General features: G+C 40.2%; 14 protein-coding genes and 2 pseudogenes across 19 annotated transcripts; 10 read left to right on the top strand and 6 right to left on the bottom strand.

Moving 5' to 3' along the window:
* The first annotated feature begins 12,859 nt into the window (after nucleotides 1-12,859).
* LOC102702424 (stem-specific protein TSJT1) lies at nucleotides 12,860-17,397 on the top strand. Its single transcript, XM_006663751.2, has 5 exons — nucleotides 12,860-13,258; nucleotides 15,161-15,401; nucleotides 15,496-15,616; nucleotides 15,717-15,832; nucleotides 17,106-17,397. Exons 1-5 carry the CDS (start codon nucleotides 13,056-13,058, stop codon nucleotides 17,139-17,141), a joined length of 717 nt encoding a protein of 238 aa, XP_006663814.1. The 5' UTR covers nucleotides 12,860-13,055; the 3' UTR covers nucleotides 17,142-17,397.
* A 19,785-nt stretch (nucleotides 17,398-37,182) lies between these two features.
* Nucleotides 37,183-40,245, bottom strand: LOC102701957 (heavy metal-associated isoprenylated plant protein 33). 2 transcript variants are annotated; one of them, XM_006663750.3, is made up of 4 exons: nucleotides 39,774-40,245; nucleotides 39,522-39,614; nucleotides 39,216-39,291; nucleotides 37,183-39,089 (listed from the first exon to the last, which is right to left on the bottom strand). In XM_006663750.3, exons 2-4 carry the CDS (start codon nucleotides 39,549-39,551, stop codon nucleotides 37,636-37,638), a joined length of 1,560 nt encoding a protein of 519 aa, XP_006663813.2. In that variant the 5' UTR covers nucleotides 39,552-39,614; nucleotides 39,774-40,245; the 3' UTR covers nucleotides 37,183-37,635. The 2 variants fall into 2 exon arrangements, with proteins under 2 accessions (XP_006663813.2, XP_006663812.2); XM_006663749.3 differs by having other exon boundaries at nucleotides 40,079-40,245.
* A 17,487-nt stretch (nucleotides 40,246-57,732) lies between these two features.
* LOC102722820 (long chain acyl-CoA synthetase 6, peroxisomal) lies at nucleotides 57,733-66,583 on the top strand. Its single transcript, XM_006664270.3, has 23 exons — nucleotides 57,733-58,018; nucleotides 58,494-58,554; nucleotides 58,624-58,701; nucleotides 59,280-59,351; nucleotides 59,443-59,524; nucleotides 59,817-59,922; nucleotides 60,000-60,076; nucleotides 60,493-60,537; nucleotides 60,622-60,708; nucleotides 61,604-61,693; nucleotides 61,792-61,871; nucleotides 61,979-62,072; nucleotides 62,735-62,823; nucleotides 62,948-63,036; nucleotides 63,178-63,307; nucleotides 63,401-63,519; nucleotides 64,266-64,389; nucleotides 64,472-64,558; nucleotides 65,268-65,371; nucleotides 65,449-65,534; nucleotides 65,810-65,896; nucleotides 65,997-66,083; nucleotides 66,157-66,583. Exons 1-23 carry the CDS (start codon nucleotides 57,874-57,876, stop codon nucleotides 66,250-66,252), a joined length of 2,115 nt encoding a protein of 704 aa, XP_006664333.1. The 5' UTR covers nucleotides 57,733-57,873; the 3' UTR covers nucleotides 66,253-66,583.
* A 5,465-nt stretch (nucleotides 66,584-72,048) lies between these two features.
* LOC102722267 (E3 ubiquitin-protein ligase SIRP1) lies at nucleotides 72,049-73,073 on the bottom strand. Its single transcript, XM_015843065.1, has one exon. The coding sequence runs from the start codon at nucleotides 72,967-72,969 to the stop codon at nucleotides 72,283-72,285; it is 687 nt and encodes a 228-aa protein (XP_015698551.1). The 5' UTR covers nucleotides 72,970-73,073; the 3' UTR covers nucleotides 72,049-72,282.
* A 290-nt stretch (nucleotides 73,074-73,363) lies between these two features.
* LOC102701676 (suppressor of mec-8 and unc-52 protein homolog 2) lies at nucleotides 73,364-79,993 on the top strand. The gene is made up of 11 exons (XM_006663748.3): nucleotides 73,364-73,940; nucleotides 75,021-75,158; nucleotides 75,258-75,307; nucleotides 75,816-75,930; nucleotides 76,557-76,605; nucleotides 76,703-76,792; nucleotides 77,789-77,857; nucleotides 77,940-78,063; nucleotides 78,473-78,825; nucleotides 79,017-79,400; nucleotides 79,555-79,993. Exons 1-11 carry the CDS (start codon nucleotides 73,894-73,896, stop codon nucleotides 79,828-79,830), a joined length of 1,695 nt encoding a protein of 564 aa, XP_006663811.1. The 5' UTR covers nucleotides 73,364-73,893; the 3' UTR covers nucleotides 79,831-79,993.
* Nucleotides 79,994-81,130: 1,137 nt separating this feature from the next.
* On the bottom strand, nucleotides 81,131-82,180 carry LOC102721977 (phospholipase A(1) DAD1, chloroplastic). The gene has a single exon (XM_015842726.2). It carries the CDS (start codon nucleotides 82,178-82,180, stop codon nucleotides 81,131-81,133), a length of 1,050 nt encoding a protein of 349 aa, XP_015698212.2.
* Nucleotides 82,181-84,483: 2,303 nt separating this feature from the next.
* LOC102701399 (structure-specific endonuclease subunit slx1-like) lies at nucleotides 84,484-86,584 on the top strand. Its single transcript, XM_006663747.2, has 3 exons — nucleotides 84,484-84,737; nucleotides 85,459-85,565; nucleotides 86,214-86,584. Exons 1-3 carry the CDS (start codon nucleotides 84,520-84,522, stop codon nucleotides 86,375-86,377), a joined length of 489 nt encoding a protein of 162 aa, XP_006663810.1. The 5' UTR covers nucleotides 84,484-84,519; the 3' UTR covers nucleotides 86,378-86,584.
* A 637-nt stretch (nucleotides 86,585-87,221) lies between these two features.
* LOC102721695 (protein TRAUCO) lies at nucleotides 87,222-90,804 on the bottom strand. Of its 3 annotated transcripts, none has more exons than XM_040529281.1 (3): nucleotides 90,515-90,804; nucleotides 88,917-90,218; nucleotides 87,222-87,637 (listed from the first exon to the last, which is right to left on the bottom strand). In XM_040529281.1, exons 2-3 carry the CDS (start codon nucleotides 89,872-89,874, stop codon nucleotides 87,363-87,365), a joined length of 1,233 nt encoding a protein of 410 aa, XP_040385215.1. In that variant the 5' UTR covers nucleotides 89,875-90,218; nucleotides 90,515-90,804; the 3' UTR covers nucleotides 87,222-87,362. The 3 variants fall into 3 exon arrangements, with proteins under 3 accessions (XP_040385215.1, XP_040385216.1, XP_006664329.2); XM_040529282.1 differs by having other exon boundaries at nucleotides 88,917-90,097; XM_006664266.2 differs by lacking the exon at nucleotides 90,515-90,804 and having other exon boundaries at nucleotides 88,917-90,411.
* A 5,947-nt stretch (nucleotides 90,805-96,751) lies between these two features.
* LOC102721412 (UDP-glycosyltransferase 75C1) lies at nucleotides 96,752-98,449 on the top strand. Its single transcript, XM_040529529.1, has one exon. It carries the CDS (start codon nucleotides 96,806-96,808, stop codon nucleotides 98,294-98,296), a length of 1,491 nt encoding a protein of 496 aa, XP_040385463.1. The 5' UTR covers nucleotides 96,752-96,805; the 3' UTR covers nucleotides 98,297-98,449.
* A 2,089-nt stretch (nucleotides 98,450-100,538) lies between these two features.
* On the top strand, nucleotides 100,539-104,213 carry LOC102721128 (annotated as a pseudogene).
* Nucleotides 104,214-105,666: 1,453 nt separating this feature from the next.
* LOC102701125 lies at nucleotides 105,667-108,462 on the top strand (annotated as a pseudogene).
* A 2,391-nt stretch (nucleotides 108,463-110,853) lies between these two features.
* LOC102720843 (phosphatidylinositol 4-phosphate 5-kinase 6-like) lies at nucleotides 110,854-115,455 on the top strand. 2 transcript variants are annotated; one of them, XM_015842983.2, is made up of 8 exons: nucleotides 110,854-112,283; nucleotides 112,646-112,813; nucleotides 112,922-113,087; nucleotides 113,172-113,288; nucleotides 113,375-113,568; nucleotides 114,090-114,181; nucleotides 114,285-114,339; nucleotides 114,762-115,455. In XM_015842983.2, the coding sequence occupies exons 1-8, from the start codon at nucleotides 110,962-110,964 to the stop codon at nucleotides 115,051-115,053; spliced, it is 2,406 nt and encodes an 801-aa protein (XP_015698469.2). In that variant the 5' UTR covers nucleotides 110,854-110,961; the 3' UTR covers nucleotides 115,054-115,455. The 2 variants fall into 2 exon arrangements, with proteins under 2 accessions (XP_015698469.2, XP_040385482.1); XM_040529548.1 differs by having other exon boundaries at nucleotides 112,922-113,288.
* A 3,692-nt stretch (nucleotides 115,456-119,147) lies between these two features.
* On the bottom strand, nucleotides 119,148-119,453 carry LOC102720568 (calmodulin-like protein 2). Its single transcript, XM_006664263.1, has one exon. It carries the CDS (start codon nucleotides 119,451-119,453, stop codon nucleotides 119,148-119,150), a length of 306 nt encoding a protein of 101 aa, XP_006664326.1.
* Nucleotides 119,454-126,098: 6,645 nt separating this feature from the next.
* Nucleotides 126,099-130,315, top strand: LOC102720290 (L-galactono-1,4-lactone dehydrogenase 2, mitochondrial). Of its 2 annotated transcripts, XM_040529485.1 has the most exons (7): nucleotides 126,099-126,759; nucleotides 127,503-127,753; nucleotides 127,868-128,050; nucleotides 128,200-128,602; nucleotides 129,276-129,416; nucleotides 129,792-129,827; nucleotides 129,915-130,315. In XM_040529485.1, the coding sequence occupies exons 1-7, from the start codon at nucleotides 126,160-126,162 to the stop codon at nucleotides 129,960-129,962; spliced, it is 1,662 nt and encodes a 553-aa protein (XP_040385419.1). In that variant the 5' UTR covers nucleotides 126,099-126,159; the 3' UTR covers nucleotides 129,963-130,315. The 2 variants fall into 2 exon arrangements, with proteins under 2 accessions (XP_040385419.1, XP_040385418.1); XM_040529484.1 differs by having other exon boundaries at nucleotides 129,792-130,315.
* A 1,243-nt stretch (nucleotides 130,316-131,558) lies between these two features.
* LOC102720008 (DNA-directed RNA polymerase V subunit 5A) lies at nucleotides 131,559-134,599 on the top strand. The gene is made up of 5 exons (XM_015842725.1): nucleotides 131,559-131,636; nucleotides 131,837-132,304; nucleotides 133,020-133,196; nucleotides 133,419-133,532; nucleotides 134,292-134,599. Exons 1-5 carry the CDS (start codon nucleotides 131,559-131,561, stop codon nucleotides 134,415-134,417), a joined length of 963 nt encoding a protein of 320 aa, XP_015698211.1. The 3' UTR covers nucleotides 134,418-134,599.
* An 85-nt stretch (nucleotides 134,600-134,684) lies between these two features.
* On the bottom strand, nucleotides 134,685-136,739 carry LOC102700849 (two-component response regulator ORR9). The gene is made up of 5 exons (XM_006663746.3): nucleotides 136,386-136,739; nucleotides 136,198-136,289; nucleotides 136,027-136,104; nucleotides 135,842-135,912; nucleotides 134,685-135,139 (listed from the first exon to the last, which is right to left on the bottom strand). The coding sequence occupies exons 1-5, from the start codon at nucleotides 136,486-136,488 to the stop codon at nucleotides 134,857-134,859; spliced, it is 627 nt and encodes a 208-aa protein (XP_006663809.1). The 5' UTR covers nucleotides 136,489-136,739; the 3' UTR covers nucleotides 134,685-134,856.
* Between the last annotated feature and the right edge of the window lie 4,628 nt (nucleotides 136,740-141,367).

The raw sequence follows: 141,367 nt of genomic DNA, 5'->3' as shown, positions 1-141,367 counted from the left end.
CACCATGGACTTGTAATCTAAATCGTGTGCTTCGTGAGGGATTAGTGCGGGTGGGGGGAAAGAATGATGCATCGAAAGATGATGAGATCGGTACGAAAGGAAGGTTGTTGGTATGTGCTCCTTGTACGCAACGCAACGCAAGCAGGTTTAAGATACTAACGAACCATCATATATGCCAAGGAAACTTCGGTCGAATATTACGGCAGGTTCAATGGTAGGCTCTATCTCAAGCCACGTCAGCAATAAAGGCCTATTTTATAATGATACGTATAAATGTAGAGTCAGGTGTTATTTCTACACTAATATAATAAAATATTTTTATTACGCTAGTTTTCTTTTTTTATACACTCTCATGCAAAAAATTTTCTTCAATAAATGTTAAGAGTTGACTTTAAGTTATTGCCATGCATGACAATAACTTTTCTCTCTCATTTACTCTCTTTCCTCCATGTCATCAAATTTATTTACGTGGTGATCGAGAAAGCCAGCTATTAAACACTTTTGTACGTGGGAGTTCCAAAACTGTCATTTTTTGGAGCAAGCCATGTCGCTACACAAGGCTAATCGGCCCCACTATGGCCCATCTCTTCTGGGCCGGACCGGAGAAAATTGCCTTTTAGGCCTATCTGAGCCCAAAGCCCAAAGTCCGTATTACTGTTATGGATTATCAACTTAAGTATAGAAATAAACTGAATGCTTTGAGAAATAAAGTTAACAAATACTCCATCCCGAAAATAAAAAACAATTAATCTATTAAGATGTTACTTGTATGATATATGATATATAAGCATGATCATAACTAAGTAATTTAAATGTGAATATAATGCATTCGATTTTGTGACTCAAATATTGTATCGTAATGGAGTAATAGTTGGTTAAAACTCTATCCTAACAAAATCAAATGCGAATTATTTGAATCGGAGGAAGTAAAGATGAAGAAAGTCATTTTTTTCAAAAAATGATATTTTTTTATACTCTATCCTAAGATAGTAAGCGGGTGAATGTTTGGTTTTCTTAAGAAAAAACCAAATGATAGATTTATAAATAAAAATAGCTTATGAATACAACTTTATATACGTTTGTTATCCGCGATATTAAAGTCAAAGTAAATATACTACAATAAGAGAACCCAAAATATACTCCAAATTGGCACGCCACACACAAGATGGGACGCTATGGGGATTGATTGTTTGTTTTTTAAGAAAAAATCTTAATGATATATTTACAAATAAAAATAATTTATAATAAAACTTTTATACAGTGTTCTTAGCGATCTAAAAGCCAAAGCTAAAAAATATAATATAATAAAAAAAACCCAAAATTTACTCTAAATTTAATGTTAAAAATTTAAATTTTGGTTTGTAGTTATAAGCCAAAGAGAAAATATGGCGGTGACAATTGTAAATCGTGCTCCTCGTCACTGGCCTGCTTGGTATAAACTGTTCAAAATTGATTAGTATTTAATTATTAATTAATTAGTTTGTCTAATTAAACCTTGCTCAATCTAGCTGGTGTCATCCATCAGTATTAGATGTATTATTCCTGATTATTTATCCATGTGATATTTGTTGAGGGAAGGTTATTGTCTTTTAATAGATAACATTGCTGTCTTTTCCGCACAAGTTTAACAAATCAAAAAATTTTGGACAAATATACAACAATGTAAATTATAATTAAAATATAGTTAGTAATAAGTCAGGAAAAAGAAATAATAATTATGTAAGTTTTTTGACAAAACGAATGGTCGAAAATGTGCCAAATAATTGAACAATATTATTTATTAAAATACATAGGAAGTATATGTTTTTATAGGGCTGAATTTTCCATTGAATTATATACGCATTACATATATACACATATATATGCCATATATTTTAATAAACTTTTACTTGATATGATTAATTTTATCCCTGTGACGAAGCACGAGCATTGTGCTAGTGTGTATGTCTATATATATGTGTGTATGTATATATATTCTAGCTAGTTTATAGCAAGGATATTAATATCTCTATCCTAAAATGTAACCAATTATATGTTTTTTAACATGATTAAGATTGAGAAATAAAGACTATAATGCCTCTTAATAAACGAGAATGGATGTGTATGGAAGGATATTTAAGTATAAGATAGGAATAATCTTGAATAACAAGTGATAGATGGAACAAATAGTACGGTAAATAGTATCAGAAATACTTATAGTCTAATGTAAAAATTTAAATCCTAAAATATTTATATTTTAGAATGGATTTAGTATTCCCGATAGAATTGTATACTACATATTGTTCTGAATAATACATGTAGTTTTGCCAAGTCTAAAAAGATAGTAATACTGTGTAGCTTGCTTTTTTTTTCATTGCTCCAATATAATACTCCCTCCATATTTTTTACATGACATCTTTGATTTTAGATCCATGTTTGATCATTCGTCTTATTAAAAAATTATATAATTATTAATTAGTTTGTTATAATATGATTTATTATTATAGGAATTTTAGGTATGTTTTATAGTTTGTATATTTGGATATAAATTTTGAATAAACCAACGGTCAAATATAGACTCAAAAGTCAATGTTATCATATAAAAAATATGGAGGGGAGGGAGTAATACATTGCTTTCTACAAAAATTCTACAAGGGAAAATTAATTACTACAATACTAAAACAGAGTTAAGACTAATTGATTACTGGACTGAAAAAAAAATGATTGTTCTAGCTAGTTAGGTAGCTGCTCGCTTAGCGTCCACGGCGCCTGCCGCCACGTCCGGCGTTCTCACGGTCACCCGCGCCGTAGTAGGCGTCCTCCTCCTCCTCCTGATATCTTGCTGCTCGTGCTCGGAACTCTTCGTCCTGCTGCTTCTGCATCGCCTTCCGCCGCGCCACCTGTTGCTGGTACGACGCCGACGGAAGGGGGAGCGCCATCACCGCGGTCTTCTTGATGTCCGTGAGCGCCGACAGGGCCTCGTCGACGAGCTTGCATGCGGCGGCCACGGCGGCGCTGGTGTCCTTGGAGTGGGCGAGCTTGGCGCAGAGCGCCCTGTGCTGCTTCCTGACGGCGTCGGTGGTGGCGGCGGCCTCGGGCTTGCCGGCGGCGTCTAGCTTGAAGCCGAGCACGGCGTAGTGGTCGGCGTTTCCGAGCTTGACCTTGGATGCTGCTGCGGCGGCGGCGGCGGCGTGGACCTTGAAGGCAGCCTGCACGCACTGGGCCTCCGGCGCGGAGGCGAAGAGGAAGACGGCCATGTCGTGCATCTTGCCGCCCTTGATATTGCCGTCGGCGAAGCATTTGTCGGCGGCGTCCAGCTGCTTCCGGAGATTGGACGGGACAGTCGACGACGACGCCATCGCTGTTTGCTCCGATCAATCCTGAATGGAATGGTGATGATGCTTTTGCCTTTTGCTTGCTTGGCTCGTTGGTTTGGTTAATTGCTCAGGCTCTCGGGGCCCTAGATTTATAGCAACGACGCGACGCGAGAGGAGACACGAGTCACAGGAAGAGTCTGACTCCGATCAGCATCGGTCTCGGATTCGACTCCGACTTCGATGAGGCGTAACGTTGGACCATTTGTTTTATTAAAAAATTATAAAAAACTTAAAAATTTAGTTATGTATAAATTATTATTTATATTTTATCATCTAGTAAAAATAAAAATATTAATTACAAAAATATTCAAATAAGATAAAGAATCAAAACATTATATAAAAACAATGATGTGATGATAGGAGACTGTTTGATGGGCCGATTTAATTATCCTCTCCTTTTTCTGGCCCGGAGTCTAGCAAAGGCCCATGTTCTGAAGTGATTAATGGTGTAATAATAGGAGACTGTCACGTCTTTTTACCTGTGTTTATATTTACTAGAAAAAATATCCGTGCATTACACCAGATCAAGTTAATTTTTATTTATATGAATTATAATAAATTTTAGAAAAAGGTTTTGAAAACAAACTGTGAGTTGAGTCGGAAATAATAATTTGGGATCAATATATAATGGTGCTCTCACTCTATTGATTGTAAAATATAATTAATATATAATTGTGCTCTTACTTTACTGATAATATATTTGTATTGGATATAAGAAGGCAAAAGGAATGATTTGAATGTAGCACATCTACGTCCGTGAGACCAATGCCTTAACCTTTGGGCTACAAAGCTTTTCTTTGTTAAGGTTGAGTATGAATCCGGTTGAAACAAAAGTTTTGGATGAACGACTACTCAAAAAGAAACATGCTCTCAGCAAGGCTAGAATTCTCAATCTTTCGCTTAAAAATTGAATTCTCTGTTATACATGCCGCAATCCGCTCATGAAATACCACTCGCACTGACGGAAGACCCGTACAATGTGCGAGACGACCCAACCGGCCCACTCGGGCGAGGCGGACGAACAACAAATGACAGAAACACTATCAATTTTCATAGTATCAATTTTCATAGTAGCAGAGATAGTAAAGGATTGGATCATAGAATATATATGAATAAATCATGTATTAAATGCACATGATTTGCACCAGATTAAGTTAGTTTTAGTTGTGCAAATTAAAATTAATTTTGATAAGTTTTGAAAATAAATTTTACATCGAGTTAGAACATACAATTAATTTGGAAAGCGTATATTACATTGGAATGATAATAACTGAGAATTGTAAATTATGCTTAATATCATAAGTAAATTAAATAAGTTCGTTGGCCTTTCGATAACGAAGGAAGAAAGAGACACTAAAACCTGCTATATCATTTTTAACCAAATTATCTGAGTCATACTCTCTTTGATTTTTTTTATTTGATGTAACTATACACATGCTCGGTGAATTTGTTTTGAACTTGAGCACAAGTCATATGACATGGTTATAAATCGATTCGTATTTACGGACGATGGAAATTTCCTTTTTTTGATAGTTAAGATAATATATAAGTAGATATAAAAACCTTAAATTTTAATTTTAAAATCTTACCACTAAACATATGAGAGGCTGCTATATGTTGGCGGCTGGAATAGAACGCCATCAAAGGTTGGATCAGGCTGCGCGGTGCGTGGCTGGCTCAGGTTCGTACGGGCCGGGCCGTGCGGTGTCACCCAACCCAGCCAAGCAAATTGGCCCAGCAGGGCACGTGCACATATGCTTCCACACGGCCCGCTGCATGGCGGCCCACTCACGCGCGCCCGAGGCCCACTCGGGCGAGGACGGACCAAATTTTTGACAGAATCATTATTTCTTTTTATAATACTCCCATCATTTCATAACGTAAACGTAAGACGTTTAATTTTTTTTACTTGCGATCATTTGTCTTATTTAAAAAATTATGAAAATATCATTTATTTTACTTGTGTCTTACTTTATTATCAAAGAACTTCAAACACGACTTATCATTTTTTATATTTATATTAAATTTTTGAATAAGATGAATGGTCAATCATTGGAACCAAAAAAATCAAACATCTTTGTAATAGTATATATATATATATATATATATATATATATATATATATATATATATATATATATATATATATATATATATAGTGATTCAAAAGTGCATATTATAATTTATAAAACATATTATGATAGAAAACTTTGTATATTTTTGCTTACGCTTATAAGTTATTGGTAAAACTGATGTGGCTGCTTTACTTTTTTTTTTTCAAGATATAGATGGACTCTCAGATCTGCTTACCTGAAGAAGTAGACAGCAGGTGGCACAAAGGAATTAGCTGAAAGATTGAACACAATTTTTTTGTTTCTTCGTCAGACTTCAGACACAGGTAAATCACTCCTAACTGCGGCCTCCTTTTCTTTACTGGAATCATCAGGGATCAGGACACTGTCATATTGTGTAAATCGATGAATCCAATTGCACTAGTCCATGTCTCTGTAACGCCCGGCCATGGCATGCCATCATCCTCGAGAATCTAGCAACTTTGCTTTGCTATCCAGGGCTACGTACGTGGAGCAGTTGCCCGGCCTTCCTATCATCTTTCATTTGCATCCATGACGATTGAGGTAGACAGCATTCGATCTGCAACTCCATTATTGTTGCTCCCTTTAGTTTCTTTCATTTTTGTTTCAAGTATCTTTCTCTGTCTCTCTTTTTCTTTTTTGACCTTTTTGCAGCCACCAGCTGAAGCTAGACTTGTTCATCCATAAGCATGTGCAGATGAAAATGCATTAAACAATAGGATTAAGTTAATGCAAAGGTATCCAATTATGAGCGGTATGCAAAATCACCTAGTTTCGCTGCAGCCACCTTGGAAGAATCGTGGACTAGGAATCTAGGATTAGAGTATTGTCTGGTTTTTGAGCCTTGGTTGGAAACTATGGGCAAATACCATTTATGTATAGTTCTTCCGAGACAAGGAATAATTAATCTTTTGTCACTGTTGTATTTGGTCCTAACAAATTTACTACTGGACCCACATGTCATAGACAGCGAGTGACAAATCTATTATCGTCCATTTTTAAAAGTGACAAAAAAAGTTAAATACCCCCGAGATGATTACATAAAATGCATCGTCCAATTAGGCATCAAGAACAAACTAAGGAATCGCATTAAGGCCGCGTTTGTTAGGGAGGGAATAAGGTAACTTATTCTGCGCGGAAAACGTAGCAATAGATTAATACATGATTAATTAATTATTAATTATTAAAAAATATGAAATAGACTAATATGCTTTTTTAAAACAACTTTGCTATAAAAAATTTTTGTAAAAAATACACTGTTTAGCAGTTCAGGAAGCATGCGCGCGGAAAACGAGATGAATAAGATACCTTATTTGGCTGCCGAACGCAGCCTAAGAGGTCTAGTGCTCTAGCTCAAAAAAAAAAAAGAGGTCTAGTGCTCTTTACAGAAGGAATCCCGTTCTTGTTGTTTAGGACATGTATATATACGTTTGATTATTGCTTTTTTTTCTTTGTATTTTCATAGAAGTTAGATAAAAAAGTAGTAAGTTTCATACTCCTTCCAATTTAACAATTCTTATTTGAACAACAACACGGTCTTTTAAATCGGTGTTTGATAATTCTTGTCATTTTGGATAACGACACGGTCTTTTAAATTTTATCGTTGACCTTGGTTTTTGTTAAAATTTATTAAAAAAAGTAAATAAATTTTAGTTTTATTAAAACAATTTTTATGGCTCACTTATACATGTTGTTCTATTGTTTTTGTACTAAAATATTCTAAAAGTTATTAATAGCCAAAGTTTTAAAAGTTTGACCACACCCTTATTTAAAACAACCAGAATTATGTTGTTGGAGGGAGTAATAAATCTATCATGTCATTTTCACTTGTTAATTGTTACCATTGTAAACATTAAGAACATAAAAGCTATACAGCAGGATAATTAATTTGATGAATAAATAACATGCTGACAGGTGCATCACACTCATTGGCTACGTTTTGAGCTGGCGATTACAGCGACAAGATTCTTTTTGTTTGCTTCTGTTTTCTTATTATTTGTGCTTCCCTTGAATCTAGCAATCACCTTCGAGGCGATAGCAACTGAAATGAATGGAGTAATAACTCTAAGGTGTTCTTCTTGCCAACTTGCATCTGATTTCAACTCAGATAAACAGATAAACTACTGCAAGATAATTACAGTGCATGTCACTCTCATGACAATGAAAGGGTGAAAACAATAGTGCAGTTTCAAATTCACAAGTTACTAGTGCTGAAATAAGATGCTTTGCTGAAAATTTCTTACAAAGAAGGATGTGATAAACCCATGGTCTGACCAAAATATCCTACTTAAACGAATATAAGTACAAACTATTGCCGACAGCATTAAAGATGCAAAGTCAAGCCACTTAATCGAATTTTAACTAAAGTTGACAAGCCCCCATGCATTTGAGCCAATTTGCAGTGTATCAATACATTTGGATCAGATAAAAAAAATCCCATTCGCCATGAATCACATGGCTAGATTCTCTCTGGCTCTCTGCAGTCCACGAGTGCTGCAAAATAAAAAATGGCAAATCTGTGGGTCTTTGCTAGTCTTATCTAACCCTGTGTGCGCCCATTGGTTTCCATTTATTTATCAATGAAAAAAATTTAGTTTGGTCAGTATTCAGTCATGTATAGAAACTTTATTAGAAACACAAAATAGATAAATTCGTAAAATAGAGAGAAGCATTGAGAAGTTGGGCATGTTTCTTGAATTGCAGTCACCTACTGCAGGTGCTGAATCCTAATCGCTTACTACTGTCCCGTCCCAAAAAATAAAGATTTCTAAGTTGACGTTTGATCATCCGTCTTATTTGAAAATTTTATTAAAAAAATAAAAAAAATTAGTCACATATGAAGTACTATTTATATTTTAATCATGTAATAATAATAAAAATATTAATCATAAAAAAAATTCAAATAAGACGAAGAATCAAAAATTTTATCAAAAACTCAAAAATTCGTTTATTTTGGGACGGAGGTCGTAGTAATTATTGTCAGTTTAGGCCCCACTTAGATGGATCTGTATCCTCTGCCTTTACGTAGTAACGGTATAAGATGAACAGTAGTATTACGATATTCGATGAATATCAGTTGTTCAGTTATAGATCTCTTGCTACGGTTACAAGCTACAGTAAAAACAGCGATTTTAATAACTACCCGAGATATACAATACAGTACACTGCTACTGTACTCTGCCATTGCTAAGCAATGTTAGAGGATGTGAAATGTTTTTTTAGATTCAATTTCTTAACTTTCTTTTTCCCTAGGGAAAGAATAGAAATCATAGGATATATCTATGAGAAAATCTAAAAAATACCACTGACAAACATCTAAGTCTAAGAAATACCATTAACGAATGCGAGTTCTAAGAAATGTTATCACACAGACGAATTTGTCTGAGAAATGTCATTGCCGTTATATTTCCGTCCATTTTTTACCGTTAAATACATTGTTCATACTATAGCACTTAACTAAAAAAGTTGACGGAAACCTATCGGCGATAATATTTCTTAGATAAATTCGTTTGTATGACAGTATTTTATAGAATTCACACTCGTCGATGGCATTTCTTAAAATTAAGTGTTTGCTAATGGTATTTGTTAGATTACTATAGTCCAGTTCCGTTGGGAGAGATAAGCAAGATATTTCTTGTGTTTTCTTTTGGTGGTGCAATCAGATGGATGGCTTCCCTTCTCCTTTCATATGTTTTCGTCCTATAGGATCGGATGGAGAAGTAGGGCACTGTAATCCCTATTTCTATTCCTGCATTTCGAAGGGGATCTAAGAAAAATTCTGAGAATATTTTTAATTTTTTAGCATTATTTTAGGCCAAATTGTTTGTAATGGAAAGTTGTCACTGAGAAATGCTTGGCCGTTTATCTGCCTGCCATGTCACCTTGTCAAATTCTTGCCAGTTGTCAATGATTCTGTACTCCTTGGTGACCTAAGAATATTCTTCATAATTTTCTTTTTGTTTTGAGCAATGAACATGGCATCTGATGTAGGATGCCACTCGATCGATCTAGCAAACTGTGTTTGTTTGTTGCTCCTTTTTAAAACATAAATGGGACTATCAGCATATCTCATGGCATACGTAACCTTGCTCTTACCTAGTACTCCTACCAATTAAACTACTTCTCCCCGATTTTAAAATATAATTATATGTTTATCTTGTAAAACCATTGATGATACTATTTATTTCATCAATTTTTTATTCAAAATTATCCTCATATACATCACACATCCATTCATTCATTATTTATTAAAAGCATCGCAGACTTTTTATATCTTAATCCTGCTGAACATTCTAGAAATGTTTATATTTTAAAGTGGATGTCGTACTGAGATCAAAATAATAGAGTGTTAAATTATCTTGTGCTTACGATGTACATACACTGACTGGCAGTGATGGATAAACTGAATAGACCAAACAAAAGTAACAGAACACAGTAAATTCATCTGACTTTCAGTGAGTATTTCAGTGTGCAGGTAAACTTTAGTGGAGAATTGCAATATCTCAAATGAAAATGCAGCTTGCTCCTCTAAATCACAACAAAGTGGTAGCTTTATAAAAATTTCTACTAACACCTTCTTGACGTTTATAAGTTTTCAATTGCGGTGCCACATGAGACCTTGATGTTGATTCTTTGCAAGGAAAAATGTTTATATATACCATTGTTAAAATACACGTCTAGCAAATAATGGTATATCTATGCTTTATTTAGCAAAGTACGAATTAGTCAGTTTGACTAGTGCCGTTAATTTTCAGGGTATTGTACAATTATTACAAAACAGTGGTGATGACATAAATATATGATGCAGATCCCAACGATCTTAAATTAACTAATCCAGCTGATTTCTCTTTGTTTTTAAAAAAAGAGAGCGTGAGCTCTGGTAGTCAACAAAAGTCGAAAATAGAGTAAGGCTCTGTTTTCAATGGATGGTTGGACAGGATAATTTATTATTTATAGGAATTATTTAAATATTATAAAAAATAGTTTAGAACAAGTTATCTAAGATGTATTGATGTACTCCTTTCATTTTATATTATAAGTTGTCTAGATTCATATCAGTGGTAATATATCTAGACATATATATAAAACATATACATGATACATAGATGAATTTAGATAAATCTAAAAGTCTTATAATATGAAACGAAGGAAGTAGAAAATTTTCTATAGAAATCGTAGTTTGAGAATTATGGTACGCACTTTATAAGTCTATAAGTTGAAAAGGATGATCTAAAGTTTACAAAACTTGGCCTTATCTCCAGGGAAATGTTGTACTTCCTCCATTCTCAATTAAATGATGTCATTTAAAAGAAAATAGAGGTAGTATCTGTTAATTTGTTTGCTAACAGAAAAAAACTCTTTGTAGAGATATTTATATGCCTATTTGTTTTACAAATTTATCATGTATCCATTTCTTTCTCTAAAGTTCGAAACCCTTGACAAGTTGACACTAATGATGGTGGATTCGTGAATCTTTATTGCCTGCCGTTATTAACAAATTTTCTTTCTCAATTTTCTTGGTGCGTGCACCCCCAATCACACATAATTAATTAGTGGCACCTAATCAAGGGAACTGCAAGTCTTGAGATATTAGATGATTAATTGCAAGTCATTGTTATGACAAAGCATTACATGGCAAAGCGGCGTCTTATTAATGGACGGGATGAGCTTGGGGTGCCATGTCAGTCGTTTTCTGAAGAACAGTGTGGCCTATGGTGTCCACTAATTGGCGTGTGGATCTGAATTGTCATGGTTCCATTTACAATTGATCAACCAGTACAAGATGAAATGAGCAGAGGCTACTTTTGATCAAGCAAGCAAGTGATTAGTCATTGTCACCTTTTCTCTGTATAATCACATAAGCATCTGATATATCTTCTTTGCTGCTCCTTCTTGATCAAACAGGCAGAGCTCCTGCCATTAATATTTTCAGAACAAAAGAGAGTCATTATCACTCAGATATAAAAAGAGTGAGACAGGGAGGAAAATCTTCCTGGTGAGAGACTCATAGGTCACACAACTAAATTCCCCCCAAAAAAGGTGATTTTTCTTCTCAATATATTGCAAGGTTTCTGAAAGGAATGGCAAAAGGGTTAACATCTAGAGAGAACCTAATCTAGAGCATTAGTGTTGTCTACTCCGCAAAATCTGGTGAGTCACAAGTTTTTGCCTGTGCTAACAAAGACCGGGCAAATACTGAATTTTCTTCGCACCCAAGTGCATGCTCCCAACATTTTAGAATTGATATCTACTCAAACAGTCATAAAAAAGTTTTTTTTTAACTTGCAATGATAGATGATACACGGTCATATATAGGTTCATATTATGTGTACAGTGATGGTTTAGTATGTCGATTATAAAAAGGAGAAAATGAACGTACAGAAGTAACAGAATGAGTTATATACTAGTGAGGAAGGTGATGGATGCATCTTGCGCAATTTTATTGTGATATGTGAGCACCGCGTTAAAAAAACGAACGGACATGTGGTACACCGATCTTTACTTGTTCAACATCTTTCGCAGATGGAGTAGATTGTTTTCATTTTGCTGTTCTTTCTCCATCTCATTTTATATTGTTTTGTAGGTACCAATTATGAAATGTTGAGCTGGGGTGTCATCTAGCATTTTTCTTCGGGTTCAGATTCTCTATATTACAGCAGAGAAATGTTTTTTCCTATCCCACTTATATGAAATGTTTTTATAATGAGTTTTTTTAACATTTTTAAAAGATATCTCGATATATCAGAATTTTACACTATGACTTTTAGTATATCAGAGTACTTATCTACGAAAAAAAGTCCCTTGTAATAATATATCGTATATCAGAGTACTTATCTACGAAAAAAAGTCCCTTGTAATAATATCACGATATGTTGGTTCATCCTCCTGTAACCTCACACATCAGTACCTGAAGGTTTATTATGCACTGGTGATAACGTAAACCTGTGCTGCACACAATATATTTTTCTAGAAATTTCTAGGTTCCGTTGTTTGTAATCTCAAGTCCATTAATTCCATGCTACCCAATTGTCCATACTTGCAACAAAAAGTTCAGACTTTGTTTCAGAAAAGGCCATAAAGTAGTTCATTTCCATTTCTGCAGAGAAAGAAAAGCAGTGAAGCTCTAACTTCCCGTGTACAATACTTGCACTAATACCCACAGGTTATACTATACAATCCACACGATTAATTAGCAGCCGGTAAAAGTGGTCATTGACACGTCCATGAGCACGAGATGTTTGTGTTTTTCTGTGTGGTCAAGCAAAACCAAAAATGAAAAGCAAAAAATGGTTAACTGAAATGATACTAAACCACAAGTAAAGAAAACATTCGTGTGGTCCCCACGTAATTAGCAAAAAAAAGAAGAGAAAAAAAAAAGCAGAGGTCTTTTGGCTATTTAAGCAGTCTCTTCTCCTCCATTTCTCCATCCATCCATCCATCTCGTGTTAGCTTCGTTTTTCTTCTTCCTCCACCCAAAGTATCCAAGGAGTGTGGAAGGCCACACGCCTAGATTAGCATCTATGCTAATCTGATTAGCAAGAGGAGAGCTTGATTAGCAATAGGAGAGCTTGATTAGTTGAGTAGTGTGTAGTGATCAGAGGAGAAGATGTTGGCTGTGTTCAGCGGCGACGTGGTGGAGGTGCCGGCGGAGCTGGTGGCCGCCGGGAGCCGGACGCCGTCGCCGAAGACGCGGGCGTCGGAGCTGGTCAGCCGCTTCCTGGGCGGCGCCGAGCCGGCCGTGTCCGTGGCGCTGGGCGACCTCGGCCACCTCGCCTACTCCCATGCCAACCAGTCCCTCCTCCGCCCAAGGTACCGTTTTTTACTCTGCATACAGCTTCGATTTCCATTGCGGAAATTGCTCGAGCTTGTGCTGCGCTTCGCCCTGGATTTCGCAAGATCTATCAAGAATTCATTTGCCGTGTTCTTCCTGAGATACAGCTATTTACTGTGCTTTTACTCTTTAGTTAGTTAGTGATCAACTACTGATCATTTCACGACTTTCAAGATTGGTTTTTTAGGGGGGTGTTGCGAGGAAACGCTTAAGATCTGAAAGTACAACTAAATCGCAGAAAAAGTTGCTTATGATATTATCAGAGACTACTTGTTTAGTTGTTTCCCTCAAAAGAGAAACAGGGTTGGTAAAACATATGCTTACATGAACTGGTGCTTGGTATGTGTTAGTGTTACTGATCTGAAAAAAGGATAAGTTTCAATTCACAGTAGTTCAGTAACTTAAACTGTTTTTTCTTCGAAAGAGATAATAGTGGGATAGTTTTATTTTTCTCCTCATATAAAGATAGGTTGCTTTCCTAAAACAAAGTGAACTATAAATACAACTCAATAATCCATTCCTGTAGGTGAGGGGCCAAGCTACCAAACCTCATCCTCCGTTCATAGGTTCTCGTCTAAATTCTGGGTCACAGGCTGGTATCAACGGAATTTTAGAAAAAAAAAAAAGAAAGATTAACTATGGTATATGTTTAATTTTTTGATAAATTATTTCGGAAGGTATAAAGGGGTGATTGTTTGGGCATATTTCCAAACGAAAAGTAATTTATGAGTAAACTTTTATATACGTATTCTTAGGGATATAAAAGCTAAGTTTGGAAAATAAACTTTAGTAAAAAAAATTCAAAATTATCTCTAAATTAGGTTGAAAATTCAAAATAAACTTTAGTAAAAAACTTTATAAACGAAAAGATGTAAAGGTAAATTAACTAGAAAATGGACAAAAAGAACCATCAAAATGTCAGTCTTACCTTGGTGCTAGGATATCTGAATCTTTCTTGCCATGGCACTACGGTAACTAGGCCTCTCTTGCCCCAGGTGTGATAGTATCCTGGCATCAAATGGTTGGTGCTTTGGTAGAAAAACAAGAGCAGAACTAGACAAGAAAGAAAATTTAAACAAATGTCTATGTCGATATGGACGTTATCACATATGAATGGAAGATGTCCACATCACGCCACCTTCCAGAACCAAGGTGTCAATTGACCTGGCAACAAACAGGGCTCAATATTCTTCACTAGGAATCTAAATATATTTCAATGGACTAATTATAGTTTAAGAAAAGGGACAGGCCAGGATGATCTATTGCCAAGTCTTTTAAAAGAAAAGGTCCACATGACAGTGTTGGACAACTTACTAGGTTGATTAAGAAAATCTCTTGATTTAAGCATTTACCAGTTATTGTACTGTTCACATGGCCCATGTTCATAGTAGAGGACACTGATATTGCAGCCAGCCAGCGGCTAATATCAGAAGTCTATCCGGTTTTGATACCCACAGATCTCAAAGGAAAAGGTTGGACTTGGTGACCATATGATCAATCCACCGCTATGATTTGTGGGCCTGGTTACTCTTTGTTCATATCTTATCTAGTACTATACAGATTCAGTGAAGAAGTAGCATCCAAGGAATTACACTCCAATGCTCCATTTTTCCCAGTACAATCATATTTGTCCTTTTATAACTGGTAGTACAATCATCAGTGTAGTACAATTCTCAATGTTAGGTACATCTTAGTCAGATCAAGTCATTGATGTTGCACCTAATTTTTCACTCTTCAGTCACTCAAAAGACTTGAAATGCTGAGCATTAGTGCTGTTCCTGCATGCCAATTTCAGTTTTTTTCTATGCTACTATTAGGATGCATTCATCATACAACAGTATCTGGTTGAGTAACATATGAAACTGTCTTAATTCGTGCAGGTCCTTTGCAGCAAAAGATGACATCTTCTGCTTGTTTGAGGGAGTCTTGGACAATCTTGGCAGCCTGAGCCAGCAGTATGGCCTGTCCAAGGGTGCCAATGAGGTGCTCCTTGTGATCGAGGCATACAAGACCCTGAGAGACAGAGCACCCTACCCTGCTAGCTTCATGCTCTCGCAGTTCACTGGGAGCTATGCATTTGTGCTGTTCGACAAATCGGCCTCCACCGTCCTTGTGGCCTCTGTAAGTTGCTCATCTCTAAGCACAGAGTCTCTGAATGTTGTTGATGCATCACTTGACGTGTTCTTGTGCTGGTTTTGTTATTTTGCTTTGTCAGGATCCGGAGGGCAAGGTGTCTCTGTTCTGGGGGATAACTGCTGATGGATCTGTTGCCTTCTCTGACGATATTGACCTACTTAAAGGATCGTGTGGCAAGTCACTTGCACCTTTCCCACAAGGTAATGTTTAACAGTAATGTGGTAACGGAATCAAGTGAAAAATCTTGTTGAATATTCACTCCAAATTGGCTCTATTTCACTAATTTCATTCTGGCTGCAGGTTGCTTCTATTCCAATGCTCTTGGAGTTGGAGGCTTGAAGTGCTATGAGAACCCAAAGCACAAGGTGACCGCTGTTCCTGCAAATGAAGAAGAAATTTGTGGTGCAACCTTCAAGGTAAGAAAAAAAAATGATTTCTTGCTAAGAAATAAACCGCTTGTTTTCAACTTGGGGCTGACTCTAGTGTATTTTACTGGTAGTAAAACCAGTAGAATTTAATCCATACCATTGATATATTTTTATCAGACAACTGTGATTAAATTATACTACCAATAATATTAGGTGTAGGTGAAATTTGAAGGAGATAATATCATCCTTTTTATTGTGATCTTTATTGAAAAATAAATAAAATTACAACGTACTGCTAACTAAGTAATTAACAAAGTACAAAAGTACTCTTTTTCTACTAGTATAATACTACCGGTAAAATGCACCGGAAAAATGCACCGGAGAGTTGCCCTTTCAACTTATATGTTTGCTACATCTACAAGAATATTGCAAGGTACTCGCAGCGCGTCAACGTATATTATAGCGTGATTAAAAATGTAAAACTTCAAAACAAAACACTGCCCACGATGAGTAGGGAAACATATTGATGTGTCATCTAGGTACTTGACTAAGGCCATGTTCGGCCACCAAATAAGATATCTAACTCCTCTCCTTTTTCACGCGCACGCTTCCCGAACTGCTAAACGGTGTATTTTTTTTACAAAAATTTTCTATAGAAAAGTTATTTTAAAAAATCATATTAATCTATTTTATATTTTTTAATAATTAATTAATCATGTACTAATATATTACTATATTTTCTGCGCCGGATAACTGACCCCTTCCCACTCCAAACGAACAGGGCCTAAGTACATTGAACTAGCTTACTACTTTCTCCTTTCTCATTTTGTCTGAACTCAATAAGGCATCCTTTGGATTGTAGTAATTTTAGAGGAAAATTGAAGGATTCAATTCCTATAGGATTTTATTACTATTCACTCATTTGGATCGGAGGAAAAGGGTATAGGAAAATTGGAGCAAATTTTCCATTGCCCATGATTTCATAGGAATTTGAACATTCATTAGAAGCTCCTTTTATTTTCCTTTGACAAGTCCAAGGCAAATCAATGCATGCGACTTCAAATAATCGTAATTTAAAATTTTATTAAAGCAGCAAAACCTATATTTTATACTCAATTACCAAAAATCATGTGTTCTTATCTATTCCTCTGTTCCGAAAACCATGTTTGATGTTTTCCTTATGTTTTTCAATCATATGTTTTCCATATACAACCTTATTCCTATGTTTTACTATTTTTATGTTTTCTCCGTTCCTGCGTTCCAAAGGAGTTCTAAATATTTCTGTGGTGCACTGTTAACCCCTTGAGGTTTATGTATGCAGGTGGAAGGATCTACAATCCTCACAGCTCTGCATTAGGAGATTTTGGTCTCCAGCCGTTGTTGGGAATGAAAACCTCTCTAGTCTGTACATGGTGGTGTAACATAGCCGCAAGGAATGCATCTGATCTGTATCATCATCTTCCATAAAAAAGAAGAGCTGCCAGCATGCATGGGTAGCACTTCAGTGTTTGGGTGTGTGTATGATCTGTATGTATCCCTGCTGTTCAAGCGGAAATGAACTTCAGACCGGCCCTTTGCAAATAAGCTCTCCTTGTTTGACTGTTTTGTCATCAGTGTGATTTGTTTCTAATGCATGTGGCCGGATATTATTCATATGACAACCTTAATCAATCCTATTTTAGCAACAAGTTTATGAATGTTTAAAAAACTCACTACATTATTCAAGTAGTAGGGTACATGCTAAATACGATCATGTAACTTTCGTTAGAACTTGGTAATTTAAAAGCTACACCCTCCATTCAAAAGTGGCAGTTTTGACATTGAGGCGGTAAACTCCCAACAATATTTCTAATATAATTAAATCATGTAGCAACAAAGTTGTATCATTGGAAATGTAGTTGAACGTATTTGACTTTTGGGTCTATTTTAACTATTTATCTTATTTAAAAAACTTATATAGTTATTAACTATTTTGTTATGATTTGATTATTACTGGAGAAAATTTAAGTATGACAATTTTGCATGTTTGTATAGAAATTTTAAATAACACGAATGATCAAATATAAATATAAAAGTCAATTTCGTCAAATAAAAAAATCCAGGAGTGTCAAACACTTGAACCACATAATTTTTTCGATGTTGCCTTAAAAATATTCCATTCATCTCAAAGTTTAATCTTTTGTATCTGTAGTGGAAACATTACCGGTCCAATAGTGTTTGGTTCTTCTAGGAAAAAAAAAAGGAATGGGGTAGATAAATGGAAACGAAATAATATTGCTATGACGCGCACACGCTCTCATTGCCCGACTTGTCTGAATTCTAATAGCAACTCTAACAGTTTGGGATCCCTACTCCCTATCCTTGACTTTTTGGCAATTTTAAAAAAAAAACACTCTCCCATGATTTGTCATCCCTCCTCACATCTTTGCCATGTTCGCATAATCCCCTCCTCAGCACCGATATATGGGCGCTCATGACTTGCACGCATGTAGTTATGAGACGCGCGACGCCGCGTTCTTCCCGCGCACGAGGATCTTCTTCTTCCCACGCGTGCTACGTTGTAGGCCCAACTTTTGATTTTGCCAAGTAAATTATGACAAACTATTGGAGATTAACCTTTATTTTTTCCTTCACCATAATATTTGGGGAGTTGTCAGACTCCAAGATTTAGGAAACAAAATATCCCAAATTGTTGAAGGTTCTCTAATAGGCCTCCCCAAACCGTCTAGAATTTTATCCAGACTATACTCCCTCCGTTTTTTTTGACGTCGTTGACTTTTTATTTACGTTTGACCCTTCGTCTTATTCAAAATTTTTATCCAAATATACAAAAATATAAATCATACTTAAAGTTACTTTAGTAATAAACCAAATCATAATAAAATAGTCAATAATTATATAATTTTTTTAATAAGACAAAAGGTCAAACGTAGATAAAAAGTCAACGAAATCAAACAAAAAATCGGAGAGTAAAATTTTACAGTTACAGAATTCACGAAATGAAATAGAAATTATAAGGTAGTTGCGAAGTCAAAGTCTCCAAAAATGACCGAGGGTCAAGGGAAGCAAGAAACACACTTGAATTAAGCTTGGCACAAGAAATGGGCCAGATCTACTGGGCATGTAGCCACTCTGATTAAGACAAAAGTAGTTAGGAATAAGTTCACTAGAGATCGCTCAACTTAACGTCGAGTCTATTTGATATCACTTGACCTCAAATCAAAACCAGAAATATATATCTCTAAATTCTCATAAACCGTTCAGTACAGGACCCATAGCAGTATCAGCTCTATTTTAGCCTTGTTTCACTGATGTGACGTATAGTGGGCCCACAAGTCAGTGGCTAAGTTTTTTCATCTTTTTTTTTTCTTAATCTCTCTCCCTTCCCTCTGCTACTCTCTTCTTCATGCCTTCTCTGCGGGTGCCGGCCGCGAAAGCCTCGTCGTCCGTGCCACTGTCGCTGCCGCCCCCACAGCCGTTGGATAAGGCCCCGGAAGAGAACCGCTTCATCCGGCGACCGCGTCGCGAGGAGAAGAAGGTCGCGTCGCATTCGGCTCGCTGCGCACGGCCAAAGTTGTCGCCCGCCGACGTCGTGAAGCACGCTTTGGAGCTCCTAGGCGGCGGGGATGATGGCCGACGTGGTTGAAGCCACCGGTGCCGCCTCTACTCTCCCTTGTTGCGCCGCTCTCGCCCTGCCGCCACCCCTCGAGGGCACAGCCGCACTGGTGGCGACGAACTGCTTCGTGTGCGAGGTCTGCAACAAGGGGTTCCAGCGCGAGCAGAACCTGCAGCGCCACCGCCGTGGCCACAACCTGTCGTGGAAGCTCTGGCAACGCAAGAGCAGTGTCCGGTGACTCCGGTCACAGCAGCAGGAGCTCGTCGGCAAGGGAGCAGACTCCGGCGTCATCATCGCAGCTGTAGGCATAGCTGCTTCAGGAGGGGCGCCGCTGAGGAAGCGGGTGTACGTGTGCACCACAACCCGGCCAGGGCGCTCGCTGACCTGACCGTGACCAAGAAGCACTTCTCCCTCTGGAAGCAAAGCAAGAAGCGGTGGCGGTGCGGGTATGCCGTGCACTCGCCGTTAAACTACCTTATAATAATTAAGTCCTGATTACTCTTTCTCCATGCTAATATATACCCTTTTGATTGATCAAAGCACCATGCTCAGATTATCTATAAAAAGTATTTAGACTGAAATATCAACGGTCAAAACCGGTTACGTACCTACGTCAGTTCAGCGATCGAAACCAGTCAGTCCATACTGCTATAGAACCTCGTTCGAACGGTATACACGAATTTAGGGTTATATATTTCTGATTTTGAGGTTTAGAGACGTTAGATAGACTCGACGTTAAGTTAAGAGACTTTTAGTGGACTTATTCCCAAAAGTTACCGTGGCCATGATATGTTCGCGGATCAAAAACCCGTGACCAGAATTTCAATGGGCCGAGAAGGTCGCTACCAATGGTGGCAATCAGAGTGTAGGCCCACGGCTTCTCGTGGCTCTTCGTGTGAGAACTGAGAAGTAGGCTCAGCCGGCCCAAAATGTTGGGCCAAAGGGAGAATATTGCCGCCGGGATGCCGCTTTCCCCAGAGAGTTTTTTAAGGTACCTCAAATGGTTGTGATTTCGATCCAATGGATCAAAATTTGTTATCCTACATTTTATAAAATTTATAGAAAAAAGATTGGTACTAAAAAAATATATATCCTCATAGTAAATTCATATTTCATACACTTAGTTAATTAGATGAATCGGTAAATTTATGTTACCAAAGTTTTGGATAAAATACCTTACATAATTATAAAATTCTATAGTTAGATTTAAATTCTACTATACTAACCCTGCTAGTAGTGCTGTTGGGAAGGATCTCTCTCCCTCTCGTAATTGAAGTATATAAAAGTTTTACTTTTAAATCGCTAAAAACATGTATATAAAAATTTATCCATAATTTTTTATTATTAATGAGCGGTTTCGTTTATACTTCTAATAAGCAGTTAAAAGATGGGCAGTAATTCACTCGTGGATCAAAAAAGAAAAAGGAGAAAACGAACGTGCGAATGGATTGCTTGAAACACTAGCAAAAGCTGCAACGAAACTTTGGGCGAATGAAAGAACGGCTGCTCTTGATCTCGATCGACCTGGGCTGAATGCTCGGTTAGGCCTCGCCGAAGATAGTCTGCGAAATGGGTCGCATCCATTGTATGTGTGTGCGGCTGTGCGCTTGCCGCCGGGATGTCCTGACCAAGAGAAGGAAGAACCTGCAAGGCTCCAAAATATCTGCACCCTGCGCATGTGCCTTTTGATATTCTTATCCCTACGTAAATATATCACTCTCGTCTTTTCGCTTATTTTTATACTTATAAGTTAAAATTTAAATTTTAACTTTAAATTTAGGATTAATTTTAAGGGTTTTTTATCGTAGTTTATTTTTAGCCTTACCTTATAGATAAAAACAAGTATATAAAATTTTGTTTATAAATTATTTTTCATTTATAGATATATCATTTCATTTATTTCTCGAGAAGGAAAAAGCTGCAGGCTTCAAGATATCTGCACGCTGCACTTGTGCCTTTTGATATTCGGATCTCTACATAGATATCGTATTTTTGCTTATATTTAAGCTTATGTGCTAAATTTGAAATTTTAATCTTAAATTTGAAATTAACTTTAAAGTGTTTCATCGTTGTTTATTTTTAGCCTTAGCTTTTGGATACATGAACATGTATATAAAAAATTTTATAAATTATTTTATTTATAAATATATCGTTTCTCTTATTTCTCGATCTTTCATGCTTTCTTACGTCTGTTCTAAACCACTTTCAAAAAGTTTCTTTCTGAAATATCTGGATTAGAAATTCTCTGCTGGAATATCGTAAACTTCGCTTTTCAGCTCGTAAATTCAATAATAGCCGAATCACAAATAATATGTCTCAGGTCTCGGACGCACTAAATAATATTTCTTTAAAACCTTAATATCTACTTAAATATGCTATAAATATTTATATTGTGAATAGAATGACACTCCATCTTTTTGTTTTTCTTATGTTTATAAGCAAATTTTGAATTTTACATCTTAAATTGGGAGTTGATTTTGCGGTTTTTTCACTGAAGTTTATTTTTCAGCATTAGCTTTTAAATCGCTAATAATATATAGGACAACTCTCCGGTGCATTTTATACTACCAGTAGAAAAGGAGTATTTTTGTACTTTGTTAATTACTTGATTAGCAATATTTTATAATTTTATATTTTTTGCAATAAAGATCATAATAAAAAGACGATATTACCCCTTTAAATTTCTACTACACCTAATAATATTATTGGTAGTATAATTTAACGGGACCGTCCGATAAAAATAGATCAACGGTGTGGATTAAATTATACTACCAGTAAAATGCCCCAAAGTCCACCCTTAATATATATAAGTTTTATTTATAAAGTATTTTTTATTTGTAAATATGTTATTTAGTTTTTTATAAGTATAGGTTGTACTGATTTACCGTGGATTAGAGCACCGTAAAACTTAGGTGGTGTTTAGTTTGTAAAAAATTTTTTACAAAAACATCATATCACCTAAAACTTAGGTGGAAACTAAGGTGGTGTTTAGATTAAAAAATTTTTGGGAGAAGTGTCACGTTAAATGTTTGACCGGATGTTGGAAGTGTTTTTTGAACACGAATGAAAAAACAAATTTCACGGCTAGGCTAGTGAGACGAATGTTTTGAGTCTAATTAATCCGTCATTAGCACATGTTGGTTACTGTAGCACTTATGGCTAATCATGGGCTAATTAGGCTCAAAAGATTTGTCTCAAAATTTCTTACATAACTGTGCAATTAGTTTTTTAAGTTCATCTATGTTTAATGTTTTATTTAGGTGTCCAAAAATTTAATATAATATTTTTAAAAAAAATTTGGGAACTGAGCCAAAAAGATTAGAGGCGGTTGGACGTACGGGCGGCATGGGGCAGCAGCAAAATGGCATGTGAGGGGGCCACCCGAGGCAGATGCCATGTGACCCCTGTCCCCTCCCCTCAAACTCCTACCACTCCAGTAGCCAAAAATTTCATGCTTTCCCACGAGCTCATCACAGCTCTTCCTCGACTCACGGTAAACGCGTTTCTACCCAACCCGTAATCTTTTTGGCCGTCAAAAACCCTTCCTTTTTCTTCGCTCATCACTGGTAAAAATGTTCATGTTCTAGGGTAGTGTTGTTGTACAGCTAATGGATTGTGCACGGAAGAGGAAAGTTCTGTCAAAAATATATGGAAGGAAACTAGGAAAAGCCAGTGAATAATTAAACGAGCTGAAGACAAAACAAAAGGGAAAAAAAAAAGATCATTTGCACGCAGGAAGGTTCGGAGATCATTTCTACCAGATCACTCTTTTACTCCAAAGCAGCAGTAGTAGTTAATGGCAGCTTTAATTTGCTTTTTCTCCTTCTAGATAGTGAGATATTTACATCACCCTTCCAAAGTGCACTAGCTTAAAGCATGCCAAACAGCAAGTATATGTATACATATATACTTTAGTTTGCTCGAATCAGTGATCGATGGCACGTGATCGATGCCTGATTTGTGGTAAGCTGATTACTAGCTCCACTAATACTGGTGCTCAACAGTAGTTTGGTCAGAATGCTTGTACCAGCCACTGCTCAATAGTGGTTTCTTGATGCTGCTATAGTACTACTGGTACACTGTAGACTGTAGTGAGTACTCTCTTTGGTGAACTGCTGCTACAGACGGACATGGTAAAGTTGAGAATCCGATCAAGTTTCGATGAACCAGGGGAAGACAGCGTATCTTTCCGTTTCTGCTTATATTTATAAATTAAAATTAAAATTTTAAATTTAAAGTTGATTTTAGGGTTTTACACCAAAATTTATTTTCCAGCTTTAAGAATACTTATATAAAAATTTTATTTATAAATTATTTTTTATTTATAAATATGCGAAGAAAAAAGAACGAACCCGGAGCAAATAATACTCCTCCACTGCCCGAGTTGCATGGTGTCCATTCCATTGATCACTTTCCCTCCGTGCCATTGCGTAACAGTCACTTTCTTCCACTGTGGCACTGTGCAAAGATAGGTGCAAGTGTCCTCCCGTTTCAGATAACCATAGCATCGGTCTAATCAAATTTGGGAAGTTTGTTTGTACCTGCTTAGTGCTTAGTATAATTTTCGCCCATGGGAACCTCTGCATGTGCTCAAGAATGTCAGTGCCAACATGGGATGGGATCATCAGGCTAGCTGCTACACTACACAACACCATGCTCAGTGCACACTGACACTGTATAACCATACATACATATATACATAAATATAGTCCTTCCATCCAAGGAAAATGCTTCTTAGTTTGAATATAGTGTATGTCCAGATTTAATTTAGAAGTTTGTTTTCTCCGGAAGTGAGAGAATATAGGTTAGAACCTATCTAGACGGATAAGATGTTTATATCAACGTACGCACAGAGGTTGATTGTTTGGCTTCTAAACAATATATCGGTAAACAAAGATTAATCTGGAATAAAAATTTTATATATATTTCTTAGTGTTTTAAAAGTCAAGAAAAAAGTAAACTTTGATCAAAAAAGACTTAAAATTAACTTTAAATTTAGGTCTGAAATTTCAAATTTTGGGGTTGTTTAGTTCCCAAAATTTTTTTCCAAAAACATCATATCGAATCTTTGGACATCTAAATGAAACATTAAATATATATAAACACTAAAACTAATTACGCAGTTATGGAGGAAATAGTGAGACGAATCTTTTGAGTCTAATTAGGACGTGATTAGCCATAAGTGTTACAGTAACCAACATGTGCTAATGACGGATTAATTAGATTCAAAAGATTCGTCTCGCGGTTTTCGGGCGGAATCTAAAATTTGTTTTGTAGTTAGACTAAGTTTAATACTTTAAATACATATTTAAAGTTTTAATGTGATATTTTTGAAAAAAAAATTCAAACTAAACAACCGCTTTAGCTTACAAGTATAAACGAGAATGAAAAAGATCGGTGACATAGCAGTAGTTTTGTTGCAAAAAAACCCACCGCAAGGATGACCCAGCACCTTGAATGTTGACCATGCATGTTACTTGGAGTACAGGTTGTTCAGGGAGATTCCTGTGGTCTGTGGAGCATGCAGCTTTGCATGGATGTGACGTGTCCGGTCACAACGCTATCGATCTTTATCGCTACGGTTTCCCTTTGGATCCATCAGGATGCATTTGGTGTCAGGAATGTATATTGCTCTGGATATCCACAGGTATTTAAAAATCAAGTGTACACCTCTCTGAGTGATGGGGCACTCTAACGTCGCACGAATTGAAAATATGAACTCATTCGGGCAGCTCTTGCTCCTTGAGGTGAGGCAGCAGGAATCACTAGCTTATAAATATGCTTTCCTTGTTTCAGCTCTCGGCAAGTCTGCAACCACCAACCGAGTTGTTGGGTTTGTTCGGGGACTTCTTCCCGCTGCAGCTTTTTAGAAAAAAGCTGTTTTTATCAGAAGCGGTGTTCAGACGGTATACAGCTTCTGAGAATCTGTAGTTATAGATTCTAGAAAATGAACAAAGAATCCAGAAGTTGGAGAAGTTGGGTTTAGTAGCTTTTCTAGATTCTCAGAAGCTGGCTAACAAGCAGCTGTTTCTCAGAATCTAAAGCTCCCCAAACAGGCCCGTTATCTCTCTAGCCGAGAGCTTCAGGACATGGGCAACCATCTTGTTGACAGGGGAAGATGCATAGTTGAGCAAAATACGTGCTCCAGTGCTTAATTGCATATACAGACGAGCTGAACTAATACTTACTTCCCATTGCTACAGAAACCTTGGTGGTGCCGGCTGCAAAATTCCCTTTGGTGCTCGATATAGAGCTGATAATAAATTAACAGCACCTATGACTCTATGAGTCCTCGTTCGTATGGTGCTGGTCAAAAACCCGACACCAATAAGGAGGCATGATTTCTTTTTATTAAAAAAGAGTTGGTTGGGCTCAAATTGAGCCGAACCAACACACAAATTAATCCATAGATCTGACAATAAAAAAATAATAAATGAAAAAAACATCACTAAATTGAATCTAGTGAGCAGGAGGCGGTCAACTCGGTGACCACCACAGTCTATGCCATGAAAAAGATTCATCAAACTGTTTACCGAGCCAATACCGTCACCTAGTGGTAGCGTGATTATCGTACGATAACCTTAGTTACCATAAAAACCATGATGAATTCCCGGGGCAATCCTACGTACACTCTTCCGGGGTCCTCGGACCCCGGATAAATTATCCAATTCTTAATACATTATATCATATTAATTAGTATATAAATATGAAAATAGATAATTAGCATGTATTGGATCTCCGGTAATTTTTATTTTGGGTTCGTCACTGGTGAATTCGACTTCCAAAAGGCTAAAATCCACTATAGGTATGGTTTTGTCACGTAACTGCGTGGTTTATCGCTCATATTGTTTGAAAGTGAAAACTGTGGCTTATTGAACTGAGAGAATGTTGGAAATATATAGGGGTAATTTTATCGTGATTTCACTAAGACAGCCACATGATTTAAAGTGAAAATCGTCGCTGGTTGAACAAAGAAAAAAATTGAATTTGAACAAATTTCATCCACATGAAACCGTCGGTTATCGCTACCACACCCAGTGGTAAGCTTGGTTACCATGACGGTAACCAATTGATTTGTAAACCCCGCCGCCAATTCCATCGACGGGTGACCAAGGAGATGGGGAGGAAGAGGGGATGCCACCGTAGTGGAGTGGAGGAGCTAGACCGACACATACATCAATCTGGAGGAGTAACCTGTACCTTAGGCTTCCACATGGAGTGCAGAGGAGAACGTACCTAAGTATGTGTCCATTTTAAATGAACCAACAACCATGCGACATCCTTTGTTAAGTATTTTATAATAGTGTCACTTGACAGGAACCGACCAAGTCACCAAGGGAACCTTTAAAACACAAGAATTTTTTTCAAAAAAAAGCATGAATAGAAAAAATTAATGTAGGATATTCCTGGGAATGCAAGTGTGAAAATGAGGATTGAAAAACACGGGAAAACTACATGAATCATTGTTTGAATGAACCGAAGAAAAACCACTGGAATTAGAGGAGCGAAATAAACTCATAGGAAAAAATCATCATGATAACATTCCTCCGAATCTCTGTGTTTAGAATTTCATAGGATTTTCATATGATTATTCAAGTCTCCATCATTTGTTATGATTAAATAGATAATCTTTCTATAAAATTTAGATCCTACGAAGCCCTAAGCAGTGAGGAAAGGGAAGCAGGAGGAGATGTTTAACCTCATCATTTGGCTTGTTATAAGTGAAATGACTCATTAACAATTAAAAAGAATTAAATGAAACTTTTATATACATGTTTTAACAATTTAAAAGCTAACCTGATATATTAAACTACAATAATAAAATCCCCAAATCAGCTTCAAAAATCAAGTTTTGGTTTGAGCTTACAAGCTACTGCTAACACGTATCAACCGATGAGAGGGTGATTGTTTTCTTCGTATAAACTGATCGTGGACTGAATGAACAAATAAATAAATAACCAGCAAACTGCACAAACAGAAGGCTATGTGATTATCAGTTTACAGCTAGCGGGCACAGTGAGCTAGTTGGAACAGTACGTGAGGAAAGTGGCGCATGTGGAGCAGACGACATTGGGAGAATTTTGCACTAAGAGAGCAGGCCCTCATGTTTGTTTTTCCCTGTTTTCTTTATTTTTCCTTTGGTAGGGACAGAACTCCTAAATCTAACTCAAATATTGGATTCTGAAGTGAATCTGTGAAGCTGCTTAGGACCTTTTTCTACATCTCTAGTTCATTTTTACATATTACTTTAATATATTCCGTTCTTATTTTACGTCTCTGGTAAAGATGAAATTAGAACTTAAGGCATGCCAACCAGGCTCTAACCCTACTCCTCGATATAAAATGCAGCTGAAGCTGGCTTCTGTTTTTTTTTTAAGAAAAAGGAATTGGCATGGTTGATGACGGCGTCGGCATGCCAAATGCCCAGCTTTAGAGCAAGTATAATAGCAGGCTATAAGCTGACTATATACTTATGTGGAGAAGAGAGGGGATAAGAGAGTGTAAGCAGACTGTTAGCTTGTAGCCAGCTTGGGCACAAGAACTAAGAAACTCTGTGAGAGTGACATGTGGGTCCTGCATTAATGATGAAGAGTTAACTAGTATATGGGTGGGCTAAGAGAAGACTATAAGAGCATTCTTAACTCAATGACTAGGATGGTGTCCATAATATTAAATAAGTTGTCATCTAGAATAAAAGATGATGTGGCAAGTGAATAAATGAGGAAAGAGAATGAAACCATGTCTTACATTAGACATGGTTTTTACACAACATTCAAGATATCATGTGAGATAAGTAGCATTAAATTGAAGTATGAAATAGTAGTGTTTGCATTAGAAAAGTAGTGTCTAGTACTAGTTTCTTGATGATGTGGAGTTTATGAAAACTACGTCTACTGTTATGAGTTGGGAATGCCCTAAGAAGTCTTGTAGCCAGCTTGTTGGCTATATTATTAGCCTTGCTCTTAGGGCATTCCCAACCCATAACACTAGATATAGTTTTTATAAACTTCCCATCATCAAGAAACTAGTACTAGACACTACTCTTTTAATGCAAACACCACTATTCCATACTTAAATTTAATGCTACTTATTTAACATGATATCTTGGATGTTGTGTAGAAAACATGTCTCATGTAAGATGTGGTTTTATTCTATTTCCTCATTTATTCACTTGCCACGTCATTTTTTATTTTATATGATAACTTATTTAATATTATAGAGATCATTCTAGTTATTGGGTTGAGGTTAGCTCTTAGGAAGTGAGGAAGAAGACTGCTCGATGGAAACAGCAGTGATGGCAAGCACGCACTTTTGTAGGCCTGGATGATGGTATGCAGGAGGAGAGGCCAACCAACTGCACGGAAATCGAGGAGGGTAGCATCCCCAAAGGTCACAAGAGGGTCAAAGAGAGAGAATATCGCAATCCAACGAACAAAAGCCACCAAAACCATATTCTTCGGCCTCTGCCCCTATTTTTGTCTGCCCCCTCACCTTTCCTCCGCATCTTTTTAGTCTAAACTGTTGCAACAACAAACATGTCATACAAGTGTCGTAGCATACTAGTCCTGGATACTCCTACTTTGTTCTTGCAATGTGGCAGTGCAACCCGTACTGTAGGGCTTTGAACTCCTACTACCGTGTGAGCCAGCTCCTGTGCTGGGAGTACGTTGACAATGATATCTGTATGATTTAAGGTGTAGATTGACGATAGTTTAACATAATTATGTTAATAAATTAGAGAGTAGTGAGTATTTTAAAGTGAAGTGGAGCTGTGAAGCAGTAAAAACCTAGCTCCATTGTACACTTTATTTTTTAAAGCGAGTCAGTTAACTTCACTAAGAAATATCATTTGACAGAGCTCCAGATAAATTACAGTTGGAAGCTAAGTTTACGCCAAATCAGTCCTAAGTAGTAGCAGATGAGATGCGAAATCGTGAGATGAATTTTTTTTTACAGAGCTCCTGCTTATCAACGTCCAAGTAGGGAGGACGACGAGATACATACGTGGCGGTCCGGTAGTACACGGGCATGCATGCATGGATGGATGCCTTCACGTGATGGGTCAAACCCGTAGAGAATCTTGAACAGTGTTACTGTAGTTTTCGTCAAACTTCGACCTTGTTGTCAGGCTAACAAAAGATATACTAGTATAATGCTCCTCGCCAGTGTTTTATACTAGTGTATGGAATAAAACTGCGTGCATGTATACACTGCCCTGGTGGGGCATCTGGGATCGCGCGGCTACAAGCGAACCGAGAAAAAAAAACTGGACGCTGGAACGAATTCATCGCCATATCATATGCAGGTGTTGCTCTGAGAAAGTTGACTACGGCGAGTACTTTTTTGGAGGGGTGGCTGTTCCGCTTGTGACTTTTGTGTACCAACGACACATTAAAAATTGACCTTACACCATAGCACTCCGACGTAGTAGTACGTTGGTGTAGTTGTCGCCACGTTTTGCAACAACTTGAGGACCATACGTGCAAGTATATACTCTCGTTAGTATATGGAAGTGAGTAGTAGGAGTAGTAGTAACACGCAACACATGCGATTGAGAATGTTTTGCACATTCTGGTGCTGGATGGCCGCATCTGCGTGCCTGCGCTGCGCGCATGTGTCGCGTCAAATAACCGCGAGAAAAGCAGGCAGATCGCCAGTGGGACGCGTAGAATGTGGCGTCACAGATGCGGCGGGAACAGCCACCCGGCCACACCGACCCTCGCCCGTACGTCCATCCCGGCGGCATGCATCCGTCAATCACACGGACGAGACGAACCCGGCGGCGTCGTCGCGGCGTTGGCGATGCACGGCGGGGCATGGGTACGCTACGCGTGGGCGGGGTGGGGGAGAGGGTGGAGGGGAGGGGAGGGGAGGGGAGTCACATGGCCCGGCCGGCTGCGGCTGCTGGTGGGGTGGGGTGGAGAGTTGAATGGGATGGGATTCCTTGTCCTGGGTGAGGCGAGACTGGGCAGCATTCCGATGCGCCTCGACCAAAACTGACCGCCTCCTGTATGGCTCTTGTGCGCAACGCCAAGCATTTCGTACCAACCTACTAGTACCCACCCTATACCCATAGGAGCATTTTTCAAATCAACAGTGGTCGCTCTTGTAAATTTACTCCGGAAAAGCTGAAAGAAAAAATGGTAACAAATATGCCTTAACATAATCTCCATGTATTTTGCTTGGAAAAAATAAGGTCTCGTCACATGTGCATAGTTTTTTCTTTAAAAAGAAAGTCGTGGAAGATTATTCTTCCGGGGCGCCCAGTCGTCCTCATGCATAAGATATGACTAAATACCCAGGTAGTTTGACAGAAATTATCCATCTTCAGGTTAAAAGTCATCCGTGACAGTGGGTCATAACCCGTGATACACATTTCAGATCATTCGATGGCGTGCATTTTCAGCTTTTGTCTGTGCCTTTGCGCAGGCCATAGGCCCTTGTTATTAGCGGCCTTTGCTAGTTGCATCCTAGTACTATCAGCACTTGGTCTGATTTTTCGGTTGACCCCATTAACTTTTAAATCCACGTTTGATTATTTTTTAAAATTTTTTTTGTAAATATATGTGATTAAATTTACTTTAGTAGTAAATCAAATCATAACAAAATAATTATTTTTTAAAAATAAGATAACTGATCAAGCGTAGATGCAAAAGTCAACGATATCAATTAAAAAAACATATGGATTATAATGTAAACTTCACTGATGTATTCTTTGTTCCAGTTTATTCTTAGTTTTTATATCCACATGTTTTTCAAGTTGTTAAACAATGCATTTTTTCTTTTATGTATATATAATAGTATATCTTCCTTTTTTTCTAAAGAATATTTTAAGTTTACGGTAGTTAATTTTATTATTTATACCCTTAAACAATTGTCACAGCTCTTAAAGCAGGTATAATAGCAGGCTATAAATCAGCTATAAGTATACTTTAAGAAGATAAGAGAGGAGAGAGAAGAGAGGCGTGCTACTCATTTCTAGCCCGCTGTAGCAGGGACTCTAAGATATCTAAGATACAAGATACAGTGTGTGTGACAGGTAAGACATGGTAGTATATGTTTTATAGGTAACTATTGTATAAATTGACTATTAGATTGGCTATAGATAAATTGGAACTGGTAATTGACTATATCTAGGAGTTGGCTATACTATTTACTATTGAACTCGCTCTTATAGAGAAATCAAGTTGATACGGTCACACGGACAGTGGGCAGTGTCGGTGCGGCTTCTCGTGCGCGTCCCGGTGATCCCCTCCGTCGTCGTCGCTCGACCGGGCCGCGGCATGCGAAGATTCCGCGATTCGCACGACCAGACTGCAAGGAGAATGTGATGGCCTCCCCCTCCCGTGCTGGGGCGGACTCGACGGTGGCACATGGACGCACGCGACCGGCTGAGTAGTTATTGCGCCACGATGCAGCCAACGGCTTGCGATGAATGCGAGAAGGTGAGCCCGGCCGGAAGCAGAGCAGGGGTACGTGGGTCGCCGTCGCCGATGCCGATTGGCCGTCGCTGTCGACGGTGAGGTCCAAATCACGTCGTTATCCACCGTGCATGCAGTGAGCGCAAACAGGGAATGGCTCGATCGACCAAAACACAGGTTTGCTGGGGCTCCCCTGATGCCTGCCAGTAATCCGGATTTCTGCTCGGAGTTGGATATTCTGCACACAAACGAGGGTTAATTTCGACGTGGGATCCTTAACTACTCTGTCTTTAACTGTTTTCTGAAAGGTGCCTGTCTTAACTGTTACTCTTACTTCAAAACAATTTCAGCCTGTCCAACTCACCATCTGGGTGCGCAGTGATCTATGTCACTCGGACGAGCTTAATTTCCTTGTCGTGTTATAAATTTCCTATTGAATCCAATGTCCAGTACGAATTACACCGCGAAAACATAGTTTACCCCCTAAGCTGTAATGAAGGATACTGTTCATCCTTGAACTTCTTACACTACACAAGTCATGATTTTTTTTATTTTTTTCGAACTTTTATATTTTAATTCTGAAATAAAACTCTTCCAAAAACTAGGTGTCGATGCTGGTGCAACTAGGTGATGAAGAAGGATATTGTAAGGGACAACAACAAGCATGTTGGTTGCATCTTTCCTTCGGCTACTACCTCTGCCAACCTCTTCTTCACTATTGAACCATCGATGAGATGATTAGATGAATTGTGAAAGGATGAACCAACTGTAATATAGCATAAGGTGGTAGCAACTGCTAGGTAGATGACGAGTTGATAGTGAGACAGGGGATGACCGCGGCGATGCCAACCAAAATCTAGCTACTATGAGGTTGTCGCCAATCCTTGGAGGCCATCATCATTGCATCCATGACAGCGAACTTCAAGCAATCGAGATCCATTCAAGCGTTATTTCCTCCTTTGAGCTCCATATTCACCGCCACCACCAGCTTCTTTAAGCTCTCTTTGAGTCGTTGCCTAATGTGACTTCCATATCTAAGTCTTATCTAAGATTGCAGATAGGTAGCACTAACATATTTGTAACAATATCTAAGACTAATGCCCATAGGTCAACTTTGACGGTTCATAGCGTACCTCTATGACCTATCAAAAGTGAATAAGTTATCACTGATGGGTATAAGCTAAGGCCCATTGGAGATAACACAGCTATCACAGGTTGAAATAATATAGAGCACATTGGTATAGAGTAATTGCGATGGCTCTTAGCTAACCTCGTTAAAGGTGACTTAGTTACCTCAGATGGGTATATACTAAGGTTCATTAAAGGTAACACACCTATGATGGTGGTAATAATACATAACATGTTGGTAAGTGACTATTTGTGATGGTCGTTTGCTACAGCCCATTACAGATATGTCTATCTCTGACGGAACATTACTTGTTAATGACTACTTATGTGTGACGAGAGTGAAACCCGTCAGCGGTGAAGCCTTTAGGAGCATGTCCTGGCGTAGTGGTTGTTGTGCATCCAATCTTCATAAGGGACGGTGGATATCGGGGGTTCTCTATTCACCCATCAAACAAAAGACAATGTATAGAGAGACCAACCAGATGACTATAAACAAGAGAAGGACAATTGGGATAGACAGTGGAGGGTTGACATAATACCGTTTAGAACAAGAAAGAGAATAATTAACTTTTTGTCACTCTTATATTTGGTCATAATAAATATGCCACTGGGCCCATATGTCATAGACACATGAGTCCCACATATCATAGACAGCGAGTAACAAATCTGTTAACAACCAATTTTAAGAGTAGCAAAAAAGTAAATGACCTGGCGAGAAGATAGATAAGAATCTATACTCCTATAAAAAGGAGTAGTGGTTGTAGTTTTACAATTTAGTACTTAAATTTCTTGATATAAAAAACCAATTAAATATAAATTGATATCTACATATAAGTTTAAATTAAGATGACTATTTCATCTAAGAAAATTTGATAACACATCATAAAATCCATAGCAAAACATGGGTATTTAACTAGTAGTAATAGATCTTAACATGTTGTGTTGGTCCGATTTTAAAATTTAATTTGGTAAAATTGCCAAATTAACTGTCATGTCATTAAGTTAACGCCATGTGTGCACACCACATTAAGAGTAGGGTGTTTAAGTCTATAATAAGAGTTCAAGGTATCAAATATCAAAGTATTACCCAAGTAGTATCAATAGATCAATCTTTTTTTTAATTCCATTCCTTTGATTTGATCGACAATTCTTTTTTTTGGTAATTAAAGGATGTATTAAACTAAAAGCAGGTAACAGAGTTTAACTTACAACAAGATGAACTGAAAAGATTTTGGAGGCAATTAGCAAAGCAATTGCTATCTGAGGCAGAAAGATGAGAAATGTTTCTACATATGAATTGAGCGTTTGCATTGGATGCTAGTCTGCCTAATCTTGCCAAGTCATCTGCCATTTTATGTATTTCTCGCGGGATCCATCTAACATTGATGTCATTGACGAGGAATCGATTCCGTATCTGGTTCAGCATCGGTCTTAAACTCCAATGGCCGGGTTTTTGATGAAAGTTTCTTCTATGCTTCGTACACTTGTTAAAGGCACTAACTTACATACCTTCAGTCCCACAGAATAATCACAACTCCAAGTTCTGGCACGGTGGCACCAGTGCAACCAGGCAATCTAGAAAAGATTAAAGCAAACGACTCTGAATATATTATCCAACAGCACAAACAAACCTCCTTTTTCTTGACACCACAGACAAATCATCTTCTTGCCTGCCTCCTGCAATGCACGGACCCCCAACCAAGCTATAGCCTCACATAACATTGACCCGATATTGCATCCGTTTCTACCACTGTTCACAAGTCTGTTTCAAAAAGGAGGAAGAAGAAGAAAAAGAGAGAAGCTAGCGTCCGTAAGACTATTTTGCTACTCCCATGTCCTTCTCTGTCGAGAAAACCGGCAACACGTTGTTCAGGTTAAGGCACGGCAGGATTATTACTCTACCGTGCACGAGAGAGAGAGAGAGGAGCAAAGCACAGCACTGGGGCAGGGCCTACGGCTTAAAGCCGCCATTATTGCGGCACCCCTCCCCTGCTACAATAAAGCTACCACTTCAAACCAGCTATGTGGACAGCTATCCTAACTCTACCATCACTTTGAAGCAAACAACGACACCCTCTGCAATGATTCAGTGCAGTTGCATTTGCATTTGCAACCCCCCAAAACATGGCCCGGAAGGAACTCGCAGCTTTTCTTCTTTTTTTTTTTTTGACCTACGCTAGTACTACTACACATCAGCCTTTTTCTAATAAGGCCATATTTGTTCTCGCGAACTTTTCCTAAAAATTTCACATCGAATATTTAAAATATCTAAATAAAGTATTAAATATATGTGAATACTAAAACTAGTTATAGGGAAATTGTGAGACGAATCTTTTAAGCCTAATTAGTATATGATTAGTTATAAGTGCTACAATAAACAATATGTGTTAATGATGGATTAATTAGACTCAACAGATTCGTCTCGTGGTTTCCAGATGGAATCTGATATTTGTTTTATAATTAGACTATGTTTAACACTTTAAATATGTGAACATACATGTCAATGTGATCTTTCTTCCAATAATTTTTGGTAACTGAACACAGCCTAACCTGTGTGTGATTGTGTGTGACATACCCCTGCCTTCCCTGGTTGGATGCATAGAGGGAGTAGCATAATTGTTTGTAGCATTCCATTCCATTCCATTCGGCTCCATCACTTGCCCCACTTGTGATCCTTCCTCCTACGCTCCATGGATCGCTTTGGAGAAAGCGTTCGTTGTTATTTATTCCCTATGTTACAAAAATAAGATCGTCTTTGTCCCTTTTGTTTATCTAAAATAAATTTATCTACAAACAATTATTGTTATATGAGTACGTAAAAGTAGTAAACAAAAACATTAGAACTAGGTAAAGTATTCGTATGCGTAAGATTAATGAAATACGGAGGCTATTTTACAACAATGGAGTAAGGTTATGTTCTTCTCTCCAGAGCTTTTTTTTTCTCAAGTTTTACCCTTATATTTCCTAAACTACTAAATAATGATGTCTTTTCTCAAAAAGTTTCTTTATTGAAGTTGATCGTCTCATATTTCTAAAGTAGAATATCAATCTTATAGCAGTTAGTCTATTATTTATATTATTAAAGAGCTATCAAAAAATAAGATAAATATTTCCTCTTCCATCAAATACAATTAACAAAACAACACACCTGCACAAGTTTACAAATAGAAAAGACTGCCCGTTCATCCCAAGCCTGATAATCATCATGGCGAGGGGCCTACTAGCTGAATGTGGCGCGTGATTAATGATGGTAATCTACGGCACGGCATGTTTATTATGGTTCCAATTGGGAGCAGTGGATTAATCTAATCCGGGGCAGGGATGATTGCTGCTGGACGATGGTCCCTGATACGGAGCAGAGCATGAGTTTTCCTGAGCGAAATCCAGTGGGGATGGATCCACCATTCGCGACAACCAACACCGAATCTCAAGCACCCGGGTGTGCAAATACCATGCCAATTAAACAAAGCATCTGTACTACTCTAAAATAATGACAGTACTAAGATCCGTTTAGGTGAAGAAAAATGTGGTCAGGGTGAGTCCCACTAGTTGTAGTTATGATACTCCTGTATTCCAAGGCTTAATTAGCAGCAGTACTCCAGTACACGAGCTGCATAGAAAAGTTCAGACAATTGTTGCTCTGACGAGTCCTGAATGCTGCATGAGATTTTAGTTTTTTTTTTCTCCTCTCTTTTTACCTCGGTAGTTGGGGGTGGAATCAAATCATCAAACGTTGTGAGAGGGACCAAGGCAGTGGCAGAGAGGCAGTGGTGCTTACTGTGGTCATAGGATTGAAATGTGCAATTCTGGTGTAAGCCAACCTGAATGCAGCTGCTGCAAGGAGACAGCGCTATCTTACCCCCATCAATAATGCAAGTGCAGGGTGCAGGAAAAAGGTTGCAACCATGGCCAAAAAACTGCAGCAGCTCCCCTTCTCACACATGGACCACCACCACTACCACAACCATCATCATGATCATCCTACTCTCCTCCATTGCATTTCTCCCCCCTCCCACACAGTGATCATTATCACCTTCCTCATCTTGGGATGGAGTATTATATCTTTCTTCTCTCACACCAAGGAAGAGAGAAAAGCTTGCAATTGAGTTGACAACATTCCACTACTAGTGGCATGTAAAAAGAGGCTCACCTATTCCTACTAGCTTAGGTATCCACACCACTGTCACGGTCATGCAACACACAAAGGGCACAAACAAGATTTTGGCAACACATTTGTTTTGCACATTGTTCATCTACCATGCATCACCACCCTTATGGAGCAAGAAGGAAGCCACCACCTTCCTTCTTGGCTTATAAAAAGCACCATCATCATCATCATCATCTCTTATGAAAAACTATAGATAATTACTATACCTACCTTCGCCTTCAAGGAAGTTGAGTTCTCCTTTAAAAGAAAGGTGAAAACGAGCTAAGTAAGAAAAAGAAAAAGAAAGTGAAAAAAAAAAAGAGGAGCGATCTAGATGGGACTCATTTCCCATGGTGTATACTGGTTGGGTTGACTGATCCAGAGCATCAGCCATGGTGACAATCACCTGTGAGACTGTGACCTGATGATGCTAGCTTCTTCCTTCCTTCTGGTTGGTTCACTTTGTTGAACAGAGTGAGCAGCAGCAGCAGGAGGAGGAGGAAGAAAGCAGCAGCTATGGCCACTGTGCAGGCTCGGCTCACATCACCGAGCAACTGTTTGGGTTCTCGTCACTGAAGTAGTTGTAGGGATCGGCATGCGGGTGGGGCTGCATTGGGTACGACATCGGGTACGGCATCGGCGGCCGGCCGTACCCGTATCCCATCGCCGGGTACCCCGCCGGAGCACCGCCACCGTGGGCGTGATGGTGGCCGTGAACGTGACCGTGGTGGCCGTTCATCATCATCTGCTGCTGCTGCTGGTGCTGCATCATGGCCATGTACTGCTGCTGGGCCATGGGGTTGCCGGCCGCGGCGGCGGCCTGCAGCATCTCGGGGCCGGACGGCATGCCGCTGCCGCCGCCGCCGCCCTGGTAGAACGCCGCCGGCGGCATGCCCTGCACGGCACCGGCACCGGCACCGCCCTGCACGCCACCCATGTGGGGGTGGTGGCCCATCGGCATAGTCATGGGCCCGGCGCCCATCTGGCCCATTCCGGGGAAACCGGCACCGCCCCCCATCATGCCAGGCCTCATCATGGCCTGCTGCTGCGCCGGCATGCCGCCCATCGGGCCACCCACACCGACGGCGGGGCCGCCGCCGCCGCCACCTTTCTTCCCCTGAGCAGGGTGGTTGCCGCCGTTCGGGGCGCCTCCACCCCCCTTGGCGTTGTTCGGCTGTCCGCCGCCGCCGTTCTTGCCGCCGCCTTGGCCGTTGCCGCCTCCGCCACCTTGGTTCTGCTTGCCACCGGCATCCTTCTTGCCGCCGCCGCCGCCGCCGTTGTTGGCGTTCCCCTTGATCTGCACGGGGATCTCGTTGCCGCCACCGCCCTTCTTGCCGCCTCCGTTGTTGCCACCCTTCTTGTCGCCCCCACCGGCGTTCGGTGGCGGCATGGCCATCTGCTTCATCAACTTGGGATCGTCGTAGTAGTCGTCGTCGAGGCCGTCATCGTCGAAATCTTCGTCATCATCGAAGTCGTCGAACTCGTCATCGAACTCGCTGCCGTCGTCGCCGAAGTCATCCTCGGGAGGAAGGCTGAACTTGACGGACTTGGGGTCCTTGATCGGCGCGGCCGCCGCGAACGGCATCTTGCCGTCCATGAACTGCGGCAGCTTCAGCCCCTTCATCTGCAGCTGCTGCTGGAGCTGCTGAAGCTGCTGCGGCGTCGGCTGCGGCATCTGCGGCGGCAGCATCATCTTCACGTCCTTGCTGCCACCTCCACCGTTGCCACCACCTCCGCCCTTCTGGCCCTTGCCGCCGGCGTCCTTGGGCTGCCCGCCCTTGCCACCTCCATCCTTGGGCTGCCCGCCCTTGCCACCGCCGTCAAGATGGAGCTTTTGAAACTGGCTGTTCACCGCTGCCACCCCGACCTTGGAACCCCACAGCTCGGCCGGCTTGCCGGCCTTGTTCAGCTTCTTGATAATGGTGACCGGATCCACCAGGCCGGACACCGTCACCTTGCCCTGCTCAGCATCTATGCTGCTCTGGTACACACCTGCAGAGATGAGATCAATCCAACGCGTTTCACTCAGAAACAGGAGCAAAAATCACCCCCAAAAAAAATCGAACCACCATATAACCGAAGCAAATTGCTCTAAAAAAATTCGTTCTTTTCCGTTACCTTCAATCTTGTGGAGGATCTTCTTGACCTTCTTCTGGCACCCATCACAGTGGATGTTCACTTTCAGCACACAAGTCTGGGAATTTGGGAGGAACAGAGAACACAGGTTTACCAAAATGGCAAAAACAAAGATGTTTTCGAAAGCAGGAGACATGGAAGGAAACACAGGCGAAAAACAAAAGCCATAGCTGCCCTTTGCCTGCCCTCTGATGAAAATGGCAGCAAAAACAAGGAGAAAGACAGAATGTCTGCACCACCACCACTGCTGTGCTGTTTTTGAGTTGAGAAGAAGCAAGAAGAACTGACCTGAATCTTGAGGACTTCCTCCTTACTCATCCCTGACCGCCCTCAAGTCCCGCTCCCCCCACGAACAGAAGCACAAGAGGCCTCCTCACAGATCTGGCACCATAGAGGCCTCAAATCAGGGGAAGAGTAACAGCAACACGAAGGCAGTAGCAACCATCAAACATTGCCCTCTCATTCTCCCTCTCAAGAAGAAAAAAACTAAAGCTCAGGAGAGGGAGAAGGTATGATGAACAAAAGAGAGAAGAAAAATGCCTTCTTGTTGAAGATAAGTTAATGGCCTCCTGCAATATAATATCTGCCTCTCCACACACTCACACACAAAGAGTGGAGTAAGTGCAATGGGGAGAGAGAAACATAGGAGGCTTATTTAGAGTTTGCGTGTTTGCAGAAAACCAAGGGGAGGGGAATGGGGCTACTGTTAAGCCTGTGGTCCAGAGGAAGAAGAAGGAAGAGAGTGAGGAGGAAGAAGAAGAAGAAGAGAGCCTCTTCTCTCTGCTCTACTACACTAGTTCTTGCAAAGCTTAATATAAACACAGGCACCACCACCGTCTCCTTACCCTTTTAATTTTCCTTTCGCCTTTGGCAAACTGCAGTGCAGTGCAGCCTCTCTGCCTGGAAGAAGGCCTTTCTCTTTGCACCCTCCTCCACAGATTGTGAAGGAAGAAGCCTGGGGCTCTCGCGAAAGACTTTGCGAGAGAGGCGAGAGAATTAAATACCACTTTGTCAAGTGTCAGTAAGTACAGGGAGATGTTCACCATGTGAGGTAACGCCGAGCTAGCAATGTCGGTTTTTTCCTTTCTTTTCTTTTCGTTTTTTTGCTTTTTCGCAAAAAGTCTCCAGGAAATCTTGTTTTCCTGCAAATTTCATATTTAGCCCCTCTGGTCTATAGGTGACTTGCAGTTAGAGAGCATTTCAGTCCTAGGGTCGTGCATCCGCGTATTCACCTGTTGATCAAGTGAATATCTTGGTAAGTGCATCAAAAACGAGTATCTACGAAATTCTTAAGAAAGCATAGAAATTTTGCAAATAGCACGTAAAAGGGCAACATTGTGTAAAAACATGTTTCATGCACGTATTAAGATTTTACGTAGAAAAGCCATGCAAGCATTCATACTATTGATGTATGGGCGCTTGTCTTATCTAGTCATAACACATTCCACGTATTATGTTTCAATCTATATGACGAGAGTGTTAGAACATCCGTACAACTGCCAGATAAGGAATAAATGCGTAGCCGTTATGATTCTACGACGTCATCGTAACACCCACAAAGGATACATGTGTTTTTAAGTTTTTGCACGTCACATTATTTGTCATCACGGGTGTTACCTGGTGATGTTATGAGCGATACTTTAGATTATATATGACAACAACATTAGTAGTATAAAATTTAAATAAATTGCATGTATCAAAAAATAGACGACATAGGTATGGAACGAGTACTCTTTATCATCTTACTATTTTAACTCCAACTCTGATGAGAGGGCCAGTAATATGAAAATACACTAAAAATTACGCGGTTCATGACATTTTACACGGAGGCAAAGCCTCAGCCAGAATTATCATACTATATTGGGACTAATATGCAAAAGAATGATGAACCAGAATTGATTACCCTCATATAAAGGGGCTAATGTGCAAAACAAAACGATGGTAAGGGGGGTTCAAATCATGGTAACGCAGCTTCGCCGTCGTCACGAGTCGCAACGCGCCGTGGCCAACGCCATCTCGTCGTCCATCTATCCCACGCACCCTGGCTGCGCCGCGCCGTGGGCTGCGTGCGCGCACCGCGCAGTCCTTGACTCCGAGCCGCGAGACGACGCAACGCAACGCGAGCGGCCGCGGTCACACCATCCGCGCACCCCTTCTTCTTCGCTTGTGTGTGTCAGAGGAGAGTGGTGAGCACAATAACTGAAGGCTTATTGATGGCCCGCCCTTCCTTCACTCACTGGGCCTGCACTCTGCACTGCACTGCACTGCACTGCATGCGTTTCCACCCTGATTTTTTGGTCCACTCTTCCGTTACACTCTTTTTATTTTTTTATTTTTGTCCTTTTTGTTTCTACGCTCCAAAGGGGGGAGACGAGAAAAAAAAAACGGACGTGTGGTGTGATGGATGGACGGACGGTTCAGGGCTCACGAAGGATTTGCAGTTGTTGCTGTGGTGGCCGATCGATTCGACGGGTTGGGTTGGGTTGGGTTTGGTGGTGTTTAGATTGAGAAAATTTTAGAAGAATTGTCACGTCAAATGTTTGATTGGATGTTGAAATGGGTTTTTAGACACGAATGAAAAAACGAATTTCACGGCTAGACTAGAAACCGCGAGACGAATTATTTGAGCCTAATTAATCCATCATTAGTACATGTTGGTTACTGTAGCACTTATGACTAATTATGGGCTAATTAGGCTCAAAAGATTTGTCTCAAGATTTCTTTGATAATTGTGTAATTAATCCATCATTAGTTCATCTATGTTTAATAATTTATTTAGGCGTCTAAAAATTCCTCGTTGAAAAATTTTGAGAACTAAACAAGCCTTTGACGCGGCTGACGGGTGCGAATGGCAGGACGCAGCCAGCAGATGCAGAGGCGACAGTTTGCGCGTCGCTGTCGCCGCTCCTGCTCCGGCATGTCGTGCACTACTGCACTGTGCGTGTGCACTTCACTGTTCGCTCACACGGCATCATCACCGTAAAAAAAAAAACGATCGAGCATTCCACTCGAGCTACTCATCTACTATGGTGTACAACTACAAGGGATACGTGCATGATCGATCAAGCAGGAAACGTAGAGTTCGGTTCAGGTTCAGAGAGAATTGGCCGCACAGATCTGTGTGCTTCATTCGTGAATTCGTCAAATCTTTGGAGATGTTAAAATCAAGCGAAACAAACAACAATCTGTCATAAACCAAGAGATATGATTGCATCGTCATCACGAGCAAATCGAGGTTATGGATTTGTTCGTATACTCTCTCATCTTTGACGAAGAGGGCGCCGCACCAGTCATGCATGCGTGCTGCTGGAGCTAGACTGATGTCAGGTAGTTTGTACCGCCATGCAGGAGCTAGTAGCCAATTTCCAACTTCAGTGGTGTTTAGATTGAGAAAATTTTTAGAAGAAGTGTCACGTCAAATGTTTGATCGGATGTTGGAAGGTGTTTTTGGACCCGAATGAAAAAACGAATTTTACGGCTAGCCTAGAAACCGCGAGACGAATCTTTTAAGCCTAATTAATCCGTCATTAGCACATGTTGGTTACTGTAGCACTTAGGGCTAATCATGAACTAATTAGGCTCAAAAGATTCGTCTCAAGATTTCTTTCGTAACTATGCAATTAGTTTTTTGGTTCATCTATGTTTAATGTTTTATTTAAGTGTTCAAAGATTCGATGTGATGTTTTTGAAAAAAAATTTGAGAACTAAACAAGGCCTCAGTTTCTTTCGAGAATTTGCTGTCGTCCATCCATCCATGGATGCAGTGACCTGTATACATCTAACAGATAGACACAACAGTACATGTATAGATGTACATACATGCATGAAACTGATCGGTTTAATCTTCTTTGTATCTATCCTTGCAGTCAGTGGTTAGAGTCGCAGAGATGCATGCATGCATGGTGAGGCTAAACATGTCTTAGTGTCTACTACCACTTGATTGTTACTGCAAGAGGACAAAGGCAGTAGTCGACATACATACACGTACTTGAATTTGTACACACTGTAGTAATTGCTACCTCTCTCACGCATTCGGGAGGACACTGTGCCACAGCCTGCAGTAGTACTGCATCCGTGTGACTCCCCACTACTAGTATGTTTTGTTCTCGATCTCCCACATGAAAACAAGAGGGCTTTATGATCATCTAGTCACATTGACACTCGCAATAAATTGGCTCGACGTATTTCGCAGCTGTGCTTCCGTTGAACTTATCTCCATGCAAATCCAAGAGCTAGCCAATGCAAACAGAAAGAAATTAAAAAGATAGATACATACAGAGAGAGATGATTAGCTGCCCACAAGGCACCAGCATCCTTGTGAGTGAAGATGCATGATTGGGGAAGATGTGGACGATGCAAGTTCGAAGTAGTTGTGGTGAGAGAGATGGCTGATGGGCTGGCCGGCGCCAACTCGTGGGCCACCTTGCAAGCCATAGCCATAGCTCACCTTGAAGGCTTGTTGTTGTAGAGATGTATTACTCGTGACCTTTGCTGGAGAAGTTTCATAGAGATGCATGCATGGGCGTGGCCCGGATGGATTATAGTTGGTGTAGGAAAAGGAGTACAGAAGAGGCCAGAGAATGTGACCGATTTTTTTTTGTTAAGATCTCTTCCTAGGGGTGATTGTAATTCGCTTTTCTTAACAATATGACCTGGGATTTCTTGGTTCATCATGTTACATTCTTCATGCCGAATAAGTTAACTTACACTCATCCCCGAACGTGGCCTAAATAGAAGATTTAGGAATTTTAAGAGTACCATAAATTTAAAATTAAAGTTTTAAAATTTGACGCGTAAACATAAGCGGGAGCCTGGAGACCAAAATGAAGGGCCATCTTCTTTCAGCGATCAGTCAATGATATGCATGATTTTGATGGATCATGTTTGTCAGAATGACGGGCATATCATACGTTCTCAACTCTGTGATTGAGGCCCCGTTTAGCTCCTAAAATTTTTTTCTAAAAATATTATATCAAATTTTTAAACATCTAAATGAAGCATTAAATATATATAAACATTAAAACTAATTACACATTTATCGAGAAAATAGTGAGATGAATCTTTTGAGTCTAATTAGGATGTGATTAGCCATAGGTGTTACAGTAACCAATATATGCTAATGACGGATTAATTAGACTCAAAAGATTCGTCTCGCGATTTTCTGGCGGAACCTGAAATTTATTTTATAATTAGACTAAATTTAATACTTCAAATGTATGTTTAAAGTATTGATGTGATGTTTTTGCAAAAAAAAATTTGCAAACTAAAACTTCGAAAATTTTGCAAACAACCCCTGAAACTAGCCGGACTTTGAATATAGTCAGTCGTACGTACGTACGTCCATCGAATGCTGTGGTGGAGGCCGGCCTTGCACTTGTAGAATCCTAGTGACAGCAACTCAACTCACAAGACAATAGTCCACACATCCAAACCAAAACTTGGCCTTTTTTTTAAGTTCCCAAATTTTTTTCAAAAACATCACATTAAATTTTTGGACACCTAAATAAAGCATTAAATATAGTTAAACCAAAAACTAATTGCACAGTTACGGAAAAAATCTTGAGACGAATCTTTTAAGCCTAATTAGAAAGTGATTACCCATAAGTGCTACAGTAACCAATATGTGCTAATGACAGATTAATTAGGCTCAAAAAAATTCGTCAAGCGGTTTCCAACCGAAATATAAAATTTGTTTTATAATTAGACTCTGTTTAATACTTTAAATATGTATCCGAAAACTTGATGCGATGTTTTTAAAAAATAAACACCACCTTCATAGACAGGAGCTACGTACGTACGTTGGACACTGACGTACGCCACTGAATATGGTATCCTCGAAGCAAAGTGGTCAGTTGAACCTATATACGTTTGGAATGGAAAATGGTTATGTACTTTCTTCGGTATACTTTTCTTCGTTTTATATAAATATAAAACGTTTTAAAGTCGAATATAAAAATAGAAAAAAATAGAAATTGTATATGGACGGAGGCGGATCTGCCACCCAGCCGGTGAGCTAGAGCCCCCTACTCTATCCTCGTTCATTGAAGTCATCTCAGCCTACACAATAAAATTGTTATCATTACTGAAAGGAAATGATCATAAGCATTGGGAAATAGTCCGAACGAAGGTTAAAAAAACACTCTTTCTTTATATTTTTTCTGGATTTATTGTATATGGATTCATCGTATATGAATTCATCGACTAAGGCCTTGTTTAGTTTGTAAAAAAATTTTATAAAAACATCACATCAAAACTTTAAACACACATTTGAAGTATTAAACGCAGTCTAATTACAAAACAAATTTTAGATTCTGCCTGCAAACCACGAGACGAATCTTTTGAGTCTAATTAATATATCATTAGCTCATATTGGTTATTATAATACTTATGGTTAATCACGTCCTAATTAAGCTCAAAAGATTTATCTCACTATTTCCTACATGATTGTATAATTAGTTCTAATGTTTATATATATTTAATGCTTCATTTAAATGTCTAAAAATTCAATATGATGTTTTGGAACTAAACGGGCTAAGACTAAAAGTCTTGCATTCTAAATCAAAGGTAGCACATATACGTACGCTACTGCATTGGATACCGACGTGTTCATGGAAGACGCGACATACGTGCATGTCGGCACGTCAGGTTCGTGTGAGCCCATCTCGATTATGAAACGTTGGAAAGCTCTGATAGCTGGTTCATCGTTTTGTAGCGATCGATGGCGTTTGAGATCATCAATTCTTGCAAGCCATCGGTGGTTTGGCTACTTTTGTGTGTCTGAATGCCCATCTGATGTAAAACTGCGATGTAAGCTACTAATCGTCTAGATTCAGCATGGGAAGCAGACTTGACACCCGAGGGCATCGATCAATCCATCGATCGGCATCAAAAGTACTGATGCATGGTTACCTACGTACTGCTCAATGTGATTAATTAATCATATTACCCCAGCCCCTTTTGTAAATTTCTCAGCCCCTTCTGTAGAAGATGGTGGTAAATTTTTCCAACAGTAATCTTTGCAACGTAATCCCTGCTTCCTAGTACTTTCCGTATTACAGCCAGCCACTTCCACCCCTTCTTAGAGAAATCCACTTCCACACATTTTTAGTGATATTAAGGAATGAGATAAAATTTAAAAAGCGATATTCTTTCTCGCCTTGTCTAGATTTATTTGTATGGTAATGAATCTAGACACATATACAAAATATATACATAAATATATGGGTGGATTTAGACAAACTCATAAAATCTTATAATCTGAAATAGAGTGAAGAGTGAGTACTTGTAATTGGTTGAGTTGGGGAGATATTAATTGTGTATGAGGAGGAATTACATGAGAGATAATAATAATAATAATAATAATAATAATAATAATAATAATAATAATAATAATAATAATAATAATAAGTTGAGATGAGAAAGTAGATATTTACAGGACAAAATTTGAATGATATAGGAAGTATAGGATTATTAGCCAAGTAGAGAGGCATTAATTAATGGATTTATTAATGAATGACTTTCATCAATCAGGATTAAGGAGGACCGGTGGTGGTAGTACTACCTTGCAAGCATTGCTGAAACAAAATCAAATTAGGACGATGACGTTTATCCATAAAACTAAAAAAAATGATATGGTTAAGTTTGATTCGAGTCATCTTCCACCTGCTTATGTACTGGTCTTGTCGCTCTTCTTTATCATAGGTGGTGTTTGGAAAATACTAAACTTTTTTTAAGTCCCTATCAAATCGGATGTTTAGACGTTAATTTGGAGTATTAAATGTAAACTATTAATAAAACTCATCCATAATCTTAGACTAATTCGCAAGGCGAATCTATTGAGCCTAATTAATCCATGATTAGCCCATATGATGCTACAGTAAACATTTGCTAATTATAGATTAATTGGGATTAAAAAATTTGTCTCGCGGATTAGCTCTCGTTTATGAAATTAGATTTTTTATTAATCTATATTTAATACTTTAAATTAGTATCTAAATCTCTGATATAACATGGACTAAAAAGTTTTAGCCCATCTAAAATACCCCCATAGTCACCCAAGGAGCTTGCGAATGGTCTGATTTGATGTGGAATAATAACGGAAGAAAGATGATGGGCGGCATCTATGTAGCGGTGGCTGGACCAGCTCGAGGGAGGCTCCAGCTGCAAGCTAGCCGGCCAGGCGGAGGACGGTTTGGACGCGCGTTGCTGTTGATCTGGATCGAGGAGTCGCCTCCAGGCCCCCTCGTTTGGGCCACACGGTACAACAGCTCCCAACTGATCTGCGTCTAGTCTTGTCGTCCTCATGGGCCTCCGGGACCACGCCTATGTACCGTACCTGTACAAAATACGTACTGCATGGAACAGCATACTATCATGGTTCGTGATTTCGAGGGCATGTATACGTGTGTGGTGGTCTCATATGTTACAGACTTAGGGGCTGTTTGGTTTACTACCGGATATTGCAGCACTTCTTTAAGCTATGTTTTAGTTTATTAGCATATTCCTCATACGTTACAATGATATTTTATAAAAAAATATTATTAGCATGTTGTTAATATTATTTTTTGTATGTATTATTTCTTTGTTACTGCATATATTTGTTACTGACACGTGGGACTATTCATTTTATTTTTTTTCTTTCCCACAATAAATAGAGTTGGTGAAGGTGGTTAGGGTTAGCAACAGGGCATGTCGGGGCTAGGGCCGGGTTGGACGAGAACGTCCTGGACCTGGCCTTGAAATTGAAAACGGGGTAAAACCCTCCCCCGGCCCTGATCCCGACCCTGACAGTGCCCTCGAGGAATAGTGCACTGAGAGAAATGGAGGCACTCACCGCAACTCGTCGGAGAGGGCGTGGAGATGTCGACCGCCATGCCTCTACTTCACCCCACCGCGCTACGGCGCCGCCGCCGCCGCTCAGGAGTCAAGGTAAGAGTGAGAGAATGAGAGGGCATGCACTAGGGTTTATATTGGGCTTTTAGCTAATGGGTCTTCCATTTATTATATTTTAAAGTTTAATAAATGTTCCTAGGTTCTTGTGGGTGAAAACCCTCTCCCGTCCCGACGAGGCCCCGAATCACCGTGGAGCTGAAACATCCCCCTAAGGGGAATTTGCCAACCCTAGAGGTGGTTGATATGCCATTTTTTAATAAAAATAGGGGCATTTTTTAATATATTGTTTCCTAATTGATGCATATATTTGTTACTGGCACGTGGGTTCATTGGTCTAATAGTACTTTGTTTTTTCTATCCAAAGTTAAATAAAAGCGGTTTGATATATGAGTCTGATAGTTATTTTTACTCTTAAAAAATATGAGAGATTTGTTAGTGGGGTAGGTGACAGATTCACCACCACTATTACTCTTTTTATAGGAGTATACGTATAAATTATCCCAGTCTGACGTGTCACAGTTTCCTAGCTTGGAATGCCACGTCTCATTGTCATGGACTCATACAGGATGATTGTTTGGCTACATATTTATAGGTAAAAAATTATTTGTGAATAATTTTTAACGTACGTATTTTTAGTGATCTAAAAGTCAAGACTGAAAATAAACTGAGGTAAAAAAAATCTAAAATGGACTCTTAAATTTAAGATAAAATTTAAATTTTAGCTTATAACCATAAATATAAGCAAAAAGATGGGTGTGATATTTTTACAACTCTTGCCTAGGTGATTTGTTGGCCATAAGAAATGTGGCAAGCCACACTTTAGCATACGTAGGTGTGGCAATATGCGGTAATCAACCAAACATCCCTTTATGGCATAAGTACGGTATTATCGACTAGTATCTTCCTTCCAAAAATATATAAAAAACTAAAAAAGCTGACTATAAAAATATATACATAAAATTCTTTGTATTTTAGAAAGAAGATGGTAGGGTACAAACCAGCCAAATAATTACTACATCCGTCCCATAATAACTTTATTTTTTGTTTTTCTATGTCAAAGTTTGATCATTCGTCTTATTGAAAAATTTGTATAAAAACTTAAAAAAAATTAGTCGCGCATAAAATATTGTTCATGTTTTATCATCTAATAAAAATAAAATATTAATCACAAAAAATTTCAAATAAGACGAAGAGTTAAAACATCATATCAAATAACTGAAAAATGATCTGAAATATTTGAGGACGGGTGAGTATATCACTGTAGGGGAGAGCACCCGACCAAGTGATCAGTGTCATGCTCGCTGCACACGCGTGCGAATGCGATCGGTCAGCATTCTTTGGATGGCTTCCAAACTAAAATCATACTTGCTTTTTTTTTCTTATTATTATGTTTATAAGTTAAATTTTAAATTTCTAACTTTAAATTTAAAATTGATTTTAAGGTTTTTTATCGTACTTTATTTTTCAGACTTTATTTTTAAACCACTGAGAAAAAAATATAAAAGTCTAATTTTCAAATTATTTTTTGTTTGATAATAATATGTTTCGTTTCTTTTCTTAAAAAAAAGTAAAACGATGACAACATGCACAAGGACCATTTCTCTGGGTCCTCCTGATCGCAAACACCATGCACGGCCACCGCGGGATAGATGCTGCCGGCGGCAAATGCTGCTGGATCGGGGTTCGTTCCAACGCGCGCTCTGTGCACTAGAACGAACGGGACCGGTGTCCCGAGCTCTGAGTTTCTGACCTGTCCGTGCTAGCTAGCCGGCCTGTACGCTAGGAACAGTAGTACGTGGCCTTTGTTCCTAGTATCAGTCAATGGGTGCAGCCGTACACCGTACTACTCTGTCAAAAACCAGATTCCTGAGTTTTGTCTATAAAGCGTTTGACCATCCGTTTTAAAAAAATTTATTAAAAAATTGAAAAAAAATTAGTCACATGCAAAGTACTATTCATGTTTTATCATATAATAATAATAAAAATATTAATCATAAAAAATTTTCAAATAAGACAAAGAGTCAAAAAATCAATCTAAAAACTCAGGAATTCGTTTATTTTGGGACGGAAGTTGTACGCACTTAGGAGTACTGCTAGACGTCGTGCAAACCGCAGCAAGAGAGCTTAGATCCCCCAGAGCATGCAATTAGTTTTTTTAAGGTGGACGTACACGAACATACTACCACACGCTTAGGATTTTTGGGTGCGCACGGGTGTAAGGGAAAAAAATCCCCGGATTAACCACCCGAGGTTCTCGAGCATGCAATTAGTTAACAATCGATCCATATCTGCAGCCTGGTGGAGCGAAGGAGGTCGAGGATGCGGCGGAGACGGTGAAGAGGTTATACTGAAGTTGACCCCGAACTCGCATACATCTTGCTAAAGCTACGGTGGCAACCCTCAGGTAAGGAGGCAAGCAAATATGTTTTTGTTAACATGGATGATTTCGAATGTTGGACACATATATATACTCTTTGGATGTTTTAATAAGTATTTTGAACATGGTATTTGTTTTAAGTAAATGGAGTAGCGTGTTGACTGCATGCATAACAAATACTACCTCTGTCCCAATAAGATTTTGACTATTTACTTGTAATTTTTGATCATTCGTCTTATTTAAAAATTTAGTGCAAATATAATTTTTTAAGTAACACTTAAACTATTTTTAATAAAAAATAAAATAATAAATAAATTAAACAATACTTTCAGACTTTTTTGAATAAGACGAGTAGTCAAAACATTGCAAAAAGAAAGTCAAAATCCCTTATAATTTGGGACGGGGGAGTATTTCTTAAAAATTTTTCTGCTAAGGCCAAAGCTGACTCTTTGAATTGATTCATAAAATAATTAATACTGTAAATAGTATAATATTTTTATATTTGATATAAAATTTAGTGAATTTTAGAAAAAACTTATATTTTCTTTATATTTTGAGATATAGGGAGCAGCTAGCTAGGAGGATATAGCACAGTGTGCAGTATACGTGAAACCCCCCGTCAGGCCATCATCCTCCTGCAGCCGTGGGAGTGGGGAATAGTAGCAGCTACGGCATGCCGCTGGATCAACACGACGGTGTCCGCGACTCCGCTCGGATGCAACGCGGTCGTCCGTGACGTGCGTTGGTGCGCATCACTAGTGGAGTAGTAGTAGGCTGGCCGGCTAGATGCACGGTCGCCTAGATCCGGACGTGGTGCAGCAGCTGGGTGGGTGCACGCCCGCCCCGGTGCCTCCACAGGAAAGCACCGAAACCAAAGCCCGCTGACGATGTCATCCTGCCATGATCATCCTCTGCGGCTCTGCTATCTCTCCGTCCGGCAACCATGGCGTAACAAGCATCTCCAACCGCTTACCAATTGCCTCTTTAAAGCCCTGTTTAGATACTTCAAAATAGCAAAATTTTACCATTTTAAAACACTTTTTGTAAAATAAAACTAAACACTAGGGTAATAAAATGACAACTTTGTATTTGGCATTTGGCAGTCTAGAGTAGCAAATTTCACCAAAAAGTGCATAGGGACGCGGACCACCTCTCACTTTTGCCAAAAAATAGCAACTTTTACATGCCTCTAAACATCAACTTGCAAAAATGCAATACCAAAATTTTTGCCACCAAAACTTTTGTCATTTTCCATTTACCATTTCAAATGCCTCTAAATAAGGCTTGAACCAAATTTTGGCCATTTGGCCTAAAAAAATACACTTCAACAAAATGGCCAAGGCTAGCCAAATCAGCCCTCCCACTTGTCAAATTTGGGCACCCAAATTGACTTGCCATATATGGGCTCCACACATGGGGCCCACCCTCCACCTCTCCAACCAGTGTCCCTCCCAGCCGTTCCTCTCCAAACACCGTTCCCTCCTAGCTGCCGCTATCATGTGAGGCCCCCACCCTGCCGCCAGACCCCCCCCCCCCGCTTTGCCACCGCTAGCATCTTCTTTTATTTCTCGGCCTCCATATCCAGCCACATCATCGTCGCTCCCCTCTCCAGTTTGAGATTTTGTCGCCGCCACCTCGTCGGAGCAAGGCAGTTGCCGTTGTCGTCCAAAGCCCGCCTCAGCAATCGTAGGGCATCGCCACTGCCCTCGGAAGGCCGTCGCCACCACCCTCGGACGGCCATCGCTGCCGCCCCGGCCTCTTCCGCATGACGTCGCCGTCGGCCCCGCCTCATTTGCCCGTCGATGCCACCGTCCAGGCCTCCTCCGCGTGATGCCGCCGTCGGCCAGGCCTCCTCCGCACGACGCCGCCACCACCCCATTCTCCTCTGCCACCGTCGGGCCTCCCCGCGCTGCGCCGAGCCGCCGGCTCCATCACGGGGCTGTCGCTTGCCTCTGCCGCGTGAGGAAGAAAAGTGAGAGAGAAAGAAAGAGAGAGAGAAAGAGATTGAGGGAGAGGGAGAAAGAGGACATGTGGGACTCAGTTGTCATAACTTAGAATAGAGAGGGTGGATGAATAAACTGTTGGAGTAAAAAACGAATTTGAGTGGCTAAATAGGTATTTGGAGAGCCCAATTTGGACCGTTTGTTGGAGATGCCCTAAGAGCAAGTTCAATAGTATAGCCAATTAGTAGCTCCAATTCATCTATAGTTAATCTAATAGGCAATTCATACAATAGTTACATATAAAGTATTAATAATTGGTCCCACATATCATACACACACTGCGTCTTGGAACCCGAGCTGCAGCTGGCTATAAATTAGTAGCTCACTACTCTCCTATCTTCTCTCTTTAAAATACGTTTATAACTGACTTATAGTCTGCTATTATACCTGCTCTTATGGCTAGTACTCCCTCCGTTTCACAACATAAGATTTTCTAGCCTTGACTAGATTCATATAGATGCTAATTGTCGACGATTTGGATGTCGTCAATATATATGGGGTGGCTAGTGAGGCGTAAAGATCGATGGTTAGGATGAAGACACAGGGTTACCTAGGTTCAGGTTGTAGACTAGCGAGATAATACCCAACTTCTGCTTGGCGATTGTATTAGATTGTGGACAGATCAACTAGAAGATAGCCGATCTGAATATGCCATCTGTCTACTCCCTCCCATGAGGGATGTCCCTGTCCCCCTTATATAGGATAGGGCTTATACATATAATTCTAATCTGATGAGACTAAGATCTATTCTAATTCGGTTACAACTCGGATCCGGTACATACGACATGTAATCCTACAGTTACTAAACTCCGGTTGATACCATACAGATATAATATCCTTTCTATTCGGTACCCTTATGACTGTATGTATACCTATAGTATACGGATACCCCTAGTATAAGTATTCTACACTAATGAATCTAAACATATATATAAATTATATACATTAATCAATTAATTAATTTTGGCAAGAAAGTCCTATTATATGAAACAGATGTAGTAATATGAACCTTGACAATAAGATAATAATTATAAAAATTGCTTTAAGCTTACAACATGATCTTAAGAAATAGAATAACAGAGTAAAAATGTGCACATGACATTCATTTTGTTTGCTAGAGGAAAAAAAGTATTTCATACCTAGATGTGAGACTCATCTTAACATCTCTTTCTTACTTTAACCGTTGCGCAATGACCATAGGATTTGTGTAACCCAATTTTCGTCAATATCATAAGCATTGCTGATGCCCTAAGATAAACTAATTTCTAAAGTTTAAATTTTAACTTGAATAAATTAATGGTTACACTTTTACTATTCTCGATCTACAAATTGAGAGACTTTCATCCTATCTTTTTGTTTTTCTTACGTTTATATGCCGAATTTAAATTTTTAATCTTAAATTTAGAGTTGATTTTGGGGTTTTTATCGAAGTTTTATTTTCCAATATTGGCTTTTAGATCTATAGGAATACATATATAAAATATTAATTCAGAAATTATTTATATAAAATATTAATTCAGAAATTATTTTTTATTTATAAATACGCTTGACAATCATCCTCTTTATTCTCATGCTACATATTACTCCGCTCACTAGCCGTCGTAAACTTATCCTAACCAAGTTCGACAATAAGTGATAACAGGATACGAATGTCAGCCTAGTGGTTGTATATCTTGTGAACATATAGAGGTTAGGTCTTATCCTATTAAAAATAAAAAAACTCCCAACCAACAATAATTGTACATTAATTAAGGATATTTTAATTAGTTTATGGTTGTAATAATGGGATTCGTAGGGATCCTTTTTATTGGGTATGTGGGAGTAGGGGTATCATGCATAATACTCCTATGAACCCGTGCTTTAATAATTTTTTTCCTCCTTCCGATTCAGCCAAGCGACCACGTTTTCGGGTGTTTTTTTTTATCAGAGGATGTGTGGTTCAGCGCTGAAATGGGAAGAAATACACGCATGAAAGAGAAATATGCACCTCAGGTCGGATCTAGACCAAAGTGAAGCCAAGTGAACCATCCACTAGTGAGCGAGGTCTGCGCGGCGCGGCACGGCACGACGATGACAGGGGGATATTTAATCACTCTTAAACAGATTTACCACACTAACTGTGTATGACATATGAACCCTCATGAATCTATGATATGTAGGTCCAGTAATAAATCTGTTATGAACATCTGTAAGAGTGACAAAAAATTAAATATCCCACGATATGGACAACGTCGGTTGGCACGCAGCTCATCTGCCGAAGCAGTCATGCCTAGAGCTAGTGATAGGAAAAACAACATGGCGGTTTGTTGAGTAAAACCGTAGATTTTGTTGTTTATCGTCCCGTTCGCTTGCTATTTATTCCGTTCTAAATTAAGATTATATTTTCTTTGTTACCTCTTATTTATTCAATAATAATTTACTTTTGATCAATTATTACATTAAGTTCGTAAAAGTAGAAAATAAGTCTATGTTTGAGCAATTATTGTACTAATAATTCCATCCGTTTCTTATCTGACACAACTGAATTTTTAATTTACGTGTGACTATTCGCGTTATTCAAAGACAGTGATTGTTTGGTTTATTGGGAAAAAAATGAACTGCATATTTGCAAACAAAAAATATTTGTAAACAAAATTTTCATATATGTGTTTTTAGCGATCTAAAAGCAAAGACTAAAAAATAAACTACGATAAAAAACATCAAAACGAACTCCAAATTTAAGGTTAAGAATTCAAGTTTTTGGCTTATAAGCACAAGTGCAAGTGAATAGATGAGATTGGAATTTTTTGTGTTAGTATGCAAAGTTATGAGTCATGTTTAAAGTTTGTTTATTAATAAATCAAATCATAACGATAGAATTAATAATTATATAATTCTTTAATAATAAGAATGGTTAAATATGGATGCAAAAGTCAATGATGTAAAATAATTGAAAAGGATGGAAGGAGTAGTAACCAAAAATAACTAACACCCCTATTTTTTCGCTCATATTTATAAGTATAAATTTAAATTTTCAACCATCAATTTGAAATTGATTTTGAGCCTTTTTTCAATCGTGGTTTAATTTTCAGCCTTGGTTTTTAAATTGTTAAGAACATGTATATAAAAATTTTATTTACAATTCTTTTTATTTATAAATATGTTATTTAGTTTTTACTTCGGTAAGCCAAAAATGACCCCCTAAATTCTTCTAATTCCACACCACCCACGCGGCGTGACGTGGTGTGTGTACTTCTTTTTTTTGAAAGCTGGTGTGTGTACTTCTGACTACACAGTACAACATACACACTGTTCCATCACATCCTTTTTTGGGTGTACGATTACCATTTACAGACTCGAACTTATGAAGATTTTGTTTGACATACTCAAAAAAATGATCATAAATTATTACGCACAAGGAAACACATGTCTCAATCAACACGAGAACAGCATCCTGAAGTGATCAGCCATCACTGTTACGTGTCGTCGCCATTCGAACCGTATCCTACCACGTAGTATTACGTAGGAACGTTAATTTGGCGAATCAAAATATCCTGAATCCGTTCACGCCTTGGATCCTTGCCTCTTCGAGAGTTCGTTCGACGCAAGAGAAGACGATGACGTTGCCATTCCCACTACGCTATAGTACCAGTACACTACCACCTCCGCATCACACTTGTTGTTTAGTTGTCAAAACTTTTTAGCCAAAAAGTTCGAACGTTTGATTAGATGTTGGAAGAGATTTTCGGATATGAATAAAAAACGAATTCCACAGCTCGCCTAAAAACCGCGAGGCGCGAGATAAAATTTTTTAAGCCTAATTAATCCATCATTAACACATATGAGTTAATATAGTACTTATGGCTAATCATGGACTAATTGAACTTAAAAAATCATCTCACGATTTTTCTCATGACTGTACAATTAATTTTTATTTTTATCTATGTTTCATGCTATATTTTAAATATTCAAAGATTTAATATGATGTTTTTGAAATTTTTTTAAAACTACAGCCACAGCCGCCACACTGACGCCATACGGCACGACGCAACCAAACCAACAGATACTACTATGATAGATAAATAGAATAATAGGGGAAAAATCAAATCATAATCCAGTTGCGAAAAGGGCGTCGACAAATGAATGCGGTACTACTGCCGTAAACGATGGTAAATGCATACTCCCTCCGTCTCGTAACTTAAATTTTTAACTATTTGTCTTACTTAAAAATTATAGAAATATTATTTATTTTACTTGTGATTTATTTTATTGTCAAAACAAATTTAAGCACGACTTATCATTTTTTATATCTGTACTAAATTTTTAAATAAGACGAATGATCAAATGTTACAATCAGAAAAATCAAACATCTTATTTCATGAAACGGAGCCGGACCGGATCTTCTCTGCTCTGTCAGTTGATTCATCGTCGTTAGTGTTTATTTAATAATATAATACTTAATTTATATTAATTTTATATACAATTATCATATATTAGTAAAATATGTATAAATAACAATTATATTTATTATTATATGACTATAACATTATTCCTATGTCCCGCAAAAAATCGAATTTGGAGTCCATGGCTTTTCCAAAAAAAAAAAAGAGATCTGCACATGATCAGAGCTGTTAAAGAGCAAGAGCAGCAGGTTAGTAAACAATAGCAGTATAGCAGGAGTCTCGTCCATGCTTCAACGAAGACTGAGCCCATAAAAAAATGAACATGCCTCTTCGTAATGTCTATGATAAATTAAAAAACCAGTTTAATTCTAAAAACCGGTTGTTCGTCGATTTTTTATTGGTTCGATCGCAAAAGCGGTCTTTGAACATCACCAAGCCGTTGTGCTTGCCAGTTTTAGTTTTTTTTCACTGATCTGGTTTGGTTTTTTCTATGCTTTCTACGTTCTTACTAAACAACCTGACTTTTTAAAACTATATAAAAATTAATATTTTTATTTTATATTAGTTAATACAATTGTTTATACGATTGAACAGCTGCCTAAAATCAAAATATGTTTTATGTTTCATCTGTCGTAAGAGCCCTGAGCTCGCTAAACCGCTCAATAAGGACCGGAGATATCCATGCGACTCGTATAGTAGAAATCAAGGAAAGTACAGTTCGCAGCTTGCTTTAATTCTGACAAATTATCTGCAAAAAACTCAAATTTTTCTGAACGCCACCACTAGTGACAAACTGACGACGACGACGACGACGAGTCCCCTACGCCTCCTCCTCATCGCCCTCGACTCTTTCGTTTGCTTTGCTCTCTTCCCAACAAATTTCTTCGCCTTTCGGCTTCCGACGGTTCGTCACTTCGTCGTCTCCACCCACCTCGCCGCCGTCTCACGCAACGCTAACGCCGGAGACCAGTGCGAGCCAAGGTCCCATGGGGCGGGAGGAGGAGGAGTCCCCAATGGGCTCGGCCCAGCGCCGGCTGCGCGCCGTCTCCGCCCACCTCCCGCCGCCGGAGCCCGCCTCCGCCGCCGGCGTTGACCTCGCCGCCAACCCCACCGCCGGCGAGTACGCGAACGGTACGATCGTCTGCCTTTGACTGCTTGCTGATGTATGCGTTTGTTATCCATCCATCCATCCCTCGCGTGCGTGATGCTGCGGGTCTGGATCTTGGGTTGTATTACATGGGGGCCTACTGGGGCACCGGTCGAGCATACGGTGGAGAGCAAGTGCGACCGCTCCCGAATTCCCAATTCTTAAACTGTAGAGAGAGAGAGAGAGGTTTCTGTTTCTGATGAATTCGTGCCGAGGCCGCGCATCTATTCCATGATTCCATTGCCTAGCTCGGTAATTATCTAAATAAATTGCTTAGCTAGGTAGCTTTTCCACTCTTTGTGAATGTGGATGCCGCTTTTCTTCACATTTTTTTAAGTAGACACATGCCAGTTGTGGTTTCTCAACTGCGCTCTGCATGTTTGAGCTGTGTTTCTTGACAAAGGAATGTTTTGCTTTTTAGTAGTAGTTTACAACTCATGATGTGCATAGCTTCTCCAGTGCAGGGCTACAGTGCTGTACTCCCCGAGAAGTTACAAACTGGAAAGTGGAATGTATACCGGTAGGTTATTTATGTGTTAACCTGCATTTGCTTATGTTGTGGCTCAAAATTGGTGTTTTCATCTTGCAGGTCTGCGAAGGCACCTCTAAGGTTAATAGATAGATTCCCTGATAACCCAGACATTGCAACGCTTCATGATAATTTCGTGTAAGATTCCTCACAATCTCACTTAAGTATTGAACTTTTAGTTCTTAATATTAATCTCAACTTGGCCAAATCTCAGATATTTACCAACGCTATGCTATAATTGATTGAATTCTTGATTTTGAATGGTCAGCAAACTTATTTTTTTAGATAATGGATCAGAAAACCTATCAGTCAAGCAAATGAATGGTAGTTCTGTTTTCCTTAGGAAGCTCCCATGTTTTTGCTTCCGGAATTTTACCAGGAAGATTTGTACAAAAAATCAAATTAGAAAAAAGAATAAGGGAGCCTGTTTTATCTGCTCCTTGAATCAGAAAACTGTTTGTACCTACGTCAGAGAGAGGGGGGGGGGGGGGGGGGGAGGGAGTCTGACAATGTGAATTGACATTTTTATCTATTTGTCTGACAATGTGAATTGACATTTTTATCTATTTGGATGCAACAACTTTAATGCATATGTTTTCATGTGATGTTTTTATGAAATCTGTTAAACCGAAATGTCTGGCTTTACAAGAAAATTATTAGTGGTCAAATTTAAATGCTGTGATAATTTCTCAGGTAATATACCCCAAATTACGCAGGTATGCAGTTGAGACCTTTAGGGACTGTAGATACCTGGGCACAAGAGTCTGCGCTGATGGAACAGTTGGGGAGTAAGGATTAGTTCCTGGTTATATGCATTATTATGACTTATTGTAGCTTTGATTAAATCTTGTAAACGATAAAATGTATACAACGTTGCAGCTACAAATGGATGACATATGGAGAAGCTAGTACAAACAGGACTGCAATAGGTTCTGGTCTTATTTATCATGGAATACCTCAAGTGAGTCATTATGATCTCAACAAGCACCATGCTTCTGTTTTTAACTAGTACTTCCTCTGTCCCAAAATTGTAAGAATGGGATTTGACTTATCTTAGGACTATGAATCTGGACATACTCCTTGTCCAGATTCGTAGTCATATGATGTGCCAAATCCCGTTCTAGATAGCTACATTTTGGGACGGAGTAGCAGGTAGATCTTGTCACACATTGCCATAATGATATAGCATTTGTAGTTACACTTAACAATTTCCTTTTTGAACTCACATTACATATTTTTACAATCTGAACCAGGGTGCATGCATTGGTTTGTATTTTATAAACAGACCTGAGTGGACCATAGTTGATCATGCCTGTGCGGCATATTCATATGTATCCGTGCCACTTTATGATACTCTAGGTATTTGCTCATCACAGAAGGATCATCTATCTCCTTTTCATTCATCTAGCAACAATTTTTATGTATTGTTTCTACAGGTCCAGACGCAGTCCAGTTCATTGTTAACCATGCTACAGTAGAGGCTATTTTCTGTGTGCCTCAAACACTAAGCACTGTGAGCTATAACCCCTTATCTCAACCTTGTATGATTACCTGTTTATACAATCATTAAAAATTGCAGTTTTCATGCCACTGGTTATACTGATCCTTAACCTAGTGAAGCTGGACGTAGCTAGTTATGCTATGAACACACAAGGTCAAAAGACCACACACTGAAAAAAAAAATCATGCACACCAAACGCTGTTTGTTCTGGACCATATCTACATATAGACACAGCACACGATCAATGGGCTGAGTGATGGGGCCTGATCATGAAATATGTTTTACGTGGATTCTGATCCTAATTTTTTTCTTGTTTCAAACATTATCAACTTATACAGGCTGCGTACCAGTTAACCTTGAATTCATCGTGGTATATTCTTTGGAACGAAGTGTACTTATGTCGTTGTATATATATCTATTTATTGCAGCTGTTAAGCTTCATAACTCAAATGCCATGTGTTCGTGTTATAGTGGTAAGTTTGAACTATTTATAGTTAGTATATTCAATAGAACAGTGATTATTGTTTAAGAATTTATCTTCTATTTCTTTTATGTAGGTAATTGATGGAGACAATGCAAATATGGCATCTTCCTCAACAACTACTGGAGTGAAAATTATAACTTACTCCAGACTACTAAGCCAGGTGAATTTGCTACGTGGTCCTTCAGTCTTTTATAAATATCTTGTATTGCCATACTGTTCTTAACACTACATATAGTTTAGAGATTACTTGGAGAGTTTAGTAGCATTATATCTTGTTTATAGTATTTGTTCTCTTCTCATAACAAATGTATCTGTTGCGTGCTGTCTAATTTCAGTTAACCGACTCGCATTTAAACTAGGTATAAAGCAATTACGTGAAGTCCTTAATGACTACATACCTAGTTCTATAGTTGTATGGGCATATGGTTCAATATTTATATAAAATTTCTTGGGATACGGACTACTTGGCTGCAGCCTGTCATGCCTGTTGCAGTCATTAATTTTAGATTGTTTCTGATTATCCATCACTATTCACAAACAAAGGTTGTGTGACATCTTGTTTCCACTTGCAATGGAATAAACATTGATCTTGTTTCTACTTGCAATAGAATAAACATTGTTATGCAATTATATTGATGTATATATAGATGTATTGATTATTTGCGGTGAAAATTGAGAATGTGAACTCACTGTAATGCCATTAGCTCTCTAATTCCACTTCATATTTTTGATGTGTAATACACATGAGAGCTAATGGACAATCTTACATAATAACAAGCGGTCGGGCTACCACATGGATTAAACATCGTTCCTTTTTTTCAAATCATTATCATTGTTTTGTTTGTATGCTTATAGCATCGTGCATACTAGCTCATTTTTTTTCTTATATGGACAGACATAGTATATGCATGGTGGACATATATATTGCCTTTATTTTAGTTTTGTGCTAACTGCCTGCATATATATATCCAGCCATACACATTATCTTTGGTTTTAGTCTAAAGGGTAAGCACATTTTGCTCACTATTCTTCTGATTCTTCATTCTTCAATTCAGGGAAAGATGAGTTCTCAATCTTTTCGCCCTCCAAAACCTGAAGATGTTGCCACTATTTGTTACACTAGTGGTACAACTGGCACACCGAAGGTAAATAATCCATCTTTCCGATTATTTTTAGTTCCATTCAAAGATCTCTTCTAATTCAACCTTCCAATCTGTGACAAGTGATGTCATATATTTTTCAGGGAGTTGTTCTTTCTCATGGGAATTTAATTGCAAATGTAGCAGGATCAAGCCTAGTCATTAAGTTTTACCCATCTGATGTGTGAGGAATTTACATTAAACCTAGATTTGTCTCTTTTTGTCGATATCTTAATAAAATTGTTCCATCTGTTAATGTTTTGGATAAGTCATGTTGATATGTTTCTGCAGGTATATCTCATATCTACCTTTAGCTCACATCTATGAGAGAGTTAACCAGATTGCAGTGCTTCACTATGGTGTTGCCATTGGATTCTACCAAGGGGTATGCAGATCCAAGACCATTGAGGATGTTAATTGGTAGTTTTTTGCATTTATTGTTTGTGTAAATAATAAAACCAGTAGAACAATGGGGTTTCTGACTTAGCAAAAGTAGATAGCAATAACCAGGCGGCAGGGACAAATGAATTAATGCACTTGGATAAAAATAGTTCCTAATGTTAGTTCTTCCATAATTTACCCCTAGACATGGGATCAGAATTGGATAACCTAGTGTATTATGCTGCAACTTCCACCTGTGAGATAGTATTCTGATAACCCCATTGTGGGGCTGGGGCCTCTTCGGTCCACAGAATTTTCAAACCCCAGGAATAGGAAAAACATAAGAATGCACATGTGAAACAAAGGAGGGAAACACAGTGCATTTTGGAGGATTAGTACAGGATTCCTATGGAATTTTTTCCTTTTAATCCTGTGAAACAAATGCATGAACAGTGGTTATTCCAAAGGAATAGATATTTCCTATGGTTTTCTTACAAACCTATGCTGGATTTCCATGTGTGCAGCAATCAGCGAGGTCCATGTATGGTTATACTACTTTATTTTAGATCAAATATTTATCTTACTCGCTACATACATAATAATATTTTACCTTCAATTTTGAATTATTTGCTATACATCTGATGAGTATATTGTTGCTGTTTCCAGGATAATTTGAAGCTGATGGATGATCTGGCTGTATTGAGACCAACAGTATTTCCTAGTGTGCCCCGGCTATATAACAGAATTTATGCTGCGTAATACAACTACACCTGTCACTTAGATACTTTCTTGTTGGGCAAGATTATTTCTAGTAATGTCTTTCACAAGGTTATCATATTTTTTCCTTTTCAATACTTCTAAGTGGCTATTACTCTGTAGAATTACAAATGCTGTCAAGGAGTCAGGTGGGCTGAAAGAAAAATTGTTTCATGCTGCATACAATGCTAAGAAGCAAGCAATTATTAACGGTAAGAACAGCTCATTGATATTATATGTCTTAGTTCTGCAATGGCTTTGCTTTTAAAAGCTGTTCCTACATGCTTTCTGTCTTATCCCATTTTTTATCCACTATGTGTTTGAAAGGTTAATTCTACATTTTGGATTATCAGGGAAAAATCCATCCCCAATGTGGGACAAGTTGGTATTTAACAAAATAAAAGCTAGGCTTGGTGGACGTGTGAGACTTATGACTTCAGGCGCTTCTCCATTGTCAGCAGATGTTATGGAATTCCTAAGAATGTAAGCTGGTTTCACATATGCTCCCTTGGGGTAGCATGGTTATTGTATAGTACTTGGACTAACTAATATATACTGTTCTAATATTATTAACAGATGCTTCAGCGGTGATGTTCTCGAAGGATATGGAATGACAGAGACATCCTGTATCATCACTGCAATGAATTCTGGTGATAGGTTAATTGGTCATGTTGGATCCCCAAATCCATCCTGTGGTAAGATCTTTTTTTGGGTTTTCAAGGACTTTAACTTAGATTTGTTTGGGTGTTCACAGTAACCCCTCACTGTTATGGTATGGTGCTTTGGCACTAAACTTATAGTATTTCCCAAAACAATTAATTAGATTAACAGGACAGAGATCAATTGTTTAATATCCTATATGTTAATATTAGTTAGGAAGGCTATAGGTTTAACTAGGAGTTTAGAGGTATAAGCCTTGGTGTGATGGTAGCGCATGGTACTATAGCAAACAGAGTCCATCCCTGTCTAAGTGACCCTCGCACCCCTATTATGAACAAACAAAAAACAAAACACAAAGTCAGGTTTAACCTGATTGTAGTCTCTTGCGCTGTTGGCGATCAGGATAACCCCAGTGAACAAGAGTGATCTTGTCTTTTTTCATTTGTTCTTGTCATGCCCATGAATCAATGTTTATAGCACTCATCAAGTATATAAATATGCTTCATAGAGCATATTAATCCATCCCTAAATAAAACATGCTTCGGAATGATTTACCATGTGACATCTCATATTGCTTTTTTAACCTCATTGTTTCTTTGAAAAAACTTATTTGAGGTTGTCCATTTAGCAAGGTTCATTAGGAAAGATCTCAATATTCCTTCGGTTTTGCCAAATCGTCACAAATTAGATTAGGTTTCATCTTAAAATATAATGTTTTTTTCTTTTTGTGTTATCACCTATTACACTCTTTCACAATGCAAATTTTGTTTCTATTTTACAGAGATTAAACTAGTGGATGTCCCAGAAATGAATTACACCTCTGAGGATCAACCATATCCTCGTGGAGAAATTTGTGTTAGGGGACCTACAATATTCTGTGGTTACTATAAAGACGAAATCCAAACGTAATTTCCTATATATTTCTTTTTCCTATATAAATTCATGTATATTTGGTTGATTTCAGCAATTACATTTGAAAACCTGCAGTAGAGAGGCCATTGACGAGGATGGTTGGTTGCACACTGGAGACATAGGTTTGTGGCTGCCTGGGGGGCGTCTAAAAATTATAGATAGGTAAAACTGAAATCTACTGTTTCATGTTTCAGAAATCTCCTTTAGAATTCAGATGGCCTTGTGCCTTCGTCCTATCATATCTATTTTGTTCCTTTGTAGTACATTATATTGAGAGAAAACTGTATCTGATCAATCTGCAACTTTAGCTTCACTACCATTTCTTAATGACACCTAAATTATGCAGTTGCTAAATTAAGTTGTTAAATGTTAATGCATACTTGAAATTTTAAGTTAGCTTCTACTATTTTCTGCTAGTTTGTACCTGAGATTTGCATGGTTGGCCATAAACTCTAAATGTGAAAGCTCAATGCAATTTTGTCTTTTTAACCTGTAGAATTTGCCATCTTTTGTAATTCTGCGAATACATACCATATTCTAAGATGGTAGGGATATCTAATAATAACTTGGTAAGTTCAAAACTAGTGTGCTAAAAGACTAAAGTGAAAGCAAGATGTTAACCTTCTTAGCTACTGATCGATGAGTAAACCAAAACTATCTTAACCACTGTTATTGTAGCAGACAGCATAATGCAGTAGCCTTCAGGTACGAATGCTGTAATGCATGGATGTTTGTGAGAAATGACGACAGCTCTATTGTGAAATCCTGCTGTCTTACTTATCCTCTTTGCACACATTCTTTGGTAGTTTATTCCCTTGTGTTTGATCTTATTTGTTTTCTTATTAAATTATTACATTTTTCTGGTCTCAAGGAAAAAGAACATTTTCAAGTTAGCTCAAGGAGAATACATAGCTCCTGAGAAGATTGAGAATGTCTATGCTAAGTGCAAGTTTATTGCACAGTGCTTTATATATGGTAATATTCATGTTCTTATATTGGTTATAACTACCATAATTTGACATTTATGTTCTAAGCTGTTGATTTGGATGCAGGTGATAGTTTAAATTCATGTTTGGTTGCCATAGTAGCAGTTGAACCAGAGGTGTTGACAGCTTGGGCTGCATCAGAAGGAATCCAGGTACATATGCTGAGTTGTTGACCTTAAAAGTAGGTATTCTACTGCCTTACAGCCTGGTTTCTCCAAACCAGCAGGACATTACCTTCTTCCTTATTGCATCTCTTTGCCAGTTCACTATGCAAACAACGCCTTTATTTATAAATAGGTTCCTTAATAGAAGTGGGGGAAGCTTGCCTCTCCTTCTAAAAAAAAAGATTATATAAAAATAGAACCCACAAAGAACTTACATCTGCATTGGCTACTTATGTTATGATAATGTTATTTCTAACCTGTAGTACGAGGATTTAAGACAGCTTTGTGCTGATCCGAGAGCAAGAGCTGCTGTCCTGGCTGACATGGACTCTATTGGAAAGGAGGCACAGGTTTACTTCTCACTTCTTACCTTACATGCACTCTTAATAAATAAAAGTTCTGTAATCATTTGTATGATTCCTTATCAATCTTCTTTGATTGCTCTACCAGCTAAGAGGTTTTGAATTTGCCAAAGCTGTTACCCTTGTTGCTGAACCTTTCACGTTAGAAAATGGTCTCCTCACCCCTACATTCAAGGTAGGCCCGTTAATTCTGTGGGAGAAGATCTCTACACCTAAGGTGCTAATTTTGTGTCCCAATGATTTTACAGGTCAAAAGACCACAAGCTAAGGCATACTTTGTAAAAGAAATAGCAGATATGTATTCTCAACTGCGTGAAGCAGAATCAATAAAGCCCAAGCTGTAACTGCCTGAGTAACGATCAGAATAAAAATTTGTAGCAACAAGCTACAAATCACTGGCTTGGTATAGGGCAGGCAATTCTGAACAAACTCTGGTGTATATGTTCCATGAATTGCTTGATGATAATCATCTAATAGGATGGTCTTCAGGTAAATAGAAAGGGAAAAAAAGATGTAGACATGTCATATGAATATATTGAATTTGACCTTACTGTCATAGAAATAGAAACTATGGAATTCCATCCCTCTTGTGTGCCAGAATCCTGCTGTGAGGCATGCTGTCAACCACTTGCCAAGCAATATACTTGCATAGCTGTTATATATGCGTTTATTTCACTGGATGAATGCACATTTCGCATGAAAGCAAAAAAGGGACAGCTACTTATTAGTTAGCGTGGAGCTAACCATCACGCATCCTCCTGCAGATATGATGTTTCATCAACTGGTAAACTTTAAACTGATCGGATGTCACTGACTCAGCTGTATTGATCTTTTTTAGTCATTCACTTTTCAATTTGGAATAAGTCTACATAACCCCTAACCTATTGACAAGTGATTACTTAAACCCCTCACCTAATAAATCGGGTATTTAACCCCCTAACCTTAATAATACTATCTAATTAACCCCCCTACGGTGGTTTTGCTTCTTGGTTTTGCCATGTTGGCATGCCACGCTGGATATGCTATCATGCTGATCAGCCGGTGGTAGGGACTTTTATCATTTGTCTCTCCATTGGCATTAAGCATATGATTTTTATCATTCTTGAGATCGCCATTGAAGCTAGAGCTGCAAGAAAGCAGCCCTAGGTGCAAGATTGGCGCTGCAAAGTATGAGGCAAAGAGAATTTTTGGGGTAAAATATTTATATATGATACGTATAGGATGCTCCACAATCATTAATGAAACTAGTAGCAAAAAATAACTAAGTAGCATTCACTTCTCACAAAATAGAGTAGCAGACGTCTCTCATAAAGCATACAGCAACATGCATTTGACTATATGAAAATAAAACATCTCTCGTCTCCCCCAAAATACATGTATTTTCATTAAGTTTCAGCTTTATTTGTTGGAGTTAAATAATAGGTATAGTCCTCTTCCCACGCTTTTGTTGTACAGGTGGAGTCAAGCTTGGACCTACAACACATGGTGGCACAGAGCTAGTACTCTGTTAGGTGCCCACGTCACCCTATAAGAGGAAAAATGAGTGCATAACTTTTAATTACCACTAGCTGTAAATGCAAATGAAGTGGCAGCAACAGAGGTTACTACCTCACTCTGCTTCCTTTTTTTTTTGCTGCATCCCTTCTTATGTAACCATTCCTCTTGCTTCCAGCCTCCTTATTCTGAGCACATGTTCTGATGTTATGAGTAGTTTGGTGGCACAATTTACATCTTATCTTGATACCAACCTTGCTTAACTTAGGTCCCTTAGGTTTCTCAGTTGACTCTCTTGTTCTCTGAGTTTTGGCCCTCCCAGGCATCTTAACATAAGCAGGTGGATGTGGCTTTGGCATGTCAGATTCTTGCCATTTCTCTTGCCCTTCAACAGGCTGCAAACAATACTGGTATGTCTTCCTGTACTCCAAGATAAAGAAGTTTGGTGCTATGTAGTCATTCAATTGTTTTGATGCCTTGTATATTGCATTGTTTTGATGCCTTGTATATTGCACTAATAGCATGACAACATGGTAAGCCTGATAGTTGCCAATACCTACAGCTGCATGTTTTCTGTTCTAAATTGACTGTGTACTTCCTCTTCTCCTTCTCTTGGACCTCAAATCCATCTTGTCCATTCCACAACACATAACACTGGCCAGATCTCTCAATGTTCAGCTTCAACTTCTTGAATATGTTTGGGCATATTATACCTTGCCACTTATCTGACTTGGTCCTATTCTCAGCAATTCTAACCATCACTTTGCATCTTATGGCTTCATTCATAGAGATGACCGGAAAGAACCTTTGAATCCATGATAGAGTTGTTGAAAGACTCGCACATATTGTTATCAACAGAGTCACAATTTGACCCTTGCTTGAAAAATGCCCTGCTCCAATGCTCAGGTGCAGTGGTCATCATGTCCTTGGCTCCTTGAGGGGTGTCTTGCGCTAGCTTTGCTCTGTTATAGTTGAAAAGCTCCCTGCATGGTGACTTTGCACAATTCCAAAACTTTTTCTGAAGCTTCTGATCAGTGTGCTTTTTCCTCCAGTTTGCATATATATGCCTTGCGCACATCCTATGTTCTACTCTAGGGATGAGCTCAGCCACTGCCTTCAGGAACCCCTACAAAACAAACAATTCAAAGTATTTATACAACTTTTGACCCATGCGGAGTCGACTAAAAGATAAATGGTTAAAAGCATACCTTTTGTTGGTCAGAGATTATGACCCATCCTTCACCTCCATCATTGATATTGAGGTCTTTTTTAAGCAACCCAAGAAACCAATACCAGGAATCATATCTTTCCTTCTCCACTGACGCCCATGCAATGGGATACATCTGATTATTAGCATCTCTTCCAATGGCACATATTAACTCACCATTACAAGCACCCTTGAAGAAGCAACCATCTAGCCCAATTACTCTCCTACAACCAGCAAGAAACCCTTTTCTGCAAGCATCGAAACATACATAAAATCTCTCAAATACTTTCATGTCAAGTATATCCGGATTAAGGGTCACAACCACAGTACTCCCGGGGTTGCTCCTTAACAACTCTAGTTGGTAATCATACACTCTCGAGTACTCTCCCATAGTTTTATCTAGTGCTTCCTATAACACTAAAGCTTTGGCCCTCTTGCACTTCGAAATTGACACATCAGCAAGCATGTCCTTTAGAACTAACTTCTTAATATGTTCAACTTTCCATGTTGGATTGTCCTTGATAACATCAAAGTTCTTATTTGCTATGATCCTAGATGTGACTAGCTTATTGTCTCTCCGGGGTGGACAAGAATGCTCATTGACAAAAGTGACCACTTGGAACCATTCAGACCTACTTGTCTTTGACCCATATATTAGCCATTTACATCCTGGCCAAGAACATGTTGCCCTAACCTTGTCCCGTTCATCCTTGGGGAATAGAATATGTTTATGTGTTGTTAGCCCATACTTCACCAATGCTTTCTTGAACTGCCTACTTGATCTAAAAGCCATGCCAATTGAAAACACAGGAATTGATGCTTTATTGTCAAACCTATTGTGGGTGCTCTTCCACCTAACCATTTCTCCTTTACTGTTCTCCTCATAGGAGTAGTCATCACTTGAATTGTAATATGGGCTGCCATCATCTTGTAAGTTAACATTTTCAGGCACCAGTGCATCATCAAGAATCTCTATAGCCTGGCTACTACGCACGCCTAGCTTCTTTGCCCTGATGTTCCTCTTGATTTCCTTTGCAAATTTCTTCAGCTGTTCAGCTTCCTCATCATCTCCAGAGCTATCTTGCTCTATAGGTTGTTTATAATCAGAGTCTGAACTATCAGATACTTGGTCTTCTGGGTTGCTCTCATTTTCAGAACCAACTACATCTTCATAGTTCATTGGCTGTGAATCTCTTTGCTTTTTCAGAATCTGAGTTGCTGCTCTTCTCAGCTGCAATTTGCCCTTTTGCTTATCTCCAAATGGAACAACACTAGGAACTAGCTCTGTCGTTGGATCTGATTTGCCTTCATCCTCAACTTCTACAATGTCATAGTCCTGATCAACAATTTGATTATTCACTTGCTCCTCACCAATTGCTACGTGCTCAACATAAATGTCTACAACCTGACCATTAGACATGTGATCTGCCATTTCTTTGCAAGCATAGTCATCAAGCAAAAACCTTAGCCCATTTGACAACTGCTTTCCAGGGTATAGCCAATGCAAATGCAATAAACCACTAACTGTCGTGTGATCAGCAAGGAAACCTTTGATCTCAGGTAAAGATATCTTGTCTATCTCTATGTATGACATTGCAGTATGTTCTCTCAAATAATGCAATTTACCCCCAGAAAGCATGAATTCCCCACCATAGTGAAACATGATTGGAAGAACATCCGATGGATCCATTCCTATAAAATAAGAGAAAAAATTAATCCTAACTTTCTATGGGATTAAATGAAACAACTAGCAAGATGATACAGCTCTCAGTGCTAATTTTATATGTTCTTTAGTACCAAAAAAGGAGGTTCATAAAGGCCTAAGCACTAAAATATCAAACATCTAATCTACAGCAAGAAATTTACCAAAATTTGATCATCCTTACCATCTACAACACTATCTAGATTTCATGGAGATAATCCATAACTCACCACTATAAACCCTTGTATTAGCCCTAATCCTTTGTGAGTCAATCAGGTTGAGAAACCACATCAACAAGTTATGGAGACTCACCTTTACCTTGTGCTGCAAACAGATCAAGTTGATCTACTTCCTGTCAAACGCATGGTGTTTTCCTCGCCGGAGTGGCCAGAGAGAGATACAGGAGGAGATGCTGAGTGAAATGAGAAGAAGTCGAGGAGGCACGACTACTTTGTTGGTGGTTTTGAGTCTTTTATGCATGCCCTCCTCACGCAACAAATTGAATTAGATCAATCTGGAAAGACTCTCCAGCGTGGCCTGCCAACAGAGCAAAACCAGGGTGCAAAACCATTATTAGGGGTTAATTAGATGGTATTATTAAGGTTAGGGTGTTAAATACCCGGTTTGTTAGGTGAGGGGTTTAAGTAATCACTTGTCAATAGGTTAGGGGGTTATGTAGACTTATTCCTTTCAATTTTACTGTTATTGTTAGTTGTGTTTAGCATCCTCATCTTTCTACTTTACTCTAAGCCAAAATTTAAATTTTTAACTTTAAATTTATAGTTGATTTTGGGGTTTTATCATAGTTTATTTTTTAGTCTTTAAATAGTTAAAAACACCTATATAAATTTTTATTAATAAATTATTTTTTGTTTGTAAATACGTTGTTAACGATGAGTGCAAAAACGCAATACCTTACAGTGCCTCTCATTGACTAAACATGTCTGTGATGATAAATTAACTCGTCACTAGATTTTGTAGGTCACTTAATTTCAAATTATGGTTAGTTTAAAATGCAATACATTTATACATCGATGGTGAAGGTGCCGGAAGTGGGTGTCAATACCGATTATTTTTATGCTACTAGTTTTTTAAAGTAGAGATTAGATGAGAAATAAATAACACGGTTGACTTTTTGTCACCCATTTAACCACGCGTCTTATTCAAAAATTGTGTAAATTTATAAAATTATACTTTCTCCATATTTTAATAGATAATATAGTTGACTTTTTTAACATTTGACCATTCGTCTTATTAAAAAGTTGTTAAAAAGTTGTGTAATTATCATTTATTTTGTTTTAATTATATGTGCTATTAAATATACTTTAATTATAGCTTATATTTTCACATATTTGTATAAATTTTTTAAATAGTCAAATGCGTAATAAAAAAGTCGAGGATATCATCTATTAAAATACAAAAAGGTAAGCTATACAAAGTAACCTTAACAAAAAAAAATCAAGTCACAACAAAATAAATGATGGAACTTTACATAAGTTTTCTAAATAAAATGAATAGTCGATCTAGTATCTCAAAGTTGACGACAAGATCTATTACAAAACAGGAGTATTGTCACTTTAGTAATAAGACAATTGGGGATTTTTAAATGGACTTCATAAAAATTTTGTGTTCGCGCGTGCCAACACTCGTTTTGCCGTGTGTTTTGGATTATCCATTGTTCCCCCCTTCGACTTTTGATTTTTGATGTTGATTTGTGGTCAAAATATGCGCGTAAAATTTGAGAAATAATCTAGTACAGAACAAAGCAGCCATAGAACATCTTACTATTATTTGGCTTTGCGAACCAAACATTGACTCTTGACATACTTTGATTTAATTCTCACTATTTCTTCGATACATTTAACCGGACTCTGCATTTAGTATAGACTATGAATAGCATGCGACTAGTGCTACTCTTTTAATAGAAACTAGCCTTACATTGATGGTAAGAAACCACCACTCTGTTTATTGCTAAGGATTTTCACGCATGTCATCCTCGTGCTGTGTGGGCAGCTTGTGGCGGCAAAGCGGGCAAATGCAGTTGAGCCGGATCCAGTCGAAGATGCAACGCTGGTGGAAGGTGTGGGAGCAGGGCATCATCCTGAGCTCGTCGTCCGCCAAGAAATCCTGCAGGCATGTGGCACACTCGTCCTTCTTTGCATCGGCCGCCGACACCTCGCGCAGGCCCTGGATGGCCTTGCTCGACGTCGGGAATAGTCCGGCCTGCCTGTAGGAGGCAGCCGCCTCACTGGAGATCTGCGGCGCCGGCGCGAGGACGTCGATCTCCTCGTCCTCGTCCTCGTACTCGGAGAAGTCCATCTCCTCCTCGTCCTCAGATGATTCGCCCAAGGACGCGTCCTCCTCAGATGATACAACTATGGACTCCGTCATGTCCATGGACGAGAACATGCCATCGTCTGTTGACGGCGGCGCATGTTGATTTTGTGTTATGTCATCTTCTCTCGCCAGCGGCGGCGCCTGCTGATTTGGTCTTACGTCACCGTCTCTCGGTGGCGGCGCCACCGGCTGATTGGATCTCAGCATGATTATGTTGTAGACATCACCATTGATCGCTAATTGGTCATGGATAAGGTTTCTCTGCTCATCGAATAGGGGAGAGGAATAATAATATATCCCCGGAAAATAATATATGGGCATCACAATCTCTATAAGCAAAACGTGGAACGGCCGGTGGCGAGATTGGCAGGGAGCCGACACCAACGAAGATGAGGCAAACCCTAAACCACGACGAATCGCCAGTAGCAGCCTGGCAAAATAGTATTCCTACGTAGGAAGCAGAAGCACCGCGAGAAGACGGATTGTCCCGCTCCTATCAGGCAGCTTATATGGAGGGAAAAACGTCCTTCTCCGATTAGGACTGCGCGAGAACACGGGTCGGCTTCTTTGGAGCATCATGAGCCGTGCGCGTGGCAAATAAACTAGACGGCCCAAGCCCAACGGCCCAAGCCCAACGGCCCATGTAATATCGACTCCACCACCCAGCGCAAAATCGGACGGACTCCCCCAGCCTTCTCCGACCGCCGGCTTCCATCACGCCGTCATCGCCGACGCCGAGCCTTCCCGTCGATTCCGGCTGCTCCCTTTTTGCTACTCCGCCGCCGGCGTTGCCCTCCTCCACGAACTCGTCTTACCTGCCGCCGCGGCGCTCTGTGTTAGCGCTACTTGTCTCTCTTATCTCTCTCTCCCTCTGTCCCACCGCTTTCCCTTCGTCGTCTTCTCGTCTCCCTCAGCGCCGGCGAGAGGCACCCCGTTCCACCGGGCTTGCCCCGTATCCGGCAGCTAGCGCCGCTGCCCCCTAACCAGTAGCCGCGCATACTTTCGCCCGCTCCCACAGAGCTAGGGTTTCTCCACGTTCATCACCCAGCGCCGCCAGATCCAGCGTTGTCTTCCTCTTGCCGCACGCGGCGGCGGCTCATTCGTCGTCGAACACGCCGGGGCGCCTGCTCCTCTTCCGTCCTCCGCTCGCACCAGCCGCCTCCTCATCCTCCTGCATCTGCCGGTGCCGCCTCCGACTCCTCCCGCATCTGCCGGCATCGTCTCCTCACTATTATTTTGGATAAGATGTCGTCCAAGAAGAACTATTACAAGGAGAAGGTGATGCGGCGGAAGTAAGTATCATTTCACTTGAAAGATTTCTATGTATTTTTGTTGGATTCTTTGTACTGATTTGAGGGAGGAACAAAAAGCAGCCATGGGAAAATATAATACTCCAATTTGCAACCTTTGATGGTATAGTTACTGTTTGCTTGTAAAGTAGTTTCTGAGATCCAGACTAAGTGGTAATATGATTTCATGAATTTTTGGAATTAAAGAAAACGACTGGACAGTTAATCCTATATCCACCCTCTTAATCTGTGATTAGGGTCTAAGGTTTCATGCAAATGGCCTGACTCACTGAACCATCCCACTTAACTTGATCTCTGCTTCACTTTCAAGACACTACCTTGCATTACTACTGAAAAAGGGAATTAGGTTCAGTGCTGATTCCTTTACCCATCTGAAAAAAAAAAACCCACATGACTGCCCTTATGTAATGTATGTATTATACTAGTCTTCTATATCATATTCTGTTTTATATACATATCACAACCTGTTGGTCCAGCATAATTGCAAAGTGCTAAACTATGTGAGTTTTGGAAATCTAAGATTCTTGCTCTCCCTAAACTTAGGAGAATGTGGCTATTGGATAATTCATTTTAGTCACTAGGAGGATAATTCATGCCCTTTTGCAGCATTTCAAGTCAGGTTTGCAGAATCTGCAATCAGGTCAAGATGTGATAAATTGATAATGATTAATAAGAGTCCTCTTCTTCAACCTAGAATGATTTTTTCACACCTCTTGCCCTGGCTAAACCAAATACCAAACCTGGCCACCAAAATACCAGCTTTTCTGCACTTGATAAATATCCCCATTTTCTTACTTGTGAGATCATGTCATCTCTCGCACTGCCCCACAAGGATGGGAACCCATCAGCTGTCACCGATAAATCCAGTTTTTATCTAAAAAAATGGCTGCATACAACAAACGGGTGCCCCAACCTACAAGGTGGGCTAACCGCATGAAAACACTTACCGCTTTTTAAAATATTGGATAAATCAGCTACAACTACAACTACTTTGAATATTCCTCTGTTGTTAGGGATTAAGTCAATTGGGCTAACCTGATTATCCCTTGTTTTCCCATGCAGAGAGGAGAAAAAAGAAGAACCAGAGACACCGAGGTATCGAGATCGTGCTAAGGAACGTCGTGAAGATCAAAACCCTGATTATGAACCTACAGAGCTTGGTTCATTTCATGCTGTGGCACCTCCTGGAACAGATTTAAGGTAAAAGACCGCAGGTTTCATCTGTTGACTCTGAGTGTTTTTCCTTGGTTTATCATATGCCCTTCTGGAACTCAATATATGAAACTGTTTGTGTTACAGGCTAGCAGATGCACACAAGATATCTATTGAGAAAAGCAAATATCTTGGAGGTTGGTCGTGTAGTAGTGTTACACCATTTTCTTTTAAGAAATGCTTTTCATCCTTACGGGACTAATGTATGTTTTTTACTCTTCATATGTATATAGACAATCACGAATGCTCATACATGTAGATGAGCAGCGGTTGAAATTATGATTGACATCTATGGAAATGAGAAATTGAATCTTTCTTTGCAACTGTTTTATGTCCACAAAATTGCAGCAGTTTTAGATCTTTTATTTGGAATACTCTTACCTGCTTGAATTTAGCTTCTTTTCCATTTGAAACATCAAGAGCTATCATGCACTTGGTTATTTTGACCTAGTCAGTCAGTTATATGCAGTCAAAGAATTTGATTTTATAGCTCAAAAGTAAAGGTGGATACTATAGCTGGACATATTTTCTATGAATATGATATGTTGTGGTGGGAATGTAGACTCAGATGGCTGTCAATTATCTTTTTTGTCTTCCACTAGGCTGCCACGTTGATTGATATTTAATTTTCACTTTGTTTTAAAGGTGATTTGGAACATACACATTTGGTCAAAGGCTTGGACTATGCTCTACTTCACAAAGTACGAAGTGAAATAGATAAGAAGCCTGATGCAGAGGATGGGAAGGATACACAGTCAAGGTACTTCCCACCATATTGCAATTTTAGTTTCATACTGTTTGATCCTGCTTTTTCTTGGTAGTTTTGTAAGAACGAGTAGCATTGTAGACAAGCTGTTAGATGGATGTTTCATGTCAAATTCTGTAATATGTTGATAACGGTGATTATCACTTGCATATTTTTTAAGCAAGTGCAGAGTTGATTCCTTTATTTATTTTATGACGCGACAAGCTGTGAAGCTCTTTCTGGGGCTAATCCTCTTTCTTGTATTTAGCAGTGAAGATAAAGGGAATCCATTTCTCTTGTTGGAATTTTAGTAGGTGTTTATGGTGGAAAATTTCCTGTTTTTGTTAAAGATGAATACTGTCAAGTAGAATTATTCTGCACTACAATTATTCCTAATTTTACCGTGCTTTACAGTGGCTGTTGGATCATTCTCGGTGAGACTTGATTTCCTGTATAGTATTGTTAGGATTGTAATTGGAATAATACAATAATTGCTTATAAGCATTTCTTGGTTTGGAATGTAGCATTATGAAGTATGGTCTCGTGTCCTTCATCCTCGTCTAGTTGCACTTAGTAAGTTCCCCTTTATGAAGTATTTAAGTAGGATACATATATTTAGCCTGTGAACTTGTGTTATACAGGTCAACAAAAGAAGATCAGGCAGTCTCGTTTCGCACTGCAACTGCAAAGGTAGATTTTCTTTTAGCTTATGAGCCAAAATATGTTTGTTCCTTATATAATGGACCATGTATCATGGAAACTAAAAGCAATTCTTGGTTGTTTGCAGTCTGTCTATCAATGGATCATAAAGCCACAAAGCATCGTAAAGTCAAATGAAATGTTTCTTCCTGGTCGGATGGCATTTATTTACAACATGGTACCTCCTTCAAAGCTCCCCCTTTTTAGTGCTTTCTGTATGTTACATTTATTTTCTGGTGGCAGTGGTGGTCACTTTACCTCATACAACATATGTATAATATTTTTTTTTCATCACTCGTTAGCATTCATCTGTCTAAGCTCTAAACATGATGCTGCTATGTTGTAAGAAAATGCTATTGCTGTTTCGATTTCTAATTTATATTTTATATACCAGCTTGTAAATGATAACATGCTTCTGTTTTGTCGGCTGTTGTAGTATACGTGATGCATGACTATGTTTCATGATGCATTGTCGTTTGTTTGTCTGCTCATCAGCCGGGGTGCAGTACAATCAGCATGCTTAAGCTCTCACTTTACAAAATAATTTGCAAATAAGAGAAGAAAGAGAGGGAGGACAAAGGAAATCTTCCAGTTGCAATATTTTATTTATATACTATTACATAGTATTGCTATTACACGTGTCTAGTCTCTGGTGAAATGATTTTTATGTCATGCAAATTTAAATTGTGATTATGAAGCATCATGGCTCCAATGATTGTTATATGCAGTACCTTCACTATGACCACAATCAAACTTACAAGACTAATCACCACTACTCCCTCCAACTCAAATTAGGGATTAAAGTTGAGATGAGAAATGACTCTGATTGGTTGAGATTATAAAATAGGTGAAAAAAATTAAATGAAGGATGGTTGTGATTGGTTGAGATGAGGAGGTAGGTAGGAAGTAGTTGTATTTTCATAGAAATTTGAATCTTAGAAATAGCTATAGACGGAGGGTGTAGATCATATTTTTGATGTATAATATTTTCATTTGCTGGATTTAATCCAAATGGTTTTCTGAGAGTAGGAGTAAAGGTGTTTGCATTGCCTATTCTTGTGGCATGTCTAGTACTACTGATTTATGTTATTTGGAAATAATTTTTCACCATTCCCTGTTTTGGTTTAAATTGTGGGTTATAGGGGCAGAATAATTAATTTCATTAATGAACCAGGAGGATGGACTTAACAATGATATTCCGACAACTCTTCACAGGAGCAAAGCTGATTGCCCTGTTCCCGAGGTATTATGGCAAATAAAACATATACCACATTGAAATTTCCTGAAACTTATCATTTTCCTCGGTATTCTTCTTGCTTCTGCAGGAGATGGTTACTGTCAGTGTGGATGGTTCTGTACTTGACAGGATTGCTAAAATCATGTCATACCTTCGACTTGGATCATCTGGGAAAGTCTTGAAGAAAAAGAAAAAGGAGAGGGACACAAAAGGTATGTTTCTTGAATATTAAAATGGATTTTGTGCAGTGGAAGTTGATTGAACGACTGATTACTAAGTGACACTAGGAAAATATTCTTGGTTAAGATAATGTGTCAAAATATGCTGAAATGATTTGTTTTGTAGCTGAGTATTTACATTTGGAACAGTTATAATAGTATGATTTGGTACTTTTTTGCCACGATGGTTGAGTCGTGTTTCAATTGCTTTCTAGTTTTCTGTCAAGAATGAAACTTCGGGTACTAGTTATGACCATATCTTACACAGTTGCTTTAGATTCTGAACAGATTAATTAGTTGGCTTCATGTTTTTGCAATGTGCGTGCTTTCTCATCCATATCTGCACTTGCTTTGCCAAATGAAGTTAGTTAGTTATCTTGATTCTTCCTATGCTTGCTTGCAGGGAAGAACAGTTTGGCAAGTGGTGACTACGATGAGGTGGCTAGACCTGGCCAAACTAATGGTTCTGCTCTGAAACAGCAAATACAAAAGGCAATGCCACCACCGCCACCCCCTCGAAATAATAATTTCAGTGGGAACGAGAAACAGTCTGTTCCTGTTGTTAGAGCAGATGAGGATGATATTTTTGTTGGAGATGGTGTTGACTATTCTGTTCCTAACAAAGAAATGAGCCAGAGCCCTGTCTCTGAAGATATGGAGGAGTCCCCACATAACCACCAGAAGCAGTCCTATTTCACTGAACCTATCTATGGGCCCGTCGCACCATCTGACAATGCTCAAGCTTGGCCACAACCGGTAATCCAGCTATTAGTTCAGTAACTTCGGTTCCACTGTGCTACAAGTAAAATTAGAGTTTTGTATGTCGAACCTTTGAGACAATCTTTTCTTTTTGCCCGCAGTCATAGCCTTTTACGGCTATTGATTACTAGTATGTTCCATTCTTGACCTGTATGTCCTAAAAGTTCATATCTCTTCTAATGTCTCAGAATGGATATGATGCTATTCAAGCTCAAATGGTAGCTGCTGGATATCAAGGAGAGTGGTCAGGCTATCCGTACAGTGAACAACTGGCTTATCCGGAACAATACATGCAACAAAGCACTCAGGACTATGATGTGTTAGCTGATCCAAATATATCCCAGGATCCAAGGTTGATGACTCAGGCAGATAAGGATAGAGGCCTTGGTTCTGTTTTCAAACGTGACGATGAAAGGCTTAAGCAGCTGAGGGAAAAAGATGCACGGGAGAAGGATCCTAATTTTATTTCAGATAGTTACTCCGAGTGCTATCCTGGTTATCAGGAGTACAACCATGAGATTGCAGGGAGTGATGAAGAAGATGATTTGTCGAAGATGGACATGGGTGGCCGGGTAAGTTAGAGTAATGTATTCTATAACTAGCATGATTATTTTTTTTTCATGTTTCCCTTTTCTGTTGCAGACATAACTCGTGTTTATTGTACCCTACTTATCTTTGCTCCAAATTTCCATTCCTCTAATATACGACGCTATGGTTCCTGAGCAGGCTAAGGGCCGTCTTCACAGGTGGGACTTTGAGACGGAAGAGGAGTGGGCCAAATACAATGACGAGAAGGAGGCCATGCCCAAGGCCGCATTCCAGTTTGGGGTGAAGATGCAGGATGGCAGGAAGACGAGGAAGCAGAACAAGGACCAGAAGATCACGAATGACCTCCACAAAATCAACAAGATACTTGCCAGGAAGAAGGGTGAGAGAGATGGAGGGGATGATGGCGGGCATTACGATGACGATCTACCTAGTGGGAAGAAGCATCGTGCTTGATGTTATTAGTCACTCGGTTTATCCTGCGAGTGGTGTAGAATTGTATGTACAAGGAATTACAGTGCTATTAACACATGGCAGTCGCAATGTCCAGCGTTTGTTTAAGGTTGGTCGGTACAGTTTTAAGGGGGGGATTAAAGAGGATGGTCATTGCTTCGAGCTGGACAGTTAGAATATGTTGTGTTCTTTCGTCGTTGACTAAGAACGACTAAGGATGAAAGGTTAAAATTTATTTGATTTTTTATAGTTATTTAATGTTATTAATGATGGAGTTTTAAAATCTACTTTAAGAATGTGAGGTGATGATAAAAACCTTTTGAAAAAAAACACTTTCATTAGAAAGCCGAGAAGAAAAAAAAATAGAAGAGCACAACCACATGTGCCACCTTTCTATATATAACACCCGGTAATTTGCTTTGTTGCATGATGAAATAGAAAAAAAAAACATCACCGAATGCCCTTTTTTTTAATAGACAATGCATACATTCAGAAAATCATTTAGAATCTTTACAGAAGATGTCTTCTACTTATCAAATGTCATACAAACAGTTATATACTTATATGGAATAAACAATACTGCGATTCTATGAATAGTAAGATAAAAGAACAGTGTAAATTTCGTTAATTTCTATCATTACAAAAGAATCAACATTTTACAGTACAAGCCAACTGTGTGTTACGGAAACATTGTCAACGCATTACTGAAGCATTGTCAACGCATTAGGCTAACCTGTGCAAGCAGAGACGATGTTGCAATTTGCAAATGCTCTTCCTTTGGTGAATGCCAACTAACTTTAACTATACCCTCTCTATGTCAGTGGAAAAGCATCGCCGTCTAATTACAGCAAAGTGAGTTGTTAAACTACTGTGTTAGAGCAATTTTATAGTAAAAAAAGTAACAAAATATCTCGAGGTCTCGCGGTACCAAATCATTTCTGATCGTTCAATCTAACAGCGTATATCTTACTCACGTAGATATAATAAGAAAATAATTTGATATCTCGAGGTACTTTTTTTGAACCGGAGCAAATCTCACTTTGTTAACATGTAGAAACTACTCCCTCCGTCTTCAAATAAACCAATTTTTCACTTTTTACATATAATTTTTGACTCTTCGTCTTATTCAAAAAATTTTTGTGATTGATATTTTTGTTTTTATTAGATGATAAATCATAAATAGCACTTTATATGTGACTAATTTTTTTCTAATTTTTTTTAAAAAATTTAAATAAAACGAATAATCAAACATTAAACACGAAAACCGAAGAATTATTTTTTTTTTTGAGACAGCATGCCCTAACTAATATGTGCAGGCTGCCACGAGCTTGAGGTACAGATCAAGGTCATGCGATGCAACCACGTTGCTCCACGTGTCCTGGCCGCAAAGGCGCAGCTCGCGGCCGACGTCGCTGTACTCCCAACCCATCTTCGACACAAGCCACCTCGGAAACCTCGGCTTCCTCTTCGCCGGCGCGTCGTCCCGAGCGCCGCCGCAATCGTCGGCGTCGGGGAACCCCGGCACCCTGGTCACGATGTCGTCCGAGTTCACGACGCGGAGCACCTTGCCGCCGCTCTCCTCCAGCCTTCGCCGGAACGCCGCGTTGCCCACGCGCGGCCCGCCGAACGACACGGCCGTCACCATCGGCGCCGCGCCGCCGTGGCCTTGCATGGCGGAAGTCGTCGTGATCTCGTAGGCGGTGAGCACCGCGAGCGCGGCGCCGAGGCTGTGTCCGGTGACCGTGATGCTCAACGGCGGCATGCCCTTACCGCCGTACTCGCTGATGATTCGCTGCACCTCGCCGCGCACCTGGTGCTGCAGGCTGCTGTGCGCTTTGCCCGGGGTGGTGAAGAGCCTCCAGAATCCACTCTCAACCATCGGCGCCGCCTCGCCGTCGGCTGATCGCGGCGAGGTGGTCAGCGGCAGGCGGGTGAGAGTGGACTTGAAGTTGTCCACCCACTCGCTGCATGTCGCCGTGCCGCGGAACGCAATGACGACGTCGCGGCGACCGAGCCGCTCGATCTCCTCCTCTTCGTCGCACACCGCGACGTAGCCAATGTAACTCGAGCGGCACGACAGCCAGCACGGCGCCGACGTCGACGCGGCATGGAGGAGCCGGGCGACCCGGTACCCGGTCTCGGGGAGACCGGAGCGGCGGAGCAGGGAGTTGCTCGGGAACCGGCAGGACCCGTACGACGGTGCGCCGCCGTCGAAGTTGAAGCTGGCGTACGCGGCGCGGACGAACTCGCCGTACCGGACGAGCTCGCCGCGGAGCGCGCCGTCGAGCGGGTTAAGCAGGCCGTCCCAGTCCCGCGCGCCCTGGAGCTCCGCCCACTGCCTACCAATCCGCATCCCCAACGGCTTGCACGTCGCCAATGAGCTCCGGACGACGGCGGCGCAGCGCCGGCCGCCACGTCGCGTAACCGCGGCGCTAGGGTAGCAAGCGCGAGCTCCAGAGATGGACGCCGCCATGTGTCACTACAGTTCTGGCCACAAGCTCGGAGACCAGAGCTTGTTATATATGCAGGGAGCATGAGAAATGGAGGGAAAACTTAGAGAGATGCTTCTTGCGATTTGAAAACGGCGGGAAATAGTACGTTGGCAGGCACCATGCCTTTCATCGCTGGGCGTTCTCTGCTCCCTCATTTCGGGTAATTAATCCACATTTTTTTCTGGTAAGAAATTCCTAATGCATCTTTGAGTTTGGCTCTGTAATGCTGTATTCGACCAAAAACTCAAAAGTTGATCGGCCAAACCTCCGAAATGATCCAATCTGCTTGGATTGATGCAGGGCTCCAACTTCTTGGGAAGCAAATGGACATGTTTATCTGAAGAAGATTGCAGCCGAATACAGGGTAGGAATGCTAATTTCGTCTTGTGCTTTGCATGGCTTGCACGTGGCAATACTGCTGATTAACTCGTTTTTTTTCTACCAAACAAAGATGCAAGAAATTTTCAAATTAAGATGAAACCATATGTGCAATTTAAATATGAGATATATAGTTCAGCTGGAGGGGTTCAGTTTGATGATTTCAGGACAGGACAACCGTTAAATGAAATTCAAAAGCACTTTTTCCAGACATACAATTTGCAGTACATCATTTTGAGTACTGGATAATCCATTATTCTAGACTGCATGTCTACCTCAAGATAATTCAAGCAAGAACCATGTGAGTGTTACATCATTGGCACCAGGTGTCTGCAGATTATGCATTTGAAACTAATTGCACCGGTTTAGATATTTTCCCATTAGAAACAAAACAGATCCAATTCCATATTAAGATGTCAGAGGATATTGACCTCAACCTGCAGTTAGCTGAACATCGTTGGTCTATGCAACAGTGAGGGTATGATCCGTACAGAAATGCAATACAAGCAGGTGGCAAATTAGCACCCAATTATCCTCGATGCAGTGAGCTTGCATTCCTCATTTGGAAAACCTCTTCCAAGGTTTCATTGCCTAACCACCCTGTAACTTGCAATCTCTGGTGCCTAATTCTTTTCTCCTTTTCGCTTTCATGACAACCCAAAGCAGCTTCAGAAAGTTGGCACAAGTGATCCCTACACGTACCAAAAATGCCATTGCCCCTAAGCTGTTCTAGTAGTAGTAGCAGGGGCTGTGGCCTGTGGGAGCTGGAGCCCTACACTATGTGAGTCCTCACTGGGTCCCTATAAAATTTTAGGAAAAATTACAATATACCATTATAATTTTATAAAATTAAAGATATTTCATTCTGGCTCACATATCATTGATTTATACGGACTTTATGGACCTGTTTGGGGAGCTTCTTTCAGCTGCAGCTTTTCACAGAAGCTGCCCCAAACGATCCACAGCTTCTCAGAATCTGTAGTTACAGATTCTGAAAACTGAACTAAGAATCCAGAATCTGGAGAAGCTGGGTTTAGGAGCTTTTCTATATTATCAGAAGTTGGTTACTAAGCAGCTGCTTCTCAGAATCTAAAGCTCTCCCAAACAGACCCTATATGTCATTGAGATACTAATGATATATCTCTAATTTTACAAAATCATAATGACACGTTTAAAAATTTCCCAAAATTTTATATCAGGGATTAATGAAAAAGGGGGCTGAAGCTCTGTATAACTTGTTCAGACCCTCTAACCTCGTTGGCTAGATTTTTTATTGAATAAATACTCTCTCCATGTGTTTTTTATATAATACCGTTGACTTTTATGTTTATATTTAATCATTTATTTTATTAAATATATATAATTATTAATTATTTTGTTATAATTTGATTTATTATTATAGGAACTTTAAGTATATTCTTTTGTAAATTTAAATAAAATTGTTGAATAAGACGAGATCAAACATAGATCTAAGAGTCAATGACGTTGTATTAAAAAAATGGAGGGAATAGCAGTATATTGCACGGTCATTTGGCACGTGTAGTCGCTGCAGTATAATCGTCCATATTCCATCACATAGATCTCTTCTTCCATCACATATTTTTTTTCACATGTGAGAAGCATGCCAGAAATTATTTTTCCTGCACGTTTTGCAGGCTTAAAATGATCCGTGTCGAATCAGGTCCACATTCCGGCACGGCCCATTTGTACATTGGGCCCATGCCCAAGACGCCCCACGGCCTAATGCTCCTCTAAATAGTCACGTGCTAAAAATAGTCCAATTCGAAATTCCCCACGGCGGCGTCGCCTCGCCTCGCCGGCGATGAAGCTCTCCGCTACCTTCCGATCCGCGAAGATCCCCCGCGCCTTTCCTCCCAAATCCGGCAAGGCCGCCGCTGCAGCCTCGGCCTCCTGCTCGTCCGGTGCTCCGTCGGAGGATGTTGCCAAGGGGAAGGCGGCCGCGAGGTGGTGCGTCTACCTCATCGCCTCCTACCGGATACCCCGCACCTACGTCGGCGTCACCACCGATTTCCCTCGACGGTGATTCCAGAATCCCCTTGTCAGTTTCTTATCTGAGTGACTGATTCAGAAGGTCGTGGACTTGTGGTGGCTAGTTCCTGCTTAGCCGAAACATTTTGAAGTTGGTCAATTAATGATCGAAATCACACGTTCCGATGAGGTTTTAGTCAATGCAGTTCCTGTCTCCGGCATATTTTGTTAGCTGATACTAGTTTGTAGAAGTATGATATACGATATTAGGACTGAAATTTGACATAGCTTTGAGAAGTGATGGTATTTGGAGTGAAATCCTATTATTTTGCATATGGTTAGTACATTGTTAGGACTTGGGAGAACAAATGAAGCTTAGATTATTGTTGAGTCCCTTTGGTGAAGATAGTAGGTCATGGATTAAATCTTAGTTTGTTCTGCTCGGCATTTTTTCCTATCAATAAGCTGTTATCTGCTCTTGTTGCTGCCTATCTTCATCATGTCCGTTACAGTCGTGTCTATTTCGTTGTGATCTACAACCAGAACTGTCCAGAACTGTGTTACTTGTGGTTTATATCAGAACTTCTCCTTTTGTCTCTGTATAAAATTGTAGTTCAACTTCTTTCTTTATATGCTCATCATTGGTTCTTGTTCAAATACATAGCTATTAACATGGTGAGAAAGTATGAAGATGAGAAAAAACATTTAAATATCTTTAGTCGTACCATGTTAAAATGGTAATTATCTGATAAAGTATTTTTATTATTTCTAGCCTGAGACAGCATAATGGTGAGTTAAAAGGTGGTGCCAAAGCTTCCTCTGCTGGAAGGCCATGGAATCTCGCATGCCTTATTGAAGGCTTTGTCAACAGAAGTGAAGGTTATGAATTGTAACCATCCTTTTCCAACAGCTTTAGACTTGGTTAAGGTGTTGCTAGAATTGCATATAACCATATAGTGCTCCAGCTTGTAAGTGCAGCTTTCCTTGCCAGTATCACGCTGTGCTTCAGACTTGATTTAGGGAGTCATTTCATTTTGAACATTTTTCCCATTCTTGTACCACCAAATTTTACATAGAAAACAGTGGTACCTTTTGGTATTTTCTCAAGAATGGTAAAATTGCTCTTTCATTTTTGCTGGAATTGTTTTGTATCATCGTGTGCTTCTCTGACATTACCCTATGAAGCAATATGTTTATTTAGCCAAAACAAAACAACGCAACAACATGACTTTCTGTGCTGAACTGCTGATGTATACCCAAGTAGGTCACTTACTTTTCTTGTTTTGCTTAGCGTAATGAACATTTCATTGAGATTTATATGTTAATTTATACTTTAACATAAACCAAATGTTTAGTTATTGTTGCCTTTTTTTCCGCACAGAGAAATGTTACATGGTCGACACATTCAAATGTTCCAGACTGTTACTCTTATCAAATAAAGAATGTCCCTTATATAGATGCCATCTCCATCCATTGCAAAATAACAATGAAAAAACTATTTAGCATTTACTGAACTATTTTTTGCAGCCTGTGAATTCGAATCAAAATGGAAGAACATATCCCGAAAAATGGCACGCAAAAGGGGTGAACCTAGCATGACCTCGTTGCTGCAGCATCGAGATATGGCATTGAGCAGAGTGAAAACCGATCTGGCTTGTAGCCATCTGAAAATCACATGGAACTCAAGTTGAAGTTATTTTTCTAATGGCGGTCTGTACATGTATTTGAAACTGCAAAATGTCACCTGTTACTTTGAAGTTTGTTAGAAAAATCACATGTTTTCCTGCTCTTCAACACTATTTTATGGCAGAATGATGAAACTGCTTGTTGTATTTGTTTATTTAAGACATGAAGACCTTGAAAATTAAGTGGCTCGGTGATTGCAAACTTTTTCTTTACTTGGAGTCTGCACTGGTGGCAAAATGTAATCATTTATGATAAATTATGATATTGCTTTCCATCTTTTTCCTTCAAAAGTTTAGACTAAATACTACCTGGCTACCCCAGGTTGAGTATCATCTGGCATAAATACCGTTATCCTTGTATGCAACAGAATATGGCAGAAAGCATGGGCAGGTAATTCAAGGCTCTGTTTAGTTTTCAAATTTTTTTTCAAAAACATCACATCGAATTCTTGGATACTTAAATAAAGCATTAAACATACATGAGCTAAAAAACTAATTACACAGTTATGGAAGAAATCTTGAGACGAATCTTTTAAGCCTAATTAGTCCATGATTAGCCATATGTGCTACAATAACCAACATGTGCTAATGACGAATTAATTAGGCTCAAAAGATTCGTCTCGCTGTTTCTAGGCTAGCTGTGAAATTCGTTTTTTTATTCGTGTCCGAAAACATCTTCCGACATCCGGTCAAACGTTCGATATGATGTTTTTACTAAAAAATTTTGACAACTAAACACCACCTCAGTGAAGGGACACTTGCATAGATTACGTTTGACTGACCCTTTGTCTTGACTGCGGTCAACCACCCTAATGCTATACGAAGGTCAAATGGCCAAACCAGAAGAATCTCAAGGGACAAATTTCCAACAACTATAACACGCATCAAACTAGATAAATTACTAAACCAGCTATAGCCATCAGCCTGTGCGCTGTTTAACCGGATTACAGGAGCAATGTTCTACACAACTAAAGCAGCATTAGCACTGCAGTTAAATGGTTTTTTCAGCAGTACCGTTTTCCGCAGGCCCCTCATTCGCCAAAGCAAACGGTCGATAAGGCACATCGCTCATTGGTTGAGGAACTGATCGACCTCCAAAATCTTCTGGAAAGAACTCAAAATTGGGACCAAAGTTGAATCTGACTTCGCAGTTTGGTTGGTCAGGCAGTGTATACATTGACGCAGCTGGATAGTACCGCCCTCCAGGAATGTCCACAAAAGCCGTGCCCTGGCATACCCCATTCTTGAAGTAGCATATCTCGCTACCTGCATTTGCAAAATAAACATGAAGTATTGAAATGGCTGAGGAAAGGCCACTGGAGAGGTTACAGAAATAAAACAATGGAAGCTAAAAGGTTGGAAGTGCCATATAAGTTACAATTGTGCAACACAACCACTCTTAGGATCCTGACTTATATATGAGAAAAGGCAAACAAGGAGCACCTTTGTTATTAAAAAAATCATGTAGGCAAGAAATAGAGATCCAATGAAAGATAAGAATGTGCACCTATTACAGGATATATTCAAGGGCTAATAAAACTTTACAGACTTCATCAATCATCATAAGGACAAAAAAGAAATAATTGCCTTATTTTTTTATCCAGGCATAGCATTTTAAATCGAATGCAAGATAAGGTGCTATGATGGTTGGTCAACTGGATTCGTAAAAACACCGCAAAATAACCTCCTTTGACCTAGTAAACCTTAGGATTAGATTGGTAGTACCCTTTGAATTGTAGATAAATCACAGAACGGAAAACTACAAGTAATTAAACTTCAGGATAACATGTTGAAGAACACATTGTCTTCTGAAATATGTGAACTTGCATATATGTGTTTTAGTTTTACTTGTATGTAATACAAAAAAGACACTATGCACTGCCAAACAGTCAAAGGTTACATTTTCAGGTCAGATGATGATAGAGACACTCTTGAACAGGTAATGAAGCAAATTTAGCTACATTTCAAAGATATTTCTTGCGTTTTATGGTGGCGCATTTTCATGTTGTGCCTCTGAAGAGAGCACCACTCAAGTAGCATATGCTGCTTCCTTTGCTTTCCTTGTTACATTTGTCTTATGAACTGTTTGCTGTATTCAGGACTGAGGTAATTACTAAAACACTCGTGAAACATTAGTAGGATGTAAAAGCCTGTTGATATGGAACTAACCATACTATTCATCCTTGTCAGGACAAGTTTACACTATCCTATTTCAACTACTGGAAGTTCAAATCTTTGTTGTATAACCATAGATGTAAAAAAAACTTCAATTGGTTGGCCTGAAACCTAAATCACATTATTTGTGCAATTTCTTTATTTATCGGTAATTTATACTAGTACAAAATTCTACATTACGCCAAGTATTGCATATAAACATACACCATACTAGTTGTGAACCAGCTAGTTCATAACTTCATACCCATTTGTCTTGTGAAAATAGCATGTGTTATTTTCAGTGCTGGCGATTTAGCACTAGTCTACTAAGAAAAAATTCTACTCAAACACATGCTATTCCACAAATAGGATAGTCGCCAGTGGTACTCACCAGGAACTGGATCCGGCGTCTTCTGCTCAGTCGCCTTGGGAGCCTCTGCACGGAAAGGCAGACCCTTGTAGTGAACCAGGAAAGGCTGCTTAGGCTCATACAGCTCTCCATCAGGCAGATGGATGTAGAATCCAAGGACATCGCCCTCGCCATAGCCTTGGTCAGCATACTTGGCCCTCCAGGCCTTGTGCACCTTGGTACCATCCAGGTCGCGGTACCCGAATCCAAACACATCGTAGCCAACGGGTGCGTGGAGGTCAGCATTGTTGGTAGCCCAGCCAAGGCGGGTGTGGCCGCTGCTGCCGAGGTGAAGGACCTTGATCTCGAAGTACCAAGTGCCGATAGCGACGCCTCTGGTGGCGCGCACCATACGGTAGCCCTTGGTGCTGCCGGCGGTGAGGCGGTCGTCGGAGACCTCGACCTTGTCGGACTTGAAGACGCGCGAGAGGAGCACGGGCAAATCGGGTGCGTCGTCGTTGCGCTCGGCCGCAAAGCGGGGCGCCGGGGTGAGGACGAGCTCCTCCTCGCCGCTGGAGGGCCTAGGGAGGCGGCCGCCGCCGGCCCCGCCGCTGCCGCCGGCGAGGGCGTTGGCCGGCTGCTTGGCCTTCTTCTTGCCCTTGCGGGAGGCCGGCCTGGTCCAGACGCTGTTGCTGTTCTTCTTCTTGGACTTCTTGCTCGGCGGCGCCGGGGGCGCGAGGGTCATGTGCTTCATGGCGCCCAACGGGTTAATCCCGTCGTCCACGGCGGCGGGGGCGTCGGGTGGCGCGGCGACGCCCGAGGCATCGGCATCGGAGGCATCGGCGAGCGCGGCGTCCGAGAAGGGGGTCTCGGGGTCGGCGGAGGCGGGGGTGTCGGGCAGATTTGGGGTTCCGGCCGCGGATGGAGTTGCGTCCGACATCGGCTGGAACGGCGGCGGGGCGGGGGAGGATGGCGCAGCCAGAGCGTCGGCGTCGGCCATCGGGATGGGAGGGAGGGGATCAGTGTTCCGGAATTCGTAGGGTTTTCTGTGCGAATCGGGGTAATTTGGGGTTTTGCTGATCTATTTCAGAAATAGAAACGGTTTTGGTTTGCGAAATCGCGAGGGAAAGGAGGAGGTGGTGCTCCCGCGGGTGGAAGGGAGCCCCCCGCGAATTTGGATTTTGGAGGAGAACGTGGCGCCATCTGCCGTTCGTTGCTGCTGCCTGCACCACTGGATCATCAGCACAAATGACAATTTCTTTTGGTGCAGATTGAACTAGAATAGATTGAACAAGAATTTGACTGCAGTTTGGTTTCTCCCAGTAAGCGTTTTTTGGGCCTTACCTATGAGAGACCAAACAAAATTTACCTCAGACAAGCAATGTAAAGCATATAAATAGTACTCTCAGCTGCACCAGTTTCTTGTAATCTTAGGTTGATTGGGAAAAAGACAAATGACATACTTGTAAAGAAAAAAATGATTTATAAATAAAATTTTTATACATGCATTCTTTCAATCTAAAAACATAGGCTAGAAACTAAAACTACGATGAAAAAACACAAAATCAACTCCAAATTTAAGTTAAAAATTCAAATTTTGGTTTATGAGCATGAGCATAAATATAATAAAAAAGATGAACCTGCTGAAGTGCAGCAAACAGTATCGCGCAATCCAAGCTGTAGTAAGCAGACTGAGCAGGAGACCGACCAAAGTTTTGTAGCGTGTTATTTATGTTATAAGTGTAGCAGCAACACAATCACACAAGATATCTGCTGGCTGGTCGTATACTCGTACGGCATTATATTCAGAGCAGCTAATAGTCATTAGTAGTTTGTTACAGCAGTTTCATATGAGCTAAGTATGCTGGATGCTGGGATAGGCATGTAATCAAACGGTTCGTCAGCTATGACTAGAAGAGTACGGATCAACCTGCATTGAAGTTGAACAGGTATTAGTGCAGATGAAATGAGTAAGTTGAAAAAAAATAAAATCATGAAGGCTTCATCTAGTACGTCTCAGAAAACCATACATGCTTAAAGTGAGAAATGATTTCATGGTACCCTATTTGCACCTTAAAGTTGATTCGGATTTTTTTTCCGCCACAAGAACATAAGCATAATAGCTAAAGGGACGAAACAAACAGACAAGTATCAGATAGGTGTGAATCTCCAATTTATTGTTCACTGGCACATTCTCAAATTTAAGTATTCACCAACTAGCCTAGCTGTATAAATTGTTCGCAGTCCACATGGACTAGGATTTTGTTGCACAAAATCAGAAACAGGTATAATTCAATTTTTCTCCAATAACCAACACATGCTACATTGCAGCCTCAGTGAAAAACCGGATTTGTCAGGTGTGATCATAAAACCATTCAGCTATATCCAGTCAATACTACCATGCTGCTCCCAAAAAGGGACAAAAAAAAAATCAGATTTCTTCCTCAGTCCATGCTCAAACATTCTAACCGATTACATGCCAAACCAGCATCACAAGAATTGGAAGTAAGGCAATAAGATCAACACAGTGCATTTAGTTACAACATCTTCCAATATTTAATAAGTAGGCAATTCATGATGCATGAACAACCGAGTATGTGATAAGATAATGCCTGAGTGACATGAAGGAACCATAAAGGGAAGCTTGCTTTCAGAGTTTTGAGCCTGCAGCTATATCTTATGTGACGCAATGAGCTTATATTAGTACAATAACTGGTAGCAGAATATGTGAAACATTTATTTCTGGTACCAGTTGCCAGGATTTCATTTTATGGACACTACAATTATCATTTATGGGACATGGTTACAAGTTCATTCACATTAGTCATAACTAGCCAACAAAACAACCCTGAAAAAGACTCAGTCAAGTCACAAGAAAAATTCTCAAATTTACACTCTAATTAGCTTCCATCCAACCACAAAACAACGTTGTGCACCAGATAATACACTGAATGATCTATTTCAAAAAAAAGAAAAACTGAATGATTGAATCAGTAAAGCTATAAGTAGAGATAGGCGCTGCACAGTTCTTGGCATATCCTCACAAATTTCTGATGCCAACAATTTAAAACCAGATCAAAATTTAGCAAATATTACAAGAAAATAAACTGAGGAACCAAAAAACAATGAATCAGATATAATTTGCCAGAGATCACTACAAACATGAAACATCACAAAAACAATCCGAATCCATCTTGTACTTAGCAGTACTGGTCAACTAATTTCAATCAAGAATCTAACAGTTCAGTGGCACAGTCATCACTCATCAAGCTCTAGCTGGTTCACCAACAGCTCACAATGTAACCAAAGAATGTGGAACTACAGAAGCCCATAATTAATCCCCCTAATTGGTCAACATGTAGAATTCACCATATACGACTACTTGGCAAATGACAGGGAGGCGAATGACTACACCAGTGTCCACCCAGACAAAAATCTCCTAAATCATTCAACCAAAGACTACAGTATATGCAAGCACAGACCAATCTAAAATAGCATAACAGAAATTGATGTCGGAGTATTAGTAGACGACTAATACCCAAACTAATCCCACAAAATTCAGCCTTCTAGTCAAAATTAAGCATCCCTAGGTCTCAATTCCAAGTCCAAATGAAGCTTCCTCATTCACAAACCAACTTAATCAACAAAGAGTCTAGCATCAAAGGAAAAGGGTACAAGAACAGAAGTAAAATACCAGCAATAGGGGGCTGTCTAGTTGTAGTAGAGCTCGAGGCCCATGCCGTCGTGGATCTCGTAGTCCTTGAGGGTGATGTGGTCCTTGTAGATGTTGTACCACTTCTGGATGCGGATCTTCTCGGGCCTCGTCCCCGTCTGCGCCGCCACTAGCTTCTTGAGGTCGCCGATGGTGTCGTCCTCGTTGCACTTCACCCGCACCTTCTTCCCCAGCCGGTCGTTCAGCACGACCTCTATCATCTTCTCCTCCTCCCCTCCTCGCAAAGGTCACACAAACCCTAGGTCTGATGCTTCTTCTTTCCAAGGAATCGCGTGGAAGAGCGAAAGAAGAGACAAAAGGTTTATGCTCGGTGATGGGCTATGGGCCTTGATGGCATGTGTAGTAGGCCTTTTTTCTCTTTTCAGTTTTCACGCACGACGTAAGCCGCATCCAGAAAAAAAAAACAACAACAAGCGCTCTTTTCCTTTCTCCTCCCAGTATCCCACGCTATTTTAATCTTTATATTTTCAATAATTCAATCGAAATTTCACCAGGATAACCAATTCGGCCGACGACGACTCAGGCGCCTCCCAAACAATGAGCCGCCACTGCCGCCGCCGACGACCTAGCAGTGCGACGCCACCGCCACCGACGACGACCCAGCAGTGCGTCGCCGCCTCCCCCTAGCCTGACGCCTCGCTGCACCTGCGCCTCCCCAGCAGTGCGCCGCCACCACCGCCGACGACGACCTAGCGGTCCGCCGCCGCCTCCCCCAAGCCCAACGACGACTTGGCCACCCCCAATCCGCCGCCGTCGCCGCCTCCCTCCGGCCCGAAGTCGCCGCCTCCTCCCCCCAGCCCGACGCCGCCTCGCCGCACCTCCTCCCCTCTGCAGTGCGCCGCCGCCTCGCCACAGCCCGACGACGACTCGACCACCCCCAGCCCGACTCCACCGCCTCCTCCTCCCCCAGCCCGACGCGCGTGGCCGTCGACACCGCCGTCTAAGCTGGCTCTCTCCCCCACCGCCACCGCAGATGCCACCTCTCCCTGACGCTGTCGCCGCTCTCCCCCAACGTCGCCGCCGACGCCATCGCTCTCCGTACCCTCCAGCGCTGGTTGCCCTCTCCCCAAACGCCCGTGAGAATAGAGAGAAATAGTGAGATAGATAGAAAAGGAGGAGCAATTTAGTCCAATCATAATTAAAATTTAACTTTTTTAATTCATTTATCCTAAACTCTAATGGCAGGGTCAGACAACATTTTCGTTTTTGAAAAAGAGGGTTAAATCTACAAAACTGATAAATGAGGGTCAGTTTCATAGTTAGCCTTCAAAATAGACTTAGATATGCAATTGTCCTAAAATACAAAAATGAGGGCATTCTTCCACAAAATCCAAAAAAAAAATTGAATTGATGAAGTGTTGTGATCCTTCACACGTGCGGGCCCGCTCTAAATCAGAAACCTACGCCACAATCATGTGTGCTGGAGGCGCACATGCCCCACTAGCCCAAACAGTGTAAAAGAGGTTTCATCCGCCTGTTTGGTTTTTCAACAGCACAAAACTAGGAAAACAAATCTGAATATGAACTGTACATAAATTGAAACTTCAAAGCAAAATGAAGAGTAAACAGAGACTACTCCATAGTGCATATACTTTAGAAAATGCTCCGGTGTGGACGTACAATTTAAGCATAAAGATAGGGTGTATGTGTCCGCATGCTTTTTGCTTGTTGATCTCGCTTAATTTGATCCGACACGTCTGGTTTATTAACATTTGAACTAGCATCCAAACAATAAAGAGACATGTGGCTCTAGCCTTATCTTCATCAATCCAATCCTCATCCACTCATTCTACCTCATCTCTTTCCACATTTCACTCACACTCTCTCCCTCCCTCCATCTGCTAAGCACCACACTGTTGTAGCATGCAATGGTGGTGTGTCCACCAGCATTTGTGAAGATGGTGTGGGGGCGATGACATGTGATGATCTCTGTATCAAGTTCGTGAACCTAGGCTAGGGGTGGATAATAAGTCGACTTGACTTGGCTCGTTAGAGCTAACGAGCTAAGAAGCCAGCTAGGCTTGAGTTAGCAAGCTGGCTCGTTAGGCTCCTAAGTTTAATGAGCCTATCGAGTAGCTTGCGAACCAACTTAGGCTTGACTCATTAAGATTGTGAGCTCGAGTCAATCCGAGCCGAGCCTAAAATGAGTCAATTTGAGCCATGAGTTTCAAGCTTTTTGTCCATCCCTAACTTAGGCGGTGGTTGCCTTCTTCTCCTTCCATGTTCAAGGAGTTTGTGCGTGGATGTTAACATCTCACTGCCAAGCACATTCAAGAAGGTTGGTATGGACGCCAACGTCTCATCACTGGGAGCATGCAGGAGAGTGTACGAGAAAAGTGAATGATGCATTCTATTTTTGTATGTTTCAACGAATGTATAAGAATGTTTCTTGTGTTGAATCGAAATGTTGTACTAGGTATTTTTGATGTGCTTTGTATTTTTTGTCCTCAATTCTTGTGAATATGTTGATATTCCGATAGTTGGAGCTCGATGCTTTACATGTGAGAGTGAAAATTTTCACTTGGTGATTCGGTATTTTTATATTCCATAACACCTTTACCCACACCAGATCATTTTCTAGATACAATGAAACAATGCCTGCTTTTTAGTGAAAATCAAACATTCGATTCGTAGTTGCATAAATTATCCAACTAGGTGAGTGATTGGGTTAGCAAGCTACTAAGCTAATCGATAATTTGACATGACTACTTTAACTATTTTAGGCTACGGACATGTGACATTCTATATTGATTGGCCTCGGTTGATAAGACTTATAAAAATAAACAAACCAACAGAAAATAATTTTAGGATGAAATTTTTATGTTTCTACTCGAGGGAGTTTAAAAACCATTTTTTAAAATAACAAATAACTTAAAAATTAAGTTTGGAATTTAAATTCTGGCTATGGCTTATAAACTATACCAAGTAACCAAAGAGCTTAACTTACACATCATGATGGATAAAAAACGATAGCAATAGCGTGTCTTTTACGCTCATCCTAGCTTAGCTCTAAGATGTAACATCAAAGAAAAGACACGAAACAAGAAACCAAAGAGCTTAACCTACACGTCGTGATGGATAAAAAAACAATAGCAATAGCATGTCTTTTACCCTCATCCTAGCTTGGCTCTAAGATGTAACATCAAAGAGAAGACACGAAACAAGAAACCAAAGAGCTTAACCTACACGTCATGATGGATAAAAAAAACAATAGTAATAGCATATCTTTACTCTCATCGTAGCTTGGCTCTTAGATGTAACATCAAAGAGAAGACACGAAAAAAAGCCCTAAAGCCATGTTCTTTTCTCTTTATTGGTTATGGATTATCGTAGACATACATTGCAAGCTCTTAAACGTGTTTTGTGCAAAAATGGTTCTACGTAAAAGTTCTTCATCAAATCTTTCTTAATCAGAATTTTAAATTTATAATAGTTAATTTAGCCGTGTATATGTCCTCCAATAACTATCATAGAACTGGGTAATCTAGAAAAATCTTAAAAACTTATGAGAAAATTACACCATCTAAATAGTTAGAATATGGAGTACGTTTATCACCTGGAGTTGCATGCGACAAGTTTTGGTAATATAGAACACATGAGTATGCGTCAGTGCTAACATCACATGTATGCCATTGGTGTCCGCAAAAGAAATCTCCAAATCTAGCTAATCAGACGCCGACAGTACTAAATTTGGACTGATCAGTGACAACAGCAGATCTGACTCGGTATATAAGTATTGAAAGATACTTGATAACATCTAGCCAGATGCACTTAAGGAAAGGCATGCACGTGCTTCCTGAAGCTTAATTAATCAATCAATTAATTACTCCCTCTGTCTTTGACACCGTTGACTTTTTTATACGTGTTTGACTATTCGTCTTATTCAAAAATTTACATAATTATTAATTATTTTTATATCATTGTATTCGTCGTTAAATATATTTTTATGCACATATATTGCTTTACATATTTGATAAAAAATTTTGAATAAGATGAATAGTCAAACGCATATAAAAAATCAACGTCGTTAAATATTTAGGGACGGAGATAGTAATATAGTACCTAAACCTCTGGTCGATCACTAGCTAGTCCATTAATATATATCAGACTCTCTTATGCATACTAGAGGAGACCCAATCAAACCAATAAATCTTATCTGAAACACGTACGTTCATCCTAAACAACTCAAGTTCCTTCCATGGCAAACGCAGCCAACCCACATCGCACCACCAATGACCTCAGGACACTACCATCCTCGCACTTCCTCGTGGTAGCCTACGGCATCCAAAGCCACATCAACCCTGCGCAAGACCTCGCCCACCGCCTCGCTCGCATCGACGACGACGGCTCGGTCACCTGCACGCTCTCGACCCATGTCTCGGCCCACCGCGGCATGTTCCCGTCGTCGCTTGCCTCCCCCGACGAGGAGACCACCGACGGCATCATCTCGTACGCCCCGTTCTCCGACGGCTTCTTCGGCGACAGATCCAAGCTGATCAGCGTGCTCTCCGACGAGGAGACGGCGCGCAGCCGCCGCGCGAGCTTCGAGAGCCTCTCGTCCGTCGTCTCCCGGCTCGCCGCGCGCGGCCGGCCCGTCACATGCGTCGTGTGCACCATGGCGATGCCCCCGGTGCTCGACGTCGCGCGGAGGCACGGGATCCCGCTGGCCGTGTTCTGGAACCAGCCGGCCACCGTGCTCGCGGCGTACTACCACTACTACCATGGCCACAGGGAGACCGTCGCTTCGCATGCCTCTGACCCGTCGCACGAGGTGGTCTTGCCCGGGATGGAGCCGCTCCACATCCATAGCTTGCCATCCTTCCTCGTCGATGCGGCACACAACAAGCTGTCTCGTTTGGTCGTCAATGGATTCCAGGAGTTGTTTGAGTTCATGGATAGAGAGAAACCAAAGGTTCTTGTGAACACACTCACTGGGTTGGAGGCTGCCACGCTCACGGCTCTGCAGCCATACTTGCAAGAAGTGTTTGCTGTTGGACACATGCCTCCTGTATCAACCAAAGCAAGAATCCACATGTTTCAGCAGGACAGCAAGAACTATATGGAGTGGCTTGACACACATGGGGAGAGATCTGTGGTCTACATTTCATTTGGGAGCGTACTTACATATAGCAAACGGCAGATAGAGGAGATATTACATGGCATGCAGGAGTGTGGGAGACCATATTTGTGGGTGGTGCGGAAGGATGGGCGTGATGAAGAGTTGAGTTATTTGGTGGATAATATTGATGACCATCGAGGGATGGTGGTTGAATGGTGCGACCAACTCGATGTATTATCCCACCCTTCCGTAGGATGTTTTGTCACGCATTGTGGGTGGAACTCGACATTGGAGTCCTTGGCGCTTGGTGTACCTATAGTTGCAACGCCAAATTGGTCAGACCAACCCACAATTGCACATTTGGTGGAGGAGAAATGGAGGACTGGCACTAGGATGTACCGCGATGATGAAGGAGTTATAGCTGGGACAGAGCTAGCAAAGGGGGTTGAATTTATCATGGGAAACAGCATGAAAGCAATCGAAATAAGAGAGACTGCAAATGCTTTCAAACACAAGATCCATGAGGAGGCAGTCAAAGGTGAAACGTCTAAGATAAATCTCCATAGCTTTGCCAAGACAATGATACATTCATGTAAGGAAATCAAAATAATGTCGTCATATGATAAATGATGTAGTGAAAAAGGAGTATTAATTAAATCAAGTTTTTGTTGTCCGAATGGAACTGTAGGAAGTTAGAACTGTTAGATCCTCGTGAGTTGTCAACATCTCTAAAAGGTCTACAATCTCTCCATTTCATATTACGAGATGTTTTGTTTTTTCTCTAAAGCCAAGTTTTTTAAGTTTAAGTTTATCGACAAATATAACAACATATATAACACCAAATTAGTTTTATTAAATGTGTAAACATATTTGATATTATATTTGTTTTATGTTAAAAACATTGCCATATTCATCTATAAACTTGGTCAAAACTTAAAACAGTTACTTTTATAAAAGTCATACAACCTCATCTTTTTATTTCTGCTATGTTTACAAACCAAATTTTGGATTTTTTTATCTTAAATATGAAGTTGATTTTAGGAATTTTTTTATTGTAGTTTATTTTTCCGCCTTTGTTTTTAGATTACTAAGAACATGTGTATAAAAGGTTTAGTCAAAAATTATTTTTCACTTGTTAATTTGTTGTTTTGCTGGTTCCCTCAATCACCCAAACGATGACCACCAAAATATGTTATATACTCTCTATGTCCCAAAATATAGCTACCTATTACCGGATTTTGTACTTTCTAGTATACCGAATCTAGATATATATATATGTGTCTAAATTCGTTGTACTAAGAATGCCAAATTCGATCCTAGTGGTAGCTAATTTCTTTCAAAAACATGAATGTAGATAAATAACTAATAATAGCTTGTCCTGTTTTTTTAATTTGTCGGGCGGTAAAATTGATATCAATTATTCTATGGTTGTCTGGGCTTATGATTGTGGTGCTGAACCACGTTTCAATTAAAAAAAAGGATCTGGCCGGTCAAAATCATCCATCCGTTGCATACCTATTGAGAATTTGAGATGATAGTAGAAAGTTAATGCAAGACAATTCACAATAGCGGGGAGTTGAAATAGAGCTTTCAAAATACGTGATGGTAGTCTTGGTGTGGTCCACATTGATGTGTAAGTGTCGTGCACTGGCCATCTTCTGATCGTTCACCCGTGTTTGATGCTCCTTCTTCTACAAGTCATGCTTGGATTTAGCATGATATACATGTATAGAAATGTTAGCTTGTGAGTTTGCATGAGTATATGTATGTAATACAAGCCATTGGTTTGGATAAGTACCGAAGTAGTGCTATCAAGTATCAACCATAGAAAAAGGCTTGAGCATGACATTATGGATTACGCTAAAAATTAAGCTCCAACATATTTAGAATCAGGCGTTGGACTAACATACTATGGATTATCTTGCTGCGTGGTAACAAGGGGCATAGGGTGGGCAACAGGATGGGTTCGGGCTAGGTTGGATAGAACGGCCCTGCCCCTGACCCCCAGTGTTGCTCCCTGGCCCTGGCCCTGGCCTAGATTGGGGAAGGGTGATTATCCCTTGTCCCCGCTACGTCCCTGACTATGGACTGAAGTCCTGATCTTGCATGTAGTGGGAGGCCGAGCTGTCGCTTGCTTTTGCCTGCTGTCACTAAAAAGGAGGAGGCCGAGCCACTCGGCCTTGGCCGCCCACCGCCATCCCCCACTGGCTAGCCTCAACACTGTCACCACGATGAAAGAGGACTAGAGGAGGAGATGTAGGTGTGGGTAGTGGTGAAAACAGTGCGCGTATTTCCAACATGTCTGCCTGACCCAAGGCTCATGGAAAGAATATGGAAAATAAAAATGGATATCTGAATAATCCGAGTTTGAACCTGAATCAGTTAGAAAATATGGGCTAGGGTATGGAAAGAGCTATATCCGCCCACATGCACCGTATTATCAAATATGTAATAAAATATATTATGGACCCATATATAAACATGAAAATATATTATGAGTCCAAATATAAACATGATAAAAATAGTGATTATGATCTCACAAGTAGTATTGTATATTTTTCCCTTAAAGTATCATTTTTAAACTCTAATTAACTTCATAGATTATATATGTGTGTGGATTAGACATATAAATAAATATCCGTTTCAGAATCCGATTCTAAGAAAATATATGGATTAGAATACAAGACAAGTGATATATTATCTGAAGCTACCTATACCCTGTTCTGAATTCAAAATAACATATGGGTTAAGACAGGAATGTTATGATCCGATCATACCCAACCCAAGTTCACCCTAGGTGTGGGGGAGAGTGGTGCCAATGTCTCGAAGGCATGGGGGTAGATGGCAGTAGCGACTGGGAAGTGTGGGGGAGATGGCGGGGGTGGCTGGGAGGTGTGGGGGAGAGGTTGGCAGCAATGGGCAAGGACTAGTGAAGAATGGTAGGATGGGGAATGAGATCAGAGTTTAAGCTTAACTATTGATTGAGCCTATTTTTAGATATTTGGGCTATTTATTGAGTCTTGGTGTATTTTGAAGCCTTACGAGATCCCCCACGGGTGAGTTACCCTCCCTATTCTGTTCTCGGATGTGCCCAGGGCCTCGACCCTAGCTCCATTGGTGCAGGTCTCCACTATGTCCGCCCTATGGGGAAAATTGTCAATCCTAAATGAGCAATCCTAACCAAAAATAGCTTGCTCTATAGTCGCTACAGAGCACGTTGGGATTTTCTCGGTCAGTGGTCCAGTCGAGCCCTAAGCAATAGTCATGCTCAAGTGTTGAAGAATATATCGATATTGTGTCTTTTTCGCTCTAATGATAGCCTAAACTATACGCCATGACACCAGAGAACAAGGAACACATATATGATCGGTTTTGTTTAATTTACCGCTACTCATGATGTGCAACCTGTTCTCCACTAGATAGGTTGCAATCTTTTGTCACAGTAGATGAAAGATTAACGATTATATGATTTTTATGATCACTATTTGTTAGTATAATGATGGAATTAACCAGTCAAAAATCTACTCTCGAAATATAAAAGGATGAACTTATATATAGAAACGTTTTGAAAAAACAGTTCGAGAAGCGTGTAGGCAAAAAGTTAAGAAAAGTCTAGTAAAAGAATAGAACCTTTGGTTGGATAAGACATATTTTTGCACTATAAATCTAGACAAAAAGTTTATCCAGATTCATAGTATTATATAGGGTGTTTAGTTCATTGATTCACTTTGCCACACCACACTTTAGCCATACCATAGTTTTTTAGGTGTATGTTTGTTTTGATGTCATAGCTTTGTCACGCCACGCTTTCCTATCATTAGGTCACACATATCATACTCATAGAACTAGAGTTAACATTGCCATACTTATGACAAACTATTTCTTAGCCATACTTTTGCCACGTGTCACAACATACATAAACTTAGTTATGCCAAGTTTAGGCATCAACCAAACAACCACATTTCACGTCCAGTATTAGTTTTGTTTATTTTGAAATAGAGGGAGCATAATACGTCAGTGCTAACATCACATGCATTCCATCGCTTTCACCTCTGATCCGCAAGAAACGGAAGTAACTCACACTCCGGAGTAAACACTGATCACGCAATGTGTCAATGACGACAACAGCATGTCAACCTCTCTCAAGTCCAGCTCAATACAATCAATTTGCCAGTAGCTGAAAAATGTGGAAAGATACTTGACAAATCATCTACCTAGATACTAAAAATTATATATATGCATCGATGCTTCCTGAAAATACATAGGAAATTGCAAACGTACGTCCTACCTTCAGGTGGATATAGCTCCATCACTATTTGTGACCAGTAGCTAGTTTCCCTGTGTGTGTTTGTGCGCGTGTGTATATATATATATATGGACGGCCTCCGTTGTATTTTACTATATTAAAATTTATCTATTTTTATCGGACGGCTGTGATTAAATTATACTACCAACAATATACCAATAATATTATGTGTAGAAGAAATTTAAAGGGGTAATATCGTTCTTTTTGATGTGATCTTTATTGCAAAAGAAACAAAAGTACAAAATACTGCTAATCAAGTAATTAACAAAGTAAAAAATACTATTTTTCTACTGATAGTATAATACTACCACCAGAAAGTTGCCCCATATATATATATATATATATATATATATATATATATATATATATAGACACACACACACTCAGACCAATTAACACTAGAGGATCCCAGTTTTGTACACAGTCTTACCATCTCTGATCTTCTTCTGCAGAGATCTTGAATTCCAAAGAATGACACAGTAAACCTGCAGCATAGCAGCAACGTCCATGATCACCACCCGCATTTCCTTGTGGTGGCTTACGGCATCCAGAGCCATGTCAATCCTGCACAAGACCTCGCCCACCGCCTCGCCAGCATCGACGCTTCAGTCGTGTGCACCCTCTCCGTCCATGTTGCCGCCCACCGCCGCATGTTCCCGTCGCTCGCCTCCCCCGACGAGGAGACTACCGACGGTGTCATCTCCTACGTACCGTTCTCCGATGGCTACGACGGCAGAACGAAGCCGATCCCCACCGAGGATGAGAGCGCAGGCAGCCGCGGCGCAAGCTTCCGTAGCCTCTCGTCGGTGATCTCCCGGCTCGCGGCCCGTGGCCGGCCGGTCACATGCATCGTGTGCACCATGGCGCTGCCTGCCGTGCTCGACGTTGCTCGGAAGCACGGCGTCCCACTCGCCGTGTTTTGGAACCAGCCAGCCACCGTGCTTGCTGCCTACTACCACTACTACCATGGCTACAAAGATCTCATCGCGTCGAATGCCTTCGACCCGGCATATGAAGTGGCCTTGCCTGGGCTGCAACCCCTCCGCATGCAGTGCTTGCCATCCTTTTTGGTTGATAAAACAAGCACTGACCTGTCCAAGTTCGTCATCCATGGCCTTCAAGAGCTTTTTGAATTCATGTACAGGGAGAAGCCAAAGGTTCTGGTGAACACATTCAACGAGTTGGAGGCTACCACACTCGCAGCCATGCAACCATACTTGAAGGAGGTGTTTCTCACCGGCCACTTTGCTAGAGAAAGAATCCATATACTACCTCCGTTCCACGTCGTTGACTTTTTTAATATACGTTTGACCATTCGTTTTATTAAAAAAATTACATAATTACTAATTATTTTTATATCATTTCATTCATTGTTAAGTATACTTTTATGCATATATATAGCTTTTCATATTTTTCAAAAAAATTGAATAAGACGAATGGTCAAACGTGTATAAAAAGTCAATGGCATCAAACATTTAGGAACGGAGAGGGTATTTTAGAAGGACAAAAAGAGCTACATGGAGTGGCTTGATGTCCAGCAGGAAAGGTCAGTAATGGTCAGTAATTTACATATCATTTAAAAGCGTACTGACGTATAGTAAACAATAACTGCAAGAGATTGTACATGGATTGAAAGAGAGTGGCAGGCCATATTTGTGGGTGGTCCGGAAAGATGGGCGCGACGAAGAGGTGGAAAGCTATTTGGTGGATAACACTGACCATAGGAATGGGATGGTGATCGAATGGTGTGACCAACTCGATGTACTATCACACTCGTCCGTTGGGTGTTTCGTTACGCACTGTGGGTGGAACTCGACATTGGAATCATTGACGCTTGGTGTGCCTATGGTCGCAGTCCCAAATTGGTCAGACCAACCCACAATTGCATACTTGCTGGAGGAGAAATGGAGGGTTGGCACCAGGGTGTACCGTGATGACAAAGGGATTATAGCTGGGACTCAACTGGCAAAGGGAATTGATTTTGTCATGGGAGACAACGAGGTAGCATCAAAGATAAGAGAAAGAGCAAATGATTTGAAACAAAAAATACGTGAGGAGACAACAAGAGGTGAAAAGTCTGAGATGAGTCTACAAATCTTTGCTAAGTCAACGATAGAGTTAGGTAAAGAAAGTCAAAGTAATCTCAGAACCTACAAGAATTGATGTAGTGGAATTACCAATTCAATTATTTCAGATAACAAAATTCAAATCAAGGTGTCTTTTGTTCTTAGTTGGATTGTACCAGGACTATGTAATATATGTCTTTCCTTACATCGGACTGAATAAAGACTATTGGATACCCGGATATGTGGTGTCCTTAACCTGTACGTATTTGTGTAGGGAATGGGGTACTGGACAAGGAAGGAAAGTGTAATCTTTTATTGGGTCAGTTAGGAGTTCGGCAATATTCGAATTGTCGGATTCTATTGTATTAGGTTGGATAGGCCTTAATCTTATCAGATTAAGTTTTTATATATAACCTTGTTCCTCAGTATAGAAGGGGGGCAGAGGGGGTCCCCATAGGGCACGTTGTATTAGATTGACGAGTACATTGTTAATCTATTCTTCACCGAAATACAAACACCTAAGCAGTAGTATGGTATTATCTCGTATATCGAAAGCATGAACCTTGGTAACCCCTTGTATACTGCTTACCATTAATTTTTGTGCATCGCTAGTCACCCCGTAGTATTACTGCTGATACATATCGTCGACACGGACATATAATTTTCCTCCTTTTTCTTTTTTGCCAAGAAGGTGGGGACTAAAATTAATATGAATAATAGTTTCTTGGGTAGTTGGTATGTATAAATGATTAGTGTGCTAAATTGGTCAAATGACCATACTGCAGTTCATTTTTTGTGAATCCTGACAAAAACAACAATTTAGTGTTTTCTGCAACGTAAAAACATGTGAACTAGCTCAAAATACCTCGCTCCATAGTCTCACCACTCGACGAGGCATATACTCCCCTCTTTTGTTTCAAACAAGTTGGACATTTCTCGGTTTGGTATACCGTCAAAAAAAAAAGGTGGGTTCAATTTGAAAGGATTTTTTTTTTTTGGGGGGGGGGGGGGGATAGCAGAGTTATACTGTTCGTGTAGCTACTCCTAGAGCCCTAGTTGCCAGCATTGGTTGGTGTTTGATCGGAAGGATATGTATTTTTCGTAATAGATATGCATGTTTAAGTTCACCAATCGGAAAAAGTTCACCAGAGATTTTGAACTAGAAGGTGACTTTATTTTTCGTCCCTTAATCGTAATAACAGAAATGTGTATTTCTAAACTCACAGAATCCGTTCAAAATAGATCTCTCGGTAGTGTTGACCTATTTTTTTTTTTGACCGATTTTACTGCTAAGGCGTCCGGTGGGTCCTGCGTGTTAGATTTTTTTTATTTTTTCTCTCTCCTCCTCTCTTTGTTGTAAGATTTTTTGTCAGTGCACTAAAATGTCGTATATTTCTGGATGTTTAACATATTAACCCTCTATTATTCATGTCTGCCATGTGCTATAGTTTATTCAAATATTAATGTGAAAAATGCATAAACTTGTGTGCTAAAAAAGAACAAATCCTTCTTTTGATTAATTGCAGCAAGTATAACATCGGCCCAGGCTAGGATAACTGGGCCAGGCTGTCTTGAGACCAAATGGGCCAGGATTATACAATGGAGCCCGCCCAGCTTTACTAGCCGAGATGGACTCTGACACACTCCCCTCGGCCGCCGCCGCCCCCGGCGACGCCACCGCGACCAGACTCCTCCCCGTCGCGCCGTCTGCCACTCCGGCTGCGGCCGCCTGTCCAGCGTCTGCCTCTGCCCGTACCTGCCCCCGTCCCTGCTCCCCACCTCCGCCGCCGTCGTCATCCTCCACCACCCGCACGCTGTCCGCCGCAACCCCCTCTCCACCCTCCCCTTGCTCGCACGCTCCCTCTCCAACCTCCGCCTCATCCCCGGCTGCCGTCTCCTCCCTTCCTCCGCCCCCCTCATCGCTCGCTCCCCTCCGAGCCCCGTCCTCCTGCTCTTCCCTTCGCCGGACGCCGCCGACCTCGCTTCCTGGTGCCGGTCCACGCCTCCCGCCGCGCGCGCCAACCCGACGCTGCTGCTCCTCGACGGGACATGGAAGCAGGCCAAGGAGATGCACGCCGCCAGCCTCCCGTTCCTGTCCTCCTTCGTCGTCCCCGTGTCGCTGCCCGTGGACTGCGGCGTGGACGGTGACAGCATGTTTGAGTCGGAGCTCGTGGTGAGGAAGGGGCCGCACAAGGGGTGCATGAGCACAATGGAGGCCGTTGTGAGGGCCCTGCGTCTGCTGGAGCCGGAGGGGAGCGGCGCAGAGATCTAGCAAACAATGGTGGAAGTGCTCCGGGCGATGGTGGCCTTTCAGGCCGAGCATGTGCAGCACCGACCGATGAAACCGAGAGTGAAGATGAGGAAGAAGAAGGATATCAAGAAGGAGGAGGGGATGAATGGGATGCCGGATTGGTGTGCCTGAAGTAGGGGTGTAAGTGGGCTGGCCCGCGAACCCGTATATAAGTCAATTAAGTGGGTAACCCGGTGGGCAACCCGCTTAATTGGCCTATAAACGGGTTGGTGGATCAGTCCGAGGACATAGGGAGCTCAGTATGAACTGCTTCTGTGGAATTTGCTCCTTTCTGAGGATAATGACCGTCACCAATGACCAAGGTTTGATCTCTTTTGGAAGCATAGTCTAGAGCTGCTAGTTCTACGGTACATGCCTTGTTGTTTTTATAAAGGATGCAAGGAATAATCTTTAACAAAACTAAAGTGCCTCAATATCTAGCATAATTGACTACTATATTCTGTAGGTATTATCTCAAAATTTTGTATCCGACATTGCAAGAAAGAGCAGAAAATTGCAGTAACCATTTATGTCTGAGGCATTTCAGGACATGCCGAATTATCTACATAGACTGCGCTGCTGGATGATCATATCTAACTCTGTGCTGAAAATACTTTTGCTGAATCTTCATCCTTGGAAGGTACATGGAAACTATTTGTTTGCAGACTTTGCATTTGTCCAGAAGGAACAACAATTGTTTGTGCTGCTAGATAGTTGGGCCTGTGGGCTTACACTTTACACTGAACCATTCATGATAATTAAAGAAGTGTTAGTTATTAAATTGGCCAAGCTAAACTCGATTACATTGCAAAGGGGAGCTTTCCTGTATCATGATTCATGAATGTCCTCTCTGTTCACGAATTCAGATAATGTGCTGAACTCCTGCTTGGTTTTATTCACTCAATGTAATGGCATACCCGACATATGTGTTCTTGGGAGCTAGCATCTAAATAGGTGCAACTGTTACATCATAGGTATGCATGGATGGCCATCTACATATGTGTTCTTTAGGGGTTGTTTAGTTTTCAAAATTTTTTTGCAAAAATATCACATCAAGTTTTTGGACACACATTTGAAGTATTAAGCGTAGTCTAATTACAAAACAAATTTCAGATTCCGCCTAGAAACCACGAGACGAATCTTTTGAGTCTAATTAATCCGTCATTAGCACATGTTGGTTACTGTAGCACTTATGGCTAATCATGCACTAATTAGTCTTAAAAAATTCGTCTCGCATTTCTTATATAACTGTGTAATTAGTTTTTTGCTTCATCTATATTTAATACTTTATTTAAATGTCTAAAGATTCGATGTGATGTTTTTGGAGAAACTTTTTGGGAACTAAACAAGACCTTAGTATGCCTTCCCTGTCCTTTAAAAAGTTGTCCTTTTGAGCGATGTCAGGAGGTATTTTATGTCAGTAAACTCCATGGGCTTTTGTTATGTCACCGTGTATTTTCTCATTCTCATTATGCATTTTGTGCTCCAGCCACAGCGAGTAATCCATGCAGAAAAGCTGAAGTTTTACGTTGGGCATATTGGAGCAGAATTATATTCTTATTTAAATTAACATGATTGAAGATATGTAAGTATCCACCATAGAAGAGGTATTCCCAACTCCCAGGAGCAATGAAATCATTCTGGAGTATTGAGTTCCCCAAGCTTCCAGGTGCTGCATCAATGATGGGCTGCTGAAGTGGGTATAGCTGGAACGTGGAAAGAGAAACCTGAGCACATATTGGGTGTCTGGATGGGGTGATGAGCCTAATGAAATATGATCGCCTGTATCCTAGACCATGCCTTTTAAATTCATTAGTTACTAATACGTTTAATAGATACAACCCAATTTTAACTGTGAATAGGTACTTTGCGCCTCTGTTGAGTGAATCATGGAAATTCTGTTGCCAAACTAATGCAAAGATGAAGTAGTATACCTGTTGAGAACTGGAGGTGAATCATGATGAGTTAAGGCATGTTCTCGTTTGTCCTTTTCATTGGAAAGCAGGAAAGAAAGTGCTAACTCATATAAGCATTTCTAGTTATTAGTTAAAAATCAAGATTGAGAAGAAAATACTATGGTGTCACTCAATAAATAAGGAATAGATGTACCTGGAAGGGTAGGTGAAGATAAAATAGGAAGAACTTTGAATGAAGAGTGATTAAATGTGATATTTAGTACTATGAATAGTGCCAGAATGTTTATACTTTGGAATAACATATAAATCCTATAAATGTTTATATTTTGAAACGGACGTGTTGTTGTTGTCTTATGAAATGATATGACAACATGAAGTTTGACAAAGCAGGATTTGAATTATTCGTTATATTATGGATTGTTCATTAATTTGGACTTATATCTGTTGGTTTATAAATTGATTTCTCATCTTTGTTACCCAATCTCAAAATACTTATATTTAGAGTCACTGTAGATTAATTGTAGCATTAGTTTTCTTCCTTGCTGTAATGCTGTTTATTCTTCTCTCAAATTTCGACTTTATGGAACTGTGTCTGTACTTGGTAAGTTGGTAGCATCAACCAGATGAGAGCATGAGACGCTCCTCATGTACCTCATATTTCAGGTATACATGTAATAGTTAGACACATACAAAGCAATAATTTATATGAAAATGGTGTGCTAATTAATTTGTTCAGACCAGGGTTCCATTTACCGTTGGAACCACCGAAACCGCTCACTGATGCTAGGGTGGTTACCGCTCGGTTTTCAACCATGATAAATTTAAATTTAAAAATTTAAAATTCAAATCTGGCGGTGGTTTGGACGGGAAAACCGTACGGTTTTGGGCAAAAGAAGTACGGTTTGGCCAAAAAATTGTACAGAAAACCGTGAGCATTTTAATTCGAGGATAAAAGTAAAAAAATATGAAAAATATTATAAAATTATAAAAATAATAGAAATAAGTACTACTCACTTCATCCTAAATTGATCGTCAATAAAGGCTCAGGTACAGAGACCAATGACCTATCTTCATCCTAAATTGATCGTCATAAAAGACTCAGGTACAGAGACCAATGACCTATCTAATTAGTATTAAAAAGCTAGAGTCACAAATCCCAAGCTATATGTGTGCATGCAAAAATTAAAATTTACAAATCATATCAAATGTGATTGGATAGATGCATGTAAGTATTTAATGTGCGCTAGAACCGAATAGTTTTTTTATTACAATTAATACATAATAGGCTCTCTTCTTTTATATGATGATCAATTTGAGATTTATACTTTTCTTTTATACGATGATCAATTTGGAATGCAGTGAGTATACTATATTTGGAACAATTATGATATAATATTTGTAAAACAAAAAAATCGGCATGAGTTCCATTAAAAAGGGGCATCCGAACCATTAATCACAATTAACAATTACTCCCTCTATTTTATAATGTAAGATGTTTTAACTATGCTTAGATTCATCTATTAACCAATGTATATTGTTTATATATATGTCTAGATTCATTGATATCTATATGAATTTAGGATACGCTAGAAAATCTTACATTATGAAACGGAGGTAGTAATATAGATTAAAATTATTTGATCTGGTGCAACCCCTGACATCTTTTCTGGTATAAAATATAAGGGCATGTATAATCGTATACATCAGCTGTCTATATGCGTCCACATCAGATTATTCGTCCTACGTGGCATCATTAACTCAAGAAAAACTAGATTGTCGTCTCTTCGTTCGTCTACTGCTTGGACACGTGCTCCTAAGTTGCATGTAAACTTTTTATAGAGAAATACTTCATGCATTGGTTGCATGTAACAAATACAAATATAAAAAATGATGTATTAAATATGCTATAGACAACCAAATACACAATCTATTGTACATGTTGTCTATTTAGCTGTCTCTATCTATCAAATAGACAGCAGACGTCTATACTGTTTATACTATTGTACATGTCCTAACGACGGTCTACGGTTTGACCTGACCATTGCACGGTGCGATCCGTGTCCAAAACGTAAGTCAACGTGCTAAGGGCCTGCTTGGGACAAGGCGCTAAAGTCCCATTGGATATTTGGATATTTATTATAAATAGTAAACATTTAATATTAATAAAACTCATTCATATAATCTTGGACTAATTCATGAGATGAATCTATTAAGTCTAATTAATCCATGATTAGCCTATGTAATGCTACAGTAAATATTCTCTAATTATGGATTAATTAGGCTTTAAAAAATCATCTCGGGGATTAGCACTCATTTATAAAATTAGTTTTTTTATTATTCTATGTTTAATACTTTAAATTAATATCAAAACATGCTTCAAATTAGTATCAAAACACCCCTAAATCTTGGGAAGACAAATGATGCCTTTTGCCCTGGAAAAACATTTGAAAAGTCCCCAAGACCAGGAGCGCTCGCTCGTGTGTCCAAATGTTGCGCCCCCGAGGTCTCCTCGGCATCCACCCCGACAACTTCTCCCAGCCTCCAACGCTCCAATCCCATCTCCCTCCTCCCCTCCCCTCCCCGCAATGCAATCAACCCAAACACTCCCCCGCGCCACCGATCGCCAGCCATGCACAGCCTCGCCCTCGCCCCGCCTCCGGCCACGCCGTCCTTCTGACCCTGCCGCGTTGAGCTAGGCTCCGAGGACGCCACCCACCATGGCGACGGGGAAGAAGACGAACCAGCTCCCTCCCCCGGCCAGCCGGCTGTGGGAGGCGGGCATCCGCAAGCTTAAATACTCTACCATCCTTCGCGGCTCCGTCGTCCCCTCCTCCGCCGCCTTCGACGGAGCCGCCGGCGCCGCTGCCGCCAACTCAGCAGCCTGCGACCCCGCCACCCTGGGCGCGCTCTCCGTCAGCTCCTCCACCAAGTCGAACACCATCTACCAGTACAACGATGACGACGGCGACGACACTGACTCTGTGCTCGACGACAACGACACCGACGATGACGAGGAGGAGGTGGCGCTCGGCGAGCCCAGCCACGCCGAGCAGCTGCTGCCCAGCGGCGACTTCTACCAGGGCGACCTGCGCGGGGAGCTCCCGCACGGCGCCGGCAAGTACCTGTGGACGGACGGCAGCATGTACGAGGGCTCGTGGCGCCGCGGCCGCGCGTCCGGGCGCGGTAAGTTCTCCTGGCCGTCCGGCGCCATCTACGAGGGCGACCTCGACGGCGGGTACATGCACGGACAAGGGACCTACATCGGCGAGCTCGGGGACACGTTCGCCGGCCTGTGGGCGAACAACCTCCGGCACGGCCGCGGCACGCAGGCGTATGACAACGGCGACGTGTACGACGGCCACTGGCGCGACGGCCTGCAGGACGGACACGGCCGGTACATCTGGCGCGGCGGCCACGAGTACATTGGCACGTGGAAGGCCGGCGAGATGCACGGCCGCGGGACGGTGATATGGGCGGACGGCGACCGGTACGACGGCGCGTGGGAGGACGCCAAGCCCAAGGGGCAGGGCACGTTCCGGTGGTCCGACGGTGGAATGTACATTGGCCTGTGGTGTCAGGAGTGCGGCGAGACGCAGGCCAGGGGTGTGTACTACCCGCCGTCCGGTGGCCCGGCGGTGCCGGTGCCCCGGGAACCCAAGGAGGAGATCACGAAGCTGCTCGAGGAGCTTGAGATGTGCGAGGGGAAGACGGCGTCGCTGCTGCCGTCGCAGAAGGTAGTGACATGGCCAGGGGTGGATCCCGTGATGAAGAAGCCGGTGTGGAGGCCGCCGGAGGTTGGCGCCGACCAAGGGAGGAGGTCGAGCGTGAACAGGAGGAGCAGCGTGTCGTCCGACCTGGACTGCCTGAGTCTGGCTGAGGTGGAGGAAGGCGAGGAGGGTCGCAGCGACAGGTCATGGCTGCGGACGCCGTCGTGTATGCGTGCGCCGGTGCCGCCGAGGCCGGGGAAGAAGCAGGGGGAGACGATCTCCAAGGGCCACAAGAACTACGAACTGATGCTCAACTTGCAGCTGGGTATCAGGTAGTACAATGCTTTGTTTCCTGTCTGACAATGTTATTACAGATAATGTTATTTGTTGTTTGGGTCTGTCTTCGGTGCATTCTACTGGCAATAGAATTTAGTCGACACCGTTGAGCTATTTTTATTAGATGGCTGCGATTAAATTATACCGACAATATTAGGTGCAGTAAAAACTTAAAGGGATAATATCGAAAAAAACAAAATTACAAAATACTACTAATCAATTAATTAACAAAGTAAAAAAATATTTTTAATCAATGGCTGAGATTAGTTCTACTGGTTAATTTCTTAATGTTGATGCAATGCTCTTTTCAATCTGATTAATCGGAAATTGTTCTTGTTCATGTTATTTTGCATTGCAGGCATGCAGTAGGAAGGAATTCAGCACCTACTTCGTTGGATCTTAAAGCATCAGCATTTGATCCCAAAGAGAAGGTGTGGACAAGATTTCCTCCTGAAGGATCAAAGAATACTCCTCCTCACCAGTCATGTGATTTCCGGTGGAAGGACTACTGTCCATTAGTTTTCAGGTCTGTACATATATGTATCATCTTTTACATAAGAGTGACTTCATTCTATTATCTTTTGCTGGAATCTTCCAAAGTGGTGTTATTTTTTATGTATGATTTTTGCCTCAGGACTTTGCGTAAGCTCTTTGACGTCGATCCAGCAGATTACATGATCTCCATCTGCGGGGATGATGCACTGCTGGAGCTTTCATCTCCTGGTAAAAGTGGAAGTTTCTTTTATTTCACCAATGATGACAAGTACATGATTAAAACAATGAAGAAATCAGAAGTTAAAGTAAGCTCCATCCTTCCTTGTCAAGCTAGTTTAGAAAAGATTCAGCATTTCCTGGAATTTATACTTTTTTTTTGTTATGATCAGGTGCTTCTGAGGATGCTTCCAGCCTATTATAAGCATGTCCGTTCTTTTGATAATACTCTAGTAACTAAATTTTTTGGTCTGCATTGCGTTAAAATTACAGGAGCTATTCAGAAAAAGGTTAGCATACTATGAACAATTGATCAGCCTGTAAAAAGAATGCTGAAGCCTGATAGTTGCTCAGATTTTGTTACCATTAAGTACAGGTTCGGTTTGTTATAATGGGGAATCTTTTCTGCTCCAACTATGCGATCCACAGACGCTTCGATTTGAAAGGATCCTCACATGGTCGCACGACGGACAAACCCATTGATCAAATCGATGAAACCACCACTCTGAAGGACCTTGATCTCAATTTCATTTTCCGGTTAGAGGGAGCATGGTTCCAGGACTTCTGCAGGTAATTTTGCTCTCCCAAATTGTATGCATAGGATGCTCCCCTTTCTCTATTTTCTTCCGGTACATATTACTTGTAGTAGAATTTGATCTATACCGTTGATCATTTTTATCGGACGGCTATGATTAAATTATACTACTAATAATATTACGTGTAGTAGAAATTTGAAAGGGTAATATCGTCATTTTTGTTGTGATCTTTATTGAAAAAAACAAAATTATAAAATGCTGCTAATTAAACAATTAACAAAGTACAAAAATATCCTTTTTCTATTGGTAGTATAATACTACCAGTAAAATGCACCGGAGAGTTGCTCTTTCTAGTAATACTTGTACTAGAAATTCATTTCTCCAAAAATTATCCCTAAGTTGCATGCATAGGATGTTCCCCTTTCTCTATTTACTACTTCTATTAAAAGTTCCTTTGTCCAAAAGTTTAAGTATATTTGAGGTTCCATAGCCAGTCTGTACCACAGTCCAGACATTCTTAAACATATGCAAGGAATCATTTGTTTTTCATACCAGGCAAGTGGACAAAGATTGTGAGCTTCTGGAGCAAGAGAGAATCATGGATTACAGTCTTCTGGTTGGCATTCACTTCAAAGACCAATGCAAAGATATGTTCACACCATAATTATTGCATTGAAATACTTTAGTAACATTTTTTTAAGAGATGTATATTAAGTCATGGGCCTGAAAAAACATTTTTCATGGTGACAGACAGCAGTGCTGACAACGAGACACCTCAAACTGCTCCTGAAGATGAGGATAAAAGGTATAGTGTGTATTCATTATGCATTTGGCTGTAAAACATTTTTATAGTAGGCTAATTTCAGTTAAATACAATAAGAAATGTGATGATTTTTTCATCCGATCTATTAAACTTCTATTCTGGAATAAATTATTGAACGGAAAAGAAGAAATGTCGCCTGCTTTCATCTCAAGAAGCTCTATTATTCAGGACACCACTAAAGAAGCTTTCATAATAGCAGTTTCTAGTACAGTGCCTTCTTGCACTGACTAGCAGCCTATGTATTTTTTTTTTTTGAAAGGAAACTCGCACGAGAAGATGCTATTTCATTAAAAAAGTGGGAATAAAAGGGTACAACCCCTAGCAGCCTATGTATTATGTACACTTTAAGAGTTAATACTGAAAAATAATTACTTCAAAGTAACACGCTACTTATAATTTTTCAGAAAAGCTCCAGTCAAGCTAGGGATCAGCATGCCCTCAAGGGTGGAGAGCGTTGTGAAGAACCCTGATAGTGAATCCCTGTTTATTGGAGATCCTACAGGAGAATTTCGGGAGGTTATCCTGTTCTTTGGAATCATTGACATTTTACAAGATTACGATATCAGCAAGAAGCTTGAGCATGCCTACAAATCTATGCAATATGATCCTAACTCCATATCGGCTGTTGACCCCAAGCAGTACTGCAAAAGGTTCAGAGACTTCATTTACAGGGCTTTTACTGAAGATGTACAGTAAATACTGCATTTTGACAAAATGGAACACTCTTTACCGAAGAGAGCATAACAATCAGCTGATGGATGCTTTTTGGGCTATTTCCAGGACTTCTTTGTAGGTAAGACCATTCATTCATTCTATTGTAGATGGTAATGCGTAATTAGTGTGACAATTTGCCCCTCTGATGGGTGTACAGATTTTGTAAATTTTTTTCCAAATATTCTCAAGAGTAATTAGATGTAGTGTAATTGTACTCATGTTAATTGGCATGAAAAGGATGTAGGATAGAAATTGCTGATCATGTAACAATTCTTTCAGTTTTACTTATTTCCTCAGCAAAATGGTTGTTATGCGAGCAATGCTTAATCAATTTAACCTAGTAACCTGTATTGCTTTCTTTTATAAAAGAAATGGCTTCCAAAATTCTCCCCAAGATAATTTGAATATTTTAGTCAACCTACAGCATGTTATTTCATACAACCACTAGGTTTACAGGCTATGATAGATTGATATTACAATGATGAGTACAAGAATTGCCAAACATTAACTAGATGCTATCAACGGATCAAAAACTACAATGTACAGAAGAGCAATTTTACAATACTTGAGTAGGTACTGTGAAGTACCAAAATTTTAGTGTAAAATTTAATACCTTCTACATAGGTACCAAGAGGTACCAAAATTTCAGTGTAAAATTTTAATATCTCTTGGTACCTTCTTAAGGACTATAAAATTGCTATGTATAGAAATATATGTAACCTATGTAAGTAAAGTAAGACTTTAAGGGCTTTTTTTAGAGATTTGCTTTAATCCAATAAAAGTACCTTGAGGTACTGGTATCTCGCCGTACCAAATTATTTCTGATCGTTGGATCTAACAGTGCACATCCTACTTAGTTAGATTCAATGGTGGAAAACAATTTGGTACCTTGAGTACCTCGAGATACTTTTTGTTGGACCAAAACAAATCTCGTTTTTTTTTAACATCTTTGAAAAAGTGATACCATATTTTTCAGGTACCATAATTTTACAATAATTTTTTTTACCTCAAAATACTTTTCAAGTATGGTAGAAAAAACCGTAAAGTAAATTCAGAAACAATGGTGAACAGAGAACTACAATATATACAAATCCCAGGAAAAAAAATACAAATCCTAGGAAAAACACCCTTCTCTCAGTAAAAGATCACCAGTCATCTGGGATTGGGAGATGCAGACATGTCGTCAGGTTCTACAGATCTTCAAGGGAGAAGCAGCGTGTGAGCCTCTCCCCCAGCTTGTCCATGATCCTCTTCACCCATCTCGCCACGCCAATGGACGCCACAACCAGAACAACAATGTATGCAGAGACACCGATGACCAATGCCAAGATGTACGCAGACGTCGTCACCCTCCTGCAGCTTCCGGCGGCGTAGGCGCCCATCAGGCCAAACAGGTCCAGTATCATGGCGGCGTGCAGCGCCAGCAGCGCCGGCCGGGTGTTGCTCACCCTCTCGATCAGCAGCAACACCATTATCACCAGCGACGCCATGAAGGAGGTCGCGTTGCAGTAGAAGAAGACCTTGTAGCGACGCGGATAGCTGCCCAGAAGAACGGGGTCGCCGGGGGTGTGGACGCTGACCTGGCTCTCGTCCCAGAGGCCGCCCGGCGGGCTCATCGCCGCTTGGTAGGCGACGGCCGCCGAGAGCGCGGCGAGGAGCAGCAGGTACTTGGGCAGCTTCTCGTCCCACAGGTCGCGGCCCTGACTGTCGCCGGCCGCGCGCGGCAGCCGCTCGCCGGCGTCGTCCTCGAGCGGCACCAGATGGGCGAGGAGGCTCTCCACGAGACGTCGCAGCGACTCCGACACGACCAGCGCAACCTGGAACGCGATGCAGAGCAGAACGGCGAACACCAAGACGAAGACGTAGATGGACGTCTTCACGTTCCTGCAGCTGCCGGCGGCGAAGGCGCCCATGAGCCCGACGAGGTCAAGGATCACGCACACCCGCAGGGCGTACGACCGGATTCCATGCCAGTTTCACGACCTGACAAGTGACAAGAGTCGCTGCACTCCATTTTTGTCCCGATTAGGGCGGAGGACGACGAGTGCAGAGTAAACTACGAAGCGTTTTTGTGTGATGCATCCATGGACTCCGGCCGGTAGGCAGCGGCAACAAAATCACAGGAAATTTGCGCGTCGCTGCGGCTGCGCACAAGACAAGGAAATTGCACCTCCGCCGCTGCGCGTTGGGAGCGCGTCGTTGCCTCGTCGACTTCGCGGAGGATTTTTCATGCCAAGTTCTCAGAAGAGTAGTGGACTGCAAGACCGAGTCTGTGCTGATTTCGTCGCGGCAAGAACTGGAGAACCACCGAGGACGACACGAGAGACGAGACTAGTACACTTGTGGGGGTTTGCTAGTGTTGACTGCATTGACCGACTTGTTCATTTGCACGTACGCATTAACACACTAGAGGGGAAATAGTTTCTTAGTATACCCGTGTGTTTGTATGCCATCTAAATTATTATTAAAAAATATAAAAAAAATTGATAAGATAGATTAATATGAGTTATATCACTTCACAAACATGCATATTTAAATTCAACTTCTACAAGTCGTAGCAAAAAAAAAACAAACAAAACTAGAGCAGTGGTGCAACCATTGAGCTCTTTCCACGTCATGGTGCAGCAAATTTTCTATCCTTGGTTCAGAGTTAAAACCATTCGTTTTTTTCCTGCTTTCACGTTAGTATGTAATCTTGTGTACACAGTGTACTCTTCACTTGCACTTGCTTGTAGAATTTCGGCCAAATAGGAGGGGAGGTAGGATACCATGCTCCAACAATCTAGCTTGTACATGCCATGGTTCAATGATTTATGTTTTCTTTGTTGACAGTAAAAAATGTGTTCCCATAGAAGAATTGGAATCGGATGCGTACACTCGTCTATAATACAAAGGCATGAAATATTCCTCTATACATTGGTGAGGATTTCTTTTAATTGCTTTTGCTGATTAGCACGCGCTGGTGGCTCTAATCAGAGATGGGGCCAAGATACGTGACATCAAAACTTCCTAATTTCGGCTCAAAATTTTCAAATCCAAATTAAAACTTTCGGCCTCAAATTTAAAACTTTAAACCTCATATTTGGAAACTTTCAGCTTAAATTCACATGTCACCTGCAATTAGTTATCATGGAATCTTGTTAGATATCAAACTTAATTATCATATTACCTCCTTGCAAAAAATAAAAAAAATAAAAAAACACTTTTCATGATCATGCACTAGTTTAGTCTGTTCGTGTCAGATAAAAAACATGCAAAGATCATGCATGTTTCATCATGGTCCATATAATTCTGTTTGCACTGTTAGATGATCAGTGAAACGCCCAGGTTCCTCTTTCGTACGTGCGTGCAGCCGAAGACTGTTGTGTACAATGCACGTATGAAAACAACAGCAGCGGATAAAAATTTACATCAGGTAACATTTTCCGCAAGTCGAGCTCTCGTAGATGCACAGGAGACCCAAAAAAAAATCCAAATGCTAATTCTGTACAGTGCACCGGCATTATTGGGGTTGGTCTGTACATGGTGTGATTTGTTCACAGAAAATTCAGATAACAAATTTAGGAAGTTATGTTATAGCGGTTTAGCGGGTGTTTGACACGGTGCTGCCACTCATGAAGCCATTGCGTCAACACTATGGCAAAAAATTTGGTTTTTCTTTTTTTTTTCTTCTAACCAAATATAATGGGCTGACGCTACCGGCCTACCAGGACAGAGCTTCTGGGGTGTAGTCGGCTCGCTAACTTAGCATGTGGAGAATCCGGCCCAACTTCTTTATTGATTCGACAACCGGCCCATTTTATTTAGTGCTATAATTATACCAAGATGTAGCTTAATGAAATTAGTCAATCTACGGATATAGTCCTGAATGTACTAATCACTAAAAAAATATGACGATGCATTAGTGTCGTGTGCATCAAAACAGTGATAGGGAGGAACTCGGCAAATTGATATATATAGATGAGACATACTGGCAAAGCTGTATCAGTAACAAAACAGAAACCAACGTAATTAAGCAACACCAAAATGGTTCAGCTCAGCTACCATTACTTGCAAAGCAACAAACCGAACCATACTCAGACAGCTCCTTGCATCATGACTTTGAACTCTTCGAAGTCGATCACTCCATCGCCGTCTTTGTCGAAAACGTGGAGCATTCTCTCGCACTCCTCGTGGCTAGCGTCCTGTTGCAAACCTAACCTTGCCATCACATTGTGTAGCTCCATGGGGCTTATGAATCCGTCGCCATCGCAGTCGAACACGCCGAAGGCTTCCTCTAGCTCTTCCCAGCTCGCGTGCTTCTCTTCCAGCAACGCGAGAGCCCCGTCTACCAGGTGTCGCTCCTTGCCCTCCTCATTGACGCAGAGCCCAAGCTCTGCCATTACCACAGCAACATCGCCATGCATGCGTGAGCTCTGTTCTTGCTCCCTTTTCAGAATGTTCAGATGATCGGCGTTGGCACTATGCACGGTGGTTGTCGCTGAGAAGAAAATTCAGAGGTAGCAGGAACAACTTCGTTATTTGGAGGAGCAGACTTCTAGTGAACATGTTTACAGACAAACAGCAACAGTGACCGTAATGGCTGCAACAAAGAAGAAAGATAATGTTACGAAATGCACGATAATTTGAGCTACTAACACTGCATGAATAGAGTGTGGTTTCTCAGATTTATAGTGTACGCATCAACTGGTTGGTCATTTCTATTTATAAGTTTAAAAGACATGAACGTGAGGCAGGAATAACACCAAGAGTTCAGCGAGAATTGGCCAAAAGGACAAAATGGGTTGAATGCCTAACTGCAAAATTAACTATTAAATGTACACAAAATACCTAACTGCAAGTTGAGCAGTAGTCGTAACAGACAAACAGCTTGAGTTACTCGAATACAATGAGACGGGGATCTATACGCGTTTTCGGAAAACGTTAATACTAAAGATCAACAGGGGCAATGAGAAATCAGGAAATCACAAGCTTACGCGAACATCGAGTCAAAATTGTCATACCAGTCTGTAAAGCGTTCATTCTTCAGTGTGAAATTATGTGAATACTGAAGAAGTCCAAAGTTAGGCTATGATTTTAGAACTTCGTTCATTCATATTGGCCCCAACTCATCTGTGATTACATTGCCCTTCGCTTCGCTTTTTCAGGACTGTAACATGCACAAAGGTATCTAATGTGCATTAAAAGAGCCACCACATTTCTTCTCGTGGGCTAGAAAATCCCATATTAATAAAAAAATATAATCTGTTTAGACATTTCAATTCCAGAATTAAAAGTAAAAATAGTAAAAAAAGACTCAATGTGTAAATACAACTTAGAAAAATAAAAAATTCGGGTTAACAATTAAAAATTAATTAATATTGAGGAATGAATCCATCTATAATACAAGTTTGGAAATATCTAAAAGTTTAGTTAAAAATAAGTAATATTAAGAGAAGCAAACGACGTGCAAATACAATTTAGAAGTATCTAAATTTTAAACTAAAAATAAATATTATATAGAAAAGAGTTTATGCACAATTATATTTTAGAATACAAATATACAAATTAGGATTTAAAAAATAAGGAAAATTAAAATGAATTTCCATGTAGAAATATAATTTAGAAAAATCCAAAATTTGAATTAAAAATTAAAAAAATAATTAATATCAAGATAAGAGCTTATGTATAGACTTTGGTGCAATATATCAGTTTCGGTAATTATTTCAGGGGGCACCGATATGACCAAAATTCAAAAAACTTTGTATGGAATTATTCATAGTTTAAATAAATTTTGGTCAAATTTGAGTAAAATTTGCAAAATTAAAAATGAAAATTTTCTGGCAAAATATTTCGGTATGTGGAAGGGGGGGGGGGGTCTGAAGTTACCAAAATTTCAGAAATTTCAAACCAAAATACTAGTCTAGTATAGATACCATTTATAATGATGCTACCCATGCATTATGCCATTATGCACGGGCGACCATGCTGGTTTATACGAAAAGAAGAAATTTGTTTTACTTAACCAAGCCCAATAGGCAAATATAGCCCATGAGCCAACCAGTATGGATAAGTGAGTTTATGGGTCATGGCGTGCTGTACCGTTCATGATCTTTATTACGAGTAATTGAAGAAATATAGGTATTGCCTCAAAACAATATGCTATAGATTCAGACTGCGGGTTTATGCATTACGCAGATCTACTTAACGGCACTAACCTTGATTCTATGTCCACTAAACATACTCAGCAATAGCATTTTATAGGTTTCTAGCTAATGTAGACACATTTTAGAACCGAAGCAGAAAGTAATGATCCAGAAGAACGGAATTGAGGGATCGGTGGCTTGCCCTTGGTTCTCCAGACAAAGATAATACCATCAGAACTAGCTGGGCTGCCTGCACCATTACGTGGCTAGATTTATAGGTTAAAATATGTTAACAGATTTGTAGTTTTAAATAAAACACCATACTTGCAAAAGAAAATACAATAATGCTCTTAGCTTGATATTTTAGTTTCTTTCTCGTCAGAAATATATATTATTTAACTTTTTGCCATATTTGACGTGTGGCTTAGGACATGAGTGTGATTGTTTTACTTTTTCAGGAAAAATCAAAATGACATATTTGCAAATGGTAAATAATTTATGAATAACACTTTTATATATTATATATGTGTTCTTGGTGATCTAAGAGCCAAATTTGAAAAATAAACTGCAATAAAAAAATCCAAAATCTACTCAAAATTTAAGGATAAAAATTCAAATTTTGCTTTATAGGCATAAGCAGAAGCAAAAGGAAGGCGATGCTAAATTCTGTACTATAATAAACTTATAAAATATATAGTACATTTATGAAATTGTGATTGATCATGAAAGATTTTCAATGTTCAAAACACTATTATAATTAATTGATTGATCATGAAATATTTCCTTAAAAAACCAAACAATATATACTCTCTCCACCTTCTTTTAATTGATGATGTTGACTTTTAGAACTATATTTGACTATTGTGTTATTTAAAAGTGTGGAAGAGGTAGCCACTGTATAGAGTTGTTGAAAAGGAAGTACTTGAATAGAGAGGTTTTTTTTTCAGATCTCAAAATTGGTTGGTTCTTAATTTTGGAAGAGCTTGATAAGTATAAGAAAATGTTTAAGACTAGGCTGTAGTTGGAAAGTAGGTGACTGTAAACATGTCTTCTTTTTGGATGATATCTGCACCCTCATATTTTCGTTTCTGTTTATGCTTATAAGCTAAAATTTGAATTTTTTAACCTTAAATTTAGAGTTGATTTTGGGGTTTTTCACCAAAGTTTATTTTTCAGGCTTGACTTTTAAATCGCTAAGAATACGTATATAAATTTGTTATTTATAAATTATTTTTCTATTTACAAATATGTCATTTCAAATACCACCCTTTGATAGTTGCTTTTAATAGTCTCAATAATATTTTGTAGCCAGCAACATTGTCTGTTAGTTGAAGTTATTGGAAATGGAGTGGATTTACTTACTAAAAGTACTTTAGAATGTGAGAATAACAAGAATTTGACAAAAAAAAATGGATTCTGTAATTATTTAAGCTAATTCATTTTCTTGAATCTTCTAGCTAACTCATGTATGTCTAAGAAGCTATTTTATTTCTTCAAGCTTCTAATTAACTCATGCAAGGTTAAACCTCTCCAATATTTATGAAGCAACGATCAAGCAGTAACTAAAAAACTATGAAAATCATTAAAAAATATAGTATTCAATATATATGTTGCATGTCCTACTAAGTAAGGTCTAGAATAATCTAGTTAGTTATAGAGTAATCTAACTTAGCTATCCAATGTGTTGTGTGGTGCTCTATAAATAGGTAACCAAGTGTATGTAGAGATGATGTACTATTATGCATTATGTATTAGAAGTGAATAAAAGCTAGCACACAATATATGTAAGCTTCCCTCTTTAGAAAAACACAAAGCAAAACGACTCAACTATTTCACTTTCCTAAAAAAGACATCAATTCCTTCTCCCAAACCAGCCCCCAAAAAAACCAATTTAATACTTTCTCACTTTTTTAAGTACCACGTACAATTTTAAAAAATTACTTATTCTACTACAGTCTAGGGAATAGAGATCTGAATTAAAAAAAAACATCTACAGATTGTCAACTAGCTTGTTTATCATTTTTCAAAAACTCGGAAAGTCTTTCTTAATCAACATAATAATAGCAGAGCAATAGCATCTCTTGCTAATATTTATCCACGTTGCTATCCACTTTATCCACACTTCTAGCCTGAGCGCTCCACCTGACATGTCCAACATAAGGTTCAACAACAAATTTGATATAGTAATGGATATATTTCATAAATTATATGATAATTATCTACCCTCAATTTAATTCTCATCAGCTATCATGAATTCAATGGTTTCAATAGGACTAAAATATGTTTTAAACATTTAATAATCAGTTCTTGCTTCATTAATTCTCTTGAATATGGTTTGAACTATTATTTGAGCATATGAACATACGACAACAAACTGGGAGGATAACAGCAGATCAACCATTTCTATTTGCAACGTCTCATTTTATGCTAAAAAATCAGGAGATGATTGTTACATAAAAAACATACAGTTCACGTGTAAAAGTTCACGTGTAAAACACCCTACATAATTCGGTATACTATATTAAATGAAAAGACATTTAACTTAATAAAAGTGCATGATATGTGAATGTAGTAGTTCCGTATATCTTTAAAATATCTCCTGACAGTGTATAACTGAAGCTCATTAGCAGTACTTTGCACTTACACTTGTAGTCTATATCTCCTCATCTATGTTTCAGCTAACTTTTTTTACAAAATAATTTTTCAATGCTTCTATTCTTGTAACCGAAGTACTTGGTAGAATATCAGTTTGCATGGAAAATAACAAATGATCACTTGTGAACTTTATAAACCACTTGTCCATGTTAGGGAAGACCTTTGTCATATTAACTTGTGCATCTTGTTTAAGCTCTGAGAAATTCTCATGCAACTTAGAAACCATGTTATCCCTCTGAGAAGCAATCATCCAATTAAAATGGTTTTCAACTATGATATAACTACCAACAAGGTTCTCATCTAATACTGTATTTGCCATATCAATATCATAAAGAACAAAGTTAAAGGGAGCGGGTTGAATAAAGATTCCAAATTGACGAGCTAAAGGCCAAAAGAAATTAGACTATAGATTGGAAAAGGACATCACTTCACAAGCCACACGAGGTTGACTTGGCCCTTGTGTCATAGCACAACCCAATGGATGGTGGCCACATGCCCTCAATGAGGCGACGCCGCGACCAGCCAACGAACTACTCGGTTGCAGCCTGCTCCTGACCTCCCGTGCGGTGCTTCACTGCTCGGCGGCTCGCTGGGCACTAGCTTCTCGACACCGATGTTGTTACAGTGCGATGGCACCTTGTCACCTCTGCTTTTGGCTAACCTGTCAGCTGCACGCCGCTATGTGCTGCTTAGCTGTGTGACTTTGATCGACTCCTCCAGTCCGCCTTTGCCCTCCGCCGCTCCATGCACACCCAGCGCCAACGCCCATCACTCTCTTACCTGTTGTCTAGTGGAAACTGTTTAGTTTATAAATGTTTCTTGTTTGACTTTAGGAACCTGTTTTAACTGGGAATCAACATTGAGGTACTTCACCTACTTTAAAGTCTTCTTCATCCTGTTCAAACTTGTTTACCTCCTTTGCTAGTTCATCCTCCTCGCTATCTTCTTCTTACTGATTGAATCAGGGATCTCATGTACTTGGTGAACAAATTTAACGCACTGTTTCAAGACCTATTGTCCTTACTAATCAATCTTGAGTTTCTTTGATGGCTGATTCTCTTTGTTCTCTTCTCGTAACCTCTTCCTCTTATCTTTCGATTTATGTTTGCCATTAGACTTAGTCTTTCACTTCTTCATTAGCTTACCCCTTCTGTCCACCGCACCTCTTTGTCCCCTTCCTTTTCAGCATGGCCTGCATGATAAAACTAACATAAAAATGTAGCGAGAAATTTGTAAATTGCTAAAAAGGTATTGTAAGTAACATGTTAACTAACATTTAATATCCAACGTCCTGCTCACATTTTTCTGGTTCACCTTTGTCAAATGGTTTGTTACTTTTTGTGCTTTCTTTTTCTCTATGTATTTACACATAATCTGTAACAGAATAGAACATAGGTTCTGTTATTTTCACAAGTAATTACAAATACTCACATTCACAAATAGCGTAAAAATATTACGAATCCAACTCTCACTCGCACAACATTCCCCAATCCAGGTCTACCAATAAAATCCTTTTTAAACCACATCCAAACACCGCATGGTCCTTCCACCAAAACTATCCCAACCCATATGTTGAATCTGTATGCCAATCTATGGACTCTACCCATGGCCAACCAATACATATAGGCACGCTTCTCCAACTATAAGCAATACAGGTATAACGCAACACAACGATTAAATAACCAAGTAACAAAATAATAGAAAAATAAAGTTGCGATATATGGCTCTGCTCCCAATCCACTGTCTCAAATTCTAATGCCTGAAATTTATGACCTGCATATAGCAAAATTCAATCATAATATGGCTACTAAGCAATACTAGTATTTAGTTAATCCATGCATGACACATAAATGTCAAAATTCAATCTGTCGTCGACACATCACCTCCTGATGGGGTCCTCAAAATGGAGGTTGTTACGTTCCGGTCCTCCGAGGTAGCACCTCTGTAGTCGCAAAGATCCGAGGGAACACGACCTTAATTCTATTTGTAAAATGAAAAACCTCACAACTTGCATCACTGCACTCGGCCTTAATTCTTTACTTCACGGCCGGGCCAGCCGGCCCACCAAATCCCCGTGCTAGCGGCCCAACCAGCCTTCCGTGGATGTCCCCCCTCCGCACGTGCGCGTTCGCTACCTTTTCGGACTGATTGGCATATCCATTCCTGGGCCATGTCATGCTAATTCCGGCCCACTGAAATTTTGTTATTAGGCCTTTAGCCAATATGGGCTTGCAGCTTAGGGGGATTCCGCCGAGGTGGCTGCGTTTCGTCCCGTCCCATCCCGGTTCTGCCGCCGGCGAGCGACGAGATGCGGCACCTCCTCCTCTCCGGCCTCCTCCGCCGCCGCACCTCCTCCCCTTCCCACCATCTCCACCTCGTCAGGGCGCTCTCCGCCTCGTCCCCGCTCCCGGCCTCCGACGCCGACCTCCGCAAGTACGCCGGCTACGCGCTGCTCCTCCTCGGCTGCGGCGCCGCCACCTACTACTCCTTCCCGCTTCCGCCCGACGCGCTCCACAAGAAGGCCGTCCCCTTCAAGTACGCGCCCCTCCCCGAAGACCTCCACGCCGTCTCCAACTGGAGCGCCACTCACGAGGTCCACACCCGCGTCCTCCTCCAGCCCGACTCCCTCCCTGCCCTCCAGGACGCGCTCGCCACCGCCCACAAGGAGCGCCGCAAGCTCCGGCCCCTCGGGTCCGGCCTCTCCCCCAATGGCCTCGCGCTCTCCCGCGCCGGCATGGTCAACCTCGCCCTCATGGACAAGGTGCTCGACGTCGACGCCAAGAAGAAGACTGTCACCGTGCAGGCCGGCATACGCGTTGCGGAGCTTGTCGACGCGCTGCGGGAGCATGGCCTCACGCTGCAGAACTTCGCGTCCATTCGGGAGCAGCAGGTCGGCGGCATCATTCAGGTCAGCTCTGTAACCTCTATTGGAAAAGGGGGGATCATTCTTGAATTTTGCTGCTGTCTACTATTGTGATGTATTGGAGGATCAATTGTAAGAAATTAATGTGTTTACCAGTCGGTACAAGTTATAATTGGCAAGTTCGCTGGATAATGTACTAGAAATTTGTTTCAGTTAACAGCAATAGGGCTTTCACAAATAAATTGGTTTATTGGTGACATAGTGAGGCTTTCTGCTTAGAAAATAGTCATCCAACAAAAAGTAACAAATCAAAGGAGTCACGGTTATCTCTTCTCTACAATCTTGTGATTTTGTTCTGCGTTTAACAGGAATTGGTGGAAATTAGAAATGCTTTCACTGTTCATTCTTAACATGACATTTCATTCCTATATACTGAAAGTTTTCGTAGTTATTATTCTTTCTTCTATTTGGACAAGAAGTATAACTTTTTTTATTTTGTCATTCCGTTACCTCATATATGTTCCTTCTTCTGTATGGAATGAGTGGCTACCTTATAAGCATTAGCGAGTATGCTGTTGAAATGATGGAAATAAGATCTACTGTATGTTGTTTCCTTTGATGAAAGTTGGCTTAAGCTTGTTAGGGAAGGTGTGTTTGAGGCTTTGGTCGAGGGGGTATAGAGAACTATTATTGAAACCAGTAACATTAGATGGGACTTAACATGCAGTTCAGGCCATGTGCATTTCTGTACAGCTAACTTTCAGCATCCATTTCATGATTGATTGCAGGTTGGTGCCCATGGCACTGGTGCAAGATTGCCACCAATTGACGAACAAGTTATTAGCATGAAATTAGTTACCCCTTCCAAGGGGACAATTGAGTTGTCAAGGGAGAAGGATCCTGATTTATTCTACCTTGCTCGCTGTGGACTTGGTGGTCTTGGAGTTGTTGCAGAAGTTACTCTTCAATGTGTGGAAAGACACCAACTTATTGAACATACTTTCGTTTCCAGTGCAGATGAAGTCAAGAAAAATCACAAGTACTTCTAACTCATTCTGATAATTAAAAATGGATGTCTGAAATTGGTTTGTTTATCAGTTTTTTCATCATTTACTGGAGAAAACTGACTTTCTTTCCACCTCTCCTTTTTCAGGAAATGGCTCTCTGAAAATAAACATATTAAGTACTTATGGATTCCATATACCGATACAGTTGTTGTTGTCCAATGCAATCCTCCTTCAAGGTGGAGAACTCCAAAGTTTACCTCAAAATATGGAAAGGATGAAGCTATACAGCATGTTCGTGATCTTTATCGTGAGTCATTGAAGAAATATAGGTACTGCATCAACAATATGCACTGCATTCAGATCATAGGTTTATGCACTGATCTGCACAATGGGACTTTTTTTACTAAATATTCTAGCTTTACTCAGCAATAACATTCCATTAGTTTCTAGCTAATGTAATCTTGTAGATGCTTTTCAGAACTAAAGCAGAAAGTAATGACCCAGAAGTAGATCAGCTTTCATTCACTGAGTTGAGGGATCGATTACTTGCCCTTGACCCTCTAGACAAAGATCATGTGATCAGAATTAACAAAGCAGAAGCTGAGTATTGGAAGAAGTCAGAGGGCTATCGCATGGGCTGGAGTGATGAGATATTAGGCTTTGATTGTGGTGGGCAACAGTCGGTTTCTGAAACCTGCTTCCCTGCAGGGACCCTAGCAAAGCCTAATTTGAAGGATTTAGATTATATGGAGGAGCTGCTGCAGTTGATTGAGAAGGAAGATATACCTGCACCTGCACCTATTGAGCAGCGTTGGACTGCCCGCAGCAGGAGTCCCATGAGCCCAGCATCAAGCTCTCAAGAAGATGACATATTTTCATGGGTAATTTGCTCTACGCGTTACCTTTTTTCATTTTATATCAATCAGTGATTCTTTGTTGCCACCATATACCTCAGGTTGTTTTTATCTTGTGCTGCTAATTTGTTTTCTGTTGTAATTAATAGTTGGTAACTTGGTTAAACTGTTGATCTGGACGATTGATATACAAGATGGCAGATAGTTATTCTGCCTATACCTTTAGCATTTCTGATTGTAAATATATCTTCATATAGATATAGGTAGTCTTTCTTATAATATATTATGACATATTTAAACAATAGAAAAAGAACCTGTGGATATTTGCTCTCATGGGTTCTGCCACATTGGTTGCACTTGGAATTTGCTAATTTCAGCATATAATGTAGTTCGAAGGAAGCCCCCATTTGATTCAATGGTCTTTCTGACATGTATGAAAAATCTTTTCTTCAACTTCAATATAGATGATCTGTCAACATGTTCTGCAGCATCTACTGTGTCATTTCCACAATTTCTAAGGTATAAGCCAAATTGAGCAATATTTAATATGCTAGTCAATTTTTCTCAAGATTTTCTTCTCAACACTGTTCATGTAACACTGATGTTCTTCTTTGAGAAATGTCACAAAACATTATGCAGTTTCACTCTGTAGCCTGTAACATTAATGTTAGTGACCCAATTTATTATGATTAATGTGCAGGTTGGTATAATAATGTACCTCCCAACATCGGATGCTCGCCAAAGGAAGGAAATCACAGAGGAATTTTTTAATTACAGAAGTATGACGCAAACAAATCTATGGGATGGTTATTCTGCATACGAACACTGGGCCAAAATTGAGGTGCCAACTTTCACTGCTTGCTGCAAGATCTAGGCAGCTACTGTTTAGCGTATGTTAGTATAGTTTATTGATTAAGAGATGGTTGAAATTAACACCAGGCATGTTAATTTTGAAAGAATAGCCTCCTATCTTGCACGCATAGCAATATACTCCCTCCGTTTCGCAATATAAGAATTTCTAGCATTGACTAGATTCATATGAATGCTAATGAATCTAGACACATATATAAATTATATGCATTCATCAATGAATGAATTTAGATAAGGATAGAAAGTCTTACAATATGAAATGGAGGTAATAGCATGATACCACTGCCCGGTCAGCTTTCTTTGCAATGTGACATACGTACTGATCAACGTTTCTTTCTCTATTTAGGTTCCAAAGGACAAGGATGAACTTGCTGAACTCCAGGTTAGATTGAGGAAGCGTTTCCCAGTAGATGAATATAACAAAGCACGCATGGAGCTTGACCCTAACAAGGTTCTTTCTAATGCAAAGTTAGAGAAGCTCTTCCCAGTAACGGAGGCTGTTCAACATGCCAAGTAAGGTTGTTCTGATTGTTGACATGTTTGAAGAGATGTCGCGGATACTCAAATCAATAGCGAAAACTACAATTTTGTTGGTACCTGGTGGTTTACATTACATTACTGGATATGCAGAATTAAGTTCTTTGTAGTGGTGAAGGGTTGAGTGGTCCCCCTCTTGGGTCAGTGCTTAGTTTAGTCAGTACTCAGTACTGAACTGACGTGTTTGTTGCTTCAGGCTTATCCCTGGATTCATACCTGGAAAACTCCTTGGTCTGTTTTGTATCGAGAGAAATGGCATGTACACCAGCAGAAATAAAGTACGAGAAAAAACCATTTGATGCTCTTCAAGAAAGTAAAGATTTAGCCTGTCTATTTTTCTGTCTCTATTCTGCTCCAAGCCTAATTTGCTTTTATAAAACCAAAGTGTTTGTTTTTATTCGATAAAGATCTACTGGTGCTTGCATTTAGCTCATGTAGAACTGTGATTGGTGGAGTTCAACAACGAAGAGTAGGCTGAGTAGTTTGGGGCGTGCTTCGTCCGTTATTAGTTGAGTTTATGAGTAAATAAGACAGCCAAATTGGATGGAACTATCTACATGCCAATCAATTGTTTTGTTAAAAAACCAATCCATTTTCAATGGTCCAAATATCAATAAATTCATTGCTAAAGATGATCTTATACTTTTATGTATTTTCTTTTCTTAAATCATACAGCATTGCCTCTTTATTTCATTTGACAACAGTAACACTGTTGTCTCTCTTGTCTCAAAGGTTCTAACATAGAAATCAGCGAGCCCTCACTAGCCACCTCCTCCCTGTCTTTCACCATTATTGACTTTCTTCTCATTGCAAATGGTTATCTTTAAGGTTGGTGAGATGATTTCATTGTAACCATTCACATGATTTTTTTTCTCTCGCTACATACTCCACGCATCGCTTGCTTAATGCTTATGACTTCAAGGATATCATCGTCTTCTCGTAACACCCTCACTATTATTCAATATTAGTCAATTACTACCTCAAGTTCTCAACCTCACTAGACTAGGAATCTACCACTCTTCTACCTTCCCAACCCCCAACCTAAGAATATGCAAGAGTAATGGAGAAAAAGTCCAAAACATAATCTGTACAGATCAAAAGATTAGGAGTTTAATTGTTGATTTGATTAATTATTGTCTAGAAAATCCCAATCCAATCTCTAGCCTTTGTGATATGTGCCTAATTAGTTTTTTATATATCAAATTGATAGTTTTTTTTTCCTGTGAATGAATCATTCAAAGTCGTAATAGGTGGATATTAACATTTTTCTTTAAACATATACACAGGAGTGTAATCGTTTAAAGTCGTAGAACGCTGCTATACGTACGATCCCGGCCTACGACGAGCGTACTACGACGCGCGTACGATCGAAACAGACGCAGCAATGGGCAACGCGACATACACCGCATGCTGTCGACGAAAGTCGACGTGCCGTCCCAATCGTACGCACGTCGTACGACCGGGATCGTATGCGTAGCATTTTTGAAAGTCATAATAGGTGGATAAAACTCACTATTTTCTTCGACTTGAGCCATTTGGTATGCATTGCGTACGTAGTTAGAGTTGGACGGCAGACATGGTTGGTCCATTTTTAGAGTTTAAGGGCAAATCAGATAAATCAAAGCGAGAGGGGCAAATCAGGCTTTTCCTCAATGTAAATACGTACCAAATACTATTTTATTCGGGTCGAAGAATTTAGAACATTTTATATTTGATAAATCAGACTAACTAAATTTAACAGGGTAAATTAGGCTTTTCATTACATAGATCTTTCTCTATAGTATAAATTCTTCATAAAATCCTATTTATTGATCCGAAAATATTTCACAACAAACTCTCCGAGACTAAAAATAGGAAGAGGAAGAAAAAAAAAATAGTCACTCCGGCCCTTCCCACCATTCCACCACAGTAGAAGAAGAATCCCAGCAATCGTTCACAACACTAGAAACGGCGGAGAGCACGAACGCCACCGTTCCCGTCGCACGCGAGGTTCCCCCTCCTCCCGCCGTCGCCCCCGCCGCGAGCGACGTTCCCCCTTCCGCCGTTGCCGTGATGGAGGCGGCGGAGATGGAGATCGACGACGACTTGCCCGAGGTCCCCGACTGCATAGCGTCGATGGTCGACCGCAGCGGCAGCGTGGAGAGCAAGCGCCTGTTCCTCGCGCGCCGCACGGCGCTGGAGATGCTGCGCGACCGCGGGTACTCCGTGCCGGATGAGGAGATCGCCCGCACCCTCCCTGAGTTCCGCGCCTGGTGGGGTGAGAAGTCTGAAATCGAACGCCTCGCCTTCACCACCACCCTCGTCTCCGACCCCTCCAAGAAGGTAACTTCTCCAATCATTTCTTTGCGCTTCCATGTTCTTAGTGTTTAAGTTTAGAGTTCCCCCTTGCTTGTTTAAGTTAGAGCCTTGTTTGATCTTTTGCGCGACATATGGAGTTATGGTCATGATTTCATCATTAGCCATTAGCGTGCTATAGTCCAGTTGGTCTGGGCTACACATGACAGGAGAGAAATACAGTATTATATTAGATTGAAAAACTAGGACAATTGTGTGTACACCCTGCACGCTGGTGAAGGGATGGTGGTGCTTTTAGACATGTTTGAGAGTAAAATAATTGCGAAGTTGTTATTTCATTTGTATTATATCCTATCTAGTGGTCGATTAAATTAATATTTTAGAATGTGAATATGTTCTTTACGAAAGTATTGACTAAAAGTTGGCCAATGTCTATCATAAAGAGTATCATGCAATGGTACATTTGCTCTTTTGCTTCTTGTTGCAAATAAGCAAAAAGAAAGATAAACCCTGTGACCCTGCGTTGGGTATGGGGTTTTATTATGGTTTAGCAAACTATTATTCTTGTGGTTCCTATTGTGCATTCACAGTGTCATCCTTAATGCAAACTTTATACTTCAACACCTGCTGTTGGAGCATTTAATATCTTTTTTTTTCCATGAATACTGCTATTTCTTGGTGTGTCTATTTTGTTACCTTTTGTTAAGGGAGTTAAAATAAACTCTAACTATGTCATACTCAGGTACAAATTGTATTCTGCCCACCAGAGCCTGTCAAAATTGCAACTATTCGAGAGATATATCGACAGACAGAAGGAGAGAACTTGTCCAGACTGATTCTGATACTACAGAGCAGAATATTATCTAGAGCTAGAGAGTCTATCAAGGAGATCTTCAAACTTAAAGTAGACATATTCCAGGTTTGTTTGGTTCTGTTTTTATATTCTCGTTTTCCAAATGGAAATTCTGGCAATAATGCTATATTGGTATAGATCTAAATCCATATGCATGCTTCTGCAGGTTATACTCTTAATCTAATATAATATTGTTTTTTTCATGACTTACACATTTTTTTACTATGTTATATTTATTTTAATATACTCTGGTTCACACATGTAAATTGAGGCATTTTTTAATGGTAGGTCACAGAGTTACTGGTAAACATTACTAAGCATGTCCTGAAGCCCAAGCATGAAGTGTTGAGTGCAGCTCAAAAGGCCAAACTCCTCAAGCAATACAATGTGGAGGACTCACAGGTATGCTAGTATATAATGTGATGCTAACAGTTCTTTAGAATCTGTTACCTATTTATTACGCCGGTAATGTGATGCTTTTGTGAAAATACATTTATTATAAAATATGGGTGCTAATCTAAGAGGGGCGCACAAGTGAATCTAGTTGTATTGTAATAGCCCAAAGGGCAAGAGCAAATAGATTCAAGTACAATACTAGAAATACCCTTGAGTTTATTAAATTGCCATATAAAAAATATGTGTGGAAGTATGCTTTCGTTTTATTTGAAATAGTTTTCCTCCTACTCATAGAGTCTATTTTTTTATTTTGCAAGTCAACGAGACCGAAAGATCAACGGCTTAATAGATAAAACTAATCAACTAATAATTTGATTTTCCATGCTGGAAGTATTCTCTCAATGAATGGCATTGAAAATCATTGTGCTACGTGAACTGTGTGACCTTTATTTTGCTACTTCCTATGAAATGCAATTATTTGCCCCCCAAAACACAGCCTGGCTCTGGTCTGTCACATGTTGATCTGCACGGTATTTGTATTGCAGTATCCCTACTATTTGGTAAACATACCTGAGATACACTTTATAGTTATTGTGGGAGATTGCAAATTTTCTTTGTTTTGATAAATGGAATCTTCACGTGGCTAAAATGCCAAATCACAATTGTTATCATCCTTTCTGCCCTTTAATTGCATTCTAGTATAGCTATGCCTGCTGTTATGATACCTTTACATCACTTTGCTGAATTGGTGTCTGTATCTTTCAGTTGCCTCGCATGCTAGAGACTGATCCTGTTGCTCGCTACTATGGCCTTGACAAGGGAACTGTGGTTAAAGTTATATATGACAGCGAGCTTACTGGGAATCATGTGGCCTATCGATGTGTTTTCTGAAGAAATAGATTGATGAATTCATCTGTTTCCATGGAGGAAAGTTGGTAGTGATCTGTTAGCAAACATAGCCTCACGGCTACTCTGTTGATCTATGTGACACCTCTTTGCCTGACTTACCTGAATGTAGTTGGGAAAACTTGCCCCTTAAAATTGTTTGTGGTATTTAAGATGTTCCTTGAAAAGCTATGGCACAAGATGATTCCAATGGCCTGTTATCACCGTAGGAATTTCAAAGTTGAATTATCTTAAAATCACAATGTGATGAATAGAGGAGAGAGAACCATCCAATTGAATTCTAGCAGTATCCATTTACGGATTGCATTATATTCTGTAAACTAAGTGTTAGCATCTGCTTTACAATTCAGTGGGTCAAAAACCGATCAGGACAAAGAAGCCCTCCAAAAAAAAATCAGTGTCAAATGACAAATCAGCTGCTAAATTAATTGTGCTTTGGTCTTGTTGCGTGGGGCAAAACTTCGTCATCGTTTGCCTTTCTCTTGTGGCTGTTACTGCAAGTGCTGCTGCTGTTCTCGTTTGTGGGGTTGCTGCTGTTCTCGTTTGTGGGGTTACTGCTGTTGCTGCTTTCGCTGTTGCTTTGCAGGTGTTGTTCCTGCTGGTATTGCTCCTTGCATCTACTTTTCAGGATGTGGGGCTTCAGCTTGCTCATGTCCGAGAGCCGAACTGGTTTAAGGAAAAATTCATCTGCTCCTTCCTCCAGGCATCTGATTCAGAATATCAAGACAAAATCATTTCAGAGTTTATTCTAAGATCACAAATAATGATATGCCATCTAGAAATTAAACACAGAGATATTCTCCATGTATTATATATCTTCAACAAATATCCTTTTATCCATATCTTATGGTATCTGGAGGATTTTTTTTTTTACTTTACTTTTAGAGTGCCTCTTGTTGCTCCATTTGTGCATATATAGAAATTGAATACTGGGACAAAGACATGTGGTGCTAGTTAGTTGTCTGCAACTAAAGACCATTTTATTAGACACCACATCATGGAAGATCGACAAGATTGATTTGCGTATCACTCCATATCTTCATTATTAATTTTACACCAAAACTGTCGAGATAGAATATTAAGACGACGTGAGCTGCGTGGGGGACTTGTTCCTTAATTATTCTACATGTGACGCCAAATCAATTAAGGATTCGGAGAGATCTCCAAATCCAGTTTAGCCTTAAACCAGTTTGCTTCTTGCAAATAACAAGGTGATATTCCACTACTCAAATATTATTTCTTTATGCATACAAAGATGTTCTTTTTGTTGTTCTACAGAGTTTTTACTCTCTTCTTTTGCACATCTGAGTTTAATTTGGTCGGTTGATCCGTTGATGTTCATCCAACTACCATGAGGTGCGTAAAACTCAATTGTCTAAATAATATTGTTGATCCATGAGAATGCTCACCTATTGATCCTTGAAGGAATGTTCTCCGATGACATGATCACAACTGGGATGTCCCTCAAACATGACGATTCCTGATTGAACAAACCAAAAGGGAAAAACTATATTCAGGCACTGACCTCACTGTAATGTTCAGTTGATCAAAATCAATGGATGGTACAATTAAATGAAGTAGAAATGGTAGTTACCTTGATTTTCTTGAGAAGATCATATCCTGTCATGCCAGGCATGCAGTAGTCTGTGATGATCAGGTTCACTGCAGCCTCCTGTTTATCCATTGAAGGGCAATTCAGAAACTCTTCAGAACAAGAACACAACTTTTTCATCATTAGTACTCATGTCACCAGTCATCTTCTTACCTGCTGATCTGCTTGAACCGAAATAGGGCTGTCCTCATGAGCATGGAGCCCCAAGAACTCCAGAGCCTTGCTACCAGAATCAACAGTGGTAACTACACCAACAAAGCCAAACCTCCCATGAGATGCCAATTCCCATAGCAACTGAAAAGAAAAGAGTCTGCAAGTACAAAGAAAAATTCTTGTAATACCTTGGAAAGAAGAGGTCTTGAGTAGTCTCTCAATGAGCTTCCTGTCAGGGAGGCTGTCATCCACAGCCAGGACATGGAACGGAGTCTCTATAGCTACTGCCATGGAAGAAGGCAAAGCTAGCAGAGATGTGTTCCCCTCTTCTCTGAGTGGGCTTCTGTATGATACTGTGATGAAAGGACAGAAGAAGACTACTACAAGGAGGAAGCAAGAATGGTAGAAGAGATGCAGATGGTGTGTGTGATTGGCATGAAGGCTTTGCTTTACAAGGGTGTGTGGGTGTGGTTGAGCTTATATATATACATAAGCATGTGAAAGGATTCTATGAGATATGAGGAAAGAGGAAAAGCTGATGGAGAAAACAGGTGTAATGACTAAAGAAAATCCTCCCTCATGGAAAGCAAGATCCCGGGCAGATTTGCTGCAAATCTTGCCAGGAATTGACTCCACAAAGAATAGGCCCCGGCAACATCAGTAGTCCTCTTTGTATTCTAGAGCAAGAAAGATGGTCCACCATTTTCTTTTGTTCCCTGTCCCTTTTTCCAATCTTTTCCCTTTAGTCTTTCGTTAATTGGGTTTTCCTCTTGTTCAATGACCTGAAAGACTGAAAGATACGGATCGTTTTTTGGCCATTTGGTAAAGAAAAATATATCCCTTCTCTAGGTGTGACCTGCCAGTTTGCGGCATCAGATTTGTGACAGTACACATCAACATTTTGCTACAATCAGAACCATTTCCTGGCACTCACATTGTCAGTCTGTCACACAAACTTCGTTTCATGAAACTTATGTGATTTCATTTTTCATTTTCTAAAAATAAATGAAACTTATGTGAAATCGCATGTTTGTATGAGATAACAAGCCAAATTGTTGCTAATGGTCAGGCTGGCAAGTATCTGAATTTCGAGCAAGACACACGATGAACCGAACTGATAAGCATCTCCTATACAAGAAGATTTAAATAATAATCGGGCTTCAGATCCTCAGATTGGATGGAGCTGCCACACCAACCAAAAAATCCTCCTGATGAGACGATTTCTGCTTTCTCGATCGGCTGCCACCAACTTCCCCCCCTGCCAACAAATCTTGGCGATGCAGCGACTCTATCATATCATCAGATCAAAAGCGAGTCGGAATGAAAAAGGAAGAAAAAACGCATCACACACATGGAGGAAGAGGCAAAGTGGTTCGTGGAGTCACCCAAATCCGGTGCCGCGGGATTCGGTGACGCCTGGCCCGCCCGGCCAAGCGAAGATCGAAGTGGAGACGATTTGATATGATATCGCGTTGGATCGCCGCGTCGCTTTCCAGGGCAGCGATGGTTTTGACATGAGAGAGAGAGAGAGCTAGCTAGCTAGCAAGGTGTCCAGTCCAGTCGATCTGCTCGGGCATCCGCTGCCGATCACCAACGAAAGTGGCGTTTTCCCTGTGTGCCCGGATACGCTCCCGATCCCCCTCCCACTTGCGCTGCGTGCCTTCGCTTTCCTTGCAACCGTTGCCTTCGTTCTTGCCGCGCGTTTCCTGACTCACCTGTTCAATTTCGTTGTGTACGTACCCGTTTGCGTTGCATGTGTGTACGTGCGTGTGGTGGTGGACTTGGGAGTTTTTTGGGAGCGTATGAGGAGGATTCCGTATCACCAAACGCGGATTTGGGTCCGGTATCTTCTCAGATTTTCCATGTACCATCGGATATGAACGTCGTCTCGTCGCGGTGTAATTGCACAAGTGACCGACGGAAGAGCCGAGGCAGAGGCGTCCTCTGCTATCACATCACTGCTAACGGACAGTTACGGAGTGTTTCGTGTTTCATTCGTACGTGCAGTCATGTGGAACATGCACATGGTAGCTTAGAAGTCAGATTTTTTTATTTATATATTCATTTTTAAAAAGATTTATAAAACTGAAAATTTGCTATATAATCTAAAAAAGTGTCTAATTTGCTAAGGGGCATCGCAGGATCATGACACACATGATCGTGGTCACTTGCTATTGCTACTGGTTATGGTTGTCGCTCTAGCTATCAGTTATGGCCCACTGTCGAGGTGTCAATCTTACTATCAGTAATGGTTGTCTCACTCTCCATTAGTTTTGATTGTCACGATAGAAATCGCTGCAGCTGTCACTCCTTCCACCGATACATGGCTACTTTATCAACTCCCCCATCAAAAGTTGCATAGACGAAAAGGACCCACCTAATAGAAATATATTTTATTTCTGAATCTTTCCTCTAATAAATTACTAGTTTTTTAAGTGTCTTTCAGTCATGTATCAATCTTATGATGTCCCTCGATAAATTATACGTTTTTTTTATCCTAACAAATTTTGTCTATAAAAATATTTTTTCATTAAAGGAAATTACATCTCTATACCTCCAACACCCCCATAAAGTGTTTTATGCGACAGGTCATACGGTTATTGAGCCAGAGCGATGATGCAGTGACCATTTGCAAACGGACGATGCTACATGTACGACTCCAATCGTACTACCATCGTATTATCCGTGTTCGACTTGCATTCGCACCATCCGCGCCGTCAGTCTTGCGCTAGCTCCGTCCGCGCCCGCACCGTGTGAACTGATTGATTCATACATGGATCGTATGATTGGAGTCATGCGTGAAGCATTTTCCATTTACAAACATATCCTTTGCCGCCCTTATAGAGGCGTTTAGGCGATTGCAAAAATTATTATTTATAGTTAACATATCAATTATATTCTATACCAAAAAAATTATTTTGTTTTGTTTTGCAAGTGGGTCGTGCTCATCTAAAAATTGTCGTGCAGGGCAGCAATGGACCGTTTACAAAATTGCAGACGCGTCATAATTCTTCCCTCACATGGATCTAGGTGTCATTTAGCACATTAGATAAAACACTTTTTGGGAGGGTGTTTTAAAATAAAACCATCTCAAAGGTAGGGGTGGTAATGTGTCTAATTTTTTGTCTATAAAATTTAAGGATTGTGCTCAAAATGGGTTGGAACTAAAGCTTTATAGAGTTTTAAACTATTTTTTTTAAAAAAAATTAAATAGAGTCACAAAAGAACCCAATGGCATTAGCTCATTACCGCTCCTACACAGAGGGCATTGGAGCGTATGTATGTAAAACATTGAAACCAAAATATACTTTTGTAATATTTAAATAAAAAAAATATATATGTAAAAAATTCCAGAAGTCAGTTTTATTTTTATCGGATGTCTCCGAAGAGACCTAGAAGTCAGTTTTAATTAGGCCTGCTAATGGACTGGATCCAAAAGAATTTAATGGGTTGGTTTTCTGTGTGGGTTAGCTTTGGGTGGGTTGAAATGAGTTGACGCCACTAATAGACTGGACCGGTTTGGATGAAAGATGAAAACAGTGTGGATTGGATTGGTTTTGGTTGCAAATTTTGGGCCTTGAAATGGATTATATCCATGGGCCACCACCGGGCTCTTGATCCAGGCATGGAATTCGGCCAGGCAAGACCACTGCTGCTACTGTCTGGCATGGAATGCGGTCAGAGTCGGACGTGGGACGCGGCCGCAACTAGCAGCAGGCAAGGATCTAGCTCCGGCGTCTGGCGGTGGGAAGTAGCACCACTGCTACTACGGCGCGGCGGCAAGGCATGATTCTTATAAGCTTGAGTAACCAAAACACCTCATCTGGTGATGGCAACAACAATGTGGATTAGAAGTGGATGGATTGGGGACGTGGATTGAACCCATAGAGAAACGTGAGTTGGTTTGGTTTGAGCTAAGGTGGGAAATGAGTTGGGCTGGTTTGGTCTACTGTGGCTGATTAGTGTGGATTGGGCTGGGCGCGGGGTGGATTTGAGACCATTAGCATGCCTAGTTTCAATCGACGCGAAAAATTTTAGAACCGAAAGGAGCCCTTGTCGACAGATGACAACTAACGGGCTGCACGCAATTGATAATCCCATTAAGATCTAACATAATGGGCTGCACGTATGTTCCAGCCTTTCGGCCTAAGTTTTATGGGCTGCATGTGCATGCAAGTCGTAATTTTTTGGGCCGCACGTATAACTGTACAATAAGACAGCCACATTTCGGCCCTCCTAACATGGGCCGCACGCTCGTCGCAATCCCGTTCCAGCAAATGGGCTTGCTTATGCACGCGTTGGCCCGTTACCGTGTGATATCGAATTGGGGCTCAATTCGACTACTCTGGAAGTCTATCCGATAAGCCCGACTTGATCCAGCCTTTCTGTGTGCACTCATGCGGTGGTGCACGATGATGCAGCAGCGGCGCACGAGTGGGTTCACTGTTTGAGATAGATAGATGTAGATGGGCAGACGAGACGCTACAACATCCCTTCCAACCACAAGCATACGAAACGGTATCTCCACCCAAATAACACCAGCAGCAACAGACACACGACTTATGGATGGTCCTCTGCCGTATCAGCGTTTACTACTCACTATGGGTAAAATATGTTCGCCGAAATTCGTCATCAACTAAGCGCCGGAGTTATTCCGTAAAAGTATTGTGGTTCCGGCCATACATATAGAGAGGTTTGATTTTTTTTTTAATTTCTCAAGCATTGTATTGTATTGTGCTCGTCACTTACTAGTTAGACAAAGTCAACTCTTAATCAACCGAGCATTATTTGCGTATACATGCTATCGATTTTGACTATTTGAATCTACTACCGATAACATTATTGTCTTGCATGTTACATGATCAAAAGTCGCATCCATCATTATTTACTTGCATGTTGCATGATAAAGTCATCGCCTTTCTAACAGCATGGACATCATCATCTCACATCTTTGTATACTCTTCACAGTCAATTCCATGTTTATTTCCTATTGAAAAATCCAACTTTATTTCTTTCAAAAATTTTGTTTATTTTAGACATTGAAATTCCTTCACTTTAGTGATACACTATAGGGTTACCTTTTCATTTTTAAAAAGAAAAAATATTTACAAACAAAAATAATTTGCATATCATATTACTCCCTTCGGTTTTTTTATTTGACGCCATTGAC

Source organism: Oryza brachyantha, chromosome 12, assembly GCF_000231095.2.
Source record: "Oryza brachyantha chromosome 12, ObraRS2, whole genome shotgun sequence".
In the NCBI taxonomy this organism is placed as follows: Eukaryota; Viridiplantae; Streptophyta; class Magnoliopsida; order Poales; family Poaceae; genus Oryza; species Oryza brachyantha.
Note: the sequence above shows the minus strand (reverse complement) of the source record. Positions and strands in the feature narration are given on the sequence as shown.

Bases quoted from the DNA above. Each gene is read 5' to 3' on its own strand.
- LOC102702424 (XM_006663751.2), top strand. From the start codon at position 13,056: ATGTTGGCTGTGTTCAGCGGCGACGTGGTGGAGGTGCCGGCGGAGCTG. The intron at 13,259-15,160 runs GTACCGTTTTTT...TAATTCGTGCAG, and splicing joins CAGTCCCTCCTCCGCCCAAG to GTCCTTTGCAGCAAAAGATG. The intron at 15,617-15,716 runs GTAATGTTTAAC...TTCTGGCTGCAG, and splicing joins ACTTGCACCTTTCCCACAAG to GTTGCTTCTATTCCAATGCT.
- LOC102701957 (XM_006663750.3), bottom strand. From the start codon at position 39,551: ATGAGTAAGGAGGAAGTCCTCAAGATTCAG. The intron at 39,292-39,521 runs GTCAGTTCTTCT...CCAAATTCCCAG, and splicing joins AGGAAGTCCTCAAGATTCAG to ACTTGTGTGCTGAAAGTGAA. The intron at 39,090-39,215 runs GTAACGGAAAAG...TCATCTCTGCAG, and splicing joins GATCCTCCACAAGATTGAAG to GTGTGTACCAGAGCAGCATA.
- LOC102722820 (XM_006664270.3), top strand. From the start codon at position 57,874: ATGGGGCGGGAGGAGGAGGAGTCCCCAATGGGCTCGGCCCAGCGCCGG. The intron at 61,872-61,978 runs GTGAGGAATTTA...ATGTTTCTGCAG, and splicing joins AAGTTTTACCCATCTGATGT to GTATATCTCATATCTACCTT. The intron at 63,308-63,400 runs GTAAGCTGGTTT...TATTATTAACAG, and splicing joins GTTATGGAATTCCTAAGAAT to ATGCTTCAGCGGTGATGTTC.
- LOC102722267 (XM_015843065.1), bottom strand. From the start codon at position 72,969: ATGCCCATATATTATTTTCCGGGGATATATTATTATTCCTCTCCCCTA.
- LOC102701676 (XM_006663748.3), top strand. From the start codon at position 73,894: ATGTCGTCCAAGAAGAACTATTACAAGGAGAAGGTGATGCGGCGGAA. The intron at 78,064-78,472 runs GTATGTTTCTTG...GCTTGCTTGCAG, and splicing joins AAAGGAGAGGGACACAAAAG to GGAAGAACAGTTTGGCAAGT. The intron at 79,401-79,554 runs GTAAGTTAGAGT...GTTCCTGAGCAG, and splicing joins AGATGGACATGGGTGGCCGG to GCTAAGGGCCGTCTTCACAG.
- LOC102721977 (XM_015842726.2), bottom strand. From the start codon at position 82,180: ATGCGGATTGGTAGGCAGTGGGCGGAGCTCCAGGGCGCGCGGGACTGG.
- LOC102701399 (XM_006663747.2), top strand. From the start codon at position 84,520: ATGAAGCTCTCCGCTACCTTCCGATCCGCGAAGATCCCCCGCGCCTTT. The intron at 84,738-85,458 runs GTGATTCCAGAA...TATTATTTCTAG, and splicing joins ACCACCGATTTCCCTCGACG to CCTGAGACAGCATAATGGTG. The intron at 85,566-86,213 runs GTTATGAATTGT...TATTTTTTGCAG, and splicing joins CTTTGTCAACAGAAGTGAAG to CCTGTGAATTCGAATCAAAA.
- LOC102721695 (XM_040529281.1), bottom strand. From the start codon at position 89,874: ATGGCCGACGCCGACGCTCTGGCTGCGCCATCCTCCCCCGCCCCGCCG. The intron at 87,638-88,916 runs GTGAGTACCACT...TTGCAAATGCAG, and splicing joins GACGCCGGATCCAGTTCCTG to GTAGCGAGATATGCTACTTC.
- LOC102721412 (XM_040529529.1), top strand. From the start codon at position 96,806: ATGGCAAACGCAGCCAACCCACATCGCACCACCAATGACCTCAGGACA.
- LOC102720843 (XM_040529548.1), top strand. From the start codon at position 110,962: ATGGCGACGGGGAAGAAGACGAACCAGCTCCCTCCCCCGGCCAGCCGG. The intron at 112,814-112,921 runs GTCTGTACATAT...TTTTTGCCTCAG, and splicing joins TACTGTCCATTAGTTTTCAG to GACTTTGCGTAAGCTCTTTG. The intron at 113,289-113,374 runs GTTAGCATACTA...CATTAAGTACAG, and splicing joins CAGGAGCTATTCAGAAAAAG to GTTCGGTTTGTTATAATGGG.
- LOC102720568 (XM_006664263.1), bottom strand. From the start codon at position 119,453: ATGGCAGAGCTTGGGCTCTGCGTCAATGAGGAGGGCAAGGAGCGACAC.
- LOC102720290 (XM_040529484.1), top strand. From the start codon at position 126,160: ATGCGGCACCTCCTCCTCTCCGGCCTCCTCCGCCGCCGCACCTCCTCC. The intron at 126,760-127,502 runs GTCAGCTCTGTA...GATTGATTGCAG, and splicing joins AGGTCGGCGGCATCATTCAG to GTTGGTGCCCATGGCACTGG. The intron at 129,417-129,791 runs GTGCCAACTTTC...TTCTCTATTTAG, and splicing joins AACACTGGGCCAAAATTGAG to GTTCCAAAGGACAAGGATGA.
- LOC102720008 (XM_015842725.1), top strand. From the start codon at position 131,559: ATGGTTGGTCCATTTTTAGAGTTTAAGGGCAAATCAGATAAATCAAAG. The intron at 131,637-131,836 runs GTAAATACGTAC...GACTAAAAATAG, and splicing joins AAATCAGGCTTTTCCTCAAT to GAAGAGGAAGAAAAAAAAAA. The intron at 133,533-134,291 runs GTATGCTAGTAT...TGTATCTTTCAG, and splicing joins ACAATGTGGAGGACTCACAG to TTGCCTCGCATGCTAGAGAC.
- LOC102700849 (XM_006663746.3), bottom strand. From the start codon at position 136,488: ATGGCAGTAGCTATAGAGACTCCGTTCCATGTCCTGGCTGTGGATGAC. The intron at 136,105-136,197 runs GTAAGAAGATGA...ATGGATAAACAG, and splicing joins CGGTTCAAGCAGATCAGCAG to GAGGCTGCAGTGAACCTGAT. The intron at 135,140-135,841 runs GTGAGCATTCTC...ATTCTGAATCAG, and splicing joins ATTCCTTCAAGGATCAATAG to ATGCCTGGAGGAAGGAGCAG.